Source organism: Prionailurus viverrinus, chromosome B3, assembly GCF_022837055.1.
Source record: "Prionailurus viverrinus isolate Anna chromosome B3, UM_Priviv_1.0, whole genome shotgun sequence".
Taxonomy (NCBI): domain Eukaryota; kingdom Metazoa; phylum Chordata; class Mammalia; order Carnivora; family Felidae; genus Prionailurus; species Prionailurus viverrinus.
The window spans coordinates 43,508,297-43,652,475 of record NC_062566.1 but is presented as its reverse complement, the minus strand read 5'-3'; the positions used below and the strand labels follow the sequence as shown (position 1 = coordinate 43,652,475).

Below are 144,179 nucleotides of genomic sequence, written 5' to 3'. Positions count from 1 at the left end.
TGTAATATTACTTTCAGGTGTACAATATAGTGAACCAACACTTTCATAAAACACCCAGTGCTTATCACAGTGCATTCCTTAATCCCCATCACCTATTAACCCATGTCCCCTACCTACCTCCCTTCTAGCACCCATCAGTTTGTTTTCTATAGTTTAGAATCTGTTTTTTGGTTTGCCTCTCTCTCCCCCCTACGCTTGCTCACTTGTTTTGTTTCTTAAATTCCACATATGAGTGAAATCATATATACAGTATTTGTCTTTCTCTGACTGACTTATGCTTAGTATAATACTATCTAGCTCCATGCACATCACTGCAAATGACAAGATTTCATTCATATTCCATTGTGTATATAAACCACATCTTCTTTATCCATTCATCAGTCGATGGACACTGGACTATTTCCATAATTTGGCTATTATAGATAATGCTGCTATAAACATCAGGATGCATGTATCCCTTTGAATTTGTATTTTTGCATTCTTTGGGTAAATACCTGGTAATGCAATTGCTGGATCATAGGATAGTTCTATTTTTTATCTTTTTGGGGAAATATATACTGTTTTCCAGAGAGGCTGCACCAGTTTGCATTCCCACCAACAGTGCAAGAGAGTTCCCTTTCTCCACATCCTCTCCAACACCTGTTGTTTCTTGGTGTTGTTGATTTTAGCCATCCTGGCATTTTCTGGGTAATGTCTCATAAGCAGGGCTTGATCCCACGATCCTGGGATCATGACCTGAACCAAAATCAAGAGTTGGACGCTCAACTGACTGAGCCACCCAGGCGCTCCAAATCTTGGTTTTTTAATCCATTCAGCTGTTCTGTGTCTTTTCACTGGAGCATTCAATCTGTTTATGTTTAAAGTAATTGTTGACAGGTAACTATTTACTAATGGCATTTAGTTAATTGTTTTCTGATTATTTGATATATTCATTGGTCCTTTTTTCTTTTCCTGCTTTTTTATGTGTTTTGATGTCATTTGGTATGGGTATGCTTTGACTTCTTTTTCATGTTCTTTTATATAATTACTATAGGATTTTCATTGTAGTTACTATAAGGCTTCCATAAAGTGTCTTAAACTTCTAACACCCTATTTTAAACTAATAAAAACTTCACTTCAATAGTATTTGTAAACTTTACACTTTTACTTCTCCCCCTCACATTTTAAGTTATTGGTGTTAGGATTTGCATGTTTTTTGTACTGTGTAACAATAGATTATTGTATTTGTGGGTGTTTTTACTACATTAATTTAGAAAAATTTTAAGCTAAAGTTGTAAGTAAATTATGCACCACCATTGCAGAATCTAATTATGACTATATATTTATCATTACCAGTGAGAGTTTTGTTACCTTATTGTGTTTTTATAATATTAATTAGCATTCTTTTACTTCCACTCAAAGAACTCCCTTTAGTATTTCTTGTAAGGCAGGTCTGGTGGTAATGTACTCCCCCAGCTTTTCTTTGTTTAGAAAAGTGTAATCCCTCCTGTGTTTCTGAAGGAAAACTTATCTGGGTATAGAATTCTTGGTTGACAGTTATTTTCTTTTAATATTTTAAATATGTCATCTGATTCTCTCCTGGCCTGGAAAGTTTCTATTGAGAAATGTGCCAGTAATCTTATAGGGGTTCTCTTGCATGTAGCTTCTCTTTCTTCTCTTGATGCTCTTAAAATTCTTTCTTTGTCTTTGACTTTTGATATACTAATTTTAAAGTGTCTTTGCAGTCCTATTTGAGTTCAACCTACTTGGGTTTCATGGATCTGGATTCCATTTCCCTAGATTTGGTAAGTTTTCAGCCATTATTGCTTTAAATATACCTTCTGTCCCTTTCCTTTTCTCTTTGCTTTCTGGAATTCCCATAATGTGAATATTGTTCCTTTTCATTATATCTTATAAATTCCTATAAGCTTTCTTCATTTTTTCTTTTTTTCCTTGATTTCTTCCTTTTTTTCTTTCTTTCATTCTTTCTCTCTGTATTTCTTTCTATTTTGCTCTGGGTAGTTTCCAATGTCCTATCTTCTATGTTGCTGATTCTTTTTTTGCATGGTCCAGTCTACATTTTTTGCATGGCCCAGTGTAGAATTTCTATTTGTGTTGTTGTTATGTTTGATAGTTGCTATTTCTTTGTCAAACTGCTTATTTTGTTCATGCATTGTCTTTTTTAACTTTTTAGTTGTCTGTGTTTTCTTGTATTTCACTAAATGTCCTTTAGAAGATTATTCTTAATTATTTGTCTGATAGTATATTTTCATTTCTTTGGTCAGTTATTAGAGCTTTATTAGTTTCCTTTGGTGTATTCATATTTACCTGGTTTTTCGTGATTCTTGATTCCTTATTTTGGCATCTGTACATTTAAATAATGAGGCTCCTCTTCCAGACTTTACAGGTTTGCTTTAACAGAAATAGTTCTTCACCAGTCAGCTTAGTTTGGGTTTCTGAGTATGTCTGATGATAATGTGTTTGGGTAGGTTGTCTAATATTATGGTCTAATTTTTATGGTCTAATTTTGGGTGAGGCAACTGAGCTCTGAAGACAGGGATGGGGGGCCGTGCCATTGGTGAGAACTGTTGGATAAAACTACTGTCTTGGTTTCTTGTCCAAGTGAGTCTGTAGTATGGGTTCTGTAATTGTCTGAATAATCTGGTCAGGCTTGGTAGATGGCTGCAGATGAGTAATATGTTCGGTAATAGGTGGGGATATAAGTTAGCTTCCCTACCATGGCAGGGTGGCAGGCCAGGGCCCAGGGCCTATACAGCTCATTGTTTGGGGCCTACATCAGGCCAAAGTGTGTGCTTTATTCCCTGGTCTGGTGAGGCCACTGATTTTGCTCTGCAGATAGGGGAAACTGTGAGCTATGCTCTCTGTTCAAGTGCCACTGTATGAAGGACTATTAAATGGACTATGTAGCTTCTTATGCATTTTGGTTAGGTTCCCTGATCTGAAAGTCTGAAGGGTGTATTCAGTGATGGGAAGAGCTACAAATTAGATTCCCTGACTGTTCAAACCAGGAGAAGCAGCTCTAAAACTGGTAAATCTCCTTGTTGTCTAAACTTAAGTTGATTTATACCCTATGTTCACTAGCTCTACATGGCCACTGACTTTGTTCTGCAAACCATCAACTCTGTCTTTCCTTCTTTGGCTTGAGTGCCACTGTGATGTACAGCTTCCAGGTGTTTTTGGCAGCCCTTCTGGTTGAATGGGGCTGGAAGACACTCTCCACAGTGAGTGAAACTAGGTCTCAGCCCCTTTGTCTGGGTGGAAGTGGTAGAAGCTGGTCCTAGCTACTCTCAATTTCCCAAACATACTCTCTGGTTGGGAGGGACCACTATCTACCCTGAGCCTTGTTTACGAATTAATGCTCCTGCCTGTGCATAGCGTGTGAACTTTCCATGCCTGGTACTGGCTTTTTTTCTGGGGGAATCAGCTTTTAATACCTAATTCTTGGCTCAAGTACTATTGGGCTAGACAGTTTCCATGAGTTGTCACTAGCTCTTCTGGTAAGATGGAGCTAGAAAATACTCTGTATAGTGTATGGGTCTTTAACTCAGCACATCAGCAAAGTGGACTCTAAAGCCAGAGAAATAACTTCTCTGAGAATTCAATCAGAAAATTCTGCACCCCACTGAGTTCCCTGATCAGAGTACAACCCTGAGTTGGTTTTGCAGATTAACATAGGTACTGGCTGGGGTTACTACTTGGTCACTGCCAATATGAACTCAATCTGGCAGGATATGTGTGCTGGTTGTTGCAAACCCTCCTCTCTTCTCTGTCACAGTCAGATTCCCTTTGGCTACACCCCACAAATTCTCTTGCAATCCCTGTGGAGTGAGGTCAGAGTAGGGACTCCTGAAAAGTGATTCAGAATGTTGGGAGCACTGTTTGTCTTCCCTGGGTTCTCTTTTCTCACTGGAGGAACCAGAGGCTCAGGGGAGACCTTTCTGTATGGTGCTGCACTGGTCTGTTGGAGGGACATATGGTCAGTGTGTAGGCACTTCTCTTACCCTTCTAATGCAATCTGTCTTGGTCTCTGAGGTACAGTGGGGTGCTTCAGCTTCACTCTGTGTTCTAGGATTCTCTCAGTGTTGTCTTGAGTTGCTCGTTTTGTGAGTTGGGGATGAAGTCAGGAATAACCTGTGTCTCTATCTTGGTGATGTCCATTGCATTAATTTTCTTTGACTATTTTAAAATTTTTTCTTTCTCTTTTGTTTTCAGAAATTTGGTTATGATGTTTAAGCATTATTTTCTTTATATTTATACTGTGTGGAGTTCACTGAGCTTCTTGAAGCTGTAAATTTACTTCTTTAATCAAATTTGGGGAATTTTTAGCCATTATTTCTTTATATATTCTGTCCCATTCTAAACCTCTTCTTCTGTGACTTCAATAACTCATATATCACATATATTAGAATGACTGATATTATCCTATAGGCTCTTGAATCTCTTATCATATTTTTAATATTTTTCTCTCCGTTGTTCAGATTGAATAATTTCTAATGATTAATTTTCAAGTTCACTGAAGTTCCTTTATCGTTATTTTTCTATTCAGGCTGTCTAATGAAGTTTTCAAATTTTCACTGACAATAGTTGGGATAGCAGTTTTAAATTCCCTGTTTGCTAATTCCAACATTTGGGTCATCTCAAGGTCAGTTACCATTGATGGCTTTTATTTTGAGAATAGGTCACATTTTCCTGTTTCTTCATATGTCAAGTAATTTGGGGTTGTATCTTGAACAACGTTAATACTAATGTTGTAGAGATTCTGGATCCTATTTTATTCCCCCAAAGAGTTGTTTTAGAATGAAATAAAGTTGGTCACACTCACCCCGAAAACTTTGTCTCTTAGGAAACACTTCAAATCTCACATCCTTTATTAGATGAGCTGGTTGAAATCTTCCCAACCACGTGTAATTCACTGGTCAACTAGAGCTTTGGGTACAGTTTATACACAGAATTTTGGGCTCTTCTTGGTTGGTGCTCTTTTCAAGTTGTTCCAAACTCTGTTCTCTGGTTCTTCAAACCAGAAAGACTGGGTTTTCTGTCAGAGTTTTAGACATTTTTTGTTGTGCCAACTGAAGCTGTTTTTACATCTAAAGCTATAATAATGAGAAACTCACTCTATGCCATGCCCTACACTCAAGTATAATTTTTCTTCCATAAATCGTCTGTTTTGGTCACCTTCCAGTTCCTACAGGTGATTGCATTCAGAGTTTATGGTTGTTATCTGCAACAGTGTTGGTCCAGTAGGTTACTCAGCCATACCAGAATTTCAAGTCCTTCCTTCTCTTTTTTACCAAAAGAACATCTGCTCATCTGTCAAGAATAGTTAAGACATTACCTCCCCACATAAACCCTCTCCTTCTTTCATTTCTTTCAGGTTGAAAGTTAGTTAGCTACATAAGAGCTGATTAGGTGTCTCTCCTCTGGGCTTTCATAGGAACTTGTGTCAACATTGCTTAGAGAACTTTTAATGAAGTTATTCATGTGTATATTTCTTTTTCAACTGACTATAAGAATTTGAGCTCAGAAATCCTAGTTTATTTATCTTTATATTCCTTGTGTGTTGTACAAGATCTGGTGCATAGACTATTTTGTCAAACAGTCTGTGTTGATATATATACATCTTGTAGCACTGTGTGACACTACAGAGATAGAGATAGAGAGATAGAGATAGAGATAGAGATACACATTGACTCTTGAACAACATGGGGATTAGGGTGTCAATTGCCCATAGTCTAAAATCTGCATAACTTTAACTCCCCCAAAACTTAACTACTAATAGCCTACTATTAAATGGAAGCCTTACTAATATAAACAGTCATTAAAACATATTTTGTATGTTATATGCATTATATACTATATTTTTATAATAAAGTAAGCTAGAGAAAAGAAAATGTTATTAAGAAAATCATAAGGAAGTGAAAATACATTTACATCTACTGTGTGTATATGCATATACAGTTGACCCTTTAACTGCATGGGTCTAGTAAGTTATACATGGATAATTTTCAATCAATATACTGGAAAATTGTTTAGATATTTGTGACAATTTGAAAAAACTTGCAGACAAACCACATAACCTTAGAAATATTGAAAAAATTAATAAAAAGATAGGCATGTCATAGATACATCAAATATATATAGATGCTAGTCCATTTTATTTATCATTTACTACCATAAAATATACACAAATCTATTATAAAAAGTTAAAGTTTATCAGAATTTATGCACAGAGTGTACATGGTGCCATTCACAGTTGACAAGCTTAAGATTCGTATTAAATCATAACTGCATAAAATTAAGTGTACTACATACTGTATTGCTGTAATAATTTCATAGCCACCTCCCGTTGCTACTGCAGTGAGCTCAGGTGTTGACAGTATTTGCTTAAAGTGCCATGTGATGCTAATCATCTCTGCATGAGCTGTTTGTCTTTCCAGTAAATTGCATATCACAGTAAAAAGTGGTCTCTTGTGGTTCTCATGTATTTTTCATTGTGTTTAGTGCAATACCATAAACCTTAAATAATACCAGGGGACCCATACAAAGTGCCACTGGTGATGCTGGAAGTCCTCCCAAGAAGCAGAGTTATGACATTGCGAGAAAAAGTTGAGCTTCTTGGTATGCACTATAGATTGAGATCTACAGCTGCGATTGCTTACCATTTTAAGATAAATTAATCCAGCGTTAAGGACCATTGAAAAAAAGAAAAGGAAATCCATGAAATCATCACTGAAGCTACACCAGCAGGTGGAAAAACCTTGCAATTTCTGCAAAATACTTTTTAATCTCATATTGAAAATGCAGCTTTCAGGTAGGTGCGGCATTGCTCTAAGAAAGGCACCCTTATAGACTAATATGATTCAAGATAAAACATTATATGACAACTTAAAACAAAAGGAAAGCAAAGGATTTAAAGCTAGAGAATTTAATTCCAGCAAAGGATTATTTGATAATTTTAGAAAGAGGTTTAATTTAAAAAATGTCAAGATAAAAGGAATAGCGTCTGCCAACTATGAGGTCGAAGACGAGTTCACAGATACCACTAAGAAAATCATTGAGAAGAAATGATATCTGCCTGGACAGATTTTTAGTGCAGACAAAAGTGCCCTATCCTGGAAAAGAAAATGCCACAAAAGGCATTTATTAGTAAGGCAGAAAAGTGAGCACTGAGGTTTATGGCAGGAAGGGATAGGCTAACTCTACTATTTTGTGCAAATGCAGTCAGGTTTATGATCGGGACTGCCCTCATCTATAAAACTGCTAACCTCAAACTTTGAAGGGAAAAGAGAAACACCAACTGCCAGTCTTTTGGTTGTATAACAAGAGGGCCTGGACAATGAGAACACTTTTTTTTTTTTAAGTTTATTTATTTATTTATTTTTACACGTTGAAATGTCATTCATTTCCCCTTGTTTCCAAATGTGGTTACTACTGTCAAATTCTAGATATTTTTCCCCATTTTGGGAAAAAGAAATTCTGACATGACATGTTTTCAAAGAAATGTCAGTCCAGTAAATGAATTGGGGCAGATGGACTAAGGAGAAATGGGTGTGTAATGCTCAAAAGGCTGAGACACAAAGGAGTAACTTCATAGAGAGGGACCCATATTCTTTGAACTTTTTCAGTTCTCTGAGGCAGGGGCTGCTTGGTAGCATTGGGTTTGAGGGCTGAGAGTGTAGCTCAGGTGTCAATAAGGACAGAGACAGATTTTTTTTTTCCCAGTGTGGAGAGTAGTTTCTTCAAGCCAATTGAGAGGGAGGATTGGGAAGATCCCTGTGGTTCCTCAGAGCCCTGTCATTGGGAATTAGGAAGACACTGAAAAGGCTCAGGTCATGATCTCACGGTCCGTGAGTTCGAGCTGAAGGTGCGTTAGGCTCTTAAATTTGTAACACTCTTTTTTCCAATGTCCAGAAACTCTGATAAGTGAAGAAGAAATGGATTTAAGTCTGGATAATAACCATAGCCTTCCTTACTTCCCCCAAATGATTCCAAATAGGATCCCCTGTGGAGTTTCAAAACCCATCCTTGCTATTACCCCCCTCCTCGGATTTTGTCGATTGGTGTGGATGGAAACGCCATCCACAGTGTTTGATTTAATTAAGTGCTCCAGGTGAGGCCAGTATTAGTTGGCAAAGCTTCCCATTAATTTATAGGAGTTGAGTGCAGGCTTTTGCTCAAGGAGAGGTAACAGGGTCTCCTCTACATGAGTGTGGGAGGATTAAGTCAACGCAGCACACTCTTCCTATGCTGCAGTAGAGTTTGTGGGTGTCTGTGGGAGAGGAAGCCCCTGAAAGTATAGAAGGAAAACTCAGAGATTGGCCCCCAAGTAGGAAGTCTTTGTTTCTGAAAAGCTCCTGCTACAAAAAACTAGGAAGTTGGGCATTTCAAAGTCCTGCCTGCCAGTGAGCAGTTTTCTGGTGAAGATGTTCTGTTGGTGCCTTTAAGGGCATTTTCTCCTGATGCAGCTGTGATTTCTCCACAAATATCTTCTGAGAAAGAGATCTAAAGGATGAGGTGAAAGAAGAAGAAATGGACAGCTCTCAGGTAAGCCTGGTGTCCCAGGTCGGAGGCTGAGTCATCTTTTTCACCTAAAATTCTATGCATTTAGAAATCGCAAATGTTGATTTCTCTATTTCTGATGTTTCTGCCTCATGTTTTCACCTAAATTTTTAAGCCTTCTCAGTAATGGTACTCAAGGTTAGGTCACTAGAACTCTTCCCCATTTAACCTGGAGTCTTCTCTACATTCTTCAACCTGGCTTCCAGTAGGGCGTTAACAATTGTACTTTGAAATAAAGTCCTGCAAGTATTGAAAACATTCCCTTTATGACAAATCCAAAGGGGGAAGTCATTGAGTCTGGATTTCCTCTTGCTGATGGGGTCTGGTCCTGGGAGATCACTCAAGGAGAATAGTTTCCCCTTTAGTTCCAATATGGATGCTTTATCATCTCTCTGTAGACCAGGATTAAGAAAACACAATAATACAAGTCTTAAAATATCTTATGAGTCCTCCTAACATATGAAAGTCCTTCTGGAGGCCCCAGAAGGGGGCCTTTACTTCCCCCAACTCCATAATATATAACCAGTCACTCTTCACAACGCCAGTGTGGCTCTTGCTGCCCACAGGTCCCAGGCCTTTGGTATAATAAAACCACCTTTTTGCAACAAAAAATAAATGAGAAGGTAAACAAGATGGATATGAGGTCCAGAATAACTTGAAAGTTCTCAAAAACAGGGGGGAGGGAAATCTTTCTCTTTAAAATGTGAAAAAGAGGGGCGCCTGGGTGGCTTGGTCGGTTAAGCGACCGACTTCGGCTCAGGTCATGATCTCACGGTCCGTGAGTTCGAGCCCCGCGTCGGGCTCTGTGCTGACAGCTCGGAGCCTGGAACCTGTTTCAGATTCTGTGTCTCCCTCTCTCTCTGCTCCTCCCCTGTTCATGCTCTGTCTCTCTCTGTCTCAAAAGTAAATAAACGTTAAAATGTGAAAAAGATACTCTGTTTAAAATATACTAGATATTGCAAGACATGCAAACAGGAGTCTAAATGAGAGAGAGCATGAGTAGGGAGAAGGGGCAGAGAGAGAGAGAGACAGACCAGACCGGTCAGCCCGAGTGGGGCTCAATATCACAAACAGTGAGATCATAACCTGAGCCAAAATCAAGAGTTGGATGCTTAACTGACTGAATCACCCAGGTGCCCCTAAATTTAGTAAATATAGCGTATGTGAGTGTATAATTTGTATTATTCTCTTCATGTTGGTAGGTATATAGTGTCCAGGTATTAAAACCACAGTGTTCAAGGGGATAAGTCCAATATAACTATTGGCCTAGTAAGTATAGGAAGGTTATGGAGATAGCCAAGTAGACTGGGGTCCTTGGAAAGATTCCAGATTTAGCAGTGGGAATGACAATTAAAACTAGGAATGGAAGCAGAATCTATCCTGTTGAGCAGGCACTGATGACAGGGGTTAGAGAAGAAGGCAGCCACATACTCAGTCTACAGGTGCCTGGAGGGTTCTCCTTCCATTCGCACCAACCAATTTAAAAATCTATGCATTTAATCTGGAATGGCCTTAAAACTGGATTAGTCTGACCTTTAATCTAGTGATCTTCAATGATGAAAGTTATTTCTGCTAGGGGACACATCAATCCTGGTCCCAGAAAAGTCGTAGTTTTATATTCATTTCATTAAATTCATTCAAATTCAAATTCAAATTCATTTAAATTCAGTAAAAATATCTGTGGGAAGGGTAATAGTTTAGAAGACAGTCAATTAACTGATAGCTAGCTGAGGCCAAGACCAGGCAAGAATAGGACATAGGAGAAATGTATGGAATTGTTGAATCTATACATAGTACACTTGAAACTCATATAACACTGTATGTTAATTATTCTTGAATAATTTTATAGTATAGCATATATGGCAGTGGAGTGTGTATGATGGAAGAACACAAACTGTAAAACATTTCCATAGCCTTATGGAGGGTCACTGTTTGGGAAGATCATTAGTCAGTTTTCCCTTCACAGGCTTCCAAACCTCAGGCACTTAGTGTACAATGAATATTTTCCTCTCTTTGATAAAAATATGAAAATAATTTGTGGCTATTAACCATGATTCATGAGTAAGTCTTACTGAGATTTTATGCACCTTTCTAAGAGATAAATTCACATTATGTCAATAAACAGGATATCATGGATGCAAAGTAACTTTGTTTGAAATTTATGCCAGCTTGCTGTTTGTTGCCTCCAGTAAAGGATAAAGACTCATTGCTCCCAGTTCCAGTGCTCCACCACTCATTTACTGTCTTTATTGCTACTGCTCCTGTCAATAACAATGAAATAACTCTTTCACAGCGGGAGTCTCTTTCAAACTCTCTAAGGGAAATCTCTGCTGGTATTGGCCAGTTATTGGGCACAAGGGCACCATGCTTAAGCTGAAGCTCTCATGATAGGGCTATACCTGCTTGCCAGGTCACTTACTACCTCTGGCTCTAATAACTGTGGTTATGAAAAGTGATGAAGAATTCACTACCTGCAAGATAGTCCATTTCAACAACTATGGCTACAAAGCCTCCTAAAGGCAGAATCTAATTACAGCAAAGCTTTGTCTAAATGTACAAAACTGTGAATCATAGAGTATTTAAAAATAATTGTATCTACCACCCACTGATTGTCATAACAACACTAATGGTTTTCTTCATTTTACAAGTAAAGAAATTGAGGCTCTGGGTAGGTAAGTTAATTACCCAAAGTTGCACAGCTCTTAGGTGACAGATCCAGGAAACCTTAGATCTGAGTCTAAAGTGGGTGTTCTTTGTACAATACTATATTGTCTTTCAAAATACAATATTGTTTCTTTCAAATACTTTAAATGTCTGTATTACTAAAATAGTTTCTTAGCTAACACCCCTGCACATAGTTTCTCTCCTCCTATTCTTAATTATCATACACTCCCCGGTTCCAGAGCCTTCAGTGTTTTCTGGTTATCATTTGCACCTTATTACTCACTGCCCTCCATCCATAGACCTCCATTGAATTTCTAGAAGACACCCCCATTTTTTCTTTCCTTCACTCCACATCCACATAATTCTTTTGTTTCTCAGTAATGGCCAAATGTTAAGATTCTTTATGGTGCAAACCAAATCCTTTCTTCCCCAGGAAGCATGTCTTATTTCTCAAGAACTCCAGAAGTGTTCCCTTCTTGAATCCCCATAATGTCTATTACACATTGTAGCTCTTCCTTAATCACAAATTTGATCATATTGTTGCCTTAACTTTTGCAATTTTTCAATCTCCTTTCCTCTAAAATCATTTTAAAGCTAACATACAGTTTTGTATGTAATGTATTTTTCTATCCAGCTCGGTTTTCACCCCTGAAATAACAAGTATTTTATTTTTATGCTTTTTATATTTGCTATACATATAACATCAGGATAGGCTTTTTTCCATAACCTTGTACTTTTCACATTTCGAAGGGTCAAATTTTTATTTTGAAACACGTTAGAGAAAATAAACTATTATACTGGTTATATACTGGTTATAATGAAAATATGACTAAAAATTTTTTTGATGTTTGTTTATTTTTAAGAGAGAGAGAGGGAGGGAGACATAGAATACGAAGCAGGCTCCAAGCTCCAAGCTGTCAGCACAGAGGCCGATGTGGGGCTCGAACTCACGAACCATGAGATCATGCATGACCTGAGAGGAAGTAAGACACCCAACCAACTGAGCCACTCAGGCGCCCCTAAAATTTTTTTTGTAGTAAAAAAAAGCAGTGGGGATGGTCATAAAACCTATCTTTAATCCTAAATCTATTGTTAATGAACCATGTAACCTTAAATGAATTTTTAAATCTCTCTAGAAATTGGCTTCCTTGTTAGTGTGAAATGAGGGGCTTATGCCAGATTATGTACTACTCTAAAATTATGATTCTGTAGTACGATCTCATCTGAACTTTAAAAATACTTTTTAAATAATTTTTTAAAAATTTGTAATGTTTAATTTTGAGAGAGAGAGAGCAAGAGCGAGCGAGAGATAGAGAGAGAGAGAGACAGAGCGCAATCAGGGGAGGGGCAGAGAGAGAGAGGGAGACACAGAATCCAAAGCAGGCTGCAGGCTCCAAGCTGTCAGAATAGAGCCTGACATGGGGCTCAAGCCCATGAAACATGAGATCATGACCTGAGCTGAAGTTGGAACCTTAACTGACTGAGCTACACAGGCGCCCCTAAAAATACTTAATCTTAAATAGATAGGGATTCCGTTCTAGCTAATGTTAAGGGTATCTTAGACACAATTTCCAAGTTGTGTTTGTTTTTTCACACATTTAACTGAATTCCAATGAGCTTCATCCTACCCATCCGCTTAAGACTTTTATCTATCCTGTTACAAGATCTATACTGTTGAATCAGCTGCAAATATTTATTCAGGTCACACTCATAGTGATGAACTTTATTGTGCAAATATCCAGAATTCACAACATCCTTTAAATTCATGTTTGCTTTCACAATGTTTCCATAGCAGAATGCTATGTTTCATACATTTTCATTACTGTGAAACATATTTCAAAACTACATAACATATAAACATTCCTAATTTTTTTTGAAGATTTGTGGAATTGAATTATGGATGACTAGTTGTGAATTTTCAAGCTCCAGAAGCACCGTCTGAAAAGTGTATCGCAAAGTACCTCCGATTTAAAAGTGGCACTGTGAGAGATGATATGTGTTGTCCATGACTTGCCTTCTAGATGACACTTATAGTCACTTAGTATTATTGAAAACATTAGCAGATTGGTTTATCAGGGCAGGACTAGAGGAGATCTCTGCCATTTGAGGGATGACAGATCAAAGTATGGAGCAACTCTGCAACAAGATCTAATAATTATTGTACATAAACATTGACATAGAGAAGATTTTGAGTAATTACAGCTAATGTTCTGCTTTTGCTCTAGAAGAGCTATGGATTTAACACACTCTTGTCTGACCTCATCTGACATTAATTACACAATGTTTGAAGGTAGGGAACAGCTGCTGAAAAATACATAACAAAGAATAAGGGGGTGTGTGAATGTGTCTTGTTGTTTGCGGCCAGTTGTCAATCTGCTGAGGAAGAACACCCAAAAATCATATCTCCCTCCCAACATAGATTATATAAACAAGTTTGGAGACAATGGTGAGATAGAAATTTTTTTTGACTATTCGTTTTGTGTATTGAAGATGATTCTTACAAGAAGTTGACCATTCTATAGTATATTATTGTATAACATTAGATTAGTGTTTCTTAAAGCTTAAATTAAAATTTTTTTCTGGTAATTTTAAAGCAAATCATTTCAACAAACAGATAGGTTTTACTTAGGCATCGATATTTATCATCAAGTATTGGAGAGATGATACAGATTTTAATAACAGTAGCTTTTTCTATAGGTGAAGAAAAGGTGAGAACTTCTCCTATATGAATTTGTGTTATAAAGTTCTTTAATAACTGAAGCTGGAAAACACATTTAAGGTTTTTCTAATGAACTTATAACCAAGAAGAGATAAATTAAGACTAAGTTGTTTCCGTAATTCTTTTCTTATTACCCTGACAAGACTGGTTTTATTTTCTTCTTATCCACTTATAACTACTTTATACATTTTAATGTAAACTTGATTTATTTTACTGTTTGCAGTAAAATTTTATTGTATGTTGAGAAGTACTCAGAACATAGAAGCTTGTTTTAATTAAATTAATGTATATGCTGTTGTTTTGTTTCTGGTTATTTCCCTTAAGGAAAACCGTGACTAGCCTATTGAAAAATGAATAGTCAACTCCTAAGGATGCCACAAAGAAATGTTCAGCTTTGGATATTTTTAATGAAAAAATGAAACTAACAATTATTGCCCAATTTCTGATATCTCTATAGTACACGGGGGAAAAATATAAATCACATTAGCACTCTAAATTAATAGAAGGCACTTTTGAAAAATATAACCTATGCTTTATAAGTTGTACATAACAAATTCTTTAAAATTCATATTAATTTGAAAGGAATAAAAAATAATAAAAGAAATTTTTGAGCATGATTAAAATTGTGACTAAAATTACTTATTTAAGGGGCACCTGGGTGGCTCAGTTGGTTGAGCTCAGCTCAGGTCATGATCTCACAGTTTATAAGTTCAAGCCCCACATTGGGCTTCCTGCTGTCAGGGCAGAATCCAGTTTGGATGCTCTGTCCCCCTCTCTGTCCTTCCCCCACTTGCATTCTCTCAAAAATAAATAAAACTTTTTTTTAAAAAATTACTTACTTAAAATAAAATCTAATAAAAGTGGAAAGAAATCTAACAAAAAGAGATGATGTGATAAACATTTAAAATGGTACATGTAAAGAAAGCAGCATGAATCAATTCAGTTGGTCAGGCCTAAGCTTCAGGTTTTAGGATATGGACTGATTTAAGAGAAGGATATGACCATCCTTTGGCACCAAATTCCTCCAACATATTGTTGACAGTAATTGCCTTCTACTCATTCCCTTCTAACATGGCTTCTAATTCTTCCACGTCACTATAAATACCCTTCTTGAGGCCAGTAGCTTCTTTCTTGCCAAATCCAGAGGGCTTTTCTCAGTCTGCCTATTGCTCAGTTTTTCCATGGTATTTTAGTTGGGTAACCTCATATTTGTTTCATTTTACTTTTAGCATTCTAAATATTACAAAAGTAATATGTGTCCTTTGTAGTGATTAGAAAATCCAGATTATTTTTAAAAAGGTTTTCAATTTCCATGAACATTTTAGTGGAATCTTTCCTGGCTTTAATTACATTTATATACTTGGCACATTTGTATCCTGAGTTATGTTTGTTGGGGTCAGAGATAGGAGTCATTCCTTTATTAATATTCAGATGTCACTGGCTTTTGCTCTACCTGCTTACAGAAGTCACTATCCACTTTTGTGTCCTTCAAGTATTTCTGGGGGCTCCAAGAGGTATCTTTCTTGTATTTACAAACAGGTCTTATCTTAAAGGTACTATTACTCCTCTGCAAGGTATCTACCCCTCTTCCAGCAGGTATCCTGGACTCTGCTGAACACCAAGTTTGGCTCCCTAGAGCCCTTGCATTGTCAAAGTTGGGCTGAGTTCCAGAAATAAGAAAGGGGAGGAACAGATAGACTGATGAAAGTGACTAATCAAAAGATAGCCAAGTTAGTTACACTAATATGAGATAAAATTGACCAAAAAGCATTATTGGGGATAGATTATTACATAATAATAAAACCTTGTTTGCCTCTACCACATTTTAATTCAAAATGTTCTCCTTTTTTCACATTTTAATATATCTGAAGTCAGAAGGCATCTCGCAGTTAAAGTCAGACAAGCAGCCAAACATAAAAGGTTTGCTTATAATTATCAATGGTTCAGTATTTACATCAGAACCTGCAGAATGGGTGTTAGAGACATGGAAGAGAATTCTGGAGAAAATAGTGGAGCGCTCTTAATAAGTGCTTCATAACCCACACTTGATGATACAGAAAATAATACTGTATGGAGAAGGGTGGACATTGATGACTCTTTGTTGAAAAGTGATTCAAGCAAGTCAAACTGAATTGGAGGAATATTTAGGAATATCTTAACCAATCATTTTTCCCACAGTTTTATTGAGAAATAAAGTATACACAATAAAATTCACTGATTTTAATTGGGTAGTTTAATGAGGTTGGGTATTTATGAATAGCGATGTATCTACCACAACAGTTAAGATTATAGAACATTTCCAACAATTAAAATTTCTCTGTGGCCCTTTCCAGTCAATGCCTTCATCTCACCTCCAATTCCAGACAGCTATCAATTTGCTTTCAGTCACTATGATTTGCCTTTTCCAGAATTTAATATGATGGAATCATATAGCATACAGTCTTTTGTGTTTGACATGCTTTCATTTGTGTTGGGTAATTACCTAAATTGTTGTGTTATATGGTAACTATATGTTGAACTTTCTAAGTCACATCCAAATTGTTTTTTATATGGTGGGAAGTAGGAATCATAGTTAACTTTTAAAATAAGGATTTATAATTATTCCACTAATATTTATTAAACAGACTATCCTTTCCCCATTGAATACCTTTACTTTTATTGAAATGTGTGGGTTTACTCTTGGGCTCTCTTTTCTGTTCCATTGATCTATACGGTTTTTTTTTTTTTTTTTTTTTCAGTACTATATTGTCGGGATCACTGTGGTCTTAATATCAGGTATTGTGAGTCCTCCAACATTGCTGTTCTTTCTCAAAATTGTTTTGGCTACTGTAGTTTCCTTGTCCTTTCATACAAGTTTTATAATCAGTTTGTCAATTTCTACAAAAATCCAGTTGGAATGTTGATGAGAGAGAATTGGTATTTTTCACAATATTGAGTCTCCTACTTAATAAACTTGGAATCTCTTTACATATATTTGGTCTTTGGTATCTTTCATCAGCGTTTTTCAGTTTTCAGCTTATAGATTTTGCATGTATTTTAGTAGATTTATTCTTAAGCATTTCACATTCCTTTGGTGCTATTGTAAATAGTACTGCATTTCAGAATTCAATTTCCAATTGTTCATTGCTAATATTTAGAACTGCATCTAGTTTTTGTGTATTCGACTTGTATCTTGCAACTTTGCTAATATCTCTAAATATTTCCGTGGACTTTTGGGGGTAGATTCTTTGGAGTTTTTCAAATAGACAATCATGTGATCTGTGAATAGAGACACTTTTATTTCCTCCCTTCCCAGATTGATAAATTAATTTACCTTATTGCATAGGAGGGAACTTCAGTTCTCCAGTATGAGTATGAATAAGAGTGGTAAAAATGGAAGTTCTTGTCTTGTTCCTCATATTATGGGGAAAGCATTTATTTTTTATCATTAAATATGAGGTTAGATGCAGATTTTTTTTGAGATGCTCTTTATCAGGTTGAAGACGTTCCTTTCTCCTCCCAGTGTGGTGAGAATCCAATGTTTAATCTCTACATATTAGGCATTATTAGTAGTAGGCATTTTAGAGACATTATTTATTTAGACTGACATGCCTGTTTACCATTTTATATGCTTACTATTTCTTCTGGCATCTCAAAGTGTTCTTATGGTATGATTTTCTTTCTTCCTGAGTACATCTTGTAGAAGTTCCCTTAGTATGTGCATGTGGGTGGTGAGTCTCTTAAGTGTTATTTATCTGAAGATACCTTTATTATACTCTCACTCTTACAATATAGTAGTAGTGAGTGCATGGTTCTAGACTGAAATTTTCTTTGATCCCTTTGAGGATACAATAAAATCCCCTCAGAATATGGAAACAATATGGCAATATTAGGGAAGATGAAAATGTGTAACTATATACAAAGAAGAGTGGGATTATTGTGGAAATTAAAGAAATGAGTCACCTGAGTCTGTCTAGCTGGCTGGCTAGAAGTTTTAGTGGTCTGGCTCTATAATTAAAATTTTTGCTCATCCTGATTGTGGTTTTGCACCACTTGGTGGTGGCGGTCTGAATCAAAATAAACACCAGTGATTCCAATTCTGGATCCTGTCTCACTGACTAGAGCTTCCAGGACAGTGACAACATTTATAGTAATTTATAGTAATCTTCTATATAGCTGGGGCCCATTTAATCATTCTAATCAAAGGAGGGTAGATTGGAAGAATACTGGCAATAAAGGACTCAGCCTCTGCTTCTCTGTGTCCTGAGATTGGGTGCTTAGTTTTTCTCACACAGCCTTTATGTCCCCTTTCTTCATCACTCCACATCCTCTATCTCTTCCACTCAGAAAATAAAAGTTTCTCCCACCCAGTTTAAAAATGGGGGCTAGACAGAAGGTAGCCAATCATTAATGATTAATTGGTGATTAGTCATCCATCATGCTTGATCCAAATTCTCATTATAGTGGAGTTTATTATCCTGGGATTTCACTCATCATTTTACTATCTTCTGGCTTCCATTGTTGCTATTAAACATCTGCTTTCAGTCTAATTCCTCCTTTGTAGGTTGTCTTTTTTCTCTCTGGCTATTTTAAAGATGCTTGAAAAAAAAACTTTTGGGTTATATAACAGGTCTAAGAATAGATTTTTAACTTTATCCTCCTGTGTTTCTTGAATCTATACATTCATGTCTTTCCTAAATTCTCAAAAATTCTAAGCAATTAACTTTTGTAATGTTGCTTCTCGATATTTAAAATCTGTCCTTGGAATCTGATTATTTACATGTCAGATCTTCTCAGTCTGACTCCTATGATTAACATTTCTTTTATATTTACCATGTCCTTGTCATTCTCTGTTCATTCTGGATAGTTCTCTTAGATATTTTATGGTTAACAAATTATTTGTTAATCTGTATGTATAATCTGGCATTCAACCTATCCACTGAGTGTTTTCATTTCAACAAATAGGCGTTTAATGTCTAAAAGTGTCATACAATTATTTGTCACATCTGCTTGATCATTCCTGAGAGTCCTTTGTTGCTTGATCATCACTATAATTCTATCCCTTATTTCTTTAAAAATATTCTAAATAAATATTCTACATTTCATAACTGATAAAAATTTTTATATCTGAGTTTATTGGGGATTATAAATATTTATTATTTCTTTTGATTTCTCCCTCATGGTGACTTGCTTGCTTCCTTTATGCCTGGTGATTTTTGATGGTGCACTCACATTTTGTTGATCTTAATCCAGGAATCTGGTGGGCTTAATTAGGGATATTTTTCCTCTGAAAAGGCTTTGTATTTGATTCTGTTGGGAGCCTAGGTACATTATCAATTTGGAGCTATTTTAGTCTTTATCAGTTAGTTCAGTAGCTTAGAAGAAGGGTCTCAGGTTCAGCTCCTCCATATTACTGATGATCTCAACCTTGCTTTCTGAGCACAGTCCTTTTATGGGCATTTTCTCAGGTTAACCCATTTTATTTTTTAAAAACTTTTTCTAAAAAGTTTATTTCTTTGTTTGCTTTGAGAGGTGGGGAAGAAAGAGAGAGAGAGAGAGACAGAGACAGAGAGAGACAGAGAGAGAGAGAGAATCCCAGGCAGGCTCTGCAGTGTCAGCACAGAGCCCAATGCAAGTCTTGGACCCATGAACCATGAAATCATGACCTGAGCCAAAGTCAGACATTTAACCAACTGAGCCACCCAGGCGCCCCAGCTCATTTTATTTTTTTAATTCCCTATTCACAGAATCCATTTTGTTCATTTGGGAGGGCAGAGAGCTGGAGTGGCAGATGTCAGCAGGACACAGAAGTTTTCCTTACCTCTGCAAATTAAGCAATGCATATATGCTTGTTTAACAGAATCTGGTTGTTGTACAAGAAGAGAATCTAGCTCACAATTCTGTTAAAGAAGTCTCTTTTAGCTTATTTTTAAAAAAATAGACTTTATTTTTTAGAACAGATTTAGGCTTGCATAAAAATTGAGAATATAGTACAGAGAGTTTCCATATACCCTGCACCCAGTTTATTCTATCATTAACATCTTCTACCAGTATAGTACATTTATTAAAGCTAATGAACCATTCTTAATACATTATTATTAACTAAGGTCTATAGTTTATTCAGATTTATTTGTTTTTTAACATAATAGATTTTTCTGTCCCAATATTCTATACAGAATACCACATTATGTTTCACTGTCATGTCTCCATAGGCTTTTTGTGGTTGTGACAGTTTCTCAAACTTACCTTGTTTTGGAAGATTTTGACAGTTTTGATAAGTACTGATCAGGTATTTTGTAGGATGCTCCTCAACTGGAATATTTTTTATTGTGGTAAAATATATATAACATAAAATTTACCATTTTAACTATTTTTAAGTATAAAGTTTGGTGGCATTATGTATATTCACAATGTTGTGCAATGATCGATATTAGGTACGTCCAGAATTTTTTCATCATCCCAAACAGAAACTCTCTAATTAAAAAGTAGCTACCCAGTCCCTCTCTCCCTCTCCAGTCTATATTCTGTCTCTGAATTTGCCTATTCTAGGCACCTTGTATAAATAGAGTCATGTAATATTTGTCCTTCTGTGTCCAGTTTTTATCACTTAACATGTTTTCAAAATTCATCCATGTTATAGCATGGATCCAAATTTCATTATGTATAAATATATATACACATATATACACATATATATGTGTGTGTATACCGCCTTTTGTTTATCAATTTTGTTTATTAGCTGCAAGAGTTTTTTTGGTAATTCTTTGAAATTTTCTTCATAGACACTTATATCATGTCTGAACAAAGACATTTTATTTATTCCTTCCCAATGTATACCTTTTAGCTCCTTTTCTTGTCTTATTATCAGCTAGGACTTCAGGTATGATATTAAATAAGAATGGAGAGAGAGGACATTCTTGTCTTGTTCCAGACCCTAGGGGGAAGTATTCATTTTTTTCTTTTTTTCTTTTTTATTTATTTTTTTAATGTTTATTTATTTTGAGAAAGAGACAGAGAGACAGAGTGCAAGTTGGGGAGGGGCAGAAAGAGAGGGAGACACAGAATCTGAAGCAGGTTCCAGGCTCTGAGCTGTCAGCACGGAGCCCTATGCAGGGCTCAAACTCATAAACAGTGAGATCATGACCTGAGCCAAAGTCAGACGCTCAACCGACTGAGTCACCCAGGTGCCCCTCTAGGGGGAACTATTCAGCTTCTCACCATTAAGTATGATGTTAGCTGTGGGTTTTTTGTAGATGTTCTTTATCAAGTTGCGGATGTTCTCCTCTGAGAATTTTAGCCAAGAAATTTTCTACCATAAAAGTTGTTGGATTTTCTAAAAGCTTTTGCCGCACCAATATTTATGATCATGTGTTTTTTCTTCTTTATATGCTAAATTACATTGATTTTAGAATGTTTAACTATTTTTGTATACCTGGAATAAATCTCCCATTTGGTTGTGTGTATAATTCTTTTTGTACATTGTGGGATTCTATTTGCTAATATTTGTTGAAGATTTTTGTGTTTATGTTCGTGAGAGATATCAGTCCATTGTTTTCTCTTCTTATAATGTGTTTAACTGCTTTTCAGTATTAGGGACTAATAGAATGATTAGAAGTGTTCTCTCTGTTTCTACTTTCTAGAAGACATTGTGGAGAATTGGTACCATTTCTTCTTTAAATACTTGGTAGAATTCATCAATGAAACTATCTCTGCCTAGTGCTTTCTTTCTCAGAGGGTTAGTGACTCAGTCCTTGACTATGCAAATTATACATTTCTCCTTGTCTGAGTTTTGGTCATTTGCATCTTTCAAGGAATTGGTCCATTTCATCTAGTTTATCAAATGTGTGAATATAGAGTTGTTTATAGTATTCTCTTATTATTCTTTTAATGTTTATGAGATAACTAATGATGATCCCTTTTCCATTTCTGACCCTGGTATAATATCATTTATATTTTTAATTTTTCTGTGGATTATGGTGTTTTGACATCTTAAAAAACCTTTCTGCCTGGGGAAAGACTGTCTCTCCGGAGGGTTAAGCCAATTCTCAGAGATAGCAAAGGACTCAGCCAGGAGCATGCCTTTGGTATGCAAATTAACCAATCCAGGGTCATATCTCTTCTACCTGTCCTGTACACCCCAGGAGGCAATATTCCTCTGCCTTAATTGTCCCAGGACCAGATACCAGGCAACTAGGGACAGCTCCTATGCCCCAAGGCCTGCTGAAATTATTCAAACTAGTCAACCCTAAACTGCCTTGCCTTTCCTGCAGAAACCCCAATAAAAGCTCTAGCCTAGGTTTCCCCCTTGCTTGTGTTTTCTGTCTCCTTACCACCAGAGGCTTTCCCATGTAGTTTTGTGTGGCATTCTTTGCCACCTGTTTTTCTCCTGTGACTCCTCTCATGGTCATATCTGACTAACCATCACATAAAATAACACAGAATAGGTAATTTATTTTGTGTCTTCTTTCCTTTTCCTAGGTTAGCATGACTAGAGGTTTATTGATTTTATTAATCTTTCCAAAGAACCAGATTTTTAGTTTCTGTGATTTTCTCTATTGTTTTCCTGTTTTCAATTCCAATGACTGCTGTTCTTTTACTTCTTTTTTTTCCCCTTTTCTTTTGTTTTTTTTTTTCTCTCTTTAAGCTTAAGTTGCTCTTCTTTCTTTCATTGCCTAAGTTGGAACCTAAGACTGTCAATTTTAAGTTTTTCATCTTTTCTAATATATGCATTTAATGCTAAGTACTCTAAGTACTGGTTTGCTGCTTCCAGTAAGTTTTGATAAGTTGTATTTTCGTTTTCATTTAGTTCAAAATGTTTTTAAAATTTCTCTTGCTACTTGTTCTGTGGCTCATAGATAATTTAGAAGTCTGTGTTTTATCTCTAAGTATTTTGAGATTTTCCAGCTATTTTTATGTTACTGACTTCTAGTTTAAGTCTGTCATGGGCTGAGAGTATAGTTCATATGATCCTGTTATAGGTTGAATTTTGTCCCCTCAAAAGATATGTTCAAGTCCTAAGCCATGCTCCCCAACCTGTGGATTGAGCTTATTTGGAAATAGGGTCTTTGTAGAGGTAATCAAGTTAAGATGAGGTCATTTAAGGTGGGTCTGTAGTAAGTGGCTGACCTTAAGCTTTTGATTGCCAAGGCATCCCTTTCAAAGACATCCATCTCGAATAAACATGTTGCCAGCTGGATGACACAGCTACTAACTAAATAACTAGATAAGGAGCGAGGCCTCCCCTATCCATGGACTTCTCCTTTTATAAAGGAAACCTAGATAACTGACTGCTTGAGTGTCCACACCCCTTTCCCCTTTCCATGTCCCAATCCTCACTCTTAGGTTTGAAAATTCACCAATAGAAGTGAATCAAGGAAACCTTAGGCAACCCGTCTTCAACCCTGATAAAGGCAGAATCCCAGATCTGTACTCCCTTTCTACCTGCAGCCTCCCTTGTATGGCCCTTAGGCATGCTGTATACCCTCCAGGATTTGTGAGTAATAAACCTCATTTTTTCCCTCATGGTTGTTGCTGGGGTGTATCTTACATTCATAATAAGAACCATAAAGGTCAGTCCAGCCACAACACTGGCTCTGGTTGGGGAAATATCCGTGGGGGTTTGCCACAAGTGGTATGGGTCCAGGTGAGTCCCCCAGGCATTTCTGACTGATAGCATCACTACTGGTAGACTGAGATTGACACTAAAACAGTGTGTTAGGCCAATACACTGACAGTCTTTATGAGAAGAAATGCCATGTGAAGACAGAGACGCTTGGGGAGAACACAGTATGATTACAGAGGCAGAGATTCAAGTGATGCACCTGCAAGTCAAGGAATGCCAAAGAGTGACAGCCACCGCCAGAAACTAGGAAGAGGCAAGGAAAGATTCTCCCCTATATGTTTCAAAAGGAGCATGGCCCTGCCAACACTTTTTTATACCTCTGTCCTCAAGAACTGTGAGAGAATAAATTTCTGCTGTTTTTTTTAATTTTTAAAATGAATTTATTTAAAATTTTTTTATGTTTATTCATTTCCTGAAAGAGAGAGAGAGAGGGAGTATGAGCAGGGCGGGGGCTGGGGGGTGGGCAGAGAGAAAGGGAGACACAGAATCCGAAGCAGGCTCCAGGCTCTGAGCTGTCAGCACAGAGCCTGACATGGGGCTCAAACTCATGAACTGTGAGATCATGGCCCACGCTGAAATCGGATGGTCAACCACCTGAGTCAACCAGGTGTCCCTCTTCTGTGTTAAGCCACCTAGTTTGTGATACTTTGTTACAGCAGCTCTAGGAAACTAGTATAAATTACATTCTTTTAAATTTTTTTATTTGGCATTTTTTGGTACAGGATGTGGTCTATTTGGGTGAATGTTTAATGTGACATTGAGAAGAATGTGTATTCTGCTCTTGTTGGAGGGAGTATTCTCCAAATGTCAATTAGACCAAGACGATTAATAGCAATTATATCCTTAATGTTTTTCTGCCTGTTTAAACTATCAATTACTGAAAGAGGGTTGTCAAAATCTCCAAATATATTAGTGGACTTATCTGTATCTCTACAGTCCCTTTAGTTTTTGCCTCATGCATTTTAACACTAAAATGTTTGTCGCATACACATTAAGGATTGCTGCCTCTCCATGCAGTGTCAACCTCTTTAGCATTATGTAATGCTTTTCCTTGTTGCTGATAATTTTCCCTGTTCTGAAGTGAGCTTTGCTTGAAATTAATACAGCCACTTCAACTCTCTTTTGATTGGCATTAGTGTGGTGTACTTTTCTCCATCCCTTGATCTTTTCATTTTAATAAGTTATTTTTTTTTAATGTTTTAACAACTTAATTGATGTATTTCACATACCTATGATTCACCCATGTAAATTGTACTATTCATTGGCTTTTAGTGTAGTCAGAAGGTTGTGCAACCATCATCACAATCAATTTTAGTATATTTACAATACCCCCACAAAAACCTTTGCAACTTAGCCAATCCTCCATCATCTGTAAAACTGGGCAACCACTAATCTAGTTTCTGTCAATATATATTTTCCTATTTTGGACATTTCACATAATATGTGGTCATATTGGAATGGAGTCAGTTAATACTTGGCCTTTTATGAATTGCTTCTTTCACACTTTTTGGCTATTCTGAATAATGCTGTTATATAAATATTTGTGTACAACTTTATGTGAGGGCATATGTTTTCATTTTTCTTGGGCATATACCTAAGAGTTGGTTCCTAGATCATCTGGTAACTCTGTGTAACTGCCAGACTGTTTTCTGAAGTGGCTGCACAATTTTATATTCCCACCAATACTGTATGAGGGTTTGAATTTCTCCACATTTTCCCCAACACTTGTTATTGTTCGTCTTTCACTTTATTTATGGTATACTTTGAAACAAAATGTTTTTTTTAATGTTTATTTTTGAGAGAGAGCAAGAGACAGAGCATGAGTGGGGAAGGGGCAGAGAGAGAGGGAGACATAGAAGCTGAAGCAGTCTCCAGGCACTGAGCTGTCAGCGCAGATCCCAATGTGAGGCACAAACTCGCAAAGCGTGAGATCGTGACCTGAGCTGAAGTGGACACTTAACCAACTAAGCCACCTAGATGCCCCAAAACAAAATGTTTTTGATTTTCATGATGTTCAGTTTATTGATTATTCTCTTGTGGTTTGTTTTTGGTGTTATATTTAAGAGATGATTACTTGATTCAAGGTGATGAAGATTTTCACTTACAGTTTCTTTGAAGAGCTTTATAATTTTATCTCTTAAGGTTAGGTGTTTGATCCAGTTTGAGTTAATTGTTACACCTGGTGTGAGATAAGGGTCCTATTTAACTCTTCCGCATCCCAGTACCATTTGTTGAAAAGACTATTCTTTCCCCCATTGAATGGTCTTGGCATCCTTGCCAAATGTTGACACTTGTAAAAATCAATAAAAGGAAACCTTATTTAGAATGGAGTCAGGAGACCAGGAGGGGGAAGCTCTTAAACTCTACCACTTAACAATTGCAAATCTAACAGGAAGAGATAGACCTTGCACATGGATACACTTCCTTAGGAGGAAGGGTGTTTCCCATAGCCTGACAACAGCCCAGCCAATAACAGACTGTCACAGCTCAGCCAATGAATAGCAATTATACTTCAAACTCCCAGTTTTTATTCCAATAGGCTTTTTGTTTATAACAGCTTTCCCAGCATCCCCCTTTTCTGTATAAGAGCAGTCCTCTCCTTTGTTCTGTGGATTTGCCTGTGGTTCTGCTGCAGCTTGCTTGTTCCAGATTCCAGTTCTCTGCTATTCCCAAACCCATTTTTGCTGGTAAAATAACTGGCAGTTTTATTTTTTAACATGTGAAGGTCTATTTTTGAACTCTCAATTTTATTCCAAAAGAGCTGGAAAATTTAACTGCTTGCTGTGTTTCAGCCACAATCCTAATCACAAATTCATTTACTCCTCATTGTAACTCTATCAGATGGGAACTATTTTTATTCTCCTTTAAGTAGCCAAGATACAGAGTGATTTACCCAAGACCGTACAACTACTAAGCGGCAGAGCCAGGACATGAACTTAGGCTGGCTGATGCTCTAACTGTGAGAAATTAGAACCTAAAATTCCAATAACGAGTTCATTTTTTAAAAACCAGGTGGAGGTCGAATTGGCTAGTAAGTTTGGAAAAGCACAACAGAGAAGGAGCTTTACTAGCTTGCTTCTTACTGAGTTTTAGAAACGGACCTGCCTTCCTTGATTGAAACGTTTCCAACCCCAACTTCACAATTTGTATGTCGACCCAGTAGGCTGGCTTCTTGGGTTACTGGGGCAGTGCAGATCAGGGTTCCCCCTTTCAGTCCACAGCTAGACCTTGCTCTGTGCTTACTCCCTAGCCCTCGTGCCCCACCCCAGTCTCAGACAGCTCTAGAGTCCAGGCCTAGATGGAGTCTGCGCCCAGGGCTGTAGGCTGTCCGGGATGCGGGAACTCTCGCGGGAAGATGAGTTCGTTGCCTCGGTAACAGCGTCGGTTGTGAAAGATGGCGGGGCGCAGTGTCGGTCCCCGGGTCAGTTCAAACACAGACACTCGAGTAGCGACTAGATTTCCAGCGGGCTGAGAACGCGGAACCTCATTGAACTTCGGGTCTGAAAGTCCCTTTCTCTTTTACAGAGACGGAGCGTTCCAAGCACTCCGCTCCCGCAGCGTATTCAGCAACCTGCTGCGCCTAGACGTGACCTACTTGCCCGGGAGGAAGAATATAAGTAAGAAGCCGTTCAGCTTTGCCTACTTTCCTTTACCCAAATGAGGCTGCTTGCAAGTACTTTTCTGGTGACTGACGGGGTCTTCGGGGTTACTCACTGTTTACCACTCTCCTTTCATCATCCTATTCGCTAGTCTTTCTTCATCTTTTCTCTGCTTGCATCGTCAGTGTTTGAAGGGGATGGAAATTTACCCCAAGTAAACATGTTCATCAGGAAAATAATAATGCTCTTTGTGAGTAGGATAGCAGGAATTGCCAATATTTCAGTTTCTAGTTTAAGAAAATCCACTTAATTTGGAGTCTCTAGAGTTTAATTATGTAAATTTCTCTTGGTTTCTAAATTGAAAGCGTGTTTCTCATTGCAGTTGGAATTCCCGTTCTCGTCCACATTTGGTGGAGTTGGGAGGAGCATTTCCTTTACTTATCTGCGCTCAGTGTAATTATACCTATTCTGACAACACGTGCTTTCATTTTTAGACCATTTCTGCCTTCATGCCCCAGTTTTCACACAGACCCGGAGTAATCATTCAATTTGATCATGTCACTCCCTTGCCTGAAACTTTGCAGTGGTTCCCTGTTGCACTTTAGAAACTGTCTGAAGTTAGGGAGGGACCAAACCCTAAGAGACTTTTAAAAACTGAGAATAAACTGAAGGTTGATGGGGGGTGGGAAGGAGGGGAAAGTGGATGATGGGCATTGAGGAGGGCACCTGTTGGGATGAGCACTGTGTGTTGTATGGAAACCAATTTGACAATAAATTTCATATTAAAAAAAATAAATAAAAATCAAAAAATCAAAACAGAAGCTGTCTGATCTGGATCCTGTCTCTAGTTTGATCTGGTGCCCTCTCTTTTTTGCGTACCAATTTCCAGCCTCACTGGTCTTTAAGCGTCTCAGACTTTTCCCTTGAGGACAATCACACACATGCCTTCCACCTGTAATGCTCCGCGTGGTCTTCCTGAACTATGTTAGAGTAAGCTCCCCAGTTACTCTTTTTATAGGGACTTACTAATTTTTCTTTGCAGTTAGCATAATTGTTACAAATTCATTTGTTAGTGTACTTTTTGTCTGTTTCTTCCACTGGGCTGTAAGTTCTATAAAGTAAGAGACCACGTCTTTTATTTGTCATTGCATATACCCTTACAAAAAATTATATTCTACCAACTCATTTTCTTTTTAATTTATCTAATTTAATTTAAAATTGGGAAACATTATAGTACTGCTTCATATAGATAAACATAGAGTTACCATATGATCTGTACTTAAAATTAAAGCATATTTAAAGTTAAAACTGAAGTGAACTCTCTTGATGAACTAGACATGTACTCGTTAATTTGCCATAACATGTAGGAAGATAATCATTCTCCTCTATTTAATGAAATGGGCCTATTAATTCACTTCAGGAGTTTACCTAAGTAACTCATCTGTTGTCTGTGTACAGGTCTGAATCAGCTGTGCTCAACCCCAAATGGTTATTTTCATTATATTCTAGATAGCACTAAATACCTGCATTGATTAGGTTAATTCATTTACTTATTTAGGGGTATAATTTGCAACTAGCTCTGGTATGTTGTTATGGTCCTGCTTAAAGTCTTCTTAAAGACGTTTATAGGAGCTATTCTATTTTAACAAAAGTCATTTTGTGGTAAAGGTAGCCAGTTGTTGCTTGTTCTGTTACCTGTACTCAGGTGTGCAAATCTGAGGCATATATGAACAGAGTAGCTTCCTGGCTCTGCCTGAAGCTATAGATCACTTCTGTGCCATGCAGAAGAGTAAAATATCTGGCCTTTCTTATGGGCAAGAATAAGAGGTAGTAACAGAGTATTTTGCCACATGCGGTCTTGATATTAAGCATATTTGGGATGTCTCCAATCAGCAGAACACAGAACTTGCCGGGATCCCAATCCAGAATGGTCTATAATCAACTGCTGTTAGATATTTTCAGGAAATAATCACCATCTGAGAGAATATACTAAAGAATGTGCTGATTACTCAAGTCAGTAGGTTTTCCAAGTTTCTTGCCTATATTATAAAACTAGAAATCTAAACAATAAGATTCTGTGACCTCTGTTATAATGGTCTTGATAACCGGTAGGGCAAGCCCCACTCCTCCCCACATCCCATACCCATAAATACCACTTACATTGGATTTATAGATTAATTGGGAGAGAACTGGCATCTTTATGGTATTGAATTTTTCTTTCTATGAATATTGATACATCTCCATTTATACAGGACTTGGGGTTTTTTGGTGTCCTTTAATATTTTATATTACTACATTAAACCCTCACATATGTAATCTATTTCTAGGTGCCTTATAGTTTTTGTGGCTGTAATGAATGGCTTTTTAAAATATTTCTAATTGATTAGATGTGTAGGAACATTGCTGATCTTGTATGTTGATCCTAGGCCCGTATTTATATATAGTCAGTCCTGCTGAACTCTCTTCGTCGTTGTGTAGATAGAGTCCCTTGGATTTTTTATAATCATTGTTATATCAAATGTAGATAAGGATAGTTTTGTGTCTTCACAGTTTCTTATGCATTTTTTAAAATCAATCTGGTTAGCACCTCCACTGCAGTATGGAATAGAAAAAGTGATGATGAGCATCCTTATCTTGGTTATGATTTTAAGGAGCCCACTTAATTTATCACTGTGTATGAAATTTGATAATAGAGTTTTACTAGATTGTTTTGTTAGGTTTAAGGACATTGTTTCCTTTAATTGCTGTTTTGAATGAATGTTAAATCCTATCAAAACTTTTTTCCCTAATTAATTTAGGTGACTAAATGTCCTCCCCCTCCATATTTAATGTTTTAACACTTTGAACTACTAAGCAGATTTTTTATTTTCCTTTAAAGACTGCTGGATTTGACTGCTCTAATTTTATGTAGGTTTTTTGCATCTTCAAACAAATGAAATTGGTCTTATACTTTTTTCTAGTTCTTTTCCTTTCTGATTTTGATACCCATATTATCCTAGCCACATGAAACAACAGAATAGTTTTCCTTTTTGTTTTTTTCTGTTCTTGGAAGCTTTTTGTAATTAGGGATCATCTATCCTTTGATTAAAACTGTGAAATTGAGTCTGATGTATTTTTTGTTGATGGAATTTTTTTGCCTATCATTTCAGTTTCATAAATGAATAATCATTAATTTAGATGTACTAGTGCTTCCAGAACAAATTTTGGTAATTTGTAGTTTTGTAGAAAAGTGTCCACTTCATATATGTTTTAAAAAGGTAAATTTATAATATAAAAACATAAATATGTTTATTTTTTATTTTAAGAAATAGTTATATGTTTGTTTATTTTTTAAGAAATATGTTTATTTTTTATTTTAAGAAATAGTTAATTTATTACTATTTTTTTAATTCCAGTATAGTTATTTTTAATTAGTTTTTTTTATTTTAAGAAATAGTTAATTTATTACTATTTTTTTTAATTCCAGTATAGTTAGCATATAGTGTTATATTTGTTTCAGGTGTACAGTGTGGTGATTCAACACTTCCATACACCACTCTGTGCTGATCACGACAAGTGTGCTTTTTAATGCCCATCCCGAAGTTCACCTATCTCCTCACCCACCTCCCCTCTGGTAACCATCAGTTTGTTCTCTGTGGTTAAGTATTTCTTGGTTCTCTTTCTCTCTCTTTCTTTCCTCCTTTGCTAATTTGTTTTGTTTCTTAAGTTCCACATCAGTGAAATCATATGTTATTTGTCTTTCTCTGATTTAATTTCACTTAACATAATACTCTCTACCATCATCCATGTTGTTGCAGGTAGCAAGATTCCATTCTTTTTTATGGCTGAATAATGTTCCATTATGTGTATATGTGTCTGATATATGTGTATGTGTGTGGGTGTGTATTTTAAGTCTTGTGCGTGTTTGTTACCTTATACACACACATCTTATGGAAGCTTTCTAGTGTCATTTATTTTTGCCTTTTCTTTTTTGCAGTCTTGCTGGAAGGTCTATTTTATTGGTCTTTTCAGAGAACTAGCTTTTTTTTTTCCCTTTAAGTAGGCTCCATGCCCAGCCCAACACAGAACTTGAACTTATGACCCTGAGATCAAGACCTGAGCAGAGATCGAGAGTCAGATGCTTAACTGACTGAGCCATCCAGATGCCCCCAGAGAACTAGCTTTTGATTTTGCTGCTAATCTATGTTTTCTTATTTGGTCTTTATCCTAGCTCTTCTAATTGTGGTGGATTTTTTTTTTTACTCTTTAGTTTAGTAATTTAGTTCATATTTAGTTTACTAGGGCACCTGGGTGGCTCACTCAGTTGAGCAACTGGCTCCTGACTTCTGCTTAGATCATGATTACAGGGTTGTGAGATGCAGCCCTGTGTTGGGCTCCACACTGAGCATAGAGCCTGCTAAGACTCTCTCTCGCCCTCACCCCTCTCCCCTGCTCATGCTCTCTGTCTCAAATTAAAAAAAAAAAAGTTATTTTTAATTTACTTTAGTTTCGTTTTTAGTTTTGTTTTTAATTTTTTAATAAATACATTTAATTTTTGTAAATTTTTCTCCACCTACAGCTTATTTGTATTTCAGGGCCTAGTTTGATATTTATTTCTTTTGTGGTTATTTGGTTTAAAATATTTTATGATTTTCATAAGTGATTATTTAGGAGTTTTTTAGTCCCAGGCATATAGATTGTTTGCTTTATTTTTATAATTTTAAAATTTATGTTTAATTGCACTATGGTCAGAGAATTACATACTAATGATATTTGAAAATGTATTGAAACTTACTTCTGAATGTTGTAGATGCATGTTCAGTTTTTGTAAATGTTCATGTATTCTCTGATAGAAAGTATATTTGCTATTTGTGAATTAATCTCTTAGCTCAAGCTAATTAATTTGGCTTTCCATAATATCAGTATCCTCACCATTTTTTTTTTCTTGCTAGCTCTGTTGATTCCTGTTAGAGGTGTATTGAAATAAGCTATAACTATAATTTAAAAACTTCTTCATAGAATTGTGTTCATTTTTTTTGCTTGGACACTGTATTGTTTGATTTCCTTAAATCTTCCAGATGAAATGAATTATTTCTTTCATTATTAGTTCCATTTTTTTATTCTTTTATTTATAAGCTTTTTATATCATTTAGTTTTAAAAACATTGTTTTTATATCCTGTCTGATCATTTCTGCCTCTGATAAGTGAATTTATTTACATTATTGTGTCATTAATTTGAAATTCTTTGGGTCATTTTATTTTTTGTATTTCCTCTTTACTATCCCTTTGTTCTTTTCTGTCTTCTATTGGATTGAAGTTTTTGTTGTATCTCTATTTTTCTTTTTCTGGTTTGGAAAGACCTTAAAATGTTTTAACTTGGTTTTCTTCTATCTGTCAAGTTAGATAATACTTGACTTGCTCTTAGTTTTGAACATTGCTGCTCTCCAGGTTATCATTAATGTTATTTTTATGTTCTGAACTAATTTAGATTTATCATCACGTTTTCTAATTTTTGTCCCTGTTGTGACCTTTTTTCTAGGTCCAGCTTCCTCCTTCCTGAAGTGTAGACCCTTCATTACTTTTTCTGAGTCTGCAGTCTTTTTTGAAAATTTTGTTAACACTTACTCTTCTATGGTAGTTTAGCTGGACATAGAATTCTAAATGGTCAGTTTTTTTCCTCTGCAATCCATTGAAGTTAACACTTCATAGTCCATTGGAATCTAGAGATGTTGATAAACTGTCTACTGTCAGCTTTTTAGAACATCATGCTGGTAGGCTATTTTTTTTTAAATAACTGCTTTGATAATTTAAAGATTATTTTTGTCTTTGAAGTTCTGTAATTTCACCCTGACGTATACAGGTGTGGGCTAATTTTCTTTCTTTCTTTCTTTCTTTCTTTCTTTCTTTCTTTCTTTTCTTTTCTTTTCTTTTCTTTTCTTTCTTTCTTTGTCTTCTTTCTTTCAAGATTTTAAGTAATTTCTAATCCCAGCATGGAACTCAACCCCACAACCCTGAGATCACGAGTCATATAATCTACTGACTGAGTCGTCCAGGTGCCCCTGTTTTCTTTTTTGATATATGTTTGTTATATGATTATATATATATGTTTTGATATATGTTTCGTATATAATAATTTTAATTCTTTTATCCCCAGTGACTTTGAGAACCAGAATGATCAGAGTGGGAAAAGGAGATATGAATGTAACATAAAAGAGGCTAAGTAAAAACTCTGTAGTCTTGAATTTGAATTGGAAGAATGTTTGAACTTATGATTTATTTTATCTTTAAAACAAAATAGGGGTGCCTGGGTGGCTCAGTCGGTTGAGCAAATTTGGCTCAGGTCATGATCTCAAGGTTTGTGAGTTCAGGCCCCATGTCGTGCTCTGTGCTGACAGCTCAGAACCTGGAACCTGCTTCATATTCTGTGTCTCCCTCTCTCTCTGCCCCTCCCCCACTCATGCTCTGTCTCTCAGAAATAAATAAACATTAAAAATAAATAAGTATATAATAAATAAACAAAACATCTCCTCCCCTTCCCCCCACCCACTATTTCCTAGCTTTGTCCATGAAAAGACCTAGAAACAGTAACCATTCTAATAACAGCACCAACCTTAGTGCCCAGATTACAGTCTTTTTTTTTTAACTTGTTTTATTTTTTATTTTTTTTAATTTACATCCAAATTAGTTAGCATATAGTGCAAAAATGATCTCAGGAGTAGATTCCTTAATGCCCTTTACCCATTTAGCTCATCCCTCCTCCCCACAACCCCTCCCATAACCCTCAGTTTGTTCTCCATATTTATGAGTCTCTTCTGTTTTGTGTCCCTCCCTGGTTTTATAACATTTTTGTTTCCCTTCCCTTATGTTCATCTGTTTTGTCTCTTAAAGTCCTCATATTAGTGAAGTCATATGATTTTTGTCTTTCTCTGACTAATTTCACTATTTTAATTCCACTTGAGATCCATGTCTTTATTCAGTACTAGAAAATTCTCAGTATTTGAATATTGATGTTCCTGCTTCTGGGATTTCCTTCTGCAGCTTCTATTAGGTAGATGTACATATGTCTTTGTCAGTCTCTCTTCAATGCATGTTAACCTTTCTTTTGCATTTTTATCTTTTTGCTTCTCTTCATCTCCTTTTAGGTGCATTGTCTCTTATCTCTCTTCTAATTCATTTCCTCTTCAGTTCATTTGATCAGTGTAACCATTGAGTTTGAGTTTTTAAGTGCAATGACTGTGTTTTTGTTAATGTAATTTCTACTTGGTTCTTTCCTAAATTCAGTGTTCTTTTGGTAAAAAAAAAAAAAATTAGCTCTTGCCTAATAGTTTCTATTCCTGCTTTTTGGGGAGTGGGCAAATGAAAAATCCTGATTTAAAATATTTAAAAAAAGGGGCGCCTGGGTGGCACAGTCGGTTAAGCGTCGGACTTCAGCCAGGTCACGATCTCGTGGTCCGTGAGTTCGAGCCCCGCATCGGGCTCTGGGCTGATGGCTCAGAGCCTGGAGCCTGTTTCCGATTCTGTGTCTCCCTCTCTCTCTGCCCCTCCCCCGTTCATGCTCTGTCTCTCTCTGTCCCAAAAATAAAAAAAATTAAAAAAAAAAGTTGAAAAAAAATAAAATATTTAAAAATAGATTTTAGATTTAGATTTTTATTTATAGATTTAGAAAATCTAGTTATTATGGTATAAGTTTTGTCGTGTCTGCCGTTTCTCGGTCTTGGTAACTTCTTTGTGCAGTTTGTTATGTTTGTGAGGTTATTTTTAGCAGGGTTTGCTTTCTGAGAGAGCTCCAGATATTCTACATGAATAAATGTCATTATAGGTTGATTTCACATTTACCTTTCCTAGCTTATCAGAGTTTTCACTGCTTTCGGTGTACCTTTCTACACTAAAATTTGGCACAGTGTCCCCACACCATCTGGGAAAGATGAATTTTCTCTGACCACTGACAAGAGAATCTTTTCCACCCATGACTCCAGTTTCATTTCCATTTGCCTAATGTTATGGGTAGTGTTTTATAGTCTGTGTTTCACAGGTGTAGTCCTTCATGACTCCCACACATGCATCAGTTTTTAGCTGTTAGACTCTTTTGGCTTCTGTTCCTGTTTACTGCTCTCACTTTGAGTTACTGCTTTATTTTTAGTGTCAGGGTATTTTCCTTGCCTGAGTTGGAGTTTAGCAATATTTCCTTCATTACATTTTATCCAACATGTCCATTTGGACATCCATGGTTTGGAGCAGAATAGTGTTCTGAGTCATCCTCAGAAAACTATATTGACCAGAAGCTTCTATTTAAGTTCTCATGATTCTTAAGAAAATGTGAAAAATCAAGTAATGGCATCTTAAATGCAACTTTAAGTCTTTATTAGTTATTTTTCTTTTGATTAACTGATCTTAAGATGTAAAAATATTTCTTACAACATTAGACTGTTTTAGGAAGGCATAAGGAATGTAGTATTGCTTCTCTTCTTCCTTTTTTTTTTTTTTTTTTTACTGGGGGTGGGGATTGTCTGAATCTTGTTTCTTCTGAATCACATATCGAAGAAAAACAAACAATATCATATCTCATTTTAAAAATTGCTCAACATATTCCCTTCGTGTAATTTCACAAGAGACTAGATGGTCTAGAAATGTGACCTGTGAATAAAATTAAAAAGTTACATGCTTTTGAAGATATTTATTATAGTGTTAACCTTTAAAAGTGAAAAAGAATATTTAACAGTAGGAACAGTTTAGTACATTATGTTAAGTGCAACTCATTAGAATTGTGTAGCCATTTTAGGCATGAATTATAAAGATTATGTGGAGATACATATTCCTTCTGTTTTTTGTAGGAAAGCATAGTATGAAATTGTGTGTATAGATGAAAATTAGAAGGGAATATGAAAAATAAAAACAGTTGGATGATGGTGGAAGGATTATGAACACTTTTTTCCTTAAAAAGAGTTTCCTTCAGTGATATTGCCATTCTTGCCATTCTTCCCATCTAAATGGAGCCAAATAGTATTCCTATTCTTGGTTAGATTCCAAGTAGATGTGGTGGGGTGAGGCAGGGATGGGGGTGGAGGAAGGAGTGGCAAGTGGAGGCCAAAACAGTCACCTTTGTTTCTGAAGCTGATACTGAAGTATGTAGCTGAGGTGTGAGCCACATTAGGTCTGCTCACTAAACCCAGAGTTATCTCCCCAGTTGCAGCAACACCCCAGACCAAAGCAGGCCTCTCCCCCACCCTGCCCTATTCCTGTCCCTAGTTGGAGTTGATCTCACGAAGATGGAGAGTGAAACTGAGTTGAACCCATCCAGTTTGTTCTACCCAAATAAATCATTCCACCTGAAGTGAGGGCCAGAGAGAGGCCACGAGTTACTGTATGAATTTCTACCACAAAAGATAAGGAATCATGAGTGGTTGGAGGTAAGAGTTCTAAAGTAATGGTAATTTTAGAATAAAAATGTCATGTGTATATTTTGGCATTTTTTTGATTAGCTAAAGTGTAGTTACTGAAATTTAATTACTTTTATTTTTGTTAGAATTTTGAGTATATCCCAAATAATAATTATTTTCTGCCTTTAGGCGTTTAAATGCAGAATTGGAGGCAAAAACAGCTGATCTGGTTCGACAAGCTGAGGAAGTAATAGTAAGTAAATATGCAATTATTACTGATTTCATGTGAGTGCTAGTTTTTTTTAACTTTTTAAAAGTGCCCAAAACATAAATTTTTAGTTCAATGAATTATCACAGAATGAACATGAATATATGAATAGGTGTATGTATATATATGCAAGTAGATGTTTTTGAAATGCACGCATTTTTGAAAAGCCACTGAAAAAGTGTTTTCTATTTGATGTTCCAGTCATCTAATTAGTAAGAACATTCATACTTAGTAATCTTTCCCACTACTTTAAAATTAGTGTTTGAGAGTAGATGTATATAATTAATTCTGGTAATTCAGTAAGGATAGAAATAACATGGGCTCTGCAAAAAAGTTGAATAAAGGATAACAGTCATCACTGATACTCAGATGGTAATTTGTTTCTTCAATTCTGCAGTTGGATGTGACTCAGATTCTTAGGGCTAGACTGTAGTCAGTTTTATAGTTAGAGAAAATGTAGTGAAGTTTTATCACTAGACAATATAAGCATATTTTGCCCCATTCTGGCTACCAAATTGTTTATTCCTAATGTAAGCAGCTCCGTATGCATCAACATTCCCATTATTTATTCCTTAGAGGAATAAAGTGGCTGCTTTCAAACTTTTTTCAGTTTTTACTCTACTTAATACATCTTCTTTTAAATACTCACCCATCCCCCTTAGGAGGGTAGTGAAGAATAGGGAATAATTTGTTTGAACTGCCTTATACAGTCCTTCATTATTCGTTAGTTTTGAAATAAGAAATATATGTTATATATAATATTATGTATACACACATATATAATATGTATATATATAATGTATAATGTATACACATATATAATATGTAATATAATATATATAATATACATGTACACACATATATACACACATACATACACACACATCACATTCTTTTCAGGTAATGTATTCAGATAACAGTTATAGACTTGCTAGTTTCATTTGTAATTAAATATTTTACTAAAAGTAAATTTTTATATCTTTTAGTTTTTGCCAGTGTCTAAAGACTAGGAAAATAACAAACCATATTATAGGAAAATGAGGGATTTATTGCTCCAAGAATCCTATAATAAGGACTATCTACCTCTACCCTGAAAAAGAGTAAAGTAGAAGCCCAGGAAGGGCTAGGAAAGGGGAGAAGACATTGCTGCCCCACAGAAGCTAATGGATATAACTTTTGCTGCCTTGAATTTTTGTTTACTCACTTTCATGTCTTGATACATCATTACAAAAAACTTAGTACTTTAGTGCTTCACGATCTTCTTAATATTGAAGTCGTGCCTATTTTGAGATAAGTATTTCTACCCATTAAACAGATTTATGTTCTCATTTCCTGTGAGCCTAATTTCCTTTGTATGTTACAAGTTGGAAGACTAATGTAGTGGGGAAACAGGAGTTAGATAAGATCACATAAGGCATTGATACATTTTTCCTTTAAAATTGACTTTCTTAATCCAAAAAGAATGAAAGGTGAAATTACATTGTTCCAAACCTTATATTCATACCATAACATTTCGAATTCTGTGCCTGGATTTCATGGAAACTATGGACAACTCTGAAATGATTAATGATCAGAAAGGCACTTAACCATATCCTGGTTTTGTGATTTTTGTTTATATGACTTACCTTTACTCATTTAACTAGAGAGATCAGCAAGAAGACCAATCGAGGCCTGTTTCAACACAAATTAAATCATATGAAAAGGAAGAGGATTGCAATTTAAAGTAAGTTGAATCTCAAATACCATTTTTTTGATGATGCATTTGGATCTTTTTTTATGTAAGATCTTTTTGCATGTAATTATTGGAAATTCATAATTTGAAGAATAATGTAATGTATAATGTAGTAATATAAAATGGGAGCTTATATCAGCCAGACACAATGTAAACCCTTTACCTACTTTATCTCATTTAATTCTCAGAGTACTATTTTGAAATAAATGTTATTGTCCTCATTTTAAAAATGAGGAAACTAGAACTTAGCAAAGTTCAGGAGCTTGCCCAAGGATATATAGATAATATGTGATTTCACTAAGATGCAAACCACAGTTGGTTAAGATTTCTGAACCTGTTCTTACATCCTATACTTTCTTTTAAAATTGCATATGAAAATTAGGTAAAAATAAATAAATTAGTAAAAATAGAATATATTAGATCTTTTTTCCCTTGAATTTCATGTGGACTTCAGGTATGTTAAAAGAAAAAAATAGGGACCCAAAAAGTATTTAGGAATAAATTTAACAGGAAACATAAAAGATCTATGTGAATAAAACTATAAAATCTTAAAGCTGAGGCAATAATGATCAGCCAACATTCTAAGTTTCTTGCTATGAGCAAAAGTCAGACTATTCTCTTCGAAGCCAACAGATAGGAGTTGGGTTTTGAACCTCAAGCTGAGTCTTTCTATGCCATGATCAGTGAAAATCCAGTTGATGAAATCTCCCAGCCTCGTCTCTGGGTGACCATATGGAACTTATGGTAGAAAAAAGTGTGACTTTAGCTTTGTAGTTAGGTGGTAGCCAGTGAGGAAACTGATCCTGGAAAGATAGAGAAGTTGTATTAAATGTACCAGCAGTGGATTTAGTAAAACTGCCACCTTTGCTAAATGGGAAGGCAGAACAGGTGTCAAATGAACTTGTGCGTTAGGGAGAGAGGTTGGAAAACAGAATATTAGTAGTATGTGCTGTTAGTTACTATTAGCTGTATTATTCTTTGCCCACTGAATGGTCTTGGCACTTTTGTCAAAACTCACCTGACCAGAGACACATGGTTTTATTGGTGGACTCTCAATTCTACCCAATTGATCTATATATCTTTTTTTTTAATTTTTTACTGTTTATTTATTTTTGAGAGAGAGAAAGAGTGTGAGCAGGGGAGGCGCAGAGAGATAAGGAGACAAAGAATCCAAAGCAGGCTCTAGGCTCTGAGCTGTCAGCACAGAGCCTGATGCGAGGCTCCAACTCATGGACCATGAGATAATGACCTGAGCTGAAGTTGGACACTCAACCAACTGAGCCACCCAGGCGTCCCAATCTATATATCTTTTCTTATGCCCTCCCTCACTGTCTTGATGACCCTTGGTTTGTAGAATTAGCTGCTTTTTGACAAGAAAAATTATGATATAGAGAAATTCTTTGAGTAACAAAAGCCTATTAAAGCTCAGCCTTGAAGTAAAAGTCAAACTAAAGATGTGCACTTCATGCTATTGATAAAACTTTACAGTGGATTAAGATTCTTCAGGGCAAGGATCATTTTGAATGGCACCTAGTGAAACTTTCCAATTGGGTAAAATGGCTCAGTGCAAAGATCTAACTAAAGCTGTAGTTTCCCCATAGAAACCTGACAATTTCAAAGTAAGCTGTTTTTAAAGTCAGGAAGGAGAAGGGGAGGAGGGTGAGGTGTTCAGTTTAAAGAAATACAGTCTCGGAGAGAACTGTAGGTGTGGTAATGGCACACAAAACTAACTGGAATCAAATAGGTGTGAAATCCACTAGTTTTTGAGGGACTTTTATTGGCAAAGAAACTTTGAGTGATAGACTAAAACTGTGACTGTTTAAATCTTAAAACAGCTGTGCATCCTCCCATTCTTCTGAGATGAAGAAGCAGGCTGTGAAAGCAGCACAGCCCCAAGAAGGTCTAATGTTTAAACACCTTAGAAGGCTTAGAAACAGAAAAGAAATATGTTATTTAAGCAGTAGTATAGTTGGTTCATACTTGAAATATTGGGATATCATTCATTTACTCAAAAATACTGCGTATGATACAGCAATTCTCCTTTCGCTGGTTACCCAAGAGAAATGAAGACACATGTCCAAACAAAAACCTTTATGCAAATGTTTATAGCACTTTTATTTATAATTGCAAAACTGGAACAACTCAAATATCTATCAAGTAGTAAACAGGTAGGATAAGCAAATTATGTTATATCCATGCAATGGAATACTACTTGGCAGTAACAAGCAATGAACTATTGATGCAGCAGCAACATAGAAGCTAAGTGAAAGAAGCTAAACTAAAATATATGTATGCTGTATGATTCCATTTTTTTAAAGTTTTTATTTAAATTCCAGTTAGTTACCATACAGTGTAATATTAGTTTCAGGTGTACAATATAGTGATTCAACACTGCCATACATCACCCTGTGCTCATCATGACAAGTGCACTGCTTAATCCCCATCACCTATTTCACCCATCCCCCCACCATTCACCTCACCTCTGGTAACCATCAGTTTGTTCTCTGTAGTTAAGAGTCTATTTTCTAGTTTGCCTCTCTCTCTCTTTTTATTCCTTATCCCTATGTTCCTTTATTTGACATTCTGGAAATGGTAAAACTATAGAGACAGAATCTGATTCATGGTTTTATGTTGTGGAGGGGAGATAATTAACTGCAAAGCACAAGGGAACTTTTGGGGGTGATGGAAACATTCTCTGTCTTGGTTGTTATGGTTATATGATCATAAAGTTTGTTAAAATTTATAGAGCTGTATAGCTAAAAAGAGTATATTTTACTGTAAATCAGTAAATCTTTCTGAAAAAAAAATGAAACAATTTTTAATACCATCCATGCCAGGTCTAGCTACTGGTGATACAGTGATAACAGACCAGGTCCTGCTTCCAAGGAGTTAATGCCTGGTGCATTTTAATTTTTTTTAATAAAATTTTTTCCCATAAAAATTTTTTATATCATCATTTGACATACACACGTGAAACAACTTATCCTTATTATATATAACACTTTCTGATACTTTAAGGAAATGATGCTATCAAAATTCCAAAATTGGGATTACAGAGAAGATGAGGCATGGCTTTTATCGAGTAAATGAATAGATTGAAATGATGGTAATGACTGCTAATGCCTAGTTTCTGTTGAAGCAAGTGAGAGACTGATTTCACAAGCCTAAAGATAAATCTGTTGGTTTTCTTTCACAAAATTTTCCTTAAGTGCAAAGTGGTGATGACACCTCTGTTTACCTTGGTCAGGTGACTTTTTAAAAAAATACTACTGTCTGAACAATTGGCTTTTAAACATGCTACTTGACTATTAGTTGGGAATTGCTGAATATGGAAGGTAATTCTGTAGAGAGATAATCCATTTTAGCTTGGAGAATAATACACCTAAATGATTATGGTCAGGCAGTATGCATTATAATAGGTCTTCAACATCCACGGTTACTCTGCCAAACAATACAGTTGGAAAACCAGAATCTAGCTTCTTAACAGTATGGGATACATATCCTTCGGTCAGTTGGAAGCAAGGTTTACCACACAAATCATTTCAGTCATGTTACGTACAAACCTTTCATGGAGAAATGTAATGAAAGTAACTAGAATACTGTATTTTAGTTCATTTTTCACAGAAATACACTAGCAAAGTAATGTCACTCAGCTAAACCTGAGGGAGACAGATAACCGTTAAATGTTTTTTGGCTGATATGTTTGTGTATCTGGGAAGGAACAATGGAAGCTACAGAAAATGTAAGGAAACGGCAAATATTTTTGATATGAAGGCCATGGAAGAGGACAGTTAAAATTTTGTATAAAATTTGGTAACATTTTAATGTCATATGTGAGAATGATTCTTAGTCTGTAATTTTAAGCTGTTTTGAAAGCCTTCTTTTTATTCTTTGCAAAGCTATTTCTGGTTCTTTGAGAGGTTGTATATAATATCTATCTAAGTATATTTTTGTATTTAATATTGAAATAACCTATGTGTAACTAGTTCAGTAGGTGACATCTGATAGAAAGTAATTTTGTTTTTATGTCCTTATTCTGGTAATGAGTTCTCAGGGGGATATGATGGAGTGTTTTGTTTTTAAATATTTTATTTATTTATTTATTTATTTATTTATTTATTTATTTATTTATTTATTTTGGGAGAAAGAGAGTGAGAATGTGAGTGGAGGAAAGGCAGAGAGGGAGGGAGAGAATCCCCATCAGGCTCCACACAGTCAGTGAAGAGCTGCACGCAGAGCTCCATCCCACAAACCATGAGATCATGACCTGAGCCGAAATCAAGAATAGGACACTTCACCAACTGTGACACCCAGTGCCTGTTTTGTTTTTTAATAGCAACAAGATATAGAAATAATAATATATGTAATGGGGATGATCTAGACAATTGATCAGGGGGTAGGCAGAATCTTCCTGTGAAGAGCCAGATAGTAAATATTTTTGTATTTGTCAGCTTTACAGTTTTTGTCACTACTCAACTTAGCTGCTGGTAGTATGAAAACAGCCATAGATAATGTGAAAATGAGTTGATGTGGATGGATTCAGCCCATGGGTCAGAGAGTGCAGACCCCATAAACACTCTTTGTATTAAATAAAAACATATTTTGAAAACTGCGCAGAAAAATGAGTTGTATTTTAGAGGTACAAATTTCTAGTAATAAATTAAGTCAGTCACAGGGATGTAATGTACACCACAGGGAATATAGTCGGCAATATTAAAACAACTTTGTACGGTGACAGATGGCAACTAGACCTATTGTGGAGATCATTTTGTATTGTATAAAAATACTGAATCACTATGATGTACACCTGAAACTAATAGACTATTGTATGTCAATTAAAAAAATGTGAAGTTAAAATGTTTAAAAAATGAATTGTATTTTAGATTCATGCATTTAGCAAATATTTGCTCGGTGACAATTTAAGAACCTATATACCATGTACTACACCATGTACCTGGCATAGAGCAGTGAACAAGCAGACATGATTCCTACCTTCATGGATTTCACAGTGTAATGGGAGAAACAAATACAGACCACGTATTTAAATGCATTAAACAGGGGCGCCTGGGTGGCGCAGTCGGTTAAGCGTCCGACTTCAGCCAGGTCACGATCTCGCGGTCTGTGAGTTCGAGCCCTGCGTCGGGCTCTGGGCTGATGGCTCAGAGCCTGGAGCCTGTTTCCGATTCTGTGTCTCCCTCTCTCTCTGCCCCTCCCCCGTTCATGCTCTGTCTCTCTCTGTCCCCAAAATAAATAAACGTTGAAAAAAAAATAATAAATGCATTAAACAAAGGATAACACTGGGCGGGCTCACACTAAAAAGCCTTGTGGTGAATTATTTTGTAAAATAGATAATCCCTGTGTGTAGCCAATAATCACTCCTTATGATTTTAATTTGTTAAAGTTTGTGCTTCATTTTCCTACAAAAATATTGGTATTACATTATAACTTCTTAAAGGTGAATTATTTAACCAAAGCAATTTTCTTGTGTTAATAAATTAACATGTGCTTAACTAGAATTATAGCAAAGTCTACTTGGTAGTTGTCTATTTTCCCTTTCAGATGTAATTACTGTTGAGTTTTATTATGTCCCAGCTTAGTATCGTCTATTATTAATATATAATGTTTATTTTTGGTCTGTAGAGGTCTGTTGTCTGAAGGGATAGTTCATCTTCATTCAGAAACTAAGGTATGAAATTGAACTTGCTGTAAATGTAATTACGTTGTATAGAATTTAGGTTATTTTTTAGGCTTTTCTTAGAACAAAACAGAGGAGTATGACTCTACAGAAATAGAATATAAGCCTTGATACTCTCTTCTGCCTTCATGATGTGTTACTTATAAAATAAGCTGAATCCTTTTTTGTCTCATAATTTCACTAAACAATTTGGTTATATACTGGAAGAAATTCTGAGTAAAATGAATCTGTAACCTAAGAAGTTTGTTTTCCCTCTGAAGCTGAAATTCACCAGGTATTCGACCCAAAAAAGAAAATTATTTATATACTAAGAAGGTAATTTGAAAGGTTTATTCATTCATTTAAATATTTGCAGTGTATAGATCACAATTACAGGTGCTGGGCTTATTGAGATCTACGGGTTCCCCACCCACAGATATCTAGGCCAAGAAAACAGCGTATGTGAAGGCCTGCCTGGGGAATAATCAGTGAGGAGAACTCAGTTCTGTGAGTCATAACATCCGGTTTAATATTCCACTAGCCAGCTGAATATCCTTGACTTTATGGGACTCATTTTCCTTGTCTTTGAACCTGTTGGTGCTAGTGATATCTAGGTCTTTTCCAGCTAAACAGTTTCTGGGATTCTTTAAAATACAATTCAATAATTCCATGAAAATAGGAGTTCTTCTGTGTAGTAAACTAGCAGTTCTGTGTATTACAAAACTGCTTTCCAGGGCAAATGATTAGAATCTAATTAATCAATAATTTAAATTCTTTGATGTAGCCAAAGACTAAAAATGTTGATGCAGTGAACAAGATTCAAAACAAACTACACTCTACAAATAAAGGAAGGAAAACAAATTCAAGGTATAGTACAGTTTTAAAAGTATTACTTTCTATTTTTTTAGTTTTATGATTCATACTATCATGATTTTAGTTATTAAGCTCTTTCTCTTTGTCCAGATCTTTTTATACCTGGCATTGTATATATCTTATCTACATTCAGTAATTTAAAACATTCTCAACTCAGAAATGTCTTACAGCAGTTAGTAAACATTGTACACAGTTCTTTTAAGCAAAATCGCCACATTTCAAATTTTTAAATGTTATTTTTAGTGAGATATTTTCTTAGAACTGAATCTAGAACATAGGTGTCTTTGCCTAGTTCTCTCAGACTAGTCTACTTTTTCGAACATTTAATAGAACACCATACATTATGTGTGTATTGACATACAGAGTGATTTGGTAGGCTCTAAATAAAACTATAGTATCATTATAATTTACATTCTATTGTTTTTGGTGATAAAGAATTCAAGACTGTTCTTAGTAGTTTAAGCTTGAAAAGGGGACCCAAGAGGCAATCTAGGATAGGAGACCTTCTGGAAAAGGAAGGTCATACCTACAATGGGTTGTACCAACACGCTTCTTATTCACAGTAAATTATTAAGTGTCTATTACTTATCCAAACTGATACTGCATTATAATCCTGGAAAAATCTTTGTTAATGTTGGTGTCTTTTAATAGGCTAAATAACTTTTTTTGTTTTTTGAATAAAAGAAAAAATACAGTGAAGGGATAAGGAAAATAAAATAAATCTAAAATAGATTGATAGGGGAGCCTGGTGGCTCAGTTGGTTGAGGGTCCAAATTGGTTTCGGCTCAGGTCATAATCTCATGGTTCGTAGGATCGAGCCCCACATTGAGCTCTGCACTGATAGCGTGGAGCCTGCTTGGGATTCTCTCTCTCTCTCTCTCTCTCTCTCTCTCTCTCTCTGTCCCTCCCTTTGTCCCTCCCTCTGTCCCTCCCCTGGTTATACTCATGCTCTCTTTCTCTCAAAATACATAAACATTAAAATAAATAAAATTGATAGAAGAAAAGAGAACATATACTGCGTACATCAGTACATACATGCATACATAACTGGTTATCTTATTTTCAGACTTCAAAACTACTTTTTAAGGAAAAGGTTGTTTTTATAAATAGAATTCTGAAGTTTGTGCTTATGTATTAAAAGAAAGTTAGGCTTTAAATTAAGTAAAAAGTTAAAAACAAGGCTTTTGGAATCATAAACTTGATGGGTTAGGCTTGGCCCATTCCTTAATGCCTTTACTAGTGACTTTTATTTCATATTTCCTCTCTTGTTAAGAAAAGCAAATCCAATTTTTGGTTGATTTTGATTCTGGTTAGAATGTGTTTCTTGAGGTGGAAAAAAAAGTTGATTTTGAATGAGCTAATAAATGTTCACTCTAATTCTTAAGAGGTATTATTCTCAGTGTTTGCAGAATTATGGCTAAACGCAATATCACTTTATATAGTTCTTCAGCAGCATATAAGTTAAAATCCACAGTCTGGATCTAACTTGGGAGGCCAAGTTCAGCACTCTTAGTTTTGATGTTTACTTGTTTGGAGGCAATGTGTAGACAAACTGGTTTCATAAGCCTTCTCTAGCTCTGTGGCCGTGTGATTCATAAAGATTGAAAGTCAGCCAAGTCTTTTATAATATAATCCTTGGAAGTATCAATTATAGGTTTCATCATAAATTCAAAATTAATAATTTATTAATTAATAATTTTGATCTTTTTTATTTGGATAAAAGTCATATTTCCTTTGTATGTTGACATTGTATATAATATATAATGAGTATGTATATGTGTGTGTATGTTTATTTATAGTATAAAATTGAAATACTTTGATGTACAGACTGCCAATGATGTTGCCATTCCAGAGGATTTCTCAGACTTTTCTCTTGCTAAAACAATTAGTAAAATTGAAGGGCAACTGGAGGAAGAAGGCTTACCTGATTATATCGATGATGATATTTTTTGTGGTGTTAGTAATGACATTGGAATAGGTAAGTTTTCTTCTGTTTATTTTTATCTGTATATCACAATTAGAAACAGATATTTGGGAAATATTTTTTTGCATTTAAAAAAAGTATTGTGATATCTTGCACTTGTTTCAAAATCATCTAGTGGGACATGATGGTAGGAGGAATGAGTGGAATTATAGATGACATAAAATTGGTTATGAGTCAGTTGAAGATGGATGATAGGAAAGTGGTTTTTCATTGACAGTGTCTTTCTACTTTTATATGTTTGACATTTTCCATTATAAAAAGTAAAAATGAAAAAGACTATATGGTATTGGTTTCATTGACCACTGTTCAACTAAGGTTAAAATGCCCCATAGCTTATCATTAAACATTAAAATACTTTTTAAAACCCAATGTCTTTGTATTTCTTTCATTGATTGTTACCGTATTCTACTTATGACATGTTAAAAGGATAAATGAATCACTCATGTGGCATCAGTTAAAATAATCAAATTAGTTTTCTAATGAATGTGATTTTCTTTCTTATAAACTCATTCTCTGCATATCACTTTGAAAAATAAGTTTAGATACTCGAAAAACATTATCAGTAGTGCCTCTAGAACTGTTGAATTTATGAGGTGCCACCTATGCTATTGTAAACATAAGACAGTTGAGTGTAGATGAAGAGTTAATACTGAACTATAATTGTAAGTTCGGGCGAGCCACTTGGCCTCTCTGTAATTGCAATTCCTTAATTTCAAAATTTAGCAGTTTATATTAGATGGTCATAAGGTTATCTTTAAAATTCTGATTCTGTGAAAACAATAACAATTTATATGTATAATGATTATTGTGCTACATGCTAGTCATTCATAAATGAGCAATTCATTTATGAATTTATCACATTTACTGGCTAGTAAATCTAAGCTTTCTGGGGTACTTGTCAGAAGAGAAGATAAAGGAAGCAGGAAGCTGCCTTTAGGTCTTTATCAGGATGCCTTCAAGGACACACTGGTCACATGTTGGCTGTTTCTCAGTACATAGTCACCCGTGGTCCCATTACAATATTCCCGCTCCCAGATACATAGAACCAATACAACAGACTACCTTAAATTGCCACTTGGTTTTTATTGCTGAATCACCTCTCTGCCACTTTGTCTCCCTGCATTCCCTTTCCAGAGTCTTTGGCCTAGGTGTCTGTCCTTTTGGGGGAGTTTTTCTCTTATTCCAGATATGAATGGGTATCTTACAGGCAAGAGGAAAAGATAAGAAAAGTAATTTAGTAGCACATACTGCTTTCTAAGACTAAAGTCAGAGGGAGATGGGGATGGGAGGTTAATGCTGTGGCCTATGAGAGCACTCAACTCCTTGATGACACCAAGGTTAGTTGGGGAGAGAGAGATGGACAAATTCAGGCTCTCGCATTCTTCCTTCTTTCCCCTTAGAGAACAGCTACTGCAAACTTCACATTTTTAAATTTATCATTTCCCTTCTATCCTGCCCTAACCTGGAGTGACACGAGAGGCTTGAAGGAGAGTTGAGGCTGGAGAGATCTAGGTGGGTTAGAGCCAGTCATCATTAATCATCTCCATGATAACACTGGAAGCATTTAATAGAGCTTTGGGGGCACCTGGGTGGCTCAGTCAAACGTCAGACTCTTCATCTTGGCTCAGGTCATGATCTCACAGTTTGGGAGATCTAGCCTTGCGTCAGGCTCTGTGCTGACAGCACGGAGCCTGCTTGGGATTCTCTCTTTCTCTCTTCCTGTCTCCCTGCACCTCCCCAGCCCACATGTGCACTCTCTCTCTCTCTCTCAAATAAACTTAAAAAAAATAAAATAAAAAGAAGAGCTTTGGAAGGAGTATGCATGAAGAGATTTTGTGCATTTTCTGGGGTATATTCTAATGATTTCTCAGAGACCACTCAGGGTGTTTACTCAACATAAGATCCATGAAGGCAAAGCTTGTTTTATCCCTATTAGGTCTGGAACATTGTAGAGACTTAATGTATATTTTTTCAATGAATGATTGAATGAATTATGGAGTGAGTGCTAATTTCAGTTTTCACTTTATTTACTTGTATACACCTAGAAACATCAAAGATTTACTGCTGATATCATTGAATAAAGAACTTTAGGTAGCAATGAAATACTTTGCAAAGGCAGATCTTAGAGTTTGTGGGAGAAAGCTTCAGCAGTAAGGTATTAGTGTATTTCTTTGCTTCTAAGGCACATAGACTACATTATAACTTCCGTGAAATTGGCATGTGTGTTACAGTCAATGGTATTTTATAATCACAATGGCTGAGACTGAAGTTGAGTTTTGCTCTAGTGGTTTTGTGTTTGTTTCTGCCAAACACCTGGGGATGTTACCAACCTGAAACCACTTTAAATTTTGACTGACGTATTTTGTACCACCTTGGTAAAGACAAATTCAGTTTGCAAGAGTGAATACTGGCTTGTGGTTCAGACTCTAAGGAGAGGTTTTTGGGTTTTTTTCCCCTCTTTACTCAGTTCCACTGTTGAAATGTGAACAGTTCCTTTCTGTTGGGTGGATTTGTTTTTCCTTTACCTTGATAGTATGAGTATTCAGTGTCTTTAGTGTTCTCAAACAGGGGTCTCCTGATAAACTCGCCATCTTGAGCATTCTTTTTCCTCATAAAATGGTCTATCTGCAATTAATGGCATCTTAGATTCAGTGAAGGACAATAAATGTAATCATTTATATCCACAGAAGCACAGAACAGATTTCTAAAGGCCAAACTCCGTGTTATGCAGGAGGAATTGGATAATGTTGTATATGAATGCAATAAGAAGGTATGTTTTTTAAAATAAATGCTCTATATTTAAAGATATGTTAGGAGCAGTTTCATTTTTTTACAATATATGTTTATTGACATATAATTTACAGTTAACTTTTGAATTAAAAATTGTATGTAAATACTGACTTATATTCTATTCTGAGATGTTGAATTTTCACTAAGTGAAAAAATTTTAAATACTTGATAGCAGTTAGAATTTTTTGTATAAGATTTACAAATGGAAGCTATTAAACACAAATGAAACTTCTAACTTCTATTTTTGAAGATGAGAATGGAACACAATTTGTTATTCTCCTTGAAATGGATATAAGTATCTCATTAAAAATCATATGAAACTCCTTTTTGTTTTCTGCTTTATGTTTTGATACCAAATCTTGTGTATTTTTCACATAATCTGTAATTTTATAACTATAGGAAAATGAAATTCAGGATTTAAAGTCTCAAATAAAAAACTTGGAAGAAGATTGTATGAGACAGCAGCGAACAATTAATTTGCAACAGTCTCAAACAGAAAAATATAAAACTCTTTTTGAGGAGCTAAATAAAAAATGTGATGGATTACAGCAACAGCTGTCTTCAGTAGAAAAGGTAATAATTTTGTGATTTTTCCTGCCCTAATGTTAAAAACACTATAAAACATTAAAGTTACATGTTTGTGTAGACATCACTTTTGTTCACTTATTTTGTTAGTGTTTACTAAAAAGTCTTCCACCATATATAGGAGAATATTAATAGATTTATTGAGATAAAATTCACATATAGTACACACCACACTTTAAAATTTTTTTAATTTTTTTTAATGTTTATTTATTTTTGAGAGAGAGACAGAGCACAAGCAGGAGAGGGGGAGAAAGAGAGAGGGAGACACAGATTCCAAAGCAGGCTCCAGGCTCTGAGCTGTCAGCAAGAGTCAATGTGGGGCTTGAACTCACGAGCTGTGAGATCACGGCTTGAGGCGAAGTTGGATGCTTAACAGACTGAGCCACCCAGGCACCCTGAAATCACCCTTTTAAAGTATACAATTTGGGGACTTTTTCTTAAAGTTTACTTATTTTGAGAAAGAGAGAGAAAGGGAGGCATCCAGCATGAGTGGGAGAGGGACAGAGAGAAAGGGGGAGAGAGAGATTCCCAAGCAGGCTCTGCACTGTCAGTGCAGATCCCAATGCAGGGTTCAAACTCATGAACCATGTGATCATGAACCAAGCTGAAATCAAGAGTGAGATGCTTAACTGACTGAGCCACTGGGTGTCCCCAATTTAGTGGCTTTTAATATATTCAGAGTTGTGCAACTATCACCATGATCAATTTTAGAACATTTTAATTCAAATGAACATTTAAATTTAAATACAGGTTAACATGTAGTATATAGTTTAATAATGATTTCAGGAGTAGACCCGAATGATTCATCACTTAACCTATAACACCCAATTCTCATCCCAACAAGTGTCCTCCTTAATGCCCATCACTCATTTAACCCATCCCCCTCCTTCCTCCCCTCCAGTGACCCTCAGTTTGTTCCCTGTATTTCAGAGTCTCTTATGGTTTGTGTCCCTTCTCTGTTTTTATCTTATTTATCCTTCCCTTCCCCTATGTTTGTTTTTTTTTTCTTAAATTACACATATGAGTGAAATCATGATATTTGTCTTTTTGTGACTTATTTTGCTTAGGATAATAAACTAGTTCCTTCCACATTGTTGCAAATAGCAAGATTTTATTCTTTTTGAGCACTGAGTAATATTCCATTGTGTATATATATTTCACATCTTCTTTATCCATTCATCAGTTGATGGACATTTGGGCTCTTTCCATTCTTTGGCTATTGTTGATAGTAGAGCTATAAACATTGGGATGCATGTGCCCCTTCGAAACAGCACACCTGTATCCCTTGGGTAAATACCTAGTAGTGCAGTTGCTGGGTCATAGAGTAGTTGTATTTTTAATTTTTTGAGGAACCTCCATACTGTTTTCCAGAGTGGATGTACCAGTTTGTGTTCCCACCAGCAGTGCAAAAGAGATCCTCTTTCTCCACATCCTTGCCAGCATCTGTTGGTGCCTGTGTTGTTGATGTTAGCCATTCTGACTGGTGTGGGGTGGTGTCTCATTGTGTATTTCCTGATGATGAGTGATGTTTTATTTCCCTGATGATGAGTGATGTTGAGCATCTTTTCATGTGTCTGTTAGTCATCTGAATGTCTTCTTTGGGAAAGTGTCTATTAATGTCTTTTTCCCATTTCTTCACTGGATTATTTGTTTTTTGGGTGTTGAATTTGGTAAGTTCTTTACTGATTTTGGATACTAACCCTTTATCCAATATGTCCTTTGCAAATACCTTCTCCCATTCTGTCGGTTGCCTTTTAGTTTTGCTGATTGTTTCCTTTGCTGGGCAGAAGCTTTTTATCTTCATGAGGTCCCAATAGTTCATTTTTGCTTTTGTTTGCCTTGCCTCCAGAGACATGTCAAGTAAGAAGTTTCTGCAGCCAAGGTCAAAGAGGTTGCTGCCTGCTTTCTCTAGGATTTTGATGGCTTCCTGTCTTACATTTAGGTCTTTCATCCATTTTGAGTTTATTTTTGTTTATGGTGCAAGAAAGTAGTCCAGATGCATTTTTCTGCATGTTGCTGTCCATTTTTCCCAGCATCATTTGCTGAAGAGACTGTCTTTATTCTATTAGATATTCTTCCCTGCTTTGTCAAAGATTAGTTGGCCATATGTTTGTGGGTCCATTTCTGGGTTGTCTATTCTGTTCCATTGATCTGAGTGTTTGTTTTTGTGCAAGTACCATACTCTCTTGATGATTCTGGCCTTTTAATATATCTTGAAGTGTGGGATTGTGATGCCTCCAGCTTTGGTTTTCTTTTTCAGGATTGCTTTGGCTAGTCAGGGTCTTATCTGGTTCCATACAAATTTTAGGATCGTTTGTTCTGGATTTGTGAAGAATGCTGGGATTATTTTGATAGGGATTGCATTGAATATGTAGATTGCTTTGGGTAGTATCAACATTTTAACAATATTCTTCCAATCCATGAGCATGGAATATTTTTCCATTTTTTTTAATGTCTTCTTCAATTTCTTTCATAAGCTTTCTACAGTTTTCAGTGTATAGATTTTTCACATCTTTGGTTAGGTTTATTCCTAGGTATTTTATGGGTTTTGGTGCAATCGTAAATGGGGTCAATTCCTGGATTTCTCTTTCTGTGGCTTCATTATTGGTGTATAGGAATGCAACTGATTTCTGTGCATTGATCTTACATCCTGCGACTTTGCTGAATTCATGGATCAATTCTAGCAGTCTTTTGGTGAAATCTTTTGGGTTTCTGTATAGAGTATCATGTCGTCTGCGAAGAGTGAAAGTTTGACTTCCTCCTTGCCGATTGGGATGCCTTTTATTCCTTTGTGTTTGCTGAGGCGAGGACTTCCCATACTGTGTTGAATAACAGTGGTGAGAGTGGACATTCCTGTTGTGTTCCGGACCTTAGGGGTAAAGCTCTCATTTTTCCGCCATTGGGGATGATATTACCAGTGGGTCTTTCATATATGGCTTTTATGATCTTGAGGTATGATTTTTCTATCCCTATTTTATGATCTTGAAGTATGATCCTTTATCCCTACTTTCTTGAGGGTTTTTATCAAGAAAGGATACTGTATTTTGTGAGATGCTTTCTCTGCATCTATTAAGAGGAGCATGTGGTTCTTGTCCTTTCTTTTATTTGTGTGATATATCACATTGATTATTTAGCAGATATTGAACCAGCCCTGCATCCCAGGTATAAATCCCACTTGGTCATGGTGAATAATTCTTTTAATGTATTGTTGAATCTGGTTGGCTAGATCTTGTTGAGGATTTTGCATCCATGTTCATCAGGGAAATTGGTCTGTAGTTGTCCTTTTTAGTGGGATCTTTGTCTAGTTTTGGAATCAAGGTAATGCTGGCTTCATAGAATGAGTTTTAAAGTTTTCCTTCCATTTCTGTTTTTTGGAACAGCTTCAAAAGAATGGGTGCTAACTTTTCTTCAAATGTTTGGTAGAATTCCCCTGGAAAGCCATCCGGCCCTGGACTCATGTTTTTTGTTTTGTTTTGTTTTGTTTTGTTTTGTTTTTTGAGAGAGATTTTTGATTACTAATTTGATTTCTTTACTGGTTATGGGTCTGTTAAATTTCCTGTTTCTTCCTGTTTCAGTTTTGGTAGTTTATATGTTTCTAGGAATTTGTCCATTTCTTCCAGATTGCTTAATTTATTGGTGTATAATTGCTCATAATACTCTTCTATTGTTTTTATTTCTGCTGTGTTAGTTGTGATTTCTCCTGTTTCATCTTGATTTTGTTTAGTTGGATTCTTTCCTTTTTCTTTTTGATCAAATTGGCTAGGGGTTTATCAACTTTGTTACTTCTTTCAAAGAACCAGCTCCTGGTTTCATTAATCTGTTCTACTACTTTTGTTGGTTTCAGTAGCATTCATCTCTGCTCTAATCTTTATTATTTGCTGTTTTCTGCTGTTTTGGGGTTTTATTTGCTGTTCTTTTTCCAGCTCTTTAAGGTATAAGGTTAGATTGTGTTTCTGAGACCTTTTTTCCTTCTTAAGAAAGGCCTGGATTGCTATGTACTTCCCTCTTATGACCACTTTTACTGCATCCCAGAGGTTTTGGGCTGTGGTATTATCATTTTCATTGGCTTCCATGTACTTGTTAATTTTCTCTTTCACTTCTTGGTTAGCCTATTCATTCTTTAGTAGGATGTTCTTTAGTCTCCAAGTATTATCTTTCCAAGTTTTTTCTTGTGATTGATTTCAAGTTTCATAGCACTGTGGTCTGAAAATATGCATGGTATGATCTCTATCTCTTTGTACATGTGGAGGGCTGATTTGTGTCCCAGTATGTGATCTCTTCTGGCGAATGTTCCATGTGCACTCAAGAAGAATGTGTATTTGCTGCTTTAGGGTGAAATGTTCTGAATATATCTGTTAAGTCCATCTGGTTCAGTGTGTCATTCAAAGCCATTGTTTCCTTGTTGATTTTCTGTTTAGATGATCTGTCCATTGTTGTAAGTGGGGTGTTGAAGTCCCCTGCTAGTATGATAATATTATCAATGAGTTTATGTTTGTGATTAATTGATTTATATATTTGGGTATTTCCACACTTGGAGCATAAATCTTTACTATGTTAGATCTTCTTGGTGGATAAACCCCTTAATTATGATATAATGCCCTTCTTCATTTCTTGTTACAGTCTTTATTTTAAAATCTAGATTGTCTGATATAAGTATGGCTACTAGGGCTTTCTTTTGGTGACCATTAGCTGATAGATGGCTCTCCATCTCCTTACTTTCAATCTGAAGGTGCCTTTAGGTCTAAAATGGGTCTCTTGCCAAAGAGACTTTTAAAAACTGAGAACAAACTGAGGGTTGATGGGGGGTGGGAGGGAAGGGAGGATGGGTGATGGGTTTTGAGGAGGGCACCTTTTGGGATGAGCACTGGGTGTTGTATGGAAACCAATTTGACAATAAATTTCGTATTAAAAAAATAAATAAAAATTAAAAAAATAAAAAAAATAAAATGGGTCTCTTGTAAACAGCATATAGATGGATCTTGTTTCCTTATCCGTTCTGTTACCCTATGTCTTTTGATTGGAGTGTTTAGCCCTTTATATTTAGAGTGAGTACTGAAAGATACTAATTTATTGTCATTATGTTGCCTGTACAGTTGGTGTTCCTGGTGGTGTCCTTTCTAGTCTTTTTTGCTTTGGGTCTTTTTTCCCCCATCTTTTCTCCCCTCAGAGAGTCCCTCTTAAATTTTCTTTCAGGGCTGGTTTAATGGTCATGAATTGCTTTAATGTTTGTTTGGGTAACTTTTTTTCTCTCCTTCTATTTTGAATGACAGACTTGCTGGATAAAGAATTCTTGGCTGCATATTTTTCTGATTCAGCACATTGAATATATCCTGCCACTCCTTTCTGGCCTGCCAAGTTTCTGTGAATTGGTCTGCTGTGAACCTGATCTGTCTTCCCTTGTAGGTTAAGGACTTTTTTCCATTGCTGCTTTCATGATTCTTTCCTTGTCTGAGTATTTTGTGAATTTGACTATGATATGTCTTGTCAATGGTTGGTTTTTGTTGAATCTAATGAGAGTTCTCTGTGTCCTGGATTTTAATGTCTGTGTCTTTCCCCAGGTTAGGAAAGTTTTCCTCTATGATTTGCTCACATAAAATTTCTACCCCTTTTTCTCTCTCTTCATCTTCTGGAGCTCCTATGATTCAAATGTTATTCCTTTTTAATGAGTCCCTGAGTTCTCTAATTCTTATATTGTGCTCTTTTGCCTTAGTTTCCCTCTTTTTTCCTGCTTCATTATTCTCCATAAGTGTGTCCTCTGTATCGTTGATATACTGCTCTGCTTCATCCATCCTTGCCACTGGGGCATCCATGTAAGAGTGCATCTAAGTTACAACATTTTTAATGTCATCCTGACTAGATTTTACTTTTTTTTTTTTATCTCTGCAGAAAGGGATTCTATGCTTTTTTAAACCCCAGGTAGTATTCTTATTATTGTGATTCTGAATTCTAGTTCATACATCTTACTTTTATTAAGTCCCTGGCTGTCATTTCGTCCTGTTTTCTTTTGGGGTGAATCCTTCGTTTTGTCATTTTGCAGGAAGAAAAAGAATTAATACAATAAAATAAATAAATAAATAAATAAATAAATAAATAAATAAATAAATAATAAATGCAACACAGAAAAAAACAATGGATGCTAGATTCTAGATGTGTTTTGGTCTGGTTGTTGAAAGAGGTTTGATAGAGTAGAGAAAAAAGGGAAAGAAAAAAAAAACGTTTGAAAATTTTAAAAGATGAATACACTAAAATAGAATAAATTGAAATGGTGAGAGTAAAATAGAACTAAAAAATTTACCAAAAAGTAAAAAATATAGTAGAAAAATTAAAAATCTTCTTTATAAAAATAATTGTTTTCTCTTCCTATATTAAAGAATAAAAGGAAAAAAATTGATAGATGGACCAGTGAACAGAATGAAATACGATTAAAGTTATATCCAGTTTACCCTAGAAGTCCAACTATGAAGCACTTTATAGTCTGTGAACTAGGCAGGCAGAGAGACTTGTGGTCCTCTAGAGAACGGTTGGCCCAGTTGGACAGGGCTTGGAGTAATGACACTATTCTCCATTAGATGGCACTGCCTAATTTATTGGTAGATGGCACTGCTTAATTTACTGGTGTGGATTATTGTGACACATGTAGCAACAGAGGGGTGAAAATGGTATCACCCAGCTACCCTGTCTCTAGTATCAGAACTCTGTGCTCTTGAGCATTGGCAATCAAGCACCCCTCCTTTGTCTCCAGCTTCTGTTAACTCCCCACTTCTATACTGTGACCAAGCCATCAGCCTGCCAGGCAGCACCTGGCCTAAGTTTTATCTCAGATGGGGCTGTGTTTCTAAACCCCTCACTTCTGAGGGCCCTGCAGCTTTGACCCACTCAGACCCTCTGGGGAATCGCTAGGTGCTGGCCTGCCCTCAGGAACTTTCACATGACTACTTTGCTACAGATTCCCAGAGGCTACAGCCAGGTGCCTACCTGCCCCAGAAAAAGTTTGGACAATCATGTAGCAGCAGTGTTTCAAGGATTATGGGAAGTTACAACACACATCTGGCGCCAGGTTTCACCCTCAACGTCCTTGTTCCAACAGCAGTGAACATGGCTGTTCTCCAGAAACCCCTGGGACCTTTGCCTTTGGGGAGGCCGCACAGCCTCTATCAAATGTCCTCCCAGCAGGGGAACCGCCACTCTCCATGTGACCTGAGGACCCCTTGGTCCTCACTGTCTTCTCCTGGGGATTCGCTCTTCCTACTAGAGCTCCACCAGGTATCAAGCTGCAGAGTTTCAGACTCTGTACTCCCCTGTTCATACAGTCTGAAAGGTATCCAAACCCTCTCCTTTCTCCCTTTCTTGTTCAGTCCCTTGCAAGTTTTCTACTCTTTCTCTTTCCCTCCAGCTGCTTTAGGGGGGAGTGCTTTTTCTGTACTCTCCATCCTCTCTCTGCAAGCAAAACCAGCTCCCTACCCTCTCTGGCTTCTCTCTCCCCTTTTCATGTCTCTGTGCCACGTACCTGCTGAATTCTGTGGTTCAGGTTGTATTGTTATGTTAATCCTCAAATCAGTCTTCTAGGTGTGCAAGATGGTTTGGTGTTGATCTGGCTGCATTTCAGGGACAAGAGAGGCAAAAAAAAAAAAAAAACTTCCTTGCTGCTCCTCCATGTTAGCTGGCAACTCTCAAATTTCTATCTGTCTCTTCTTTGCTTACATAAGCACTTAAAGCTATCAATTTTCCTCTAAGTGCTGCCTTATCTGCATTTCACAAATTTTGATGTTGTCTTTTTATTTTCATTAAGTTCAATGTATATTCCCATTTCCTTTATAATTTTTCTTGATCATTGGATTATATAGAAGTATATTGTTTAATTTCTAAATAATTGGGCATTTTTCATGTCTTTCTGTTGATTTCTAATTTAATTCTGTGGTGTGAGAACCTACCCTGTATGATTTCATTCTTTTAAAATTTATCTCAACTAGTTTTATGGACCAGCATTTAGCATCTTTTGATGAATACTTCATGTAATTTGAAAAAAATATATAGTATGCTGTGTTGAATGGAGTGTTCACCAAATATTCTCCTTTCAGTTATATCAGTTTTGGATTCATGTATTTTCAGTCTCTATTTTGGATGCCTGCACAATTAGGACTGTAGTGGTTTTGATTAATGCTTCTTTGTAAATACTTTTTTAAAATCTCTGATGATATTTCTTGTTCCAAAGTCGACTTACTTTTTCTGATATTAGTGTAGTAGTTCCAGCTTCATGATGCATAGTGTTTGTGTGATACATCTTTTTTCATCTTTTTACTTGTCATCTGCCTTTTATACCGAGAATGAGTTTGTTATAGCCAGTACAAAATTGGGTTTTGCTTTTTTATCTACTTCGATGGTCTCTGTCTCTCATTGGCATGTTCATACCAATTACATTAATTCAGGTTTTGATATTTGGATTTAAATCTATCATCTTGCTTTTCTAACTGTTCTGTTACTTCTTTTCTCTTCTGAATTGAATATTATTTAGTATTTTGTGTTTTTCCCCTATTGGCTATATCTTTGTTTTATATTTTTATGTTAGATTTAACACAAAAAACATCAAAAATGTTTGCATGCATAAATTACATCAAACACAAAAAACATATTTACCATATCACAATCTACCTTCAAATCATGTTATACTATTTCAAATATAGGACGCTCACAACCATATACTCCATTTTTACCTCCTTTCCTTTATGCTTTTGTTGTTACACATTTACTTTTAAATGTCATAAATCTCACAATATTTCTTTAAATAGTTACAGTTTAAAAAGATTAACGTATGAAAATGCCTTTTATACTTGCCATTTCTGGTATTCTTCATTCTTTAGACCTGTTTTTGTATATGTCTGCTTGAAATAACTACTCTTTCCATTTTTGTGGTATCAGTTTGCTAATTACTGATTCTTTGTTTCTGTTTCTTTGAAAAAAGACTGTTTTCTTTACATTTTTTTTATTTTGAAAATTATAGATTCACAGAAAGCTGGAAAAATAATAAGTCCTGTGTACCCTTCACTCAGTTCCCTCATTGATAACATTGAACATAATTACAGTACAATATCAAAACCAGGAAACCAACATTGGTACACACCACAGGTATTATTCATATTTCATCAATTTTGTATGCACTTGTGTTTGGACCCTTACGTTTTTGAAGGGTATTTTCCTCTAGAGATAGAATTATCAGTTGAAAATTTTTGTCTTCTTTTAGTACTTTAAAGATACCATCCCACTGTCTCCTAGGTTATGTCATTTCTGACAAAAATTTCACAGTAATTTTTGCTCTTTTTATTTTTATATCTTTTATCTCTTCTTTTAAGACATTCCCTGGTACTGGTTTTCAGCAATTTGATAATGATGTGTTTTCTTAGTTTTGTGTGGAGAAAGTGTTTATTCTGCTTGAAGTTTGTAGAACTTTTTGGATCTGTGGGTTTATAATGTTCCTGAAATTTGGAAAATGTTGGCAATTATTTCTTTCAGTATTTTTTCTTTCTCCTCTCTTTCTCTCCCCTGACCTGAGACTTCAATTATACTTTTGTTACACCACTTGATATTATCACACTGATAATATATCAATGATATTAGGTCACTGATGTTTTTAAGCCTTTTTCCTTTATATTTTTTGTTTGGATAGATTCTGTTGCTATGTCTTCAGTAGTTCACTCATCGTTTCTTTTCAATGTCTGATGTGTTCTTATTCTTAACCCAGTGAAAAGTTCATTTGGATATATTATTTATCTGTAGAAGTTCCATTTGATTCTGTTTTATATTTTCAATTTATGTTCTCATTATAATAATGTATATAATTAAAATAGCTGTTTGGAAAGCCTTGTCTGCTGGATCCATCATTTTTCTCAGATATGGATTTGTTTCTCTTGACTATTTTTTCTCCTGGAGATCAATCACATTTTCCTGCTTCTTGAATTGGTTAGTGATTTTATATTGGATGATAGACATTGTGAATATTATATTATTGAGTGTCTGTGTTTAGTGTGCTCTTTGAAGATAGTATTGGGTTTTAACAGATATTTTTCAATATAGTCCCTTTGAGTCCTGTTTTTAAGTTTGGTTGGGTGTGTCTAGAGTAGCCTCCAAGAATAATTCAACTCTACTACCAAGGCTTCCCTTAAAGATATCTTCCAAAATCTCGACTGAATGCCTTAGATTATCACTATGGACTCTCACTTCTGTCTGTTTAGAGCTCAAATGTCTTCATTCCTTGTCTGAATGACGTGAATTGTTCTATATACACTTCCTGCTTGTTCTTTGCTGGCCTTGTTGAGTTTCTCTGTATGCAGGTGTGGCCTAGTCCTCAGTATGTGGATTCCTGAAGCTCCTTCCTAATGGAGTTCCTCCTTACTTGAACCCTTCTTAGAAATTCTAGCTGCCTTAGTCTCCTCCAACTCCCATCTCTGTCTCCTTACTCAGCTCAACAGACCTTGAGCTCTATTTGTGTTTTCTCCTCCTTGTACCCAAATTGTGGGTGTTGCCTTGAGGCCGAATGCTGGGGTGATTATAGGACTACTTCATTTATTTCCCTTCTGTCAGGAATCACCATCCTACTGTTTTCCATGATCTCTAAATAGTTATTTAACAAGTTTTGATTTTTTCTTTTAGTTGTTTATGATGTGTTTTTATGTTAGATCCTTATTGTTTATCATGTGTGGAAGACTTAATCTCTGTTTTATGTTGGTTTTGGTCAAATTAAAGTCAGCAGGTACATTCACAAGTTTCTCTGACCATGAATTATGTCACACAAACATGCTTATCATTAGTAACTCACTTTTTAAAAAGTCTGCTCTCTTTTTATCTTTTTTCCCAGCTAAAATTGATGTTTGTATAATTTCTTGAAGATACTTTATTCTTTTTTGCTTTTATAGCAAAACTACTCAAAATCATTTTAATTTCTTCAACTTCTTATCTTGCAAAGAAAGCTTTTTAAATTTTTGCCTAGATGTGTCCTGTAGAGCTGTTATATTAATGGTCCTTTTGTTTAATATTGTGTAGTTTACAAATTGCTATCACATACATAAGATAGTTGTGTATAGTCAAATATATTTTTATTATACAGATCTGCATCTCCCCCCTGTTCTTTATTCCCTTCCTCCCAGCTTAGTTTTCATGTTCACTACTTAATTATCCATTGTATATTCTTAATTTCCCTGCAAATCTAGTGTGTGGGCAAAACCCAAGCCTAGTTAAACCTAATGTCCTTGCTACTGCATGCTTCCTCAAGTGCAGTGAATTTGGGCTGTCAAAACAAAACAAAACAAAAAAACACCAGCCAAATGGATTGGTCCTATTTTAATTTATTTTACAAATCTCAGGTGTAATGCCATTTTCCTCTCCAACTTTCTGAGAAGTCATTTCCCTCTCCCAAGATGATTATTAAACAGGTGAACTTTTCTCCTCAACTTTTCAGTACTTCTAACTTTCCCATTTTAAGTTCATGACTTTGCCCCCTGTTTTACTAAGAAAATAAAATCAAAAGATAACTCTTTCTCATCCTGTCACTAAATATGTGAATGTCTCTGCCTCTGTACCCATCTACTCTGCTTCCCCCTAATGTATGACAATAGATTCCTACCTCTTCTGTGTAAATGCCTCTCTTTACCGTGCACTGGATCACATACCCTCTCTCCTACTCAAGGACTTTGCTTCTACAATTATCCTGTCTTTGTCTTTCAAAAATCACATTCATCTATTGGATTATTCATATTATCATAGAAACATGTTATAGAATATGTAATATATTTTTTAAAACCTCCATAGATCTTATATGTACCTCCAGCTCTATAACATTGCTCCCCATTATAGTGAAGCTTGTTAAAATGGTTGTTTATACTCAATGTCTCTATTCCTCATTTGTCATTCTCTCCTGAAACTAGTCTAGTTAGGTTTCCATCTCTGCTCTGCCTCAGAACCATTCTTTACAACATCATCAGTAATCCACACTGCCAGTTGTAGTCAGTTACTATTCCTTTCAGTAATTTGTCTCTCAGTAACATTTGCCATGGTTGATTACTCACTCCTTGAAATACTTTTCATTTGACTTCTATAGCACACTTAATGATTTTCTTCCTTATTTTCTTGATCTTTACATGTTGAAGTACCCAAGGCTGAGTCCTTGGCTCTCTTCACTGTTCTGTCTACATCCAGTTGTTAGATGCTCTCATTCACTTCCATGGCTTTATATACCATCCATATGTTGATCACCACCACATTTCTTTTTCTTGCTCTAACCTCTTCTTTGGTGCCCACTTGATACTTCTGCTTGATATGTTAAACTTCGTACGTCTTAAAAGGAGCTCCTGCTTCCCGGCACTCTGCAAACAAGCTTCACCTCTCCTTCTCAGTAAAAGACATCAAGTTGTTCAGGCCAAAATCCAAAAGTCCTGTTGCTCCTTCTCTCTTCCCATATCGACATCCAACCCATCAACAAGTTCTGTCAATTCTATCTTCAAAATACATAGAATTAACTACTTATCAAAAACTCACTACTTCTATCCAAGCCCCAGCTACTGTCGTTCACTTACTCTATTCCAGTAACCTCCTAGATTGATAGTCCTACCTCAATAGCAATACCACCTCGGTTATCTTTGAATATGCTGAGTGGATTCCTACCTCAAGATCTTTTTTTCATTGTTCCTTCAGTCTATAAGTCTTCCCTCCAGATCTTTACAAGAATTATCCCCACATTTGGAATCCTTACAAATGTAAATTTCGGGAGTAAATATGACTCTCTTAAGGTAGCCAAATGCCTTATCACCTAATTAGTGACATGCATGAATGGATGAACAAGATTCCCACTGTCCCTACCTAGTATCCAGTGAAACCACAGCCAGGGGAACAGGCTTGGTGGAATCAGGGGGGAAAGAAGACCCTGTTGACCTTGACTCTAGTCTGGCATGGTGAAGAGACATGAGAGGTGTAGAATAAGTGGGAGGCCCCCGGTGGCCCACCCCCCATCCCTGTGAGGGGTTAACCAGGTAATGGGTCAACCAGGCAATTAGAGAAGAAATTTAAAAATAGATGGAAACAAATGAAAATGAAAATACAACAATCCAAATGCTTTGGGATGCAGCAAAGGCTGTCCTGAGAGGAATATACATTGCAATCCTGGCCTATCTCAAGAAACAAGAAAAATCCCAAATATAAAATCTAACAGCATACGTAAAGGAAATAGAAGCAGAACAGCAAAGACACCCCAAACCCAGCAGAAGAGAAATAATAATGATCAGAGCAGAAATAATATAGGATCTAAAAAAAAACCTGTAGAACAGATCAATGGAACCAAGAGTTGGTTTTTTTTAAAAAATAAACAAAATTGATAAACCTCTAGCCAGGCTTCTCAAAAAGAAAAAGGAGAGGACCTAAATAGATAAAATAATGAATGAAAATGGAATTATTACAACCAATCCCTCAGAAATACAACCAATTATCAGGGAATACTATGAAAAATTTATATTTTATATATATGCCAGTTTATATGCCAACAAACTGGACAACCTGGAAGAAATGGAGAAATTCCATTGGAATTCCAACTTCTGTTGGAAAGTCTAGCATCAGCAATCAGACAACAAAAGGAAATCAAAGGCTTCAAAATTGGCAAAGATGAAGTCAAGCTTTCACTTTTTGCAGATGACATGATATTATACATGGAAAACCCGACAGACTCTACCAAAAGTCTGCTAGAACTGATACATGAATTCTGCAAAGTCGCAGGATACAAAATTAATGTACAGAAATCAGTTGCATTCTTATACACTAATAATGAAGCAACAGAAAGACAAATAAACTGATCCCATTTACAATTGCACCAAGAATCATAAAATACCTAGGAATAAACCTAACTAAAGATTTAAAAGATCTGTATGCTGAAAACTATAGAAAGCTTATGAAGGAAATTGAAGAAGATATAAAGAAATGGAAAAACATTCCATGCTCATGCATGGGAAGAATAAATATTGTTAAAATGTCAATACTACCCAAAGCAATCTACACATTCAATGCAATCCCAATCAAAATTGCACCAGCATTCTTCTCAAAGCTAGAACAAGCAATCCTAAAATTTGTATGGAACCACAAAAGACCCCGAATACCCAAAGAATATTGAAGAAGAAGACCAAAGCGGGAGGCATCACAATTCCAGACTTTAGCCTCTACTACAAAGCTGTAATCATCAAGACAGCATGGTATTGGCACAAAAACAGACACATAGACCGATAGAATAGAATAGAGACTCCAGAATTGGACCCACAAAAGTATGGCCAACTAGTCTTTGACAAAGCAGGAAAGACTATCCAATGGAAAGAGACAGTCTGTTTAACAAATGGTGCTGGGAGAACTGGACAGCAACATGCAGAAGAATGAAACTAGACCACTTTCTTTCACCATTCACAAAAATAAACTGAAAATGGACAAAGGACCTGAATGTGAGACAGGAAGCCATCCAAACCCTAGAGGAGAAAGCAGGAAAAAACCTCTCTGACCTCAGCCGCAGCAATGTCTTACTTGATACATCTCCAAAGGCAAGGGAATTAAAAGCAAAAATGAACTATTGGGACCTTATGAAGATAAAAAGCTTCTGCACAGCAAAGGAAACAACCAACAAAACTAAAAGGCAACCAACGGAATGGGAAAGATATTTGCAAATGACTTGTCAGACAAAGGGCTAATATCCAAAATCTATAAAGAACTCACCAAACTCTACACCCGGAAAACAAATAACCCAGTGAAGAAATGGGTAGAAAACATGAATAGACACTTCTATAAAGAAGACATCCAGATGGCCAGCAGGCACATGAAGAGATGCTCAATGTCACTCCTCATCAGGGAAATACAAATCAAAACCACACTGAGATAACACCTCACACCAGTTAAAGTGGTTAAAATGAACAAATGAGGAGACTATAGATGCTGGAAAGGATGTAGAGAAATGGGAACCCTCTTGCACTGTTGGTGGGAATGCAAACTAGTGCAGCCGCTCTGGAAAACTGTGGAGGTTCCTCAAAAAATTAAAAATAGATCTACTCTATGACACAGCAATAGTACTGCTAGGAATTTACCCAAGGGATACAGGAGTGCTGATGCATAGGGGCCCTTGTACCCCAATGTTTAGAGCAGCACTTTGAACAATAGCCAAATTATGGAAAGAGCTTAAATGTCCATCAACTGATGAATGGATAAAGAAATTGTGGTTTATATACACAATGGAATACTACTTGGCAATGAGAAAGAATGAAATATGGCCTTTTGTAGCAATGTGGATGGAACTGGAGAGTGTGATGCTAAGTGAAATAAGTCATACAGAGAAAGACAGATACCATATGTTTTCACTCTTATGTGGATCCTGAGAAACTTGACAGAAGACCATGGGGGAGGGGAAGGAAAAAAAAAGTTAGGGAGGGAGCCAAATCATCAGAGACTGTTAAAAACTGAGAACAATCTGAGGGTTGATGGGGGGTGGGAGGGAGGGGAGGGTGAGTGAGGGGTACTGAGGAGGGCACCTTTTGGGATGAGCACTGGGTGTTGTATGGAAACCAAGCTGACAATAAATTTCATTAAAAAAAAAAATAAGTGGGAGGCCTCTGGCGTCCTGCCCCCCCCCCCCATGAGGGGGCGGGGCAGGGTCCCCCGGCCTTGCCGGCCAGCGGTGAAATACCACTACTCTTACCGTTTTTTCACTGACCCAATGAGGCGGGGCAGGATGAGCCCCAAGGGGCTCTCACTTCTGGCGCCAAGCCTTCTTTATTTTTCTTCATAGACCTTATCACTACCAGATATTATGTATGAGTATGTATATATGTATGTGCTTATCATCTGTCTTTTCGTCTAGAAGGTAAGCTTTATGAAGGGAGGAACTTTGGCTAATTATCATGTGCCCATCATTCATATAGAATACTACCTGGCACATAGTAAGTGCTTGATAAATGTGTTGCATAAGTAATTAGATATACATCTCATCACTTCCAATTTCAGATGTGGAAACTGAGTCTGTCACAGTTCATAGGTTTTCTGACTCCACGTTTAATGCTCTTTGTACCTTAGCCACCTGTTTCTAGAACCTTATCTGATCATTTACTTGTCCTCATGTAATTATTTCTCTTCTAAATTACTGTGGCAACTTGTTCCTCTTAAAGCATTTGCTACATTTCATCCTGTGCTGTGGCTACTGATACATACCTCTCTGTATTCTTGCCCTCTTGTAGTGCCTTATGAATGCTTTAAAAGTTATCAGAGGGTGGCAGATTATTTCTTGGATCTCATACTCTTTGAGTTTTAAAGTCAGATTTTCTTTAAGCTATCTAGATTTTTCTTTTAAAGCTGATGTAAAAGTAGGGGCTTGAGATCTTTCATAAAATTTTTCTCTAACAACATGTAAACTGCTTAACTTTGGTAACAATAGGTTTACTGTATTGAGTATTTTCAGCATATATAAAAAATATTGGTACTTTGTATGCATTTTGTAAAGAGTCCTTGAGTGTGACTGAAAACAGCAATGTTTTCAAGTTTTTGGTAAGGTTTTCCCTTAGTAGATTTACTCGTATAGGAATATTTTATTTCATATTTTAGTATTCTAATGGCTACCGTTTTTCTTTTTCACTTCTCCCAAGCAGGAGGTCAATATTGATTCACAAAAAGGGGAACATAATGTGGTGTAGGATGGTTTCCATTTTTCTATGAAGCAGGTTACAAAGTCACCAGAAGGAAAGAGAAGGGCAAAGATTTATTTCATATTCTTATGAGAGGAGGCTGAAATGAGGCAGCTAGAATTGTGGACTTTCTAGCTAATGAGAATCTCTGCCTTTTCCATGTGAACAGTGAGATAAATCAAGCTTGCTATTACTGTAGCTACCACCCACAAAGCTGTGAAGAAGGCTGGTGATAGCAGATGGTATCCATACACAGTTTGATTTGTTTAGAAACCTACATAAAGAGCAGCATGTGTTTTGTTGTATTTTGTTTTGTTTTGCCCTTAATTACTCAGAGCCAGGGAGATCAGTTTTCAAATAAAATCTAGTGATGCAGCCAGGAGAAAAAAAAGCTTAATAAAAGAAGAAAACAGACAACTGTAGCTTTAACTGCATCATTTCAATTCCCTGATATTTATTGAGTATCTGTTGTATATAAAGCTCTGTACTAGGCACTATAGGAAATGCAAAGAAGAGTGAGTTAAGTATTAAAAAATAAATTTAATTGAATAAACATGTCATTAAACTTCTGGGAATACAGAAATTAAGACCATTTCTATCCTTAATGAGTTTGTAGTATAGTGGGGGAAATGAAGTAAATGGATAGTTTCAGTTCTCCACAGCAGGTACCATGATAAATGTGCGTCACGGTGTTGTAGAAGCTCTAAAGAAAGGGTACCTAATCCAGCCTAGGAGGAGAATGAGGAAGATAATGAGGGAAGGCTTCTTGGAGGAGGTAAAGCCCTCGTGTACACCCTTCACTGAGTTTTAAAGGATAAGCATGTAAAAATGAGGAGTAGGCAGGAGGGATCAGGGCAGAAGCAAGAGCATGAGCAAAGGCTTAGAGGCAAGAAACATCATAGCTTTAGAAGAGATCCACATACTGCTGATACATCTGAAGGTAACATTTCTGGCAGGAGATGAAACTGTAGTGCCAGATGATGGTAGAATTTGGAGTTTATCCTACATGTTCATGTTTCTTCATGTGTGGCCTGTAGACTCTGTGCAGCAGCATCTCTTAGAATATTTGCAGAAATGCAAATCTAAACCTACCCCAAGATGGGGAAAATTAATCCACAAGATCTGTTGTTTTTGCTCAGAGTTGGGATTTTCCCTATAAGGCTAACATAGAATGCTCTGTTTTTAACAAATATTTCTTCTATACTTCGTTAGGTTTACATAAACACAGTGTTTATGAGAGAGTTTGTGCCTTACATGGGTGTTTTGGGGAGGTTCCCAAAGGAAGAATTGTAGTTACAAGGAGTTGCTTATAAAATAAATACAGAGAATCTCTATACTACATAAAAAGAAGTAGAAAATTCCACACAAATAGTAATTTGAAAGTTGAATTCATAACTACATTTTTAAGGATATATTTTCCTATTACTAATTTGGAAGTAAGAATTCCCTGAGACTTCTGTCAGTCAGTCTTCAGCCCTCCGCCCCCAGCTGTATGTGTGTGTGTGTGTGTGTGTGTGTGTGTGTGTGTAAAATTTGGGAGAAATGGAAAATGTTATATAATAATAGAGGGAACTTGTGATATATTTATAAATGTCCCATATATTTCTTTTACTGTACAGGAATTAGAAAATAAAAGAAGACTACAAAAACAGGCTGCTACTAATCAAAGTGCTACAGAAGTTCGGTTGAATAGAGCTCTAGAAGAGGCAGAAAAGTATAAATTGGAGTTAAGTAAATCAAGGCAAAATAACAAGGTATGGAAAAATTGAACAGTTTGGGTAGTGGTCACCTTTGGTAACTTCTTTTATGCAAGAGTCAAAAATAATAGTTTTTAAATTATAATTCTTGATGTCATGGCAAACATTTCTCTTCAAAGAAGAAATACTTGCATCATCAATATGTACATCTTCAATAAGTTAGGATTATATTTCTTGGGCTATTGCCATAATTGGATGATAGCACACCTCTTTAGAGGATTCAGTCATTTTCCCATCCAAAAATCTTTATTGTGTGCACATATTATGTGCCAGACATTTTTCTAATCTCTGGGGATAGATGAAAGGAAAATGTCCCTTTTGCACCTCAAGTCTGCTTCCTTTTCTGAGCCTCAATTTTTCAGTATATCAATGCAATTATGTGGTTCTCAAACGTGAGCGTGTATCAGAATTACCTGGAAGGCTTATTAAAACACACATTGCTGGGGCCCAACCCCAGAGTTTCAGATTTAGTAGCTGGGGTGAGGCCTGTTTTAACTACTTTAAGGAAGCAGTTTTAACAAGTTCCCAGGCTGATGCTGATGCCACTGGTTCTGAGACAACATTTTGATAGTCACTATTATAGGGTTGTTGTAAGAATGACTGTTGTATCCTGGTATCTAGCCAGTGATGGGCATAGAATTAGCACTCAGTCCCTGAAATGTCTGTTGAATAAATAAAGGCTCACATATCCATGTTGTGTAAAAACCTTTTGTATACTCTATTTTGTATATCAAAATCTTGTATAAATTTTGGCTATTAGTTTTTGGTTCTATGTCAGCCTAAAAGTGATACTCCATTGGAATCTCTCCCTTAGGACAATAATGAATACTTTAACAATGACTTGGGTGATGAAATTAGGAGCCACTGTCATTATAGACACAGATGATACATTTTGGACTAAATTAATAACACTTAATAAGTGTTAGAACTAACACTATGTTAGAACATAGAACTAAACTGAACTTGATGAATCCTCTAACATGTTTAACAGAGGCAAATATGTTACAGTGACTAAAGAGTTTTAAGATATCTTCTATGAGATAGTTATGCTGTGTGATCAGACTATGTTCATGTTCAAGAGCCATCAATGATAGTATGATGACAGGGATTTATTAATAGAAGTTAGTAAGCAAGTTAGGAAGTCATCTTTATAACTTGCCAATAATTAGCATGCTCTTGGAGTATTATTTTCACTTTGGTGCACTCTGAAGGGATTTTGAAGAAAATGGAATAACCGTGTATATGCCAGGATTTGCTAATTCTTGGTTGTAGATGTGATGTCTGTTTTAGCACACACATTAGAGAAGCAGAAGGAAAAACTTGTTTCCATGACAGCAATAATCCCAGTCAGCCATTTTACAAATTCAAGTAATGAGGATTTGGTATGCGAACTCAGTTTAAAACCATCAACACTGTAAAAACAAATGTGTCCAAGATAAATTTCTGATCCCAAGTCAGCATTATGGGTGATGAGTTTAAAGACAGTTGGGATAACATTTTGTGTAACTATTTGCTATGAAGTAGGCATTTCAAGATCAGAGTTCTTAGACGTAACTTATTTCAGATTTCTGAAAAAATATGTGTATGTCTTTAAGTTTTTCATTTTTTAATTATTTTGCTTTATTTCTAACTTCTGTCTTTGAAGGACTCTTTGGGCATATGCTGTTAGGTTTTTCCTTGTCGTCTAGTCTGTATATAAGTTTTGTGAGGAGGTATATTTTATTTTCCATTTTAATTCTTTGTACTTTGCTTCTCATTCTCATTAGACATATAAATAGGTAATTAAAATTATTCATGTCTGTATGTTTAAGAAATAGTAAATTTTCCATAAAATAGAACAAGATTTCCTCAGAGTCATAAGAAAGTTAAAGATTTATTTTAAAAATAATGATATATTTATTCTCCACAGAGGTTAGGAAACAAGTAATCTGGCCCTAGAATAAGAGTAACTTTCAAAATGAAAAGTCAGTCAGCTTAAATCAGATGCTGCATGAGTGGAGGGACCCTGACTGTCTCATCCATTGTTGGGTCTCAGTGCCTGAAACATAATAATTGCCCCTGAAACACACTGCAGGAAGGAATGAGGAAAAACAACTTTGTGATGGTTTAATTGGAATTCTTAAAAACAGGGCATTTGATGATTTGCTTGTAATCCATTTAAAACATGTCACCAAGTCCATGTCATTTAGGAACAAATAATTTCTAATTCTTCCTTAATTCATTCAGAAATATTTATGAGGGCCTTCTAGGTACCTGCCAGATTTTTACTAGAGGCTAGAGATATAAACATGATAAAAATAAATGTGGTGCTTATAATCACGCACTTCATAGTGAAGAAGCTGTGTGTTAGACAGTTCATCAAGCAAAACTAAGGTGCAACTGTGCTTTCAGCAGGTAACCAGGTCAAGGAATGCTTTTTTTTTTTAATTCTTTTTTTTTAATGTTATTTATTTTGAGAGAGACAGAGCACGAGCAGGGGCAGAGAGGGAGGGAGACACAGAACTTGAAGCAGGCTCCAGGCTCTGCACTGTCAGCACAGAGCCTGACGCGGGGTTCAAACCCACAAACCACGAGATCATGACCTGAGCTGAAGTTGGACACTTAACTGACTGAGCCAACCCTGCACCTCAAGGAATGCTTTTTTAAATTTTTTTTTCAACGTTTATTTTTATTTTTGGGACAGAGAGAGACAGAGCATGAACGGGGGAGGGGCAGAGAGAGAGGGAGACACAGAATCGGAAACAGGCTCCAGGCTCCGAGCCATCAGCCCAGAGCCTGACGTGGGGCTCGAACTCATGGACTGTGAGATCGTGACCTGGCCGAAGTCGGACGCTTAACCGACTGCGCTACCCAGGCGCCCCAAGGAATGCTTTTTTAAAAAGTAATTCTAAGCTAAGTTCTAAATAATATTAATGAGTTAGATGCTAGCTTATGGACAAAAGGAATCCTATGTAAAAAATGGCACTGTGGCAGGAAGAAAGACAAGGTATGAAAGTCAGGGGTGGATGTCAAGGGAGTGTTGCAAAGTGAGGCCTCCAACATTAGGTAGAGGCCAAACCATCTAGACCATTTAGGCCATGTTAAGTATTACAGGTTTTACCCAAAGAGTAGTATAAAGTCACTGTATGGTTATTTGAAAAAGGTGAAAGGAGACTATGCTATGATCAGATGTGTACCTGGAAAGTATTTCTGTGTGCTGTGTGGATAATTGATTGGAAGGATGGATGCTGGTTAAGAGGTGCAGTGTGAAAGATGAGGTAGCTTGGACTAAACTGATAGTGGTAGAATCAAGTTGCATTCTTTTATATGAGAATATCTAATTTTCCCAGCACCATTTATTGAAAACACTATCATTTTCCCATTATTAGTTGGCTGTATATGCATGGATTAATTTCTGGGCTCTTGATTCTGTTCCAGTGGTCTATGTGTCTGCTTTTATGCCAATACCATACTATTTTAATTACTAGTCTTACAATATAGCTTGAAATCAGGAAGTGTGATGCCTCCATGAGCAGGGAATGTTCTTCCATTTCTTTATATCTTCTCCAATTTCCTTTATAAGCTTTCTATAGTTTTCAGCATACCGATCTTTTACATCTTTGGTTAGATTTATCCCTAGGTATTTTATGCTTCTTGGTGCAATTGTGAATGGGATCAGTTTCTTTATTTGTCTTTCTGTTGCTTCATTGTTAGTGTATAAGAATGCAACTGATTTCTGTACATTGATTTTGTATCCTGCAACTTTGCTGAATTCATGTATCAGTTCTAGCAGACTTTTGGTGGAGTCTATCGGATTTTCCATGTATAGTATCATGTCATCTGCAAAGAAAGCTTGACTTCATCTTTGCCAGTTTTGATGCCTTTGATTTCCTTTTGTTGTCTGATTGCTGATGCTAGAACTTCCAACACTATGTTAAACAACAGCGGTGAGAGTGGACATCCCTGTCGTGTTCCTGATCTCAGGGAAAAAGCTCTCACTTTTTCCCCATTGAGGATGATGTTAGCTGTGGGCTTTTCATAAATGGCTTTTATGATGTTTAAGTATGTTCCTTCTATCCCAGCTTTCTGAAGGGTTTTTATTAAGAAAGGGGTGCTGAATTTTGTCAAATGCCTTTTCTGCATCGATTGACAGGATCATATGGTTCTTATCTTTTCTTTTATTAATGTGATGTATCACATTGATTGATTTGCGAATGTTGAACCAGCCCTGCATCCCAGGAATGAATCCCACTTGATCATGGTGAATAATTCTTTTTATATGCTGTTGAATTCAATTTACTAGTATCTTATTGAGAATTTTTGCATCCATATTCATCAGGGATATTGGCCTGTGGTTCTCATATTTTACTGGGTCTCTGTCTGGTTTAGGAATGAAAGTAATACTGGCTTCATAGAATGAGTCTGGAAGTTTTCCTTCCCTTTCTATTTTTTGGAATAGCTTGAGAAAGATCGGTATTATCTCTGCTTTAAACGTCTGGTAGAACTCCCCTGGGAAGCCATCTGGTCCTGGACTCTTATTTGTTGGGAAATTATTGATGACTGATTCAATTTCTTCGCTGGTTATGGGTCTGTTCAAGCTTTCTATTTCCTCCTGATTGAGTTTTGGAAGCATGTGGATGTTTAGGAATTTGTCCATTTCTTCCAGGTTGTCCAGTTTGTTGGCATATAATTTTTCATAGTATTCCCTGATAATTGCTTGTATTTCTGAGGGATTGGTTGTAATAATTCCATTTTCATTCATGATTTTATCTATTTGGGTCATCTCCCTTTTCTCTTTGAGAAGCCTGGCTAGAGGTTTATCAATTTTGTTTATTTTTTCAAAAAACCAACTCTTGGTTTCATTGGTCTGCTGTACAGTTTTTTTTAGATTCTCTATTGTTTATTTCTGCTCTGATCTTTATTATTTCTCTTCTTCTGCTGGGTTTAGGCTGTCTTTGCTGTTCTGCTTCTATTTCCTTTAGGTGTGCTGTTAGATTTTGTATTTGGGATTTTTCTTGTTTCTTGAGATAGGCCTGGATTGCAATGTATTTTCCTCTTAGGACTGCCTTCGCTGCATCCCAAAGCGTTTGGATTGTTGTATTTTCATTTTCGTTTGTTTCCATATATTTTTTAATTTCTTCTCTAATTGCCTGGTTGACCCACTCATTCTTTAGTAGGGTGTTCTTTAACCTCCATGCTTTTGGAGGTTTTCCAGACTTTTTCCTGTGGTTGATTTCAAGCTTCATAGCGTTGTGTCTGAAAGTGTGCATGGTATGATTTCAATTCTTGTATACTTATGAAGGGCTGTTTTGTGACCCAGTATGTGATCTATCTTGGTTAATGTTCCATGTGCACTTGAGAAGAAAGTATATTCTGTTGCTTTGGGATGCAGAGTTCTAAATATATCTGTCAAGTCCATCTGATCCAATGTCTCATTCAGGGCCCTTGTTTCTTTATTGACCATGTGTCTAGATGATCTATCCATTTCTGTAAGTGGTGTATTAAAGTCCCCTGCAATTACCACATTCTTATCAATAAGGTTGCTTATGTTTATGAGTAATTGTTTTATATATTTGGGGGCTCCTGTGTTTGGTGCATAGACATTTATAATTGTTAGCTCTTCCTGACGGATAGACCCTGTGATTATTATATAATGCCCTTCTTCATCTCTTGTTACAGCCTTTAATTTAAAGTCTCATTTGTCTGATATAAGTATGGCTACTCCAGCTTTCTTTTGGCTTCCAGTAGCATGATAAATAGTTCTCCATCCCCTCACTTTCAATCTGAAGGTGTCCTCAGGTCTAAAATGAGTCTCTTGTAGACAGCAAATAGATGGGTCTTGTTTTTTTTATCCATTCTGATACCCTATGTCTTTTGGTTGGCGCATTTAATCCATTTACATTCAGTGTTATTATAGAAAGATATGGGTTTAGAGTCATTGTGATGTCTGTATGTTTTATGCTTGTATCGATGTCTCTGGTACTTTGTCTCACAGGAGCCCCCTTAGGATCTCTTGTAGGGCTGGTTTAGTGGTGATGAATTCCTTCAGTTTTTGTTTGTTTGGGAAGACATTTATCTCTCCTTCTATTCTTAATGACAGACTTGCTGGATAAAGGATTCTCAGCTACATATTTTTTTCCTGTTCATCACATTGAAGATCTCCTGCCATTCCTTTCTGGTCTGCCAAGTTTCAGAAGAGAGATGAGTCACGAGTCTTATAGGTCTCCCTTTATATAATAGGGCACATTTACCCCTTGCTGCTTTCAGAATTTTCTCTTTATCCTTGTATTTTGCCAGTTTCACTATGATATGTCGTGCAGAAGATTGATTCAAGTTATGTCTGAAGGGAGTTTTCTGTGCCTCTTGGATTTCAATGCCTTTTTCCTTCCCCAGTTCAGGGAAGTTCTCAGCTATTTTTTCTTCAAGAACACCTTCAGCACCTTTCCCTCTCTCTTCCTCCTCTGGAATCCCAATTATGTGTATATTATTTCTCTTTAGTGCATTACTTAGTTCTCTAATTTTCCCCTCATACTCCTGGATTTTTTTATCTCTGTCTCAGCTTCCTCTTTTTCCATAATTTTATCTTCTAGTTCACCTATTCTGTCTGCCTCTTCAATCCAAGCCGTTGTCATTTCCATTTTATTTTGTAGCTCGTTTATAGCGTTTTTTAGTTCCTCCTGACTCTTCCTTAGTCCCTTGATCTCTATAGCAATAGATTCTCTGCTGTCCTCTATACTGTTTTCAAGCCCAGCGATTAATTTTATGACTATTATTCTAAATTCACTTTCTGTTATATTGTTTAAATCCTTTTTGATCAGTTCATTAGCTGTTGTTATTTCCTGGAGATTCTTTTGAGGGGAATTCTTCCGTTTGATCATTTTGGATAGTCCCTGGAGTGGTGCGGACCTGCAGGGCACTTCCCCTGTGCTGTCTTGAATAACTGGAGTTGGTGGGAGGGGCCGCAGTCAGACCTGATGTCTGCCCCCTGACCACCTCTAGGGCCACAGTCTGACTGGTGTGTGCCTTCTCTTCCCCTCTCCTAGGGGCAGGATTCACTGTGGGGTGGCGTGGCCCGTCTGGGCTACTTGCACACTGCCAGGCTTGTGGTGCTGGGGATCTGGCGTATTAGCTGGGGTGGATCTGCAAGGTGCACAGGGGCAGGAGGGGTAGGCTTAGCTCAATTCTCCTTCAGTGATCCGCTTTAGGAGGGGCCCTGTGGCAGCGGGAGGGAGTCAGACCCGCCACTGGAGGGGTGGCTCCACAGAAGCAAGCGTTGGGTGTTTGTGCGGTGCAAGCAAGTTCCCTGGCAGGAACCAGTTCCCTTTGGCATTTTGGCTGGGGGATGGGAGAGGCAGATGGCGCTGGCGAGCGCCTTTGTTGCCCGCCAAACTGAGCTCTGTCATCAGGGGCTCAGCAACTCTCCCTCCCGTTGTCCTCCAGCCTTCCCGCTCTCTGAGCAGAGCTGTTAACTTATAACCTCCCAGATGTTAAGTCCCGCTTGCTGTCGGAACACACTCCCTCCAGCCCCTCCACTTTTGCAAGCCAGACTCAGGGGCTCTGCTTGGCCAGCGGGCCGCCCCTCTGCCCCGGCTCCCTCCCGCCAGTCCAAGTAGCCCGCACCGCCTCGCCGCCCTTCCTACTCTCTTCCGTGGGCCTCTCGTCTGCGCTTGGCTCTGGAGACTCCGTTCTGCTAATCCTCTGGTGGTTTTCTGGGTTATTTAGGCAGGTGTAGGTGGAATCTAAGTGGTCAGCAGGACGTGGTGAGCCCAGCATCCTCCTACACCACCATCTTCCCCGAAATCCAGAATCTTTACATTTTACCTATGTTGTCAAATTTATCGGCATATAATTTTTTTTGTTATTCCTTTATTGTCCTTTGAATAACTAGAGAATTTATATTGATGTTCTTCCCACATTCTCATAGATTTCTTTTTCTTGATATTGGTAATTTGTATCATCTTTTCTTGATCAGCCTTACTAGAACCTTACTAAATTGGTTTTTATTTATTTTTCCTCAGTTTTCTCTTTTATTGATTTCTATTTATTATTTCCTTCTCTCTCTTTAATTGGGTTCAATTTGTTCTTTTTCTAGTTACTTAAAATGGCAACAGAATCTGTTGATTTGAACCCTTTCTTTTCTAATATAAGCATTTAACATTGTAAATTTTCTTCTATGCATTCTTTTAGCTACAAATTTTGATTTATCATTTTTTCATTTTCATTCTATTCACATACTGTCTAATTTTCCTTTTGATTTCTTTTTTACTTATGAGTTATTTAGAAGCTTGTTGTTTCATTTAAAAATATTTGGTAATTTTTCCAGATACTTTTCTTACTGATTTCTAATTTAATTCATGGTGGACATATAATGAATTTGTTTTTGTTTTTGTTTTTTTAAGTTTTTTATTTTAATTCAGTTATAGTTAACATACAAGGTTATATTAGTTAAAGGTAAACAATATACTGATTGAACAATTTTAAACATTTTCTGTACTCACATATCTGATAAACGTATTCTTAATCCCCATCACCTATTTCACCCATTGCCCTACTCACCTCTCTGTTAACCATCAGTTCTCCATAGTTCACTCTTAGTTTGTCTCTCCCTTTCATTCTCTCTTTCTCTTATGCTCATTTATTTTGTTTTTTTAAATTCCACAAATGAGTGAGATCATAAGGTATTTGTCTTTCTCTGACTTATTCACTTAGCATTATATTCTCTAGCTCCATCCATTGTGTTGCAAATGGCAAGAGTTCATTCTTTTTGTGGCTTAATAATACTCCATTGTGTATATGCATTGCTTCTTTATCCTTTCATCTGTTGATGGACACTTGAGCTGCTTACCTATTTGATTATTTTAAATAACCAGAGGGATGCATATATATCTTTTTGAATTATTCTTTTTATGTTCTTTGGGTAAATATTGAGTAGTGGAGCTACTGGATCATATGGTATTTCTATCTTGAAATTGTTGAGTAACCTCCATACTGTTTTCCAGAGAGGCTGCACCTGCTTGCATTCCCACCAACAGTGCATTGAGGGTTCCTTTTTCTCCACATCCTCACCAACACTTGTTGTTTCTTGTGTTTTTGATTTTAGCCATTCTGGCATGTATGAGATGATACCTCTTGTGGTTTGATTTGCATTTTCCTGATGATGAGTGATGTTGAGCATCTTTTCATGTCTTTTGGCCATCTGTATGTCTTTGAAGAAATGTCTACTCATGTCTTCAGCCCATTTTTGGATTATTTGGTTTTGGGTGTTGAGTTGTAGAAGTTCTTTATATATTTTGGATATTAACCCTTTATAGGATAGGCCATTTGCAAATACTTTGTCCCATTCAGTAGGTTGCATTTTAGTTTTGTTCATTGTTTACTTCACTGTGCGGAAGCTTTTTATTTTGATGTGATCCTAATAGTTATTTTTTTAAGCTTTATTTCCCTTTCCTCAGGAGACATCTCTAGAAAAAATATTGCTATAGCTGATGTCACAGGAATTACTGCTGCTCTTCTAGGTTTTTTTTTTTTTATCGTTTCAGGTCTCATGTTTAATCCATTTTGAATTTATTTTTGTGTATGGTGTAAGAAAGTGGTCCAGTTTCGTTCTTTGACATGTAGCTGTCCAGTTTTTCCAACTCCATTTGTTAAAGACACTTTTTCCCATTGCATATTCTTTCCTCCTTAGTTGAGGATTAATTGAACATATAATTGTGGGTTTATTGGGGGCTCTATATTCTGTTCTATTAATCTGTTTTGTGCCAGTACCATACTGTTTTGATTACTTGAGCTTTGTAATATGACTTGAAGACTGGAATTGTAATACTTCCCTCTAGTTTTGTTTCTCTTTTTCAGGATTGTTTTGGCTACTTGGGGTCTTTTATGGTTCCATACAAATTTTAGGATTGTTTATTCTAGTTCTGTGAAAAGTGCTGTTGGTATTTTGATAGGGATTGAATTTAATCTGTAGATTGCTTGGTAGTATGGACATTTTAACAGTATTTGTTCTCCCATTTCATGAGCATGTTTATTATATCTTTCCATTTCTTTGTGACATGTTCAATTTTTTTCATCAGTGTTTCATAGTTTTCAGAGTACAAGTTTTTTACCTCTTTGGTTAGGTTTATTCCTAGGTATTTTATTATTTTTGGTGCATTCCTTGCATTATTTTGGGATTCCTTGCTTAATTTCTCTTTGTGCTGCTTCATTATTAGTGTATAAAAATGCAAGAGATTTCTATACGTTGGTTTTGTATCCCTCAACTTAACTCATTTATCAGTGCTAGTAATTTTCTGGCGAACTTTTTAGGGTTTCCTATATAGAGTATCATGCCATCTGCACATAGTGAAAGTTTTACTTCTTCCTTACCAATTTGGATGCCTTTTATTTCTTTTTGTTGTGTGATTGCTGTGGCTAGGACTTCTAGTTCTATGGTGAATAAAAGTGATGAGAGTGGACATCCTTGTGTTACTTAGGGGAAAAGCTCTCAGTTTTTCACCACTGAGTAGGATATATGCTGTGGGATTTCAATATAAGATCTTTATTATGTTTAATTATGTTCCCTCTAAACCTAATTCGTTTTTTGTTTTTATCATGAAGCATGTTGTACTTTGTCAAATGCTTTTTGGAAACGATCATATGGTTTGTATCCTGTTAGTGATGTGCTCTATCATGTTGATAGATTTATGAATATTAAACCACCCTTGAATCCCAGGAATAAATCCCACTTGATCATGATGAATGATTTTTTTAAATGTATTACTGGATTCAGTTTGCTAACATTGTGATGAGGAGTTTTGCATCTGTGTTCATCAGAGATATTGGCCTGTAGTTCTTTGTGTTTGTGGGTGTGTGTGTGTGTGTGTGTGTGTGTGTGTGTGTGTGTCTGTGGTGGTTTCATCTAGTGTTGGTATCAGAGTAATACTAATCCCATAGAATGAATTTGGAAGTTTTTATTCCTATTATGTTTATTGGAATAGTTTGAGGAGACTAGATATTAACTCTTCTTTAAATGTTTGATAGAATTTGGGGCACCTGGGTGGCTCAGTCAGTTAAGCATCTGGCTCTCAATTTCAGCTTAGGTCATGATCTCATGATTTGTGGGATCGAGCCCTGCATCAGGCTTCATGCTGACCATGGAGCCTTCTTGGGATTCTATCTCAACATAAATTAATAAAGATTAAAAAATAAAATATGTTCGATAGAATTTGCCTGAGAAGCTGTCTGGTTCTGGACTTTTGTTTGTTGGAAGTTTTTTGACTAGTTCAATTTCATTGCTGGTAATCATTCTGTTCAAATTTTCTATTTCTTTCAGTTTTGGTGGGTTGTTTCTAGGAATTTATCCATTTCTTCTAGGTTGTCCAATTTGTTGGCATACAGTTTCTCATGATACTCTCTTAAAATTATTTATATGGTGTTGGTTGTCATTTTTCCTTTTATTTATGATTTTGTTTCTTTTTTTTTTTTTTGATGGGTCTCCCTGGAGGTTTATCAATCTTGTTTATCTTTTCAAAGAACCAGCTCCTGGTGTCATTGATCTGTTCTATAATTTTTATAGTCTCTATATCATTTTTCTGCTGTAACATTTGTTATTTTCTTCTTTTGATTTTGGGTTTTGTTTGGTCTTTTTTTTTCTAGTTCCTTTAGGTGTAAGGTTAGGTTGTTTACTTAAGACTTTTTATGTTTGTTGAGATAGGCCTGTATTTATGTAAACTTCCCTTTTAGAAACACTTCTGCTATATCCCAAAGAGTTTGTACTGTTGTGTTTTCATTTTCATTTGTTTACATGTAATTTTTTATTTCTTCTTTGATACCTTGGTTGACCCATTCATTTTTTAGTAGCCTATTATTTAACCTCTAGATATTTGTGTTCTTTCCAGATTTTCTCTTGTGATTGATTTCTAGTTTCATAGCACTGTGGTCAGAAAAGATGTATGGTATGACTTTGATCTTTTAAATTCTGTTGAGACTTGTTTTGTGCCCTAATATGTGGTCTGTTCTGGAGAATGTTCCATGTGTGCTTGAAAAGAAAGTGTATTCTGCTATTTTAGGATGTTTTGAATGTATCTGTTAAGTCCAGTTAGTCTCCTGTGTCATTCAAAGCCACTATTTCTTTGTTGATTTTTTGTTTAGATGACCTGTCCATTGATGTAAGTGGGATGTTAAAGTCCCCTACTATTATTGTGTTAGTATTGATTAGTTCCCTTATGTTTGTCTTTAACTGTTTTATGGATCTGGGTTCTTCCATGCTAGGTGTACAAATATTTTCAATTATTGTATCTTCTTCTTGGATTGTCCCCTTTATTATATATAGTGTTCTTTGCTTTATGTTACAGTGTTTTAAGTCTCTTTTGTCTAAGTACTGCTATCCCAGCTTTCTTTTTTTTTTTTTAATTTTTTTTTCAACGTTTATTTTTATTTTTGGGACAGAGAGAGACAGAGCATGAACGGGGGAGGGGCAGAGAGAGAGGGAGACACAGAATCGGAAACAGGCTCCAGGCTCTGAGCCATCAGCCCAGAGCCCGACGCGGGGCTCGAACTCACGGACCGCGAGATCGTACCTGGCTGAAGTCGGACGCTTAACCGACTGCGCCACCCAGGCGCCCCATCCCAGCTTTCTTTTGACATCCATTTACAAAATAAGTATTTCTCTATCCCCTTACTTTCAATCTGCAGGTATTTTTAGGTCTAAAATGAGTCTCTTATAGGCAGCATATAGATGGATTTTGTTTTTATCCACTTTGTCATCCTGTGTTTCCATTGGAGTATTTAGTCCATTTACATTCAAAGTAATTATTGATAGGTATGTATTAATTGTCATTTTGTTACTTGTTTTGTAGGATTTTTTTTGTAGTTTTTCTCTGACTTTTGTCTTGCTCTCTTTCATGGTTTGCTGATTTTCTTTAGTGATATACTTGGATTCCTTTCTCTTTATTCTTTGCATATTTTTTTACTGTTTTTTGATTTATGGTTATCATTAGGTGTATATATAACATCTTCTACCTTTATCATAGTCTTATGAAGCTGATGGTTGCTTAAGAAAGAGAGGGAGAGAGAGAGAATCCCAAGCAGGCTCTGCAATGTCAGCACAGAGCCTGACCTAGGGCTCGAACCCTTGAACCATGAGATCATGACCTGAGCCGAAATCGAGTTGGCTGCTTAACTGACTGCTATGAACATGAGTGTACAATTACTCTTTTTAAGACCCTGGTTTCAGTTTTCTTGGGTATATATCCAGATGTGGAATTGCTGGATCATATGGCAAATACTTGTTAATTTTTCAGGAAACAACCATACTGCTTTTCCACAGGAGCTGTCTCATTTTACATCCTCACCAATGGTGCATGAGGGTTCTAGTTTCTCTGTATTTTCACCAGCAGTTATTTTTTTGTGGTTTTGGTTTTATTTTTTTTATAGTAGTCATCCTAATATTTATTAGGGGGTTATTTCTCATTGTGGCTTTGATTTACATTTCCCTAATGATTAGTAATACTGACCACCTTTTTTGTGCTTGCTAGTGATACGTATATCTTTTTTTGGAGAAATGTCTACAAAATAGGCAAGGACTTGAATTGGTTGACTGTGCTTTGTTACTGACTTGTAGGAATTCTTTACATATTCTGGATATTAATTCCTTGTCAGATATATGATTTGCAGAGATTTGCCATTCACTCTGTTGATTTTGTCCTTTAATGTAGTATTTTTTAAAATTTTTTTGTGGTTGCTTGTACTTTTGGCATCCTGAGAAATCACAACTGAATCCAATATCATGTACCATGTCCCCTCTGTTTTCTTCTAATAGTTTAATAATTTTAGGGTTTACATTTAGGTCTTTAACCAAACTTGAGTTAATTTTTGTAGATAGTATGATATAGAGGTACAGGCTCATTATTTTGCTTGGAGATACCAAGTTTCCAAGTACAGTGTGTTAAAGAGGATGTCCGTTCCCAGGGAATGGTCTTGGCACTCTTGTCAATATAATTATTTGTCCTTATGTGTTTATTTCTGGGCATTCTGTTCCATTGGTCTATGTCTTTTATGAAGGTATCACATTGCTTTGATCACTGTAGGTTTGTAATAAGTTTTGAAATCCAGAAGTATGAGACCTCCAACTTTGTTATTCATTTCAGGATTGTTTGACTATTTATATCCTTTTGAGATTCCATATGAATATTAGGATGGATATTTCCATTTCTGTAAAAAAACACAGTTGGGATTTTGATAGAGATGACATTGAATCTATAAATATCTTTTGGGTAGTATTGGCATCATAAAAATATTAAGTCTTTCCAATCCACAAACACAGAATATCTGTCCATTTATTTGGATTTAAATACTTTCAGCAGTTTTCAAGTTTTCAGTGTAAAAGTCTTTCATCTTGGTTATGTTTATTCCTAAGTATTGTATTCTTTTGAATACAATGGTTATTGTAAGGTTACAATACAATGGTTATTGTACAATGGTTATTTCTTTTTAGGAATATTCATTGTTAGTATATAAAACATAACTGATTTTTTGTATTGATTCTGTAACTTGCAGCTTTACCAAATGAATTTATTCTTAATAGTTTTCTTGTAGAATCTTTAGGGTTTTCCACATACATGTGTTATCTGTGAACAGGAATAATGTTTCTTCTTCTTCTTTTTTTAAATTTGGATGCCTTTTATTATTTTTCTTCCCTGGATGCTCTGACCAAGACTTCCAGTACTATGTTGGATAAAGTGGCAAAAGCAGGTATCCTTGTCTTGTTCTTGATAATGGAGTAAAAGCTTCTGGTCTTTTACCACTGAGTATATTAGCTGTGGGCTTTTCATGTGGGGCTTTTATTATGTTGAAGTAGGATCATTGTTCCTTGTCTGTTTCATGTTTTTTAACATGAAAGCGTGTTTAATCTTCTCAAATCCTTTTTTGACATCATTCAAGAGGATTGTGTGTTTCTTCCATTGTGTTAATGTGAATTGTTACATTGATTGATTTTCATTATGTTGAACCATCCTTGCTTCCAGGAATATATCCCCCTTGGTCATTCTGTACAGTCTTTTCATGTACTGTGGAATTGTGTGCTATTATTTTGTTGAGGATTTTCACGTAAGTATTTGTGAGGGATATAGGTCTGTAGTTTTTTTTGTTGTATTTTTGTCTGGCTTTGGTATTAGGCTGATGCTGTCTTCATAGAATGAGTTTGGAAGTGTTTTGTTCTCTTCAGTTTGGGTAAAGAATTTAAAGATGGTTCATGTTCTTTTTTTTTTTTAATATTTGGTAGAATTCACCAGTGAAGCCATCTAGTTCAGGGATTTCCTTGTTAAAAGGTTTTTGAATACTCCTTCAATCTCCTAACTAGGTACAGATTTATTTGGATTTCCTGAACTGATTTCGTATTTATCATTCAGTTTTAGTAGATTGGGAATGTCTAGGAATTTGTTTCATCTAGGTTATCCAATTTATTGGTGTACCACTGTTCATAGTATTCTCTTATCTTCTGTATTTCTGGGATATCAGTTGTAATGTCTACTCTCCCATTAATTTAAAATCTTCCAAAAATAATAAATAAATAAATAAAATCTCCCAAAATGGGGGCACCTGGGTGGCTCAGTTGGTTAAACGTCTTCACCTAGGTCATGATCTCACAGTTTGTGAGTTTGAGCTCAAGTTGGGCTCTGTGCTGACAGCTCAGAACTTGAAGCTTGCTTCTGATTCTGTTTCCCTTGCTTTCTGCCCCTCCCCCACTTGCACTCTCTTGTAAACGTTAAAAAAAAAATTAAAAAATAAAACCTTCCAAAATGGCTTTGTTTCTGTAAAATCAGTTGCAATATCCCCTTTTTCATTTTTGTTATTATTATTTTTTTGAGAGTGAGCAAACATGAGCAGGGGAGGGGCAGAGGGAGAGAGAGAAGTTTAAGTAGACTCCATGCCCAGTGCAGGGCCCAATGTGGGACTTGATCTCCCAAGCATGAGATCATGACCTGAGCCGAAATCATGAGTCAGACACTTAATAGACTGAGCCACCCAGGTGACTCCTGCTTTCATTTCTGATGTTAGTTGAGTCATCATGGTTTTTTTTTTTTAGTCTAGGTAAAGGTTTGTCAATTTTATTGATCTTAACAAAGAAGGAACTCTTGGTTTCATGGATTTTTCTCTACTGTTTTTTTATTCTCTATTTCATTTATCTCTGCTCTAAGCTTTATTTTCTATTTTCAACTAGCTTTGGGTTTAGTTCTCTAGTTATAGTGAGATTGTTGTTTTGAGATATCTTCTTTTTTAATGTAAGCATTTATAGCTATACATTTCATTTTCCTCTTAGCACTGCTCTCACTGCATCCTATAACTTTTGTTATATTGGGTTTTCATCGTCATTTATCTGAAGATATTTTTCTAATTTCTCTTGTGATTTCTTCTTTGACCCATTGGTTGTTTAAAAGTATGTTAATTCCCACGTATTTATGGATTTTCCATTTTCCTTCTGCTATTGATTTCTAGTTTCATTTCACTGTGAACAGGAAAGACACTTTGGTTTCAATCTTTTAAAATTTCCTAAGACTTGTTTGTGGCCTAAAATGGTCTATTTTGGAGAATGTTTCATGTGCACTTAAGAAAAATATATATTCTGCTTTTCTTGGGTGTAATGTTCTAATATGTCTTTTGGGTCCAGTTGGTCTTTAGGGTTGTTCCAGTACTGTTCTTATTGCTCTTCTTTCTGGTTCTATCCATTATTGTAAGTGGGGTATTGAAGTCTACTGTAACTGTAGAGCGGTTCTTCTTCTCCCACCAATTCTGTCCATGTTTGCTTCATATATTTAGGAACTCATGTTGGGTGCATATATAATTGTTATAGCTCCTTGGTGAATTGAGCCTTTTATTATTATATAATGGCCTTTTTTTGGTCTCTCGTACCTGTTTTGACTAAAAGTCTATTTTGTCAGGTATTATTGTAGCTACCTCCATCCTCTTGTGGTTACCATTTGCATGGATTATCTTTTTCCATCCTTTCATTTTCAATCTGTGTTTTCTGTCCTTAGATCTAAAGTGAGTCTTTTGTAGACAGTATATACTTGATCTTGTTTTTTAAATCCAATCTATGGGGACTTTAATTCACTTACATTTCAAGTTATTAGTGATGGGGAAGAAATTCCTGCTACCATTTTGTATTATTTTCTATATGTCTTAAAGCTCTTTTTGTCATTCAAACGTCTTAATTTCCTAGATTTTTCCTAGATTTCCTAGATTTTCCTAGAAATTTCTTAATTTCCTGCTGCTTCTCAGGGCCTTAGATGTTGTATTTTATTCCTCTGCCCATAATCTCTTGCCCTTAGGCATTCATGGTTCTGCAGACCCCCAGTAGCCCTCAGGTGTAGCACTTCCCATCAGTGCTCTGAGTCAGGCAAGACAGTCCCTCAAGCAATCCTCAGACAAGTCAGAACATCACAAGTAAGTTCCACTCTTTTTTCCATGAATTTAGAGGCTGCTTTTTTCCACTAGGCCAGGAGAGTAAGGGGAAAGGGTGAGCATAAAGGCCATAAAGTTTCCTATCATTTTGAATGTGACTTTTTGTTGGTTAGGTGTTTGGTTGTTACTGCTGCTTAATTGGCTTCTAGAGTTCTCATGTTACATTGGGGAGTATATTGTATCTTCAGTGTTTCTCTGTGTATTTGTTGGGGGGAGAAGGGTCTGGAGCTTCCTAATCTTGGTGATATCACTGTCAATTATCTTTTACAGAGATTTATTTTGAAAGAAAAAGTCTAATATTCTATTATTTCTGGTACTTTTTTATGTGTATGTAGATTCAGATTTCCTTCTGGTATCATTGTCCTTTTGCATGAAAGCCTTCCTTTAATATTTCTTTAAGATCTTCCTATACTTAAATAAACTCTACTGACCTGTCTTAAAGCTCACAGATATTTTTTCTGCACTGTCCAAATTGCTGCAGAGCTCATTCAGGTAATTTTTGCCAAGATTACAAACTCTGCCTTGTCAGACCACTGGCTGAATTCTCTGCCCAGCTCTCTAGACCACAGCTCTTGCCTTTCATGTTGCATTTCCTAGGGGTCTCACTCTGCACGTGGGCTATCTAGGTATCTGCCAAGGATTTGAGGGAATTTTGAGGGCTCTTTTCTTTCCAGGATTTACCACCTGGAAATTTCTACCACCCTGGCAACCCTGCTCTTTCATTCCTCAGCCCAGTAAAACTACTTTTTCCTTGAGGTCTATCTCCTGTGAACCCATTAAGTGGAAAGTGCTCTCAGAAGCCAGTTGAATATGGACCTCAGTCAGTTTATTTCCCTTTTTTCAAGGATCATATCATCTCCACTTTCTGCTTACTATTGATTACTCATCTGTGCCTTCAAATATGTTATTGTTACCCTCAGAAGAGTTTGGTCCATTATAAGTTACTCTGCCACTACTGGGATTAGAACTGAATTATATTTAAAATGTTTAAAATGTATGAGTTATCAAAGTCAGTTTTTCAGTAATGCAGAGAAGATTTACAAAAATTTTATATTTTAAAGGTAGTTATTGCAAAGTGACTATAGTTTTTATAATTTGAAGACTATATGGGATTTGTTTTTCCTTGTGCAGGATATAGCCAATGAAGACCACAAAAAAATTGAAGCATTAAAGTCTGAAAACAAGAAGCTAGAAAAACAAAAAGGAGAATTAATGATAGGGTTCAAGAAGCAGTTAAAATTAATTGATGTTTTAAAAAGGCAGAAGGTGAGTCTATTCTAAAAAAAAGTTAAATTGTAGATATTTTTAGATGTATTTGATATGCTTAGGTACAAAATTTTACCTATAGAACATACATAATAAGATTTCTACATAACATGTCATCCAAGCAAATGGATATTTTCAGGCAGATAAATTAGTAATGTGGAAAATGGGACTGGTAAATACAGTATGGGTACTCCCTAATGACAGAAAGTATATACAAGAGTATAATATACTATTATCTTATTGGATTGGTTTGCCTCTTTAAACACGGAAGAGTGAAAATGGATTCCAAATCACTCTTCCCTTCTCTACACATGAATTACTTGGTGGTGAAAAGATTCAAAGCCATGGCTCTGCCACTTTCCCTTTTTGCAAAGGTTACGTATTAAAATACTACTGAAGTGTTCTCTCAACAGGTTGATTCAGTAACCACCATGGACAAATGGGCTTTTACAGGCTGACCCTTGAATGTAATTATTTCAAATATGTTTATTGGAATTAGAGTACACATTCCAACAGAGCTTATCATTTGATAGCATATTTATATACACATTTTTATCAACTGTGTGTTGTCCTGTGGTCTACTCTTAATGCTAAAACAATATTGATTTGTTACAAACACAGATGCATATTGAAGCTGCCAAGATGCTGTCTTTCACCGAAGAGGAATTTATGAAGGCACTTGAATGGGGAAATTGATAAGTGACCTACTTTAATTAGTCTGTATAACTGACTGTGTGCCCCATATACATTTTATTTAAAGTTTTAATGATTTATTTTTACTCTTTATAAACAAGATATTTGATAATGAAATCAAAGCAATTGCAACAAATTCCCTGTTTAGATTTGGGGTGGATACAAAATTTATAGGTGATTATTAGAAAATTGTGAGCCACTTGCCCTTTTATATAAAGTATTTTATGCTCTGGTGATTTAGCTCTAGTTAATAAAAACAGTACTAGCACATAAACTGTCATTTAAGTTCTTATTGACAATAAAGCACTTTGAAATTCCTCACTCTTTATTCTTTTCCCTTATAGTAGAAAGAAAAAGATACTTTCCCTAAACACAAATACCAAGCTCTGAGCAGGAGGAGTAGTATGGAAAAGTTTCCTGGGTTTGGCTGTATTGTATTTATATAAAGGAAATGTTGTAATGTGGTGTGTAACTCAGCTCTTCAAATTATGAGTACAAGAACAAGAATTTGACTAATAACAATTAATTTTATAGATAAAAAATATTCTGCAATTTAATTTTATCAGAAAACAAATATTTTCTTATAGATAATTGTTTACAAATGATGAAATACAGAGTTGCTTTAGAAAATCCAAATAGATTATGGATTCTATCACTGACCTGTGAAACAAAAGTCACACTGACATCTAGTGGTGAAAACAAAACAATCCAGGTTTTACCAAATCTTGATGGTATCACTTCTCTTCACAAATTTCGCTCCTTTTCTGATATACTTTTCTAAACTCTTCACCAAGCATATCGATATCATCCTCCTTTTTAAATACTCCCTACAGGAAAAATATTTTGTGAGTTACTTCAAATGCCAGAATATTTAACTAAATGCTTCTAAGACTAACATATAGACTACAAAAATGTGTTAAGTTATCTCCAAGATAATGAAATCTATTTCACAGGTTTACAAATAATATCACTAGTCTCTGAAAATTATGACTCTATGTATAATGAAATCTTTGACCTGATTTCCTGATTTATTTATCAGCTCCAGTATAGGAATTTGTAATAGGAATCTGGAATTCTATTTTACTACCTCAAGTACCACTGCTTGGATTGGCTGAATGAGAATTTCATAAGGTATGAGAGCAGTCAGAGTTAAGAGACTGAGCTTTGCCAGATTCATGCAGGGGATTGGCTCTCACCTCCATTCTATGGTTGATCAGCAAACATTGTCTTGCAGGAAAGACTCCAGATTTGGAGTTACATGCCCTTTAAGCAAGCCCTTTGAAATTCTTGATGCTTTTATTTACTTTTCTTTTCCTTATAGTACACAATAAAAGGCTCTTAAATATTTACTTATGTAATTTAAAGGAGCTAAAGAATAATTTAGGTCATTTAGGGCCATTAGGACCTAAAAGATTAAAATCATTTTGGCAGAACAGGTTTGTTAGACTCTCCCTATCTCCACATTTATTTCCTTTTAAAAGTATCTAAACTGAGATTCTCCAGAATTTATAGTCTAATGTTTTTGAAATGAATTTCTTACAGCTTTTGTCAGTATATCATTTCATATTCATTAATCCAATCAGCCAATTAGACTATAACATCCTGTGGACAAGCAATAATTACTCATATATTTCCCTTTCTCTTTCCTTAGCACTGGACTGAACCCAAAATAAGCACTTTATTCTTCCAATGGAATAAAATATCAAATGACATTTCTATTTGAAGGTTGTAAATTTTATTTACATGAGTCCAGATGTTTATGGGGCTTAGGAAAATCCATTGTTACTTCATTTATAGTCAGAATGTATCCCACTTATACATGAAAATCTGTTACCTTCTGGAAGTACTTTTAAAAATAGATTACTTAGTACCTACTTATAACCTCCCATTATACAGCAGCTCTGTCTCGGACTCGGTTCAAGCATGTGTCTGTTATCAGTGTTACCAATTACAAGAGTTTCCTGTATAAAAAGTATCACGGTTGCTTTAGGGTAGTTTAGTTTTAGACTTCCTACACCCAAAGGGAAAAAGAACTTCTAAAATTTAAATTCAGTAAATCTGGCTCCTACTTTAAGAATGTGCCAAGAGGGGCGCCTGGGTGGCACAGTCGGTTAGGCGTCCAACTTCAGCCAGGTCACGATCTCGCGGTCCGTGAGTTCGAGCCCTGCGTCGGGCTCTGGGCTGATGGCTCAGAGCCTGGAGCCTGCTTCCGATTCTGTGTCTCCCTCTCTCTCTGCCCCTCCCCCGTTCATGATCTGTCTCTCTCTGTCCCAAAAATAAATAAACGTTGGAAAAAAAAAAAAAAGACTGTGCCAAGATTTGGGGCACCTGGGTGGCTCAGTCAGTTAAGCTTCTGACTTTAGCTCAAGTCATGCTCTCACAGTCCATGAGTTCAAGCACCAAGTCAGGCTCTGTGCGGACAGCTCAGAGGCTGGAGCCTACTTCAGATTCTGTGTCTCCTTTCTCTCTGACTCTTTGCTGCTTGTACTCTCTCTCTCAAAAATAAAGAAACATTAAGAAAAAAAAAAAAGAATGTGCCAAGACCAACTCTAATTTTAGAGACAGATGTTCAATGACTGCCTCCAATCCCACTGCTGCTTTGTAACAGCCACAAGTGAAACCCAGGCCCTCTGTTTTTTTCCCCATTATTAGAGTTTAGGAAGATTATACCTTGAATTAAATCTCACTTACTTTAGGAAGATATCCTAGTAATTTTGTAGCATGTTCTTTGAGAAGTTTTAGTCTTTCTTCTTCAATAATTGCATTAATACATCCTTGTCGTCTTTGCTGCAACTGCCATTCTTCCAGTTCACGTTGCTGGAAATGTAAATGAAATTTTATTGTCACAGAATACATTAATCTTTTAAGAAGTCATCAGATAAAGCCATCTTGCAGTGGATTAGATAAAATTGAACTATTTTTTACACTACAGAAAATATTATGTAGTTTATATATCTTTTATATTTATTATATATACACAAATCTCTACTTTTTACAGTCACTATTCCCTTAAGGATACAAAAAAAAAAAGGCATGGCTGGGATTTTAGGGAGGCAAGTATATATCTTCAGGACAGTATCTTCATCACCAAGGAAAAAATGTACAAAGAAGGGACTTCCTAATTAATTCAAATATTTATGTAATGTTTACCGTATGCCAATTGCTGAAGGCAGCTTTCAGTGTAAAACAAAACCAAAAACTGGATGAAACAGAATAGGGATATCTAAAAGATAAATATTTCCATGTATGTTAAAAATTTTAAGAGCCCATATGAAGCACAGGAGTAGCAGCAAGAGTTCTAACAGGAGAACCAGTGTTTCTCAGGCAACAGTTCTGAATGCTCTCATGTAACCGCACCAAAATTCTGTGCCACTTGCTATGGAAGAGATGGCCAGCTTTAAAAGTTTTAGGGCTTAAAAGAACTCTTACAGCGTTGTATCCAAATAATCTATTGGAAAGGGAAGGGTGCTAAAGGCAGGCCACTGAAGTAGTGATGAATTCCTACATAGAATTAAAGTAGTATTAATGTTGAGCTGGTCTGTGCAGTAAGTAGTTTCCTAGGGTCACAATTTCTTCAAAACTCTTCATAGTTACCAAATAAAGAAGGATGCTAGGACACAGCCATATCCAATGCCACTTAAGCCTTTAATGGCTTCTAATGAGACTATTTTGTCTACTATGATATTACCTTACTTGCATTACAGAATCAGAAGAAGCATTGGTAGCTAACTGAGAAAAGACTTACACTCTCTACCCATCTTGTTATTGAATCAAAGAGTTGAGTGGCTCTTACTTATTTTCTAAGATGATATAAAGTTATAGAATCTGCCATGGAATTGTTATACCTGAATTTGTTTTGAGACTATATTTCTAAGGCTCCGTTATAATCATGTGTGGTCACAACAGGACTTGGTTTCTGCCAATGGACTATAAGCAAAAGTGTCATATGGCAGATTCCAGGAATCAATCGTATACACCCACTTTGTCTCTCTTCAACTCTTCCATCTGCTACTTGAAACATGAAGGGTGAAGATCCAATTTAGACCATGAAGATAAAGGCTATAGGCTACAGAAGCCACAGCGAAATGCTAGGATGACCCTGGTTCCTGAAGGCTGAATACAGCCTCCATTCCAGCCCTGAATTCCCTTAGACTTTTATGTGAGAATAGTAAACTATCTACTATGCCACTATTAATTTGATACTCTGTACCTGCAGCCAAACCTAATCCTAACTGATCTGTTCTTTATAAAAAGGAGATGCAAAAAAATTCTGAAACGTTGTGAGGAAAGGTCAGTTGTTAGATTTTTGTCCAATGATGTACGGTCTCTAGTTGGGGTAGAATACAAGATTTCTCTACTTGGGATGTGGTAAACACATTAAATATTTATCCTAATAAACACTTTCATAGTAAATTAGGGTAAATAGAAAGTATGAAACCAATTTGTCCATTTAGACAAACTCAATAGAGCTGGTATTAGGTAACTCTTTCCTGGGTAGTTTTATATTTTGTCTTACTAACCATATGATTTTTTTAGAGGTAGACAAAATTATAGTTACCTATTTAGGAATATATCTGAAATCTAAAAAAACAGAGTTAGAGCCTTATAGGATTAATGTGTTCCATGATCATGAAAATCCACCCTTGCTCTTGGGCAAGAAAAATGTGACCCAATCTCACAGACACTTTTAGCACACAGCTTTATATTAGGAATATTTACATTAGAAAAAATTAAGAAAATTAAGACATAAATTGTAGAAATATCTATGCTTTAGGTGGTTTTATGTGATTTCCATTTATAGTTGCCTTGCTAACTTCTCTAGGAGCTTTCTAATTAGCTCTGTAAGCCATGAGATGGGACGGTCTATCACTGTTTCTACCTCTTTCTACGCAAGGAGTATTCAAAACCTTCTGATCATTTCAAAAGTCTTCTAATTTTCATCCTCCTTGACTGCTCTGCTTGTCTGACACTGTTGATCACCCTCCTTGATTCAACAAACATTTATTATTCACCACTTGTCAAGCAAAATGCTAGGTGCTTAAAGGTTAACCCTTAAAGGTTAGAGTAGATCATGACTGATTTATATCAAAGATAAGGAATTGGGATTTTATGCTGTAGGAATCCACTTAGGTTTAAGTACGAGGAGGACATAATGAATTTTTTAAGCCCATTATAACTAGTAGCAGATGGACTAGTCATATGGAGACCAATAGATAACAATTTCAGTAGTCCACAGGAATGGTATTAAATGTCTGGAGTAAGTTATTAAGAAACTGGATTTAAGACTTATTACTGAAATGAAGTCAATGGAATTTGGTGGCTGACTAAAAATTATTAGATAGGAATGGGGAAAAGTCCAGGATGATTTCAAAGTCATAGACTTGGGTAACTGAATATGCTGTCTTTAACCAAGATTCAGGCTACAGAAACTGTAAAAAGTTTGTGTGGAATGTTCACTTTTGGAAACTAAATTCTAAGGCACTTACAAGATTTCCAACTACATCATTTAGACAGCTAGAAATATGGCATCAGAACAAAAGCATGAAATGAATAAGAATAGAAGAGACCTAAAAATTGAACTCCAAGTATCCCCCCCCCACCTCCCCACTTCATGGAGCAGACAAAAAAAAGAGCTGACCTCGCTTGGTTTTCTGTGACTACAACCATCCAGATTCTCTTGCCTTTCTGACCATCTCTTGGTCTTGTCATTGTTTTTTTCCTCCTCCTTCTACTCCTAAATAAGAATGTTCGCTGAGACTCCATCATTGGCCCTCTGATTGTTTCTTATTATAATATATTCTTGGAATCTCTGTGTGCTAATTAATGCCAGATATGTATGTTTAGGAAAACTTGACCTAAGCTTTGCTCCTCTGAGTCAAGTGCCTTCAAGATATTTTCAATTTGTATTTCTATTTCAAGCCCAACATGATATAAACTGAAGTAATTCTCTTTTTTCTCTGACTCAAAACATAACAGCACTTGGTATTCTTTGAGTTTCTCCTAGTTGAAACCTTGGAGTTATTTTGACTCCTCCCTCCAGTCTACCCTATATGATCCACCAACAAAACAAAACAAGACAAAACAAAACATACCAGTCTCATATTCCTTTAAAAATATTTAAACTCTTCCTTTCTTGCTTCTTCCATGCTTTGTTAACCTATTCTAGGTCCTCATCACCTCACTCTTGAATCACTACATTCTCTTCTTCCTAAGACCATGTTGTGATCACCAATTTCCTATTGTATCATGTCTAAACTCCTCTGCCTATCACCCAAGTTTCTCATTGTGGGTAATTCCATATGCTGCCAACTTAGAATAGCCTTCTTCTGCTTTTATTCATCTTTTATGTATTTCCAGGAAAACCCACATAGTTCTGCCATAAATGCACAGTTGACCCATGAACAACACAGGTTTGAACTGCGTGGGTCCACTTACCTGCAGATTTTTTTCAGTAATATGGTACCATAAAGATATTTTCTCTTATGATTTTCTTAATAAGATTGTTTTCTCTAGCTACTTTATTATATGAATATAGTTTATAATATGTATATAAAATGTGTACTAATTGACTCTTTTAAAATAAGATAATCTTTTTTATTTTTTTATTTTACAGAGAGAACACAAGCTGGGGAGAGGGACAGAGGGGGGGAGAGGGAGAGGGAGTGGGAGAGGGAGAGAGAGAGAGAGAGAGAGAGAGAGAGAGAGAGAGAGAATATCTTAAGCAAGGCTCCATGCACAGCACGGAGCCCAATGTGGGACTCAGTGCCACAACCCTAGGATCATGATGTGAGCTGAAATCAAGAGTCAGATGCTCAATTGACTGAGCCACCCAGGCACCCCATGTGCCAGTTGACTCTTCATGTTATCAGGAAGGCTTCTGGTCATCAGGAGGCCATTAGTTAAGTTTTGGAGGAGTCAAAAATTTTATGTGGATTTTTGACTGGGTGGGAGTTGGGGGAGGTGTCAGCACCCTTACTTATCCCCTGTGTTGCTCATGGGTCAACTGTATTGCACAACTGGTAAATTATAACTACCAAATTCTATAAATGTACACTGTACATTTAAGAAATGTATTCTCAGTATAATTTTATATATAATTGAGTGTTTTGGGAATCTATACCCCATTTTTTGTACTACACTAGAAAGTACAAAAATTAACTTGTATTTATTTTGGTTCTCTCACCAATACTCAGCAGAATGCCTAGCAGATCAGTATCTATTGATTACAAGAATATCCTGAGATTTCTTTCTGCCTACCCATACTGGAAAAGATCATCATTAGGATATCAATTAACTTAATTCCAGCTCTGCCACTTACTTGCTATAAAACCCCGACCTACCTAACTCATAGAGTTGAAAGGTTAAAGTTATTTGCTTGAAATGAGCTTAGAATAGTTGAATGACATATGTAAAAGCTCAGTAAATGTTAGTTGTTACACTACAACTTATATTAATTATTTTAAAATATTTACCCTATGCCTAATCTGTACTCTTCATATTTAGATCATTTATCTTTACAAAGCACTTATACGTTATCTTATTTGGTTCTTTTTTTTTTTAATTTAATATTTATTTTTGAAGGAAAGAGAGACACAGTGTGAGTGGGGGAGGGGCAGAGAGAGAGGGAGACACAGAATCTGAAGCAGGCTCCAGGCTCTGAGCTGTCAGCACAGAGCCTGACGTGGGGCTCGAAATCACGAACCATGACATCATGACCTGAGCCCAAGTCGGACGCTTAACCGACTGAGCCACCCAGGCGCCCCTCTTATTTGGTTCTTAAAGCACAACAATCTAGTGTGGTAGATTAAGTATTATTTCAGTTTTATAAATCAAACATAAAATAGGTAAATCAATGTGTCCAAAGGCACAAACCTAGTTCCATCTCCAACTCTTAAATCCATATTTCCAACTAAGAAATCAACCCCTGGGGCCTCAAAATCAATGTGGACAAAATGGAATTATATACCCCCTTGAAATCTATTTTTCTTTGTTTTCTTTAGGACATCACCCACTCACTCACTGAAGATGGAAGCAATAGTATTATTTAGTGGTAGTAGCAGGCATAATCCTGCTCTCACCTCTCCAGACCCAGCTAACTGGTCAGCAAGCCCCATCAAGTCTATCTCCCTAACATCTCTCACATGGCCCCCTTCTCTATTTGCACAGGCTTTCCCCACCTATCATGGACTGATGGTAGTAATGTCCTAACTGATCTCCCTGTCTCTGGTCTCACTCCAGGCAGTACCCCCAGTACCACTACTCAAGTCATCTTCCCAAGTGCAGATCTTATCAGATAGCTTTCTTAATTCCTCAGTGGGTTCCCCTGGATAAAGACCACCTTCCTTAAAATAGCATCCAGGGCACTCATGATCTGTGCCCTGTCTACCACACCAAGATGCCCATACCTGTATAATTATTGTCATGTGTAACTGACATATCTTTACAATGATTGTTTTTATATATTTTCTTTAACCAAGACGATAAAATAAAATCATAGATGTCATAGACTTAGCTGTACATATGTTCTCAACACCAAACGGTGTCTAGCACATAGAAAGCATCAATAAATACATTCTAGATGCATAAATAAATGGTCAGAAAATGTCTATGCCATGTGACTAGTTAGCAGATATCTAACATCACCTGGCACATAAAAGGGTCTCAGTTAAATGCTGAGTGGATGAATAGATGAGCTGACTACTGTTCAGTGATAACAAAAATGAACACTTTTTCTTACTTTGTCTGCAAGGAACTGGTTGCGACGCTCTTCGATAAGCTTTTCCACAGCCCTCCTGTGTTCTAGCTGCTTCATTCTTTGCTTCTGAGCATTCATCAGTTCTATTCGATCATCCTCAGCAAGCTTAGCTAGCGTAGCTTTTCTAAAGGTCTCCTCTTCCTCTTTTGCAGCCTGGAGTACTAGTTCCTTCAGGGCCATTTGTTCTAGAAAATCTTGTTTCAACTCCTTTTGCTTTCTTAATTTCTCTTCTGCTTCCTCCTAAACAACAATCCGTATAAACATTGATTCAGTAACTGTTTCTTTACAACAGATTTATAAAGAAATGATGGATAGAGTTTGGTTAAGTGCAGTGTTACAATATGAAATAAAGCCTGAAAAATTAAGCCTTTTCAAGATAACACTTTCCCTCACCCTGTTAACACTAGTTGGATAAAGGACATGTTACTTTGGATTGCCTTCTTTTATTTTTAAATTTTAATTTGTATCTATTTTGAAAGGAGCTGACATAAAAACTTTTTTGCATAACTGAGATCATTAAATCTGTGGTCTGTGAAATTTGTACCCACAAAGAATCATTCTAAAATCTTGCCTGAAATTATGATTCAAATTACTGGGAAATATTTTTCAGAATAATAATCTACAAGTGACAATCACAAGTTTTTCAGGAAAATTCAAATTTACTTGGAGCAGTTCAAATCTTTTCCTACAAGCTTTAATTTTCCTAACATTATGAAACATTTCAAACATAACTGGAAAATAGAAGTTTACAGTGATCACTCATCTACCTAACACCTAGGTACTATCAGTAACATTTTACTATTTTTGCTTTATCATCTATCCAATTAGGACTGATACAATTCCTTCTCAACTGTAACCAGCCTTGCCTAATTCAAACACAATTTCCAGGAGGTAAGCCATATCCTCAAGGCAATCAAAATATTGCCTTAATAACAGCTGTTTGGTCAGGTTTCTTACAGGTAACAGAAGCTATAAGGGATTTACTATAGGCCAGCAGGTGGTATGAGAGAACTTCCAGGATGGCCAAGGAACCAGCCACTGTCTTGGTTACCATCTGTGTTCGGTAGAGTTAACTATCATGGCTCAAAGTTACCATGATGGTAACTCTACCAAAACTACTCCCAAAGACCCAGTCTTCTACATGTGACTATGACCTCATTTTGCCCACTTCTATCTTCACACCTTGAGGTTGAGAGTAACTTGGAAGATAACCTAGGTCCTATGAAGAATTCTAGCTAAAAGAAATGTGGTTTTAACTTTATAGCTTTTATAACAAAGTAAGACAAAAAAGTATAGGAGTGGATTTTAAGCCACCCAATCTGGAATATCAGCTGTTTGTTCCACCTATTTGTTAATTATCTTGAATGTTCCACTTCTTTTTCTTCACTTACCTCTATCTAATCTGTTCAAAACCTACCTCCTCCAGAAAGTCACTCTAATTCATACATCTCTCTCTTTTGGGCCTCTGATACCATTTATTTTTCCCATCATTAATTTTACTTCAGAAACATGCATTATCTCCTCACTAAAAACAAATTCCTAGAGGGCATATTATTTCTTATTATTTTATCTTATATATTATTTTTCTTTGGGATGCTGGGCACAGTGTTTTTATGATATTATAGTTTGTGTTCATCTCTATGTATTATATATAGAAGTCAGAAGGCTCACTGAAGGCAGATATTGTCTCAGCTTTGAATTCCTCCAGAGTTTATCCTAATACCTTGCACACAAAAAATACACATAGAACCAAATGAACTGTTGACATTTCCTGGCATCCATCTCCTATACAAATTTTAGTTTAATCCAATCAACGGTAAAGACATCTGGCTAAAAATCAGGGAAATGTTAGCAAAACAAAACAAAACACCATTCACTGTATTTTTTTTTCAACTAGAAAAATGTCCCTATACTCTTTGATATGCCTGGATCAGGAATATATATTAATGTAATATGAACTGCGTAATTTTCCAAACTTTTCTACATTCTAAAGCCCATAATGTGGTTTGAGAAATAGCTATTCACTGCAGGTTTGAAATAATTTGCTGAAAAAACTACTTTGAGCCTGGAAACTTTTAGAGGTATCTTGGTCTGGGTTCTCCTCTGAAAGCATAATCTTACACAAATATTTGCGTATACATATTTTATGAGAGAGAGAGAGAGATCTCAGGAAGCAGCAGTGAGGGAAAAGCAGAGAGAAATAGGGAAGGGAAAAAAGCTAACACGTGGGTGCATCACTGAACTGGTTACTATGTGGGCAAGTGTGGCTTAATCCTGCCAGAATCTTGTGAGGAATGCATGAAGCACCTTTCAGGTCTGTCCTCAAGGCTGACAGGAAGAAGCATTTATCCCTTAATTCCTGTCCACTGTTGGCTGAGGGATGCCTCAGAGGGTGTTCACTCCCTGCCCCCACCAACAGCACCACACATTAGGACACTGTCAAGCACAGTCAGTGTAAACCCTCACAAGTGTTGTCCACAGCTGTCACTGAAATTAGAGGTGAGGCTAAGAGGGTATGAGGCAGGGCACAGCAAGCTTTTCACATGGGATATATCCTTAGTAATCTTATTTTGGCTTTTTCTACATTTTTTTGAAATCACTATACTTTTAATGCAGAAAATAGTACCATTAAGATTGTCCCATTTTATAGGTATACAATTGAATGACCATTATTTTCTAATCTTTTTTCTTTACAGACCTTTTAGTCTTTCTAGTTTTGTTTTTGCTTTCCTTTTTAGTATGTTTTTCCAGAGTAAAAGCTTTACCACCCAATACTAAATAATTGGATTAATTAATTCTAATATGTTTTCTTGATTTTGGTAAATTTCCACTTGTATCTTTATGATTTCCTTCCATATTCTTGCCCCATACTTGAATTTGTATTGTTTTTCTAAGTTACTGAGTTGGCTGCCTGGATAATTTTTTCTAATATTTCTTGTTAAAAATTAATTGCCTCAACTTTAAGATACAAAACAGACGAACATAAGGGAAGGGAAGCAAAAATAATATAAAAACAGAGAGGGGGACAAAACATAAGAGACTCTTAAATATGGAAAACAGAGGGTTACTAGAGGGGTTGTGGGAGTGAGGATGGGCTAAATGGGTAAGGGGAATTAAGGAATCTACTCCTGAAATCATTGTTGCACAAATGCTAACTAATTTGGAGATACATTAAAAAAATAAAATATAAAAAAAAATTTTTAAAGATTAATTGCCTCAGAGATCAGTTTTATAAATCTGATAAGATTTTGATGTGTACTAATCTCATCCTCTAAATTACCTACAAATTTCCTCTTTAACCAATAAAAACTGAAAATAATTTTTAGATTGTCAGATAGAAGATGAAAATATTTGTCATTAATTTCTAGTGATGATAAATACCATTTCCCCTTGTATTATTCTGGTAAATTTTCTTTGGAAGTTTAATAGCTTTTAAAGTTATGTACTTCAGGGGCGCCTGGGTGGCTCAGTCAATTAACCATTGACTTTTGGCTCAGGTCATGATCTCACAGCTTGTGAGTTTGAGCCCCACGTTGGGCTCTGTGCTGTCAGCTCAGAGACCAGAGCCTGCTTCAGATTCTGCGTCTCCCTCTCTCTCTCTGCCCTTCCCCTGCTTGCACTCTGTCTCTCTGTCTCTCAAAAATAAATAAAACATTAAAAAAATTTTAAAGTTATGTACTTCAATGCAATGTTACATAGAAGATTAAATGTTTATCCTGTAATACCCTCAATGTCAACTGTACCTTTCATCTGTGATATCTGGGATTCATTTGATGTTCTGTCTATCTGATGCTAACCTTGCCTATTTGCTTCCCCTTGGTCCATGTATACCTGTTACATGTTCATCCATCATTTTATTCTTAACTTTTTTGGGTAATTTGATATTAGGTATATATAAATGGATTACATTAAGTTGTTTTTAAAAAGAAATGTACATATTTTACATTTAAAAAAAATTTTAATGTATTATTTTTGAGAGAGGGAGAGAGAGAGACAGAGAGAGAGAATGAACGGGGGAGGGGCAGAGAGAGAGGGAGACACAGAATCCGGAGTAGGCTCCAGGCTCTAAGCTGTCAGCACAGAGCCCAACGTGGAGCTTGAACCCACGAACCACAAGATCATGACCTGAGCCGAAGTCGGACACTTAACCAACTGAGCCACCCAGGTGCCCCTATATTTACATTCTTACATGCAGTAATCATTAAGAATATACACCCAACAGGGTTTTGATATCAATACATGGTAACTATTTCCTCCTCACTGATGAAAAAGTTTATCTAAAATGATGTTTTGTTATAGGTGAAAAATATTAAAAATAATGCTAATAACCAACAATCTATTGCATACTTGGCTATTCATGTATTTGTTGTATGAAGTCTTTGTTCAAACTTCTTATTAAAAAAATAGTTCTTTATTATTCTATTATTGAGTTATAAGTGTTCTTTTTATATTCTGAATAAAAGGTTTTTGTAAGATACACATACAGAATACTATTTCCCAGATTGTGGCTTGCATTTACATTTTCCTAACGGTGTTAGGAAATTGTTAGTTTTGATGAAACCCAATTTGCAACTTTTTCCTTTATGGATCATGCCTTTTTTACTGTACCAAAAAAATCTTCACCCTTCTCAAGGTCGTAAAGACTTTCTCCTCTGTTTTCTTCTAGAAATTTTGTAGTTTCATCCTTTTGGTTTGTCACACTTATTTTGAGTTCATCTTTGTATATAATGAGACAGAAAATAATAAACTGGAGGGTAGGGGAAATAGAAAGAGGTTGATAATGGGTACAAAGTTCAGCCATAGGGCCTGAAGATCTAATGTAAAATGTGGTGATTAAAGTGAATAACACTGTATTATATAAGTGAAATTTGCTAAAAGTCCAACTTAAGTGCTCTCTTCAAAAAGAAATTAAAAAAATAATTATGTGAGGTGATAGATGTATTAACTACATGGGAGAATCATTACCCAAAATAAACATATATCAAATCACCATAATACTTTAAATATCTTACAAGTTTATATGTCAATTATACTTTAAGAAAACTGATAATAAAAGCCAGTTAACTTGAAAAACCTAAGGCAAGAGTGACCAAAAAAACAAAGAAACAAATTACCAATATCAGGAATGAAACATGGGATAGCACTGGAGACCCTGCAGACATCAAAAGGATAATAAGGGAACAGTATGAATAATTCTACATACACGTTTGACAACTTAGACAAAATGGATCACTTTCTCAAACACAAGTCACTAATAGTAACCAAATATGAAATAAGATCATTTGAATTAATCTATAACTATTAAGGACACTGAATTAATAATTTAAAGCTCTCAAAAATAAAACTCCAGGGCCAGATGGTTTCATTGGAAAAGACTACCAAACATTTTAACAAAGCATTAAAACCAATTTTACATAATCTTCCAGAAAACATAAGAGGAGGGAACACTTCTGCATTTATTTTATGAAGATCATAATACCCTGATACCAATATGAAAACAGAAAACTAAAAAGCAATATTCCTCATGAATATGGATGAAAACATCCTTAGCATAATATTAGAAAATAGAATCCAGCCATATATTAAAAGACTTATACACCAATGCAAAGTGGGATTTATTCCAGTGATCAGACTGGTTCAATATTAAAAAAAAAATAAATGTAACCCGCCAAAGTAAAGAAAAAACACACAACCTTATCTATAGATATAAATAGATATCTATATAGATAGATATAGATATCTATATCTATAGATATAAAAAAGCATTTGACAAACTTCATATCTCTTCATGATAAAAATCTTCAGAAAATAGGGTTAGAAGAGAACTTCCTCAACTTAATAAAGAGCATCTATCTACAGAACTACAGTTAACAAAATGCTTTCCCTGAAGATAGACAACAAAGAAACCCGATATCTATCTCATCATCATCACTCTTACTCATCACAGTGGTAGACAATGCTAGAAGTTTTAGCCAGAACAGTAAGGCAAGAAAAGGAAATAAAAAGGATACAGATAAAAAAGAATTAAAACTGTCCCTATTCTCAGAAAACATAACTGGGTAGGTTAAAAAAAAAAAAAAGAAAAACAACTCCTACAGTACTAAATGAATACAGCAAAGTTGTGAGATACAAGATAAATATAAAAAAAGTGAATTCACTAGTAATGAGTCCATGGACACTGAAATTAAAACTAAAATTCCATTTACAATTATGCAAAAAAAAGAAATACTTAAATATAAAAACAAAGCACATACAGGATTTGTACGATGAAAACTATGAAACACAAGAAAAAATACAAAGATGATCTAAATAAATGGAGAATTATACCATGTTCATGGACTGGTAGACTCAACAGTGAACACGTCAGTTCTCCCCAAATTGATACTTAGATTTAATGCAATTCCTCTCAAAATCCCAGAAGACTTACTTGTACTTAGAGACAAGATTATCCAAAAATATGTATGGAAAGGCTGGGGTGCCTGGGTGGCTCAGTCAGTTAAGTGTCCGACTTCGGCTCAGGTCATGATCTCATGGTCTGAGTTCAAGCCCCGCATCAGGCTCTGTGCTGACAGCTCAGAGCCTGAAGCCTGTTTCAGATTCTGTGTCTCCCTTTCTCTCTGACCCTCCCCCGTTCATGCTCTGTCTCTCTCTGTCTCAAAAATAAATAAACATTAAAAAAAAATTTTTTAAATATGTATTTGCTAAAGCAAATTTGAAGCATTATATAGCTACAGTAACCAAAACTGTCTGGTATTGGTGGAGGGACAGATACATAGATCAACAGAACAAAATAGAGATCCCAGGAACAGATCCATACAAATATACTTAACTGTGTTTTAATAAAGTTGCAAAAGCAATTCAATGTAGGATAGAAAATCTTTTCAACAAATGATGTAGAGCAACTGAATATCTAAAAGCAAAAAACTTTGACCTAAGTTTCACATCCCACACAAAATATTAACTGAAAATAGATCACAGACTTAAATGGAAAAGGAAAAAAGTTTTAGGAAAAAAAGGAGAAATTCTTCAGGATCTAAGCAAAGACTTCCTAGAATTGATACCAAAGTATGATCTAAAAAAAATGAAATTAGCAAATTGGACCTCAGAGAAACTGAAAACATTTGCTTGGAAGACGACCCTGTTAAAAAGATAAAAAAACAAGCTATAGACCAAGAGAAAATATATGAAACCCACATACCTGACAAATGACTAATATCTATAATACATAAAGAACTCTCAAAACTCTACGATAAATTAACAACACAATTAGAAAACTGGCCAATCATCTTGACTTGTGGTCAAGGTTTTTGATGCTGTTGAACACCATATCCTGTGGTTTTCTGACTACTTATTCTATGTATTAATGAGAAGGGATACTGAAATCTTCAACTATAATTATGGATTTGTCTCTCCTTTCAGTTTTACTTCATGCATTTTAAAGCTTTATTTAGGTTCATCCACCCTTTAGGACTATTATATCCTCTAGATGAATTTACCATGATTTCCAACACCACTTGCTTTTGATTAGTGTTTAGTATATCTCTCTCCATCCTTTTGTTTTTAAACTATATGTCTTCATATTTAAATTGTGTGTCTTATAGATAACACAGTTGAATCATACTTTCTATGCAGTTTGTGAACTGTTACCTAGGTATGACTTTTTTATCCAGCCTGAAAATTTCTCTTTTAATTGCAGTGATTATGCTATTTACACATAATGTAATTATCAATATGGCTGGGTTTAAATCTACTATTTTTCTACTGCTTCATCTCAAAATGATATTCTTCTCTATGTTAATCATTCTTTCCATTTCCAAAACTTACTTTTAGTTTCATCTTATGTATTTCAGCTTGTTCTTCCTGGTATAATTCTTGTCTCACTTGTTCCAAATCTTCACGTTGCCGCAGCATTTCTTCCAATTTCTGAGTCAGCTATTAAATTTTTAAAGAAACACACAAACATTAATAAGAAACAAATTCTATATCAAGTATTTCTGAATTTCTCCAATGTTAAAGAAGTGGCTATTTTAATACCATATTCTGAAGCTGCAACCTTTTTTCCTCATTTTCTTGAACTTTTGCCATTCGATCTTCTTCTCTTTGTTGCTGCATGTTGGCAAACTCTATGATTTTTCTGTTTTCTTCTTCCATCTCCTCACGTTTCTTTTTTCTCCAGAGAGCCTGCTCTTTCTGAAACTCTTCTATGTACCTTCGAGTTACATTCATTTTTTCTAACTTTTGTTGTCTTTCCCTAAAAAAGCAATAGTTGAGTACAGTTTTATAGTACAAGAAATAATATAAATATAAAAATGTGTCATTTCCTTCAGTTGATAATGTGGGAAAAAACAGCCTTTCTATTTATAGTTTATTCATTCATTCATACCACAAACATTTTGAGTGTCCACTATGTACTGCTAAATATAATGACAGGTATGAATTTTCCAAGTAAAATACTACTTATACCTTTCCTCTAATCTATTAATGAAGTTTTATGCCTCTCACTTCAGAAAGGCACCAACCTGTTTACATAAGCCTAGCAGTACACTACACTTCAGTCTTCTAGCAAAGAAATGATCAGAAGACAAGTCCTCTGACACGATATGGGCACATTTAAGGAACACAAAGGTTTAATCATTCTGTTACTTAATAAGCATTTGTTACCAGATAATGATCATGCTCACAAAGATAAACAGGAGTTGGACTCCGTTTATGTGATCGTAATACTTCCTGAGGACTTAGTATGTATTCAGCACTGTTCAGGTGCTTCTCCTCTTCACAACAAGCCTGACATAAATCTCATCTCAATTTTTAGGCATGTAAAGAAACTGGGATAAACTTACAATTGATCTTCTTCATAGATTTTCCTAACAATTTCATCAATCATGAGTTTCTCTTTCAGTAACTGCTCATAAGCTTCCTGCTTTTTCCTTTCTTGTTCCTCAAGTTGTTTCTCCAAGTCAAGATAATACTGTGCTTTTACTTTATTCCGTTTGTTCTCTGCAGCATTCTCTTCCTTTATTGCTCTCTCGTGTTCTTCCATCATGATTTTGGCTATTTCAGCATCACGTTTCTGTTATGAAAACAAAATTCATCTTTCTACTTTCAAATGTGAGTGCAGTATGATAGAATATTTCAAAACAGGTGAAATTGAATATTATAAAGTGTACTGCATAAATTATTTTCATCTGTCCAGGTAAATGCAAAGGTAAGTCACTGTTACTTGAAGGGTTTGAATGATGAGTCAAACCCTAAAGATGCTTTCCCATTCCTTCAAGTAGATCTCAAGGAAATACAAGATAAGTGTAACTAATAACTCCACGTGTGAGAAAATTAGAAAAACTCCGCATTTGAAAAACAGCAAAAATTTGAAAAAATTAGAAGTACTTTATTAATAACCGTTTTTTTAAAAAAAGCAGTAGTAATCTTTTCCTTTTATTTAATAGTCATGTAGGCAATTTTTAGCTCCATTATGTATCAGCTGCCCTTTACAGTAAGGATTGTACTCTTTTTCAGACAAGTCTCCTATTAACCAGCTCTGAGCAACTCTGAAGTTTCTCTCAGCCTAAACTTTCTTTCTTGCCACCAGCCTTTGAAGTCTCTCATTTCTCACTTATTAAATGCCCTTTATAATCACTTTAACTTAAAAGAGTCACATATATCATTGTGCCTGTTTTCTGTAGCTTTTCATTCACTCATTCAAGACTATTCCCTGAGTTAGAGACAATCTTACTTCTTAACTAGGTTAAACCTCTTATTTGTTTTGAGCATTTTGAAATCACTTAACAAAATAAGTTGTAAATTAAATATATTGAGGCAATTTTTATTACCCTCGACCATTATGATCACATACCAAATAGCATCAAATAGACAAGAAAAGATTAAAATGCGAATGTGAATGCCATTCCTAATCTAATTGAGGCTTTTAACATATACACTATGACTATGACTTGACCAAAATTCTTTCTCTTCTACTTTCTTAGCACGTGTTGCATTGGGTTCTTTAAAAAAATGTGAAATGACAAAAACATTTCTGTACACACTGCCACACACTTAATAGACATACAATGTTCTCATTTCACAGATTTAAGAAGACTAAAGCTCAGACAGACAGAGCCCATATTGGCACCTAGGTATCTCGACACCTAGTCAAGTTGTAGGACTATTTGACTTTAATTTTTGTGGACTCACTTTATTTAGAAAACAGTGGCAATTCTTTCAGGAGTCAGACTTAAATGTACAACTACCTGGAAAAACTTCAATGATCAGAATAAAACTGCAAACTACTGGTCAAAGAGTACACTGTTTATGTTCTACTTTATTTTTGTTTTTAATTTTATTTATTTTGAGAGAGAAAGAAAGAGAGAACATGAGGGGAGGAGCAGAGAGGGAGAGAGAAAATCTCACAAAGATGTGGGGTTGATCTCACGAAGCATGAGATCATGACCTAAGCCAAAATCAAGAGTTGGACCAACTCTTAGCTCAGCTTAACCAACTGAGCCACCCAGTTGCCCCAGTTCCACTTTATTTTTGAAAGGGTAGAAAAGAACTACATGGCTTAGGAAATGAGGTCTCCTCATGCTCTCCTAGCACCTGCCATGCGAAAGGCAATCCCAGTTAACAGCATGCTGTGCAACCCTTCAGACTTTCCTATACTAACACACATGCACGCACATCACTGTGGCCAGCATCTATTCTTATGAGATGCCTATGTTGCATTGTGCTGGTTAAGTATTTTGATATTATTCCTCTAATTGTATGTGTGCATCAACATATATGTGTTGATATATATACACATATGTTAATATACAGTTTTTAAAAAATAAAGACGGTCTGTGATGTGTATTTCTCTCCAACTTGATTTTTCTGCAACTTGTTTTATCTTTTTAACCTAAAATATAACTTTAAAAGCCACAACATTTTCCTCTACCTCTTCTCTTTAATAGCTTATAATCCTTGAAAGGGATCCAAGAGAGAGGAAACTCTACAACCAAAATGCTCTATGTATTAATAGAGAAACGAGAGAAAAGAACTTATAAGATTGTGTACTATTGCAATCAGACCTTTTCATCTATGTCTAGCCTTTCCAGGGGACCATGAGGGCTCAAGTGATGGTGTGCACGCTGCTTTTCAGAATTAACTCAATAAACCCTATTTTACATTTACTGTAGCACCACTAGTGAGTGTGTCTAAAACTCCTTTGCCCAAGAGTAACTCTTGCCCTGAATCTGGCAGTATGTCAGGAGTTAGAAAAGGGAATAAACATAGAGGAGAAAGATAAAGAGATAGCTACTTACAAAACACGAAAGTTTCCTGCTTAAAATTATAAAATACTTCACTTTTTAAAACATTTAACAAATGAAAAACCTCGTAACATTCTAAAATGAATTGATCACACTAACAACTTGTACTGTATTGGTTTGTCAAAGAATTATCAGTCAGAGACCACAAAGAATGCTCAGACTTACTGAGTATAGCTATTCATTCTAAACAGCAACCACATTCTTTGTGTCTCTGAAAGGCTCTAATATTAAATTAAACAAGGCTCACTATTGAATAATTTCTGAGTTTCTATACCTTAAGGATCAGAAAAGCATAAAAGTATTTAAGAAATCTAGCAGTGTAAATTCTTCATAGTATGTAGCAATTTTCAAAAAATTGGTCTATTGTTGATTTTCTAAATGAAGCTAAAAATATAGAAAACATAATGACCAGAAACATGATTACCATTTGCTCATGTTTAATGGCATCCTTCTCTGCAATCTGAGCTGCCCTTTCTTTATTCATGTAAGCTGCTTTTAATTTCTTCTCCAATTCTCTGAGCTCAATACTGTTTTAAAAAAAAAAAAAAAGACAGAAATTTAAAATTGAGGACCACATTTTCATCTTAAAAATCTGTACCTGAAATTTAAAATAATTTTTTTCTAAATGTATATTTATATTAAATATCTTGAAAGTAATACTCTTTTCTCTCTCCATCCAAAGAAAAATCAGAATGAAAATGAGGCATTATAATTAATTTTCCAGACAAAACAACTGTTTTATTTCCAATAATCATCACTAAAAATCTTTTTGCCAGTGCCTCACTCAGAGAAGATGCTTTAGCAATATTGGTTAAAATTTCTGTCCAGCTACTGACACTATTGAGCTACAAGAACTATAGTGGAGGGGTTGTAAACACTCTGAAAGCCATGACTATTTTTTGATGATTAATGATGGAGAGGAATGACCATGGGCAAGTTTGCTTCACTTCTCTGGGCTTGTTTACTTACCTGTTAAAAATGAGGATCACCCTCAGAAAACCTCTGAACTGCTTTTCAATCTATCCCTTCCCTAACTATAGTGGAAAATAATATGTCATACACAACTTTTCATTTTAATGTGCCAGTCATACTTCTGAATATGAGAATTCTGAGTTGGAAGGGTACTTAGATGTCACTTAGAAGCACATCTTGGGGCACTGGGGTGGCTCTATAAGCTGAGCATCTGATTCTTAATTTCAGCTCAGATCATGATCCCAAGGTCATGGGAGCCCCCGTGTGGATCATGGAGCCTACTTAAGATTCTCTGTCACCCTCTCCCTCTCCCCTTCCTTGACTTGTGCATGCTGTTTCAAAAAATTAAGTTAAATTAAAAAAAAAATTTTAAAGCACATCTTAATTCTTACTAGAACAGAGGCACTCACCTAATTATAAACAATTTAGAAGTACCCTAAACCTCCAAAGAGATAATCATGGGTAGGGAAGAGAGCTATTCTTGGTGTTGTGATGTGTCCTTCTTGCCCTCACTGTTGTAGTTGTAAATGTATGGGACACAAGATTGCCTTCTTTCAAAAAGTAATAATATAAATGAGGATTAAGTTTCTAGGTTAGTCCACATATTTTACTCTAAGGAGCTGACATATTTACAAGAGTTTTTGTTGGATTAGAGTTAGGTACTAATATTAGTAAGCCAATGTACATACCCAATCCCAATTTATAATATTACCTCTCCAAAACAAAGTGCATCAAATTCCAAACAACTAACATGCAAATAAATGACTTTCATTTGAAGGACAAATGCACAGATTTCTATTGGATATATACCTAGGAATGAGATTTCTGAGTCACAGGGTAGGCTGTATTCAAATTTCATAGAAAATGCCAGCTTTCTGCTCTGTACAGAGATTTACACTCATAGTGCTTCAGTACTCCCACTGCTACACATCCCAGCAACACTTTTTAGTCGTGTCATTCTTTTTCATTTTAACCACTCTTGTGGGTAAAATATCACTGTGGTTTTAATTTGTTTCCCTAATAAAATGAAACTCAGACCTTTTCATATGTTTGAATCATTTCTGTGAAGTCATTCATCTTCTGTGAAGTTTTTGTTCAAGAATTTTTTGCCCACTTTTAGACTAAATTGTCTACTTCTTGTTACAGAAGAGTTCTTTGTATGTTCTTAATATAAGTCTCTTGTTAGTTACAATCATTGCAAATATTTTATTCCAGTCTGTACTTACTCATAGCTGTTTCTTTAGATGAAGAGAAGTTTTCTAATTCACCCATCTGTTTCTTCATTGTCAATGACTTATGTGTCATGTTTTAAGAAATGTTGCCTACTGCACAAAGTTATTTTCTTTTGTTAGTCTCTCAAAATTTTGTTTCACCATTGACTTTTAGACTATAATCATTCAAGAATTGAATTCTGTGTGTAGAGTGAGGTAAAAAATCAAGTTCACTTTTGTATATATGGCTATTTAATTGATGCAGTACCATTTTATAAAAATGTCCATTTCTGAATGTTCTGCACTACCATTGTAGTGCCAGGGATTTGCAGTGTCATGAAGTTTAAGTGTGTATATATGCATGGATCCATTTTTGAATATCCCATCCCATCATTCCTCAACTGGGGTTCCATAAGAGAACTAAGCCTCACAGAAAACGGAGTCTACATTTTAATTCTCTCATAGACAGTACATAGCAGGCATTGTTTTAGATCCATAGGAAGTAAGTTAATTCATTACAGATGCCGTAGGCCATTAGGGTTTAAATTTTCTGGTTTAAAAGATCTGCTCCATCCTATTTCATCAATCCATTTGTTTATTCTGTGCTAAAACCACAATATCTTAATTATTATAGCTTTATAGTAAGTATTCATATCCTAAAGAATAAGTCTCCAATTTTGGTCTTCTTAAAGATTGTCTTAGCCATTCTAGGTACCTTGCATTTCCATATACATTTTAGAATAAGCTTGTCAAATGTCATAATAAACAATACTGGCTGAGATTCTGATTAGGATTATCCTGAATTTATAAATCAGTTTGACATGTTTACAATACTGAGTCTTCAATTTTTAAACATGGCACATCCTACCAATTATTTAGGTTTTTAAAAACTCTATTGATAATAGCTTTTTTTTCAGTGTTGAGGTTTTACACCTCTTTCATTAGTTACTTACTTTTCTATGCTCTTGTACAAATTATTTTAAAACTTTCATTAATTGTTGCTAATTTACAGAAATACAATTAATGTTGTATATTGACTTAACATCCAACAACACTGCTGAACTTATTCTTATAATTTATACATAGATTCTTTTGGATTCTCTAGATACACAATCATATCATCTGGTAATAATAAAAGTTCTATTTCTTTACTGCCAATCCTAACAACTTTCATTTACTTTTCTTGCCTTATTGCACTGGCTAGTGTCCCCAATACAATTATTAAGAGAAGTTGTTATAGCAAGCATTCCTGTCTTCTTAATATAAGTAAAGTGTTTAATGTTTGCCATTAAGTATGATGTTACTGTAAACTCCTTTTATTCCTAATTTGCAAATCCTCTTTTAATCTTAGAGTGATGTTGATTTCTACCAATTGGTTTTTTTCTGCTCATACAGTTTTTCTATTATATTCTGTTCATCGGATGAATTACACTTACTGATTTTCTAATGTTAAAACAACTTTGTATTCTTAGAATAAGTTAAATTTAGTCAGATTTTTATCTTTCTCACACACTGTTGGATTTGATATTAACTAATTTCAGATTACAGTAGCTAAAATCAAGAGAAAAACTAGTCTATAAGGTTCTTACCCTACTCAGATACTGATCTGATTACAATCAATTGGAAAGTGTTTCTTCTTTTCCCACTCTGCAAAACTATGTGAGATCAGGGTTATTATTTGAATGTTTGGTAAAATTCACCAACCACCTAGCTATGTAGGTTTCTTTGTGAAAAAGGTTAATTATAGGTGTAATATCTTTAAAAGTTATAGAAACATTTATGTTTCTATTTCTACATATGCCAGTTTGGTAAACAGTTCTATTTAAGAATTTATCTAATTTTCAAATTTATTTGTATCAAATTATTCACAATATCTTGCTATGATCTAGTAAACATTTGTATGATCTACAGTGATATCTTATCATCCATTCCTAAAATTGGTTATTTATGCATTCATTCTCTTTTACACTATACCATTCTAACCAGAGGTAATCAATTTTATTAGCCTTTTTAAAGGCACAATTCTTGGCTTTGATTCTACTTTATGTTTACATTCTAATTCATGTTTCTGCTCTTATTATTCTCTTCCTACATTCTTTTTATAATCATTCCAGATGGAAATTTGCTGTACATTCTCTAATATCCAGATGGAGCCTTCATTTCTAATAGTCATTGCAGATTATAAATTACTCTTGAGCAACAGCTTTAGCTAAACCCCATAAGTTTGAGGGTTTTCATATTATAATTTTTTTATTGTGGTACAATACAAAAAAGAAAAATTTGCCATTTTTAACTATTTTAAGAATTTACTATTTTAACTATTTTAAAATAGTTAAGTTAACTATTTTAAAATAGTTAAGAATTTAACTATTTTAACTATTTTAACAATTCAGTGGTGTTAGTTTCATTCACAATGTTCTACAACCATCATCACTATTTCTAAAACTTTTTCATCATTCTAAATAGAAATGCTGTACTCATTTAAGCAGTAACTTCCCATTCCTCTCTTTTCCTAGTCTCTGGTAATCTCTAACTACTTTTTGTCTCTATAAATTTACCTGTTCTAGTTATTTCACATAAGTGGATTTACACAGTATTTATCCTGTTGTGTCTGGCTTACTGCACTTAACATATTGCTTTCAAGGTTCAGCCATATTGTAGCATGTATCAGAACTTCATTCCTTTTCATAACTGAATGATATTCCACTGTGTATACATACCAAAGTTGTTGATGGACAACGAGGTTGTTCCAACCTTTTGCTATTGTGAATAATGCTGCATTAAACATTAATGTACAAATATCTGATTAAGCCTCAATTTTCAATCCTTGTGGGTATCTACCTAGATAGATCATATGGAAGTTCTATATTTAACTTTTTGAGAATCATCAAACTATTTTCCACAGTGCTTACACCATTTTATGTTCCTACCAGCAATGTCCAAGGGTTCCAATTTATCCACATCTTCACCAGCATTTACTTTCCATTTTTTTATTAAAGCTATCCTATTAATTTCCCTAATGACTTAATGATGTTGAGTGTTTTTTTCATGCGCTTATTGCCCCTTGTCTGTCTTCTTTGGAGAAATCTCTTAAGTACTTTGCCTATGTCCAAACTGTTGAATTGTAGGAATCATTTATATATTCTGGATATTAAATTCTTTTTTTTTTAAGTTTTTTAATGTTTATTTTGAGAGAGAGAGAGAGAGAGAGAGAGAGAGAATGGACAGGGAGGGGCAGAAACAGAGAGGGAGACACAGAATCTGAAGCAGGCTCCAGACTCCGAGCTATCAGCACAGAGCCTGATGCAGCCATGAGATCATGACCTGAGCAGAAGTCACACACTTAACTGACTGAGCCACCCAGGTGCCCCAAGGATATTAAAATCTTATCAGAGATGTAATTTGCTTTTCTAGTCTGAGTTGGTTAGGAGTTATGTGTAACAGAGATGAGCATCTTGTGTCAATCCTACAGGTAGCTACCAGGCAGGTTCAAACATACATACATAATAATTTTCTAATAAGATCTCATCTGCTCTCCTCTCTCCAGAATGAGGGACAGATACTCACAATATGGGCTACTACTTTCAAGCCTGCCTTAGAGCTGGGAGGGGATGGAGCAAGGACAAATGAAAAAACTACAAAGCTTTGCTGCCATTTATAAGTTGCCTTTTTCTTGATTCAGCATTCACTTGGTTGCTATGAACCTTTGACTGTTCGAACTGTACTGCCATCAGGAACAAAGTGGCTATGTGTTTAATAAGGGAAGCCTATCTCTGTCTCCTCTTTGAGCCAGTGTTTGCTAAACTTAACTATCAATTATATATGAGATACTTGTTTTTGCTTTTATAAAACTATATATTAACTATATAGTACATGTATAGCTGCTAATTATGTAATTATAAATTGTATAATTAATCATATAATTAAGCATAATAATTTTAAATAACTGAAATGATTAATCACACACATAATTACTGATCTGTGGTATAATTTTAAAAAAGACTTCTAAAAATAGGAAGTGACTAAAAAAAATAAAAAAATAAAAATAGGAAGTGATTGTCCCATCTCAAGGTAAAAGCAGTGATAAAATTAAACTGTCTTTTAAATATTTTCTTGGATTAAAAAATCATGTGTTCAAAGATCAAATAACAAAGAATCTCATGACTTTCAAAGTCAATTATTTTCAAAATAAATGTCAATGAGCCTTAAAAATTTACCTTGGGTTTTAAAAATTCATTTCTTTTAGATTTAAAGAGGCTAATCTTACTATACATGGTTTTTAATCACTTAGGATGTATTTTGAGTACCACTGCAAACATTTCCTTGATTTGAGAACTGCCAATTTGCAGATGAAAACACTGATCAGAAAACTGGTCCCTTACTGCACGTCAGTCACAATTCCATCACGGCTTATGCACAAAATTAAAAACTCTTAGCAGTTTTGACACACTATTTGAAAAAGCACTCAGCTGAATGACGTCTGCCTTAAATTTGAAGAAAATTTTCAAAAATATAGCATTCTAGATGGGCCATTATTTTCTTTCAGTCCTTTCAATACATGGACTTCTCGTTTTCACTGTTACTGTCAAAATCGAGTTGTACTTCTGATTGTTGCTCCTTTGAACGTAATAGTCTTTTGAGGGGCTGCTTTTGTGATTTTCATAGTTTTATTTATTGTTGGATTTCAAAAGTTTGACTAGGATGAGTACAGGTATGGTCTTCAACATTTGTTGTGTTTTCACCTGTGGCTTTATGTCTTTTATCATTTTTGGACATTCTTGGCCAGTATCTCTTCAAATACTGTTTTTGCATCATCCTCTTCTATTTCTACTACCAGAGCTAAAATCATACATCTGTTAGAATTTCCATCATAGCCCTTATCTCTTTCAAGCTTTCTTTTGTATTTTTCTATCTTTTTGTCTCTCTGTGCTTCATTCTGGATATTTTCCACTGGCCTGCTTGCACATGACTCTCTTCATCTGTTTCTTTCTAATAAAATCAAATTGAATTCTGTATTAGTGAAGTAAAACATACACGAAGGTGCAAAAATCTTAAACATAAAGTTTATCAAAATGTTGAACACCTTGCCATATGCTTATTGGCTAAGCTCTACTTCAGTTCTTAACTCTCAGCCATACTTTTGGAATCAGCAAAGCTTCCAAAAGAAATGCAGCTTCAAATGCCAAGCTTACCATTCAGGTTTTCTTCTTTCCCAGATCTGGCTTTTATACTTTCTCCAGATAACCTGTTCTCAGAGGGAGCAATTATTGGAATCACTTTGTCTAAAAATTGCTAGAAGTAGAAAGTTCCTCCATTTCATTTTTAGATCAGTGAATTAGACAAAAATATGATGAAATATTTGTTTCATCTTCAGATAACATAAAACCACAAGGGATAGCTCATATGACTGGAGAATTAATGTCCAAAAAGACGGTTTGCGACTAGAACAATACGAAGACATTAGTGGCAATTTTAAATCTTTAATAATTAGTAAAAGAGTTTGATAAAAGTTGTAGACCCAGAAAAACACACATGGGTACATCTGTCAAACATATAAATATAAATTAATGAAGTTTAGAATCCCTGAGGGTCACCCATGGGTCATATAATATCCTACAGGAAGTTTGGCTCAGTTAAGATAAAATGTAACAATTATCAAAGTAAATAAATTTCTATTATATTCAACTATGTAAGTATAGGTGTGACATGGCTGCTCCTAATAAGTAATTCTGTCTTAGGCAACATTAAGAAACATATTTTAGAACAATGTGGTTAACAGTCCCTCTACTAGGGGTATTAAGCAATACCCTGGAGCATTACACATAATTATGGGGGTAATATTTTGTTAAGGACCAATAATCATGTAAAGTGTATCTACAGAAGAGAACCAGGATGGTGAAGCTTGAAATTATACTATATGTGAAACAAATGAAGGAATGAAGGATGTTTAACTTATAGAATAAAACATTTATGGGATTCATAAATATGAAAGGATATCCTAAATAAGCACTAAATTTGTTTGTTTTTTATTAGATAGCAAAAATGAGATAAATTCATGAAAGTTACAAGGAAATTAATTTTGAAACAATATGGGGGAAAGATATTCAGAGTTACAGCCGAATGAAAAAAGAAGTTCTATGGCAATCACTAGAGGTATTGACCCATAGCTGACCAGCCACTTTCCAGTAATACTGGGGTAGCAAATTAAATTATGTAAGGTTTCACTTAAGAGTAGGATTCAGGAGTCTATTTTTTAGGTCATTTAAAAAATTACATTTAGAGGAAAGATAAGAAAGTGATAATTATTTTCACCTTAAACACTACTTTGAATACAACTTCTTTTCTCAAATGAATATATACAGGACTTAAAGCAATAAGCATTTCCAGACAAAATATTAACTAAGTGCAATGATACAAAGAAAGAAATTTCACTTTCAGGTGCCAAGCACAACATAAATAGTTTAAAGGCAAAAACAAAATAAGTGAAATTTATAAATGCCAAGATACCTGTTTTCTCTTACTTGTTGCCTCATCTTTTCATCCTTTAGACTTTCATGTTTTAGTTTGGCCAATTCCATAGCCAATTTTTCTTCTTGTTCAATCTGAAGTTCCCTCAATCTTTTGTTTTCTTCTGCCTGAATTTTTTTAAAAAAGAAACTTCAATTATTTGTCCTTCAGAATCAGATATATTTTTTCCTCAAGGAAGACTCTGTTTTGTAACAGAAAACTTCAAGTGCCTTCGGAGCAACAACCATTTGTGTTTTATTTTAAAATACAAAACGCTATTCAATCAACACTTTCCCAAACGTTTTACCATAGAAAATGTCAGACATCTTAAGTAGTAAGAATATTAAAATACACCCTCAGGTAGCATCACTCATTTTCAATAACTACCAATATTTTGTCAACCTTTTTTGCTCCTATTCCACTTCTACTCCAATTTCATTTTTTTTCTTTGTTCTTTTTTGCTAGACTATTTAAACCATATCCTAGATATGTCATTACCATATAAGTAATTCAGTATTGATCTCTACCTGATAAGAATTTCATCTCATATAACAACCATACCATTAACATGTCTAAATAACAGTTATTCCTCAGTAAGGTGTAGTCCATTTTCAGGTTTTCCCAATTGTCTCAAAGATGCTTTTAGTTTGCTTCTTCAAATCAAAATCCAAACAAGGTCCACATGTGGCATCTAGTTATTAGTTCTCTTAAGTCTCTTTCATTCTGTAACAGTCATCCCATACACACATTTTTCCCCCCAAGCCATTGATTTGTTGTAGAAATTAGTACATGTAGCCCATAGAATGTCCTACATTCTGAATTTGACTGATTGCTTCTCCAGGATACCATTTAACTTGTTTCTCTTTTGTATCATGGGTAAAATGGTAGAAGAATCTAGAGGCTTAACTAAATTCTGTATTTAGAAGGAATAAGCACATGAAAAGATGTTCACTATCATTAGCATTCAGGAAATGCAGATTAAAATTACAATGACAGATCACTACAAACCTATTACAATGGCTAAAATGAAAAATAATGGCAAAACCAAATGTTGGTGAGAAATTGTTTGCTGGGTGGGAATGTAAAATGATAGAGCAACTCTGGAAAACAGTTTGGTAGTTTGTTATAAAGCTAACATACAATTACCATATAACTCAGTAACTTTACTCTTAAACATTTATCCCAGAGAAATGAAAACTTATGTTTATTTAAAAACCTGTATCCAGAATTGGACCCACAAATGTATGGCTAACTCATCTTTGACAAAACAGGAAAGAATATCCAATGGAAAAAAGTCTCTTTAACAAATGGTGCTGGGAGAACTGGACAGCAACATGCGGAAGAATGAAACTAGACCACTTTCTTTCACCATTCACAAAAATAAATTCAAAATGGATGAAGGATCTAAACGTGAGACAGGAAACCATCAAAACCCTAGAGGAGAAAGCACGGAAAAACCTCTGTGACTTCAGCTGCACCAATTTCTTACTTGACACATCTACAAAGGTAAAGAAATTAAAAGCAAAAATAAACTATTGGGACCTCATCAAGATAAAAAGTTTCTGCACTGCAAAGGAAACAATCAACAAAACTAAAAGGCAACCAAAATAATGGGAAAAGATATTTGCAAATGACATACTGGATAAAGGGCTAGTATCCAAAATCTATAAAGAACTCACCAAACTCCACATCTGAAAAACAAACAATCCAGTGAAATAGTGGGCAGAAGACATGAACAGACACTTCTCTAAAGAAGACATCCAGATGGCCAACAGGCACATGAAAAGATGCTCAACGTCACTCCTCATCAGGGAAATATAAATCAAAACCACACTGAGATACCACCTCATGCCAGTCAGAGTGGCTAAAATGAACAAATCAGACTACAGATGCTGGAGAGGATGTGGAGAAACAGGGACCCTCTTGCACTGTTGATGGGAATGCAAACTGGTGCAGCTGCTCTGGAAAACAGTGTGGAGGTTCCTCAAAAAATTAAAAATAGATCTACCCTATGACCCAGCAATAGCACGGCTAGGAATTTACCCAAGGGATACAGGAGTGCTGATACACAGGGGCACTTGTACCCCAATGTTTATAGCAGCACTTTCAACAATAGCCAAATTATGGAAAGGGCCTAAATGTCCATCAACTGACGAATGGATAAGAAAGATGTGGTTTATATATACAATAGAATACTACTTGGCAATGAGAAAGAATGAAATCTGGCCATTTGTAGCAACTGTGGATGGAACTGGAGAGTATTATGCTATGGGAAATAAGTCAGGCACAGAAAGACAGATACCATATATTTTCGCTCAGATGTGGATCCTGAGAAACTTAACAGAAGACCAGGGGGGAGGGGAAGGAAAAAAAAAGTTAGAGAGGGAGGGAGCCAAACCATAAGAGACTCTTAAATACTGACAACAAACTGAGGGTTGATGGGGGTGGGGGAGAGGGGAAAGTGACAGATGGGCATTGAGGAGGGCACCTGTTGGGATGAACACTGGGTGCTGTATGGAAACAAATTTGACAACAAATTATATATTAAAAAATAATAAAAAAATAAAAATAAATAAAAACCTGTATCTAAATGTTTACAGATTTATTCAAAATAGCTAATAATGGAAATAAACAGACAAATGCTACCAGGTGAATAGTGAGATAAACTGTGGTACATCCTACCATGGAGGACTGCTCAACAACAAAAGGGAACGAAATAGTGACACTAGCAACAACTTGGATGAATTTCTAGCAATTAAGCTGAGTGAAAAAATCCAATCCCAACATACTGTTTGGGCCCATTTATATAATGTTCTTGAAACACGTTCCTTATTTTACAATTGTGCTTTAATTCACATATTATAAAATTCACATTTCACAATTCCCAATTCAGTGTTTTTTTAGTATATTCACAGTGTTGTGCAACAATCATCATGATCTAGTTTCAGAACTTTTAAGTGGTTATTTTTTTTTGAAGCAGCTTTGTGTTCACAACAAAACTGAGCAGAAATAAGAGAGTTCCCATATACCCAAAGCCCACACATATGCACCGCCCACCTCACTATCAACACCCCACCAGCGTGGTACGTTTGTTACAATCAATTAATCTGCAATGACACAATCACCCAAAGTCCACAGTTTATATTAGGGTTAACTCTTGGTGTTGTACATTCTGTGGTTTTGAGAAATCTGTAATGATATTTATCTACCATTACAGGTATCATACAGAACTGGTAGATAGTTGGAATCATGCAGTATGAAGCCTTTACAGGTTGGATTCTTTCACTTAGTGATACACATTTAAAGTTTCTCCATGTCTTTTCATGGCTTGATAGTTCATTTCTTTTAGCACTAATATTCTATTGTCTGGATCAACGATCCATTCATCTACTGAAGGACATCTTAGTAGCTTACAAGTTTTGGCAATTAAAACTGCTATAAACATCCACATGCAGGTATTCGTGTAGATGTAAGTTTTAACATTACAGAACAGTTTCATAGCCTCCCAAAAAAAACACAAAAAACAAAAAACACCCATACCTGTTAGCAGTCACTCACCATTCCACACACCCACTAGTTTCTGAGAACCACTAATCTGCTTTCTATCTCTATGGACTTGCCTATTCTAGATACTTCATTTAAATGGAATCACAGAATAAGTGGCCTTTTTGTGCTCGGCTTCTTTCATTTGGTGTAATGCTTTCAAGGTTCATCCATGTTGCAGCATGTATCAGTACTTCATTCCCTTTTATGTCTGTATAATATCCCACTGTACAGATAGAACACACTTTATCTAGTCATCAGTGGATGGGCATTTGGGTTGTTTCCAACAACCACCTTTTGGCTATCATGAATAATGTTGCTTTCAATATTCATGTACAAGTTTTTGTGTGAACATGTTTTCAATTGTCTTGGGTTTAGTAGAAGAATTGCTAAGTGATACAGCATTTGCATTTAAATTTTTGAGGAACTGTCCAACTGTCTCCCACAGCCACTACATTTTACATTTCCAAAAGCAATGTACAAGGGTTCGAAGTTCTCTACATCGTTTCCGATACTTACTATCCTTTTTAAAAAGAATTAGAGCAATTTTCATGGCTCTGAAGGGATACCTAACTGCGATTTTGATTTGCATCTCCCTAATGACATTATGTTGAACATCTTTTATGTGCTTATTATTCATTTGTGTATCTTCTTTAGAGAAATGGCTATTGATGTCCTTTGTCCATTAAAGAGTTTATTTGTCTTTTTATTGTTGAGTTGTATAGGTAACATTCTTGAAATGACAAAATTATAGAAACGGAGAACATATTAGTGGTTGCCAGAGTCAGGCATGAGGTATGGTGTACAAGAAAGAGATGGTTATGTTTATGAAAGGACAAAATGAGGGACCCTTGTGGTCATGGAGCTCCCCTGGATCATGACTGTGGTGCTGGACATACAAACCTACACGTGTGATAAACTGTAGGGAACCAAACACACACACACACACCTACACGTGTGATAAACTGTAGGGAACCAAACACACACACACACACACACACACACACACACACCAATGCACAGACAGGAGCACAAGTAAAAGTAGGGAAATCTGAACAAGATTGGTGGATTGTATCATTGCTGTTATTTTGCCTGTGATATTATACTACAGTTTTGCAAGATGTACCATTAGGAGACATTAGGTGCAAGGTATATTGGGTCTCTCTGTATTATTTCTTACAACTGCATATGAATCCACAATTATCTAAATAATAACTTCAATTAACAAAAAGCAACTGCAAGTACTGGTGATGACACAAAACAACTGGAATTCTCATACACCAGCCGAGGAAATGCAAAAAAATGCAGCAACTCTGCAAAATGGTTTGGCAATTTCTTATCAAGTGAAACATACACCCACTATATGACACAACCATCCTACTCTCAGATATCTATCTAAGAGAAATGAAAATTTATGTTCATATAAAAGTTTGTAATCAAATGTTTATAGCAGTTTTATTCACAGTTGCCATAAACTGGAAACAATTCAGATTTTTTTCAACATGCAAATGAACAAACAACTGTGGTACATCCACATACTACAATACAACAATACCATTCAGCAATAAAAGGAACAATTCATACAACGATATGGAATCTTACATTTGTTTTGCTAAGTGAAAGAAGTCAGACCCAAAAGGTAACATATTGCCTAATTCCAGTTATATGACATTGTGGAAAAGGTGAACCTAACAGGACACAAAAGAAATCAATGGTTTCCAGGGATTTGGGGAGAAGGGTGAGTGGCTGACTACAAAGGGGCAGCATGAGGGGACTTTTAGGATGATAGAAATGTTTGAATGACACTGGGAGGGTAGAGATAGAAATCTATCCATTTGTCAAAATCCATAGAACTATATATACATCAGAGAGAATTAATTTTATAATATGCAAATTTAAAAAGAAATCAACCAGTAAATCCATGCCAGGCACTACTACTCAATAATAAAAAAGAATTAACTATTGACAAATTCAACAACTTGGATGACTCTCAAAAGCATTACACTGAGTGAAAAAAATCTACTCTAAAGGTCACATATGACTCCACATATGTATGGAATCACACACAATTACATTTATATAACATTCCTGAAAGAACAAAATTACAGAGATGGAGAACAAACCAATGGTTGCCAGGCATAGTCGGTGGCCGCATCTGGGGGGGGGGGGGGAGGAGGGCAGTGGTGGTGAAGAAAATATATGACTATAATGGGGTAGCATGAATAAGGTCTTGGTGGTGATACAACAGTTCTGTATCTTGAATTAGGTGGTGGCTGTGTAAATCTACTACACATTTGAAAATGACATATGGGTATATATGCATATTGTACCAATATCATTTTCTAGAGTTTGACATTATATTACAGTTATGCAAGATGTAACCACCGGGGGAATCTTCTGTATGGTGCCCAGTGGACCTCTCCATATGATTTTTGCAATTTCCCAAGAATTTGTAACTACTTCAACATAAAAAATTTTTTAAAGAAATCGACCACATGTGGGGGGAATAATGGAATGCAGACTATGTCAAATTAACTGTATTAAAAATCAGGGAGTCCAAGATGGCAGCATAGGAAGATCCTGAACTCATCTCCTCCCATGGACACACAAAATCTACAGCTACCTGTAGGTCATTTGTGTAGGAATGCTGACAATACCGACTCCATCTTTAGCCCTCCATCTTGTTCATGGTTGCTCAATGACCTTTCTTGGGGCTACAGGTTCCATGTAGCCATTCCATGGAAATGAATAATCATACCTTAGAAATGCCCACCAAGACCAAAATAGGGAGAAGGTTGTTTTGGTCTCCCATTAATCTTTTAGAAATAATAGTCTTTCCCCTTCCTGATGCACAGGTGAGGCTGCAAGATCTAATTAAAAGTTAGCGGTCAATTAGACACATTCAAGCTCTCTGCGGTGTTTGTGAACCCTTTGATCTCAGTATAGTGCCCTTCTGTGCGTCCCTTTGCTCTATAAGGTTTGTGGACTAAGGTCTGGATTTGGCGGAGAGTAACTATGCAGTTGCTGTGAATAGTCAGTCTTCCACCCAATCCCCCTGTCAGTAAGTTACCTGAAGTAAAACACTGTGTAAACTGTATGGAGTGGCCTACTTCATTTTCCGGTCTCCAAGTGCCTTCTCAGTTTGGGGGATACTTCATGTCTCTCCTGCACCTTCTAACAATTTCTCTCTGAAAAGGATCTGAAAACTAGATGAACTGCTTCTCTACAACAAAGGATAAAAGGACCACATTGAGAGGGGTAGAGACACTGTCTTGCCAAAAAACCCTACACCCAATAAGCAGGGAGACACAAGAGAGAGGGATCTCACCAGTCCAGCACCTCTGCCAGATGAGTGAGCAGTTGGTGCCCCACATTAGGCACTCCAACACTTCAGAGCTGCACCAAAAATGTCTGGCTTAGAAAACCAACAGGGCGGACATCCAAGGGACCCAAAGTACTATAGGAAACTGAGATTCTCATTTTAAAGGCTCACCTGCAGTCTCACTCATCCCAGGATCAAGCACAAAAGCACCAATTTGAAGGGAATTCATTTGCTGATCTGGGGGAATCTGCTGCAGAAGTAAGGGACAGTTGGGATTCTGCCAGAGACAGAGGCAAGGCTAACTCCTTTTGTGTGCTCTCTACCTAACCTGCCAGGGTAGCACACTGGATGCTGCACCCTCTCACTGCCTCACTGGGGCTGGTGGGACAGGTGGCCTCAGTGACGTCCTGCTGCTTTCCTGCAGCTGGGCAGTGGGAGCGGTCATAGCAATCCCCCATACCCTGCTTGGACTGGCAAGTGGGAGCAGTCATGACATTCTCCTGCCACCAACCTGGGACCATACAGGCACAGAGACAGGGCACTCTCCCACAGTATCACAGAAGCCTTCAGGCACATGCAGTCAAGACATTTCCCCCCTGCCTTTCTGAACCTGGTGAGCGCACCTTTCAGAGCAGGTGTGTGCAAACCACAGAGAGAATGCCCTTTGTTCACTTGGCCTTGGTGGCCAAGAGGGCTGAAGGTCCTGAGCTCCAAGGGACTCTTACCATCAGAAGACAGTTCTTGGCAGGCCAACCCCCCAGGGCACTGTACGCCCAGTCTTCCTTGAAAAAGGCCTATTTATCCTGGAGCTCCAGCCTAAGAAAGAGTCTTCAGGTTTCCCACACAAACAGTAGCTACAAAGGCACTCCCAGGAAACATAAGTAGGGAGACATTATTCTTGCCCATCCTGTTGGCCTCACTGCAGCTCAACAAGACCTCCCAGAAAGGAGCTTATATACTCATCTGCAGCCCTGTTTTTACAACTGTTGCCCAGGGAACACCTCCATCTCTAGATCTGGAGGCCAACAGAGTTTACAATTGTAGCCCCACAGGACTGCATATATTTGCATATATTAAAAGCTGCTGCCTGAGGGTCTGGCTTCCATTCAGCCTGAAACTAGGTGCTGAATAAGATTCCTCTCCTTGGAACACTGACAGGTCTTGGCATACCATCAACAACACAGACATATCAAGAATAAAAATCAGGCTGTTCAGACGATCACAAAGGTTCAAGAGACAACCAAGAACTAATCAATGGTGAATGAGAAGTTTCATCACCTACACAAAGCCACTTCTTCAAGACTGAAAGAAGTACTTGTTTTGCCCAACAGAGGGAAACAAACACAGCCAAACAAAATGAGGATACAGAGAAGTATGTTCCAAATGAGAGAATAAGACAAAACATCAGAAAAAGACCTTACTGATCCAGAGATAAGTAATTTACCAGAAAAAGAATTCAAAGTAATAGGCATAAAGATGCTCACCAAGCTTAGGAGAAGACTGAATGAACACAATGAGAACTTCAACAAAGAGATATAAGATATAAGAAAGTACGAAACCGAAATCAGAGCTGAAGAATATAATAACTGAACTGAAAAATACATGAAGAGGGTTATACAGCAGATTGGATAGAACAGAAGAATGGATCAGAGAACTGGAAAACAAAGCACTGGAAATCACCCAGACAGAGCAGCAAAAAGAAAAAGGAATTCTTAAAAAAAAAAGATGATAAATTAAGAGATCTATGGGACAAAATCAAGTGAAATAATATCTGCATTATAGGGGTACCAAAGGAGATGAGAAAGGAAAGAGGCAGAAAACTTATTTGAAGAAATAATGGCTGAAAACTTCCCTCACCTAAGGAAGGAAACAGACACCCAGATCCAGAAACCCAGAGAGTTCCAAGTAAAATAAACCCAAAGAGATCCATGCCAACACACATCATTATTAATATGTCAAAAATTAAAGAGAAAATCTTAGGGTGCCCTAGTGGCTCAGTTGGTTAAGTGTCCAACTTTGGCTCAGGTCATGGATCTTGCAGTTCATGAGTTTGAGCCCTGCATCGGGCTTTGTGCTGACAGCTCAGAGCCTGAAGCCTGCTTTGGATTCTGTGTCTCCCTCTCTCTCTGTCCCTCCCCTGCTTGCACTCTGTCTGTCTGTCTCTCTCTCTCAAAAATAAATTTTAAAAAAATTTTTAGAAATTAAAAAAAAAAAGAAAATCTAAAAGCAGTACAAGCAACTTGTTGTAAAGAAAACTCCACAAGGCTATCAGCAGATTGCTCAGCCCAAGCTGTGCAGGCCAGAAGGGAGTGGCATGACATATTCAAAGTGCTAAAAGGAAAAAAACTTCCAACCAAGAACACTCTACCCAGTAAGTTTATCACTCAGAATTGAAGGAGAGAGTTTTTCAGATAAGCAAAAGCTAAAGGAATTCATCACCACTAAACTGGTTTTTCAAGAAATGTTAAAGGGATCTTTTAAGTTGAAAAGAAATGGCACTAATTAACAACCAAAAAACATTTGAAAGTAAAAATCTCTCTGTAAAATTTAGTATGTAGTGAAGGTAGTATATAAGTTAACTCATAAAGTTAGTATGAAGGTTAAAAGACAAAAATAGTAAAATAAAACTACAATAATTAATTAAGTGATACATAAAATAGGAGATAAAATGTGACATCAAAAACATAAAATGGGGGAGATGGTAAAAGTGTACTATTTTGGAATAAGTTCAAGTTGATATCAACCTAAAAGGTTGATAAGATATTATATATGTTGTATACATAAATTACCTCACAGTAACCACAAAGCAAAACCTTACAGTAAATAAATACAGTAAACAGTAAAAAACTAAGCACAACACTAAAGAAAGACAATGAACCACAAGGAAAGACAGAAAGAAAATGGAACAGAGAGGAACTACAGAAACAGCCAGAAAACAATTAACCAAATGGCAATAAGTACAGATCTAACAGTAATATTTTAAATATAAATGGACTAAATGTTCTACTCAAAAGACAGCTGGCCAAATGGATTATAAACAAACAAACAAAAAACAAACAAGACTCATCTATATAGTTACTTCAGAAGTAACTATATAGGGTTACTTCAGAAGTAGGGATACACACAAGCTGCAAGTGAGGAATGGAAACAATATTCCATGGAAATGAAAAGAAAGCTGGTATAGCTATACTCATATCAAACAAAATAAGCTTTAAAACCAACACAGTAATAAAAGACAAGGAAGGGCATTACATGATAAAGAGGTCAATCAAGCAAGAAAATATAAAATTTACAAATATATATGTATCTAATATAGAAGCACCAAAATATATAAAGCAAATATTAACACACCAAAAAGGGGAAATCAACAATAATACAACAATGGTAGGGGATTTTAGCACCCTATTTATATCATCTGACAGAAATAAGAAAATCAATAAGGAAACATCAGCCTTAAACAACACCTTAAACCAGGTGGACTTAATAGATATATACAGAACATTCAGTACAAAAATAGCAGAATACACATGCTTCTCAAGTGCATATAGAACATTCTCCAGACCAGATCAATGTTAGGCCACATAAAAAAGAAAATGTAAATAAATTCAAAATTGATATTATATCAAGCAACTTTTCCAACCATAATGGTATGGAATTACCAATTATCAAGAAGAAAACAACAAAACTGTGAGAATTAACCAGCATGCTACAAAGCAACCACAAGGGCATCGAAGAAATAAATACCTAGAAGAAATTTTTAAAAAATCTACAGACAGAGGCAGCTGGGTAGCTCAGTCAATTAAGAATCAGACTTTGGCTCAAGTCATGATCTCACCATTTCCAAGTTCAAGCTCTTTGTCAGACTCTGTGCTGACAGCTCAGAGCCTGGGCCTGTTTCGGATTCTGTGTCTCCCTCTCCCTCTCTATCCTTCCTCCCACTCATGCTCTGTCTGTCTCTCTCTCAAAAATTAAAAAAAAAAACATTGAGAAAAATGTTTAATTAGAGAATAAAATTTTAAAAATTTGGAAACAAATGAAAACAGGAAAATAACATCAAAATGCAGCAAAAGCAGTTCTAAGAGGGAGGTACACAGCAGTACAGATCTTTCTGAAGAAACAACAAAACCCTCAATTAAACAGTCTAACATTACACCAAAAGCAACTATAGCAAGAATAAATGAAGCCTAAGGTTAGTAGGAGGAAAATAATAAAGATCAGAGTGGAAATAAATGAAATACAGACAAAAAAAGACAATAGGAAACATCAATGAAACTATGAACTAGTTCTTTGAAAATATAAATAAAAACGGGGTGCCTGGGTGGCTCAGTCAGTTAAGCATTCAACTACTGGTTTTAGCTCAGGTCATGATCTCACGGTTTGTGAGTTCGAGGCCCAGATTGGGCTCCATGCTGACAGTGCAGAGCCTGCTTGGGATTCTCTCTTTCCCTCTCTCTCTGCCCCCACCCCCACTCATTCTCTCTCTCAAAAATAAACTTAAAAAAGAAAATATAAATAAAATAGATAAACTTTCAGCTAGACTTACCAAGGAAAAAAGAGAGAGGTCTCAAATACATAAAAATGAGAAGTGAAAAAGGAGTTACAACTAATACTAAATAAATGCAAAGGATCATAAGAGAGTAATATGAACAAGTATACGCCAAAAATTAGACAAACTAGAAGAAGTGGATAAATTCCTAACACACGATCTTCCAAGACTGAATCAAGAAGAATTCTTGAATCAAGAATAAAATCAAGATACTAGTAGGGAGATTACTAGTAAGGAGACTGAATCAATAAAACCTCCCAAAAAACAAAAGTCCAGGACTATGTGGCTTTACTGGTTAACTCTATCAAACATTCAAAGAATTAATATTTCCCCTTCTCAAACTCTCAAAAAACTGAAGAGGAGGGAACACTCTCACTATATGTCATGAGGCCATCATTATCCTAATACCAAAACCAGACAAGGATGCCATACAAAAATAAAATTACCAGCTAATATTCCTGATAAACATAAATGCAACATTCCTCAACAAAATATTAAGCAAACCAAATTCAACAACATATTAAAAGAACCATACACCATGATTAATGTGACTTATTCCACATCCCAAATCAATCACTATTATATACATTAACAAAATGAAAGATAAAAATCATTAATCATTTTGATTCAGGAAAAGCAGATTATGGAGAGAATGTACCTCAACATAATTAATACCCTTATGACAAACCCACAGTTAGTTTCATACTCATTGGTGAGAAGCTCTAAGATCAAGAACAAGACAAGAATGCTCACTCCATCCCCACTTTTATACAACATAGTACTGGAAGTCCTAGCCATAGTAATTAGGCAAGAAAAAGAAATAAAAGACATCCAAATTGGCAAGGAAGAGGCAAACTTGTCACTATTTGCAAATAACACAATACTAAAGACTACACCAAAAAACTATTAAAATAAATCAATTCAGTAGTGATAAGACACAAAAAATACATAAAAACCTGTTGAATTTCTACGCATCAATACCAAAAGATCAGAAAGAAAAATCAAGAAAACAATCCCATTTACAACTGCATCAAAAAGTACAAAACACCTAGGACTAAATTTAACCATGGTGACTATATACTGAAAACTATAAGATACTCATGAAAGAAAATGAAGAAAACACAAATAAATGGAAAGATATTCTGTGCCCATGAAGTAGTATAAAATGTCTGTACTTTTCAAAGCAATCTACAGAGTCAATGTAATTCCTACCGAAATATCAACAGCATTTTCACAGAATTTGAACAAATAATTCTAAAATTCATATAAAAGCACAAAAGAATTAAGATAACCAAAGCAATCTTGAAAAAGAACAAAGTCAGAAGTGTAATGCTCCCAAATTTCAAACTATTATCACAAAGCTATAGTAATCAAATCAGTATAGTATTGGCATTAAAAACAGACACATAGAGGGACTCCTGGGTGACTCCGTCGGTTGAGTGTCTGACTTCGGGTCAGGTCATGATCTCACTGTTCATGAGTTTGAGCCCCGCATCCAGCTCTGTGCTGACAGCTCAGAGCCTGGAGCCTGCTTCAGATTCTGTGTCTCCCTCTGTCTCTGACCCTCCCCCATTCATGCTGTGTCTCTCTCAAAAATAAATAAACATTAAAAAAATTTTAAAATAAAAACAGACACATAGATCAATATAACAGGACAGACAGCCCAGGAAAACCCACATATATATGTCAATTAATTTAGAACAAAGGAGGCAAGAATATACAACGGGGAAAAGTGGTGTTGAAACTCTTCAAGTGCTGCTGGGAAAACTGGACAGCAACATGCAAAAAAATGAAACTGGACCACTATCATACAACATATACAAAAATTAACTCAAAATGGATCAGAAATTTGAATGCTAAGACCTGAAACCATAAAAGTCTGAAAGGAAAACATAGGCAGTAAGCTCCTTTACATTAATCTTAATGTTTTTTTTAAAGCTGATTCCAGAGGTAATTGCAATAAAAAAGCAAAATCAAATGAGACTACCACAAACTAAAAAGCTTCTGCACAGCAAAGGAAACCATCAACAAAATTAAAAGGCAACCTTCTGCAATGACAGAAGTATTTGCAAATCATATATCTTATATGGGGTTAATATCCAAAATATATAAAGTCATAAAACCCCAAAACAAACAAAATATAAACAGTCTGATTAAAGAATAAGCAGAGGGCCTAAATAGACTCTTTTTAAAAATGACATACAGATGCCCACCAGCACAGGAAAAGATATTTAACATCACCCATCATCAGAGAAATGCAAATCAAAACTATAATGTGATTATTACCTTACACCTGTCAGAATGGCTATTAGCAAAAAGAAATAAGTGTTGGTGTGTGGAGAAAAGGGAATCCTCATGCAGTGGTGGTGAGAATATAAATTGGTGCAGCCACAATGGAAAAAAGTATGGAAGCTCTCAAAAATTTTTAAAAAATCATATGATCCAGCAGTTTCACTTCTGGGTATCTACCAAAGAAAACAAAAGCACTAATTTGAAAAGATATATAAATGTAGCATTATTTATAATAATCAAGATATGGAAATAACCTATGTCCATCAATGGACGAGTAGAGAAAATGTGGTATGTAAGTACAATAGAATGTTGCTCAGCCATAAAGATAATCTTGCCATTTGTGACAATTTGGATGGACCTTGAGGGTATTACACTAACTGAAATAAGTCAGAGAAAGACCATTATCTTTGATTTCACTTATATGTGGAATCTCAAAAACAAAACAAATAAACAAAACCCAAATTCATAGATATAGACAACCAAATGGTGGTTGCCAGACGAGAGGGGAGTAGGAGTGGAGGTGTGAAATGAGTGAAGAGGATCAAGAAGTACAAACTTCCAGTTATAAAATAAGTAATGGGGATTTACATACAGGATGGGGAATATAGTCAATAATAGCGTATTAACTTTGTATGGTAAATAGATAGTAACTAGACTTATTGAGGTCATCATTTCACAATGTATACAAAGGTCAAATTGCTATGTTGTGCACCTGAAACTAATATCATAATGTATGTCAATTATACCTCAATAAAATGTTTAAAAAGACAATCACATAAATGCAGTAGAAATAGACATAAGTAATTTTAGGAAACAGTGTCTGACTAGATATAAGGCTAAGGACAAAAAATATTTATATCCAAATCTGTACTGTAGTAAGTAAATGTGTTGTTCACAGGGGTGCAGGTTAACAATTCTGAGACTACTTTATTTGTATACTAGGGTTGAAAGAATAAGTAAATATACTATAGATAATGAGAACCAACTTTCTTTTTGTTGGAGAAAGCAATTATGAATAAGGAAAGGAGAAAGGCTAGGATAACCACTGTGCTAATCAGAAGGGAGATTCTCTTGGGTAGGCCTGACCTAATCAGGTGAGCCCTAAAATGACAAAGAGCAGTTGAAGCCACTGTTCTGTGGATATCAGGGAAACAGACTGCTATGTTGTGGAAAGGATCAAGTGGCAGGGAATGTCAGCAATCTCTGAGAGATATGAGCATTAGTCTTCGAACTATGAAAACATGCACTCTGCCAACTTAAATGAGCTTAGAAGAGGACCCCAAGATTCAGATGAGAATATATTCCAGACAACACCTGGATTTCAGCCTTGTGAGACCAAGCAGTCAATCCAGCTATAAACCACATTTGGATTTCTGACCTACAGAAACCATGAGGTAATCAACAGATGTTTTTAGTCACTAAATTTGTGGTAATTTGTTACACAGCAACAGAAAACTAATATAATAAATGAACAGTAGTCTTTAAAATTGTCAAGGTCATGAAAGACAGGAAAAGTGAAAAACTGTTACAGATTGGAGGAGATTAAGGAAACATAACAACTAAATGCAGTTTGTATTCCTGAAACAGAAAACATGTTAATGGAAAAAACTCATATGATCTGAATAAATACTATAGTTAACATATTGTACCAAGGCTAATTTCTTCATTTTGATAATTGTTCCATGATTATTTAAGATATTAACTTAAAGAGAAATCAGTAAACGGTATACAGGAATTCTCTTTACTATTTTTTGCAACTCTTATGTATCTAAACTTACCTCAAAAATTGTCTCTAAATATTATTTCCATTAGATGATAACAGTGCTCTTTGGTACAATGGCTGATTCCGGGTGTGAAGCCAGAAATTTACAAGATGAGTCTTGTATTCACCAGAGGAAAAGAACAAATAGGATAATGAATCAGCTCAAGTGATTCCTAAGATCTGAGAGTAGAAAGCCAGAGACCCAGAGAGGCCTGGGTGGCTCAGTCGGTTAAGCATCCAACTTTGGCTCAGGTCATGATCTCACAATTCATGGGTTTGAGCCCCGCATCGGGCTCTGTGCTGACAGCTCAGAACCTGGAGCCTGCTTTGGATTCTGTGTCTCCCTCTCTCTCTGTCTCTCCTCCACTTGTGTTCTGTCTCTCTCTGTCTCTCAAAAATAAATAAACGTTAAAGAAAAATTCCTTTTTAAATAAATAAAGAATGAGGGAGAGACTGTTTTAGATTAGAGGTACCTAACAGACATAACAACCAAATATACTATATGAACCTTGTTCGGATCCTGATTAAAACAAACCAACTGTAAAAGCAGACTTTGACATAATCCCCAAAACTTGATTATGGGATGGCATTAAATGATACCTAGAATTTACTGTTAATTCTATTACGTGAGATAATGGCATTGTTCTGCTACTATGTTAGAAAATATCTGTATTTTATAAGATGCATACTGAAGTATACAGGAGAGAGATGATCTGATATCTAGGGTTTTCTTTAAAATTAAAGAAAAAAATAAGAATAAAAATAGGAAAAAAATCTAATCCCTAGGATCTTATTGCTCAGGGTTGAAAATCATGTCTAAGCTTTATGAAATTGAAATTCAGAGGGATGGATATCATTTTTAAAAGTTGCTTTTGCCATTCCCCACAATATCCTGCAAAATGTTGAACATAAAGCAGGAACTCAAAAAATAGTGAAATATCAGAACACCTTTTTCACATTTATGAGAACTTGTTTCTTATTGGTTTCCCTTTTTTACCACCTTCATCCTGTAAAATATTTAGAAGTTTCCATTAAAAAATTATCTCCATATTTTAGGAGTTATATATATGTACTGTACCTGAATTCAAGTCAGTATTTCAAAAATCAAAAATACAAGTAAATTCAAATCTAATACATACGTGTTCATTTTCTACCACTGAACAATGAACATGTTTAATATCAGGATATTCAAAAAAGGTAATCTGAAATTTTTGTCTTTTGAATTTTATGGAATGCAACTGAATTTTACTTATATGAGCAAAACTCAGTAATTACGGATTTCATGTTTATGAAAAAAACGAGAAAACCTGTGTCTTACTCTGTTCCAGGTACTTTTCCAAGTGCTTTGCATGTATTAAATCATTAACTATTAAAACAATCCTACAAAGTGGGTACTATTATAATTCCTGTTTTATAGATGAGGCAGCAAGTAAAATCATGGTTCAACAGCTTATATACAGCAATACTAGGATTTAAAGACGTAACAGTCTAACTCCAAAAACGCAGTTCTTTACCACTACATTGGACTGACATACAATGAGGCATACTTTATCTGATCCTGTTATCTATTCAATTCCAGTATCAGCAGTTGGTTTTTATCATTTCCAAGGAGAAAATGAAGGGAAAAAAACAATGTAAGAATGAATAGTAAAATGTACCTTTTGAATGGCTTCTTCCATATCCAACTCAAACTGTTCATTCTGTAATAATCTGAGGAATCTCCTGCGCTCCACACGGTCATCATTTTCGTTCTGCACCATTTGGTCCCTGACTTGATTCTGTATCTTTCTTAGTGATTGGACATGCAATTTCTTGCAGTAGTTTACATCTACTAATTTCTGATGTCTTTCACTGAAGTTCATAGCTCTCCTTTTAGAAGCCTATAATGAAAAAAAAATAAAAGTATGCATACTTTGATATTCCAAAAGCTAATTTTTAAAAGAATACTGCTGTGGAGTGCCTGGGTGGCTCAGAGGGTTATGCACCACTCTTGATTTCCGCTCAGGTCATTATCTCCCAGTCCTGGGATTGAGCCCCGCTAAGGAATTGAGCCCGGCTGAGCGTGGAGCCTGCTTGGGATTCTCTCTCCCTTTCTTTCTGCCCCTCCCCCACTTGTGCTCCCTCGCTCTCAAAATAAATAAATAAACTTTAAAAGTATACTGATGTAAGCTCCCATTACAAAAATAGGGAACACTAATAAAAACAAAGGACCTTTGGCCTCCTTCCTAAATTCAGAGAAATAAAAAAAAGTACGCGTGGTAGCTAAATATATTGATATATCAGTAAACTACTTTTATTACTCCCCATTTTATAGATGAAGAATAAAAAGTAAAAGCAACTTTACCCAGGATTCCTCAGCTTAAATATGCCGCAGTACTAAGATTCAAAGACCTGTAGTCAAACTCTTGTAGAACTAGCTTTTAGCGCAATACAGGGAATTCCTCCTTCCCCATTCCACCCCCCCTCTCCCTTACCCCTTGGCCATAAAGTTCCGTTGAGAAACTGGTCAGGTTTTCCTAATATAGATTTAACAGGTCGGGCCGCTGCTACTTAATTCATTCACTCTCTCCTGGAGTTTTCTTCCCCCAGTTATTCGTTCAACATTCTTAATCTTTTCCCAAATTTCCAAAATATGAGAAAAAAGATATTTACTGGGCAGATCTAATAACAGCAAGAAATTTTGGAAAAGGCTGAAAGCCACCGTGTTCGTTGCTTAAACAATAGCACAGGAGGCCTCTGAAAGCAAATTGTACGAGTTTCCCACTTTAATTCTCAGATTAGGCACTTCAAATCCTTTTTAGGTGCAAGCTGGCTCTAAACTACAATTAAACCAATAGATAAACAAGTAGTTTCAAGACCCCCAACCGGCTTACCATCTTGGCAGACGAAAATTCCCCTCTCGTGCTCCAGCGGCCACCACCTCCCGCTTCCAAAGCAGAGGCTCAGCTCTCTGATGTTGACGCGGTTTCCTGGCAACTGCCGCCAAAGAGGGTCCCACCTACCGGCGCAGGGTGCAGTCTCTCATTGGACGCAGGAAGAGCCAATGGGCATTGAGCTTCTTGGAAGGCTGGCAGAGGAGCTACTTCTCCAGATCTAATTAACAGGCGGGAAGTTCAGATTCTGTATCCAGGCGCGAGCTCTTTGTAGTCTTTTAGGGCGCTCACGATTTCCCTCAAGCGGCTAAATTCTGTGATTTGGGTAGGTTTGGGAGCCAAGGGGAGGCTGTGGAAACTTTACACAGAAATACGCAAACTCCTATTCCATGGGGCCAAAGTCACTTTCCACGCATAGAACATCCTGTGCCCTCAAAGCCCGTTCTGCATGAGTTGATGACTGCCTTCACCTTTAGCAGTGGGAGGCACGGCCACCGTCTCCCTAGCTGGGTAACTGTGAGCCACTGTGGGTGGCATGTCCTTCCAGCGCCCTTCACCTCACACCCCGCAGACGCTGTTGGTAAACTGTGGTAATAAAATGCAGGGGCCACACAGAGCTTTCTCCGCTGTGGAATACCTGGTCCAGGTATCGAAGAGCCAGCATACAGATGATGGCAGGATGTGATCAGGTTTATTTTACTGGCAGTTGCACACTACAGTCCATTTTAAATGGAAGAATTTAAGAACAGGAATGGGTCAGAAAAATTAGTCAAAGATTATAGAGATGACAGAGAAGTCCCTAAAAAAATTGAGGCGCCTGGGTGACTCAGTGGGTTAGGCATCTGACTTAAGCTCAGGTCATCATCTTGGGGTTTGTGAGTTTGAGCTGATAGCTCAGAGCCTGGAGGCTGCTTCAGATTCCGTGTCTCCCTCTCACTCTGCCCGTCCCCTACTTGCCCTCTCCCTCTCACTCTCTCCCTCTCTATCTCTCTCAAAAATAATATTAAAAAAAAAATTAAACGTAGTGTGGGAACTTGACTTAGTTTGTGCTAGCTAATTTGAAGCCCATCATGTGCAGCAATATTGTGCTTAAATATTAATAACCAAAAGGACTTCCAGTTCCAGCTCCAAAATGTAAAATCTTGGAAGTTATCACTTGTCCTTACTATCAGAAAAATTTCAACAAACTAAAAACTAATGATTTTTCTTGGACTCATCAAAGAACTGAGGTCACAGGGCAACCTACAACCCTGAAATCTGGAGAGGTGAGTCCAGGGGGTAACAGCCAAGACCTACTTATCTAGAGCAGGAGCCTCTGAAGCCATAAACAAGGAATACTTGAATAGTAATTTTGATTAATTGTTGGAAACTGAGCACAGACTGGCGTGAGTTAAACTACCCGGGGTTTGCAGTCTTGGGAGGCCCAACACTTGCATGGGTTTTGCTTTGACGAACTCCAGCAAGTTCTCACCATTAAAAACCAAGAAAGATATCTTGTGGCTCTAGGAAGCAGATAAGATTAATAATTATTATCAAATATATCTAGAGCCTTCTCCTTAATAAAGGCCTACTTCCCAGAAGAAAAGATTGTACCAAAGCTATATCCCACCCAAGGCAAGGACAGTTCTCTGACTATAGCTTCCTCCAGCCTGCCAGTCTCTCCTAAGTAGAGAGGAGGAGGAAGCTAAGAAACACTTGTGAAGGTCACAGCCCAAAGAGGTTTAAAGAGGCTTAAATATAAAATTATGGAATTCTTCCCACACTTAACATTGAGTACAGATGAAAGCACTGCAAAATCACATACTAACAAGGAATTCTTAGGGAAATCCAAAGACAACAGGAGACAGAAACAAAAATACTAGAGGTATTTGAAACCTCTAGAACAAACAGCTAGAGCAAACATGAAGCACAGCCCAACTCCTAGCCATGTAATAAAAAACTCACATTAAGTGCTATTTACCTCAATTCCTGTTACCCAATATAGCACAGCCAGTTTCAACAAAAAACAACAAGGCTAAAGGCAAGGAAACAGTCAGTTTGAAAGGCAAAGTAAGCATCAGAACTAGACTCAACCAGATTGGGAGAAACAGAACAGATTGGGAGATTATTAAACAGTAATATAACTATGATTAATATACTAAAGGATCTGATGGAAAATATTGACAACATACAAGAATAGATGGGTGATGTAATCAGATAAATGGAAACTCAAAGAATCCAAAGAAAATTTTAGAAATAAGAAACACTGTAACAAATGAGGAATGCCTTTGACAAGCTTATTGTAGACTGGACAACACTGTGGAGAGGATCAGTGAGCCTGAAGATATGTCAGTAGAAACTTCCCAAACTGAAATGCAAGGAATAGATAATCCTATTGGGCTTGTAGACCTCACCTTAGAATCAAATTGTTTTCTACAATAGAAAAGGGCATGTGTGTGTGTGTGTGTGTGTGTGTGTGTGTGTGTGTGTGTTGAGGGGATGGTAATTGTCAAGGTTTCTATTTTTTGGGAGATCATATAAACCCAGTTACCACAAAAGTCGAATTGGCCACATGTGTACAGTGCAAAACATTTTGAAAACATTCAATTTTGTTTGTCTAGCAACTTCCACAAGAATTCTACAAAAAGCATGGCTTATGTACAGCTTCTCATAAAGTAGCCTCTAATTAAAATTTCGTTGGTTTGGCTGTCAGCAGGAATTTTTGTTTTGTTTTGAACAATGATTAGCGCCTGGCACATAATAGGTGATAAGTAAATATTTGTTAAATTAACAAATGATTGAAATTATGGTACTGTTATACACATCGGAAAAAGCTCTACCCAGAAATAACTTTGAAGAAATATTGCTCTTCATCATTTAAAGTTTTATCAAATTTACTTATATTTTCAAAGAGCAAACTTTTGGCTTTATTAATTTCTCTCTCTCTCTCTCTCTCTCTCTCTCTCTATATATATATATATATATATATATATATATATAAATATATGTATATATATTTTTTTCCATTCTCATTGTTTGTTGCTCTTACCATCATTATTTTCTTCCCATCTTGCTTTGGGTTTAATTTGCTTTTCTCTTTATAGTTTCATAAGGTGGAAGTTTAAATCTTTAACACCATTCTTCTTTTCAAATATAAATATATAATTTAAATTTATCTCTAAGTCTTGCTTTAGCTGCTTCCCACAGATTTTGATATATGGTGATTTCTCATTCATTCAGTTCAAAATATCAAAGACTTTTTCTTTGACTTATGAATTATTTAAACATGCTTTGTTAACCATTTCCAGGCATCTTTTTGTTATTGATTTCTAGTTGATTCCATTATGGTAAAAAAATGTACCTGTATGACTTCAAATCTTTTGAGTTGTAGAGATTTATTTTATTCAGCACAATATGGTCCATTTTGGTGACTGTTTCATGTGTCCTTGAAAAGAATATGTATTCAGGTACTTTGGGTGAGGTATTCTACAAACATCACAAAGGTCAAGTTGGTTGATAATGGCTTTCATCCAATGCCAAGGAAATTCCATGTTCTTACAGTATTTCTATTTTATCAATTACTGTGAGAAGTGTTGAGGTCATCAAGTATAATTGTGGATTTGCTTATCCTTTTGCTGCATGTCTTTTAAAGTATTATTGTTAAGTGTGTATACCTTTAGGATTAAGGTATATACATTAACATTTTGACATTAACATTTCAAACACCCTTATTTTCCCCTGGTAATTATTCTTTGTTCTTTTTAAAAATTTTTTAACATTTATTTATTTTGAGAGAGAGAGAGAGAGAGAGAGAGAGAGAGAATATCCCAAGCAGGCTCCATGCTGCCAGCACAGGACCTGAACTCATGAACTTTGAGATTGTGACCTGAGCCAAAATCATGAGTCAGACACTTACCTGACTGAGCCACCTAGGCACCCCAGTAATACTCTTTTTCTGAAGTCTTGTTGCCATTAATGTAGCCACCCTAGCTTTCTTATAACTAATGTTTACATGGCATGTATTTCTCTATGTTTTTACTTTTCTAATTTTCTATCTAATGTATCTGCATATTTATATTTAAAATGACTTTCCTACAGATAGCATATCATTGAGCATTATTTTCTTATTCAACCGAATAATCTCCATCTTTTTTTAAATTTAAGTATAATTAACATGTAATGTTATACTAGTTTCAGCTGTAGAATATAGTGAGCCAAAAATTCTATACATTTCTCAATACTCATCAAGATAAGAGTACTCTTAATCCCCTTTATCTAGTTCACCCAACCCCCCACCCCTCTCTGGCCGGTTCCCCTCTGGCAACCACCAGTTTGTTCTCTGTATTTAAGAGTCTGATTTTTTTTCTTTTTTTTTTCTTTGTTCATTTGTTTTGTTTTATCACTAATCATCAGGGAAATAAAAATCAAAACCACAATGAGATATCATTTTATACCTGTCAGAATGTCTAAAATCAAAAACACAAGAAATAACAAGTTTTGTTGAGGATGTGAAGGAAAAGGAACCTTTGTACACTATTGGTACAAATGCAAATTGGTACAGCCACTGTGGGAAACAGTATGGAGTTTCCTCAAAATTATTAAAGACAGAATTAGCATATGATCCACTAATTCTACTACTGGGTATTTACCCCCCCAAAAAAAACCCAAAAACACGAGTTTGAAAAGAAATATGCACCCCTATGCTTATTACACATTATTTACAATAGCCAAGATACAGAAGCAACACAAATGCCCATCCATAGATGAATGAATAAAGAAGAGGTGGTAAATATATACAATGGAGTTATTACTCGGCCATAAAAAAGAATGAAATCAGGGGCACCTGGGTGGCTTGGTCGGTTAAGCGGCCGACTTTGGCTCAGGTCATGATCTCACAGTCCGTGAGTTCGAACCCCGCGTCGGGCTCTGTGCTGACCGCTCAGAGCCTGGAGCCTGTTTCGGATTCTGTGTCTCCCTCTCTCTCTGCCCCTCCCCTGTTCATTCTCTGTCTCTCTCTGTCTCAAAAATAAATAAACATTAAAAAAAAATTAAAAAAAAAAAAGAATGAAATCTTGCCATTTGCCACAATATGGATGAACCTAGAGGGTATGTTTGAGTGAAGTCAATCAGAGAAAGACAAATAGCATATGATTTCACTCATATGTTTAAGAAAAATTTAAGAAAGTCCCATCTTCTAATTGCTAGGTTTATGCCATTTACATATCAGTATTGATATGTATGGATTAAAATATACACATGCTAATTTTAAAATATTTGTTGCATACGTTTTTTATTTTCTCTTCTTTTTCGGTCTTTTTTTATTATTTGTGATTTCATTTTATTTTCACTATTGACTTGTTATTTATACCTCTTAAATGTTTGTGATTGCCCTAAGCTTTACTATTTATATATTATTCAAATACTGTAACTCTGCCTCAATTGTTGTGTGTAAACCTTAGAACAGTATAATTTCAATTCTTCCATCCCATATCTTGTGCTGTTACCATACATTTTAAATTACATAAATCCACAATACATATGTTAGATTGTTGGATATTGTTTCAAAATTCTCAAGTGCTCTGTTTTTTGTTTTCTCCAATATTTTTCAGTCTTTCATTTTGGGTAATTCTTATTAATATATCCTCAAATTCGCTGACTCTTTTCCTCAGCTATGTTATCTTTTGTTGAAACTGTCAAAGTTCATTTGTTTCATTTTTAGAATTTCCATTAAACTCTTAGAGTTTCCATCTTCTCAGCTAAAATTATCCAAGTTTTCATGTATATTGTCTACCTATTCTGTTAGGGTCTTTAATATATTAATCATAGTATTTAAATTTTTCTGAGTTTCACCATTTGGGCCATGTATGAATTTTGTTCTGTTGATAGGTTCATCTCTATACACCTTTTACAATGTTGTTCCTTGAATTTTGGTGGATGTCATAGTTCTGGATTGAATACCAGACATCACATGTAAGGCAGTAGAGACTGAGGTAAATCATATTTAGGCCTGGAAATAAGCATACAACATCAGTGTAGGAGGTTGAGCCTAGGTAGTCAGGAGCTGAGCTGGATTTGAACTTCGTGTTGCTATGGTTATGTGGTTTCAGTACACCATTATCTTCAAATTTCTCTAGCATTATCTTTTGCTTATGGTGGAAGCTAGTTTTCCAAAAGGCTTCTCTCAATGTTCCTGGTTCATCTTTAGCTTAAGGCCTTCCCTGTGATTCTGGCATGTCAAAGCTTGTCTCTCTCCACCTTCTGGTTCCTGCCCTCCCAGGAGACTGCTGTTTTTTGTTGCTAAGGCTAGCTTGCCAGGTAGTGGGAAGAGGGGCTTCTCTGTTACCCTGGTCCAGTCTCAGTGTTAGGTGGGTTCTGGCACACTAGTTGTGGGGGGGGGGGGGTCTCATAAACTGATAAAACTTCTCTTAATGGTAAGTACTGACTGTTTTCTTATTGCTTTTAAAGAAAATCTAGAACCCTTCACCTGGCTATAAAGGCTGTATGTTTATCTCTTCAGATTTCTTCAAACTTCAGCCAAAATTGATTTCTTTGAGCTCCTTCCTGTAAGAAGGCCTTTACATGTGTGGGTCTCTGCCCTTAATAAGAGGTTGTGATGACTGAAAGCCCACCAGCCATCTTGTCAATGAGATAATACATGCTCTGCATGGCAGAAGAGAAAAATGGAAGGAGCCTTGGTTATTTATGACCACAGAGCTACAATATCAGATTGGGCTGCCTAATGCTATATGAAAGAAAAATAAATTCCTCATTTGTCTAAGCCTCTGTGTCCTCTTCTTCACTCCGGATTCTTATTATTATTAGTCAGATGCAATTCCTAAATGATACAAACCACCATTTCTATTTAATCTCATGGGTGAAAATGATTAAGAAAAACAAAACTTTTTATAGCATTCATTGCCTTTTAAAATCAATATTTTATTTTGAAGATTAACAGGCAGAGTAGAAAACCTCCTATTTCCTTTCTCCCATTTTCCTCTCTCCCTTATCTTATAGAAGCTACTAATTAGTTCCTTTCCCATAATTCATGTGCTCAGAGTCTTGATCACAACTTTTGATTCTTGTGTTGTTGTTTTTTTAATTTAATTTACATCCAAGTTAGTTAGCTTACAGTGCAACAATGATTTCAGGGGTAGATTCCTTAGTGCTCCTTACCTATTTAGCCCATCCCCCTCCCACAACCCCTCCAGTAACCCTCTGTTTGTTCTCCATATTTAAGAGTCTCTTATGTTTTGTCCCCCTCCCTGTTTTATATTATTTTTGCTTCCCTTCCCTTGTGTTCCTCTGTTCTATGCCTTAAAGTCCTCATATGAGTGAAGTCATATGATATTTGTCTTTCTCTGACTAATTTCGCTTAGCCTAATACCCTCTAGTCCCATCCACATAGTTGCAAATGGCAAGGTTTCATTCTTTTTGACTGCCAAGTAATACTCCATTGTGTGTGTGTGTGTGTGTGTGTGTGTGTGTGTGTGTGTGTGTGTGTATACCACATCTTCTTTATCCATTCATCCATCGATGGACATTTGGGCTCTTTCCATACTTTGGCTATTGTTGATAATGCTGCTATAAACATTGGGGTGCATGTGCCCCTTCGAAACAGCATACCTGTATCCCTTGGATAAGTACCTAGTAGTGCAATTGCTGAGTCCTAGGGTAGTTCTATTTTCAGTTTTTTGAGGAACCTCCATACTATTTTCCAGAGTGGCTGCACCAGTTTGCATTCCCATCAGCAGTGCAAAAGAGATCCTCTTTCTCCACATCCTTGCCAACATCTGTTGTTGCCTGAGTTGTTAATGTTAGCCATTTTGACAGGTGTGAGGTGGTATCTCATTGTGGTTTTGATTTGTATTTCCCTGGTGATGAGTGATGTTGAGCATTTTTTCATGTGTCGGTTGGCCATCTGGATGTCTTCTTTGGAGAAGTGTCTATTCATATCTTTTGCCCATTTCTTCACTGGATTCTTTGTTTTTTGGGTGTTGAGTTTGATATATTCTTTATAGATTTTGGATACTAACCCTTTATCTGATATGTCGTTTGCAAATATCTTCCCCATTCCATCGTTTGCCTTTTAGTTTTGCTGATTGTTTCCTTCCCTGTGCAGAAGCTTTTTATTTTGATGAGGTCCCAGTAGTTCATTTTTGCTTTTGTTTCCCTTGCCTCTGGAGACGGGGTGAGTAAGAGTTGCTGCAGCCAAGATTACAGAGGTTTTTGCCTGCTTTCTCCTCGAGGATTTTGATGGCTTCCTGTCTTACATTTAGGTCTTTCATCCATTTTGGGTTTATTTTTGCATATGGTGTAAGAAAGTGATCCAGGTTCATTTTTCTGCATGTCGCTGTCAGGTTTCCCAGCACCACTTGTTGAAGAGACTGTCTTTATTCCACTGAATATTCTTTCCTGCTTTGTCAAAGATTAGTTGGCCATACGTTTGTGGGTCCATTTCTGGGTTCTCAATTCTGTTCCATTGATCTGAGTGTCTGTTCTGGTGCCAGTACCACACTGTCTTGATGATTACAGGTGTGTAGTACAGCTTGAAGTCCAGGATTGTGATGGCTCTTGCTTTGGTTTTCTTTTTCAAGATTGCTTTGACTATTTGGGGTCTTTTCTGGTTCCATATAAATTTTAGGATTGTTTGTTCTAGCTCTGTGAAGAATGCTGGTGTTATTTTGATAGGGATTGCATTGAATGTGTATGCTTTGGGTAGTGTTGACATTTTAACAATATTTGTTCTTCCTATCCATGAGCATGGAATCTTTTTCCATTTTTTGTGTGTGTCTTCTTCAATTTCTTTCATAAGCTTTCTATAGTTTTCAGTGTATAGATTTTTCACCTCTTTGGTTAGATTTATTCCTAAGTATTTGATGGTTTTTAGTGCAATTGTA

General features: G+C 35.9%; 2 protein-coding genes across 4 annotated transcripts; one reads left to right on the top strand and one right to left on the bottom strand.

Annotated features, from left to right (window-relative positions):
• The first annotated feature begins 26,891 nt into the window (after positions 1-26,891).
• On the top strand, positions 26,892-88,734 carry TEX9 (testis expressed 9). Its single transcript, XM_047864049.1, has 12 exons — positions 26,892-26,964; positions 27,069-27,160; positions 36,688-36,751; positions 38,410-38,489; positions 44,139-44,184; positions 44,957-45,039; positions 46,845-47,023; positions 49,717-49,799; positions 50,219-50,392; positions 68,706-68,840; positions 87,393-87,527; positions 88,149-88,734. Exons 1-12 carry the CDS (start codon positions 26,938-26,940, stop codon positions 88,221-88,223), a joined length of 1,173 nt encoding a protein of 390 aa, XP_047720005.1. The 5' UTR covers positions 26,892-26,937; the 3' UTR covers positions 88,224-88,734.
• A 36-nt stretch (positions 88,735-88,770) lies between these two features.
• MNS1 (meiosis specific nuclear structural 1) lies at positions 88,771-136,148 on the bottom strand. 3 transcript variants are annotated; one of them, XM_047864045.1, is made up of 10 exons: positions 135,304-136,148; positions 134,089-134,310; positions 116,966-117,093; positions 108,700-108,802; positions 105,816-106,045; positions 105,010-105,226; positions 104,800-104,907; positions 96,958-97,215; positions 90,912-91,037; positions 88,771-89,047 (listed from the first exon to the last, which is right to left on the bottom strand). In XM_047864045.1, the coding sequence occupies exons 1-10, from the start codon at positions 135,304-135,306 to the stop codon at positions 88,955-88,957; spliced, it is 1,488 nt and encodes a 495-aa protein (XP_047720001.1). In that variant the 5' UTR covers positions 135,307-136,148; the 3' UTR covers positions 88,771-88,954. The 3 variants fall into 3 exon arrangements, with proteins under 3 accessions (XP_047720001.1, XP_047720002.1, XP_047720003.1); XM_047864046.1 differs by lacking the exon at positions 135,304-136,148 and adding an exon at positions 135,083-135,231; XM_047864047.1 differs by lacking the exons at positions 134,089-134,310; positions 135,304-136,148 and adding an exon at positions 132,447-132,522.
• Positions 136,149-144,179: the final 8,031 nt, after the last annotated feature.

Coding starts and splice junctions, on each gene's coding strand:
- MNS1 (XM_047864045.1), bottom strand. Junction 105,227..105,815: donor ATCTATGAAGAAGATCAATT/GTAAGTTTATCC, acceptor TTGCTTTTTTAG/GGAAAGACAACAAAAGTTAG. Junction 89,048..90,911: donor TACTAGGATATCTTCCTAAA/GTAAGTGAGATT, acceptor TTTTTCCTGTAG/GGAGTATTTAAAAAGGAGGA.
- TEX9 (XM_047864049.1), top strand. CDS start 26,938: ATGGCGGGGCGCAGTGTCGGTCCCCGG. Junction 27,161..36,687: donor GCCCGGGAGGAAGAATATAA/GTAAGAAGCCGT, acceptor TTCTGCCTTTAG/GCGTTTAAATGCAGAATTGG. Junction 47,024..49,716: donor TAGTAATGACATTGGAATAG/GTAAGTTTTCTT, acceptor TTATATCCACAG/AAGCACAGAACAGATTTCTA.